This window comes from Haliotis cracherodii, unplaced genomic scaffold (assembly GCF_022045235.1).
Source record: "Haliotis cracherodii isolate W230 unplaced genomic scaffold, xgHalCrac1.p SCAF_2, whole genome shotgun sequence".
NCBI lineage: Eukaryota > Metazoa > Mollusca > Gastropoda > Lepetellida > Haliotidae > Haliotis > Haliotis cracherodii.
Window position 1 is genome coordinate 8,430,515 of NW_027266275.1, and position 144,179 is coordinate 8,574,693.

Genomic DNA, 144,179 nt, shown 5'->3' on the forward strand with positions numbered 1-144,179 from the left:
TATTCATCCCTGGATTGTCTGGTCAAGACTCGATTATTAACAGACCGCCGTCATATAACTGGAATATTGCTGAGTGAGGCGTAAAACAACCAACCAACCAACCTGGAAAAAATACAATAACGTCTATCTGCGTGATTACACAGACGAAACAAGTGGTATATCTGTCTTAAATACTCTCATCAATGTAAATAAAAGCAAGAAAACACCCTAGAAGCCGTGTCCATTTTAGGATTCTAATGATACTAGGTGTTCGCGAACAGTTGAGCGTAATTACAATTTTGCCCATCTGTGGCGCCCGTCATAAGCTGATGTAAAAGAAAGTCAGTTGTAATCTGGAAAAACATAACACTATCGGTAAGACGGGTTAAGAGAGTATTACCAATCCGCATATGGGTGAGCTTTACATGTACCAGTAGTTCCTTTGAAATTAGCTAGAAACTGGGATTGAAATGAAATGTATCCCTTGACGACGTCCATCATTACGTGTATAGTTGACTCTGAGTTAACCAGGCGAATGTTTTCAATGAATATGGAAATGTTTTTTTTTGGTTTTATTTCAATGAAAGGATAGTTGTCTTTTTAACGCGAAGGTTGGACAACCTGGATGCTGAAGATATACAACAACTGTTGTAAATTCCTTGAGAGTTCTATGGACCATTAAGTCGCATTACTTGTGTAATAGGGGGCTCGGGTGGACCAGTCGTCTAAGGCGCCGTGATTCGCTGTACAGAATTCCGGTTCGCCCCAATTATGTTTCTAGGTTTGTCAGCACAATACCCGTGCTCGTGGGTTTCACCGTAGTGGTAAACGTCTGAGACCTGCATCTCTTCAGGCTTTCCTCCCAAATCAAGCTGACACGCCGTGATGTAACTGGACTAATTGTAAAAACAGCGTTAAAAGCAACCCGCGCGCGCACACACACACATACACACACATCCCACACACCCCCCCCCCCCCACACCCCCACACACACACTTGTGTAATACCTTCATGAATGTGCAACGATTCAAACCGTGTTACTCATCTAAAGACATATTTTATACTTAGTATCCTGTACTTGTGTGCACGCATACAGAGAATATTTGAGTGAAATACTTTCATCCGATACTTAGATAGAATATCTTTGTTTCCTCCAACTGTTAGAATATTCATTGAAGATCTTTCAGCCGAGACAGTTTTATCACTGACAGTCATACCAGAGGTAATTTGGAATATCTCTTACACTTCCAAGGAGAATATTCAAAGTAAAATTATCTCCATTGAACCACATTGTAACAAAGTGACTTACATCAAGTATGTCACAAATGGATTAAAACATTTTATTTCTTTTCACGATTGGTAAAGTCAAAACAAGGTAATTTGGCCAAAAGGTTTATCTTTAGCTTCAGGTATACTGATGATCTAATATCGGTTCAATAACCATCAAATAGCCATTTCCGTTCCACATTTACCTACCTGAACTAGAGACCCGTGAAGATCCGGGGTAGAATAAATCTTCAGCAACCCATGCTTGCCGTAAAAGGCGACTACGCTTGTCGTAAAAGCGACTAACGGGATCGGGTGGTCAGGGTCGCTGACTTGGTTGATGCCTGTCATCGATTCCAATTGCTTGGATTGATGCTCATGATGTCAAACACTAGCTTGTCTGATCCAGACTCGAATAATTACAGACCGCCGTCATATAGCTGGAATATTGCTGAGTGCGGCATTAAACAACAAACAAAACAAATGATTATCAAATGGAGGTAACAGGCAGGAGTGTTTCGTCTGTGCACTCAGACAGAAATGTTGTCATACGCTGTCTGACAAATGGGAGGTTACCATAAATCTCATTTCCGGTATCCCCCGCCGGAGAATTGCTAAAAGCGACGTAAAACCCAACTTCCTCATTCCCGCAAGGTTCAGTATGTTAAACATTACCCGAGGCCCACGACAGTGACATGTTTCAGGAAGATTCAGATTCAAAGTGAGGTTTTGTCATACTATTTTTGTTTACTAACATTGTCAGAATATTCTCTCTATGATAAATGTGTCGTCTAATTAACAGACCATCAAACTTACACTCAATGGGTATTTCGAATAACGGAGGCACACTTTGCTTATGTCAGTCGACATTCACAAGTTTTCCTTCAATTATCTTCTGTACTTCTACACTGATTCTACTCACACTGTTAAGAATACATTTAATAAATAGGTTAGAAGGTCGCGTTACTTTCATACACAGTCGAACCAAAAGGCAAATGTCAATAGTGAAGCCAGAGATTTATATCAGTAGTAATACTACTGAGGACCTATCTTCACTTCTCTTTCTTCATCCAGTGTTGATCCAGACTTCTGAAGTGCCTTAGATTCTGTCATTATGCAATTAAATCGCCACTAAATTATTTGGAGTGTCGACCTCTGACCTGAACTGCGTCATGACATTAATGCGAGTACATGCAACTCCACTCTTAAAAACGTGAAGATTCCGGGGTAGAATAGGTCTTCAGCTACCCATGCTTGCCGTAAAAGGCGACTATGGTTGTCTTAAGAGGCGACTAACGGGATTGGGTGGTCAGGCTCGCTGACTTGGTTGATGCATGTCATCGATCCCAATTGCGTGGATGCTATTAATTCACTGGATTGTCTGGTCCAGACTCGATTATTTACAGACTGCCGTCATATAGATGTAATATTGCTGAGTGCGGCGTTAAATAACAACCAACCAACTTAAAACCTTATCAGCAAATGATAACGCTGATATGGGAAATCAATTCGATTGTTAATACCATCACAAACTGTACTTCAACTGCGTGTAAACTACCTTACATGAAAACACATCAGGTAATTCCAAATAAATCGTCAAGGACGAAGATTGTACAAGCACCCATACCTAGCCAAGCCCTTGTTACACAGTCGGCATCTGTCATAACAGCTTGAGCAGCTCGTGTCAACAATCTGACTGCACTTGACTAGTTGCTTAGTGAGAAGCATGAAAGCTAGCACTTATTTGCATTGTCTATTTTGAGCTTTGTTAAGTGTCATTGTCAATAAACTCATATGGCCAGATAGAAATATGTTACTTTACTGTATGAGCAAGTGCCCTGTATATTAACACTTATTGCATTACAAATCGTTATTTGATAACCAATCACTGAGGTCATTAACGAACTTGTTCACGACTGCAGTTAAATAATATTATATGTGATATCCAAATCCATATACGCGTCTGGAGGTCCTTACGTATGCTATCCTTAAGACAAGATTCGAGGCATGCTACATCCTTTATAACTATTTGTGACACGTACGAAGGAGCGTGACAGAATGACAGTTCGCAATCTTTTGTTGATCTGATTGCGCATGACATGACATGACATGATATGCTATCTGGCTTCATAAGCATCCAATTTGATCTCGAGTGATTTTAAGTCGTCAGAGGTCTTAAGTCTTGACATGTCATAGACTAGGACAATTCCTCATAAGTATAATATCATTATGGTTGTATTGACATGCAACATCTGGTCAGTCTTTGATAGTATCTCCGGGACTTCGTGTGTCACATGAGTGCTTTGGGGTAAAATAACTGAAGATGGCACGATCTATAATCGTGCAAGATATCACAGAAGACTTTGTAATCATGCCGTTAGGGTAATCACCTTGTGTCGCCGACATGATCTTGCATGAGTGACAAAGCAGTACTTTGCTACATTTTATAGGTATGGACATTAATTAACCTACTCTACCCACGACCAGCAATCACGGATAATTTCCCCCGAAGTTTGTAATTCCCAAAACTTCACAAGGACTAACTAATCAGATTCACAACAAACGCTGCAACGAGTACCAGTTAACAAAGATCTTAAGAGAGACCCCAAATTGTCATGTTTCAGGACCTTTCCCAACAAGTCAATCGAACAAAGGTAACCCAGTTGGCTCTCCCCTTCAGAATTCGTTACTCTTTTTGCACTGGCGGTAACATTAGGACTTTGTTCTACATTTTTATATTTGGCACGCGGGACAACTTAAAAATGGACAGCAGTCTGAACTAGACTACGCAGAAAGAAGCGAGCTACAGAAACATTCACCTTCAGTCAGTTTTATGTTTAAAAACCAGAAAAAAGGAAATGTGTTAACCTTTGATATGGTCACATTTGTATACTTACAACTCTTAATCCTCTGTCGAAAATCTATTGCATGCATTCCCAAACTGTGTATTAGTATGTAAATATAACACAAAAGCACATACCTCTTTGAAGATTTTTAACCTGACAAACAATGCCAAAAATATACAAGACAGTCACCTTTTGACGAATTTGACGCTTGCAAGTATAATGTCTTGCAATTGTCCATTGTTCAACTGAAATCAAATTTTAATTAATTAAATAATTATGTAAAGTATCTGTATAGTGGATAAAAAACCGAAGTATTATTATCAGAGGCATACTAGAACCATTACATTGTGACGAATCATAACCAAATTTGTCTGAGTGTGTTACTTGTGTGATAAAGCATTACCTGTGCATTCCTGTATATGACATCCAATAGCACTGTGCAGTTGACATTTGCATCATCCGGAATACATCAATTCCAGACGACAGAATGGGTTTCTCTGTTTCCGTGATCTACTACACCTGTCAAATGGTGCTTGACATGTGCTAAGCTGCCATCATTAATGCTAATTAATATCTGTAAGAACAGACCAGTAAGTGCAGGAAACATCAACATTCATTTTACCCTTATACAAGTTACACTTAAATGAATTAGAAATGACTTCACTTTCATACATGATATTCTGTTTAAGAAATGTGAATTTCAATGTGGTTAAAGGAGCCTTTGGTTAAGTAAATTCTTTTTATAGTAATCATCGCACCCATTTACCTTTGATTGTTCTGTAAATACAGGAAGGACCACATAGCCAATAATGAAGGGCACATATTTAGATGGTGGCCTCTTTGCTTTGTCCCCGTGTTTGTAAAACTTCTCTCGAAATAGTCTGTAAACATAAAATTAGACCTAATAACATAATAACATAAATGTATTCTACAGTGAAAAAAACTATGTAAATCAGGTAGCGGTGGTACCTAACATTGAAGCTATTGAAAATCAAAATGTAGTGAGCGGCCCCTTCATGTGGGAAGAGGTGCCATGTTATTCAGGGTTCACATTTCTCATGATCCCAAATCAGTTTCCAGATCACTATTATATATATATATATATATATATATATATATATATATATATATATATATATATATCCCACACAGCTATTACAGAAAGAAGCCAAACCTTTGCAAAGCTGAGTGTCCCTGTTTTTCTTCTTTAAATGACTCAACTTCTTGCATTCTTCAAGGGCATCTCTATGTAAGATGCATAGAGAGCACTGTGTAAAATCCTTAGACTAGAACGACAAGTAAACAAATTAAAACTCAAAACATCATAGTTTTGAACTATTTGTACACTGAACATTTGCCAGATAACTTAAATGCTTCTTTCACGCTTTCATAATAATTGGAAAACTCCAGAAGCAGCTTTGCTCGCAGTAGTTAATATAATTGTACCATGAAACAAAATAAATGTTGACACTACTCCCGTAAGAGCAATTTACAAAAAATAGATTCAGTTTACCATCAGGGCCTACGACTATGTCTTGGCGCATTTCGAACATCTCCTGTGGATAGCATATATGTAGAAGCTGATGAACCTTCATTGAAGCAACGCTGTATCAAATTATCGCTACAATACTTTACCAAATGACATGCTAACCCTGCATGCAACTGTATTTTTTAACCCTTTTCCGAAGAACTTTTTAACAGTTGGTAGGTTGGTTTGTTGTTTAACGCCGCACTCAGTATTATTCAAGCTATATGACGGTGGTCTGTATATAATCGAGTCTGGACCAGACAATCCAGGAATTAATATTATGAGCATCGATCCACGCAATTGGGATCGATGACATACATCAACCAAGTCAGCGAGCCTGACCACCCGATCTCGTTAGTCGCCTCTTTCGATAAGCATAGTCGCCTTTTACGGTAAGCATGTGTTGCTGAAGATCTATTCCACCCCGGATCTTCACGGGTCCTTTTCACAGTAAGCCTAAGCTGGTCCCACCATTAGGCATTCGGATTAAACCCCACATTACAGCTGCCAATATTGATTCGATAATATTTCTCCTTTCAGGCTCTTGTCGTCTCCTCCTTGGCAACTTATCAAACCGGAAGTAGACGTTACTCTCACACTTTTTAAAAATTCGGACACAAATCAATTAATATATCAACAAGAATATATACAAGTTGGAAATAAAAATGAATCCCACCGTTCCATTATTACAGATGGATGCAAGGATGGTAACACAGTCTCCAGTGCTGCTGTCATTGGAGCTTAAACTTTCTGACAATCACCAGTAACCAGAGGGATGGTGTAAATCCTGCTGGGGTAACACGCAGGAAGCAGATGTACCGTAAGTCCCCATGGTCTCTTGTATTGTGGCTTAACTTTGGTTGTTGGTGACCTCTAGCCAATTGTAACAAGAGTTTGCCACTAACGTGGCTATATCCCCCGCCCCTGTTGCAGAATTTATGACATACTTAAATCTAAACAAACCCTAACCGAGGTGGAACGTGGCCAAGTTTCCTGCCCAGCAAATGAAGTGTATATTATGTCAACAACAGTGAAATTTGATCACACAAAAACATACATTTGAAAATATTCAAAATTTTGTAACTAGTAAAAGGCAGAAGGGGGGCATCTACTTGATGTAAATGTAAAATATCCTGAAGAAACAAACTATAATGCTGCCAAACACAATTTCTATGAAGTTCAAGAAACAAATGAAACCTTCTCCACAAAAACATGATAGAAGTACAAACTGACAAAACCAGTTACTTTATTTACTACTGAATTCATAAGGGTGGGAGAAAGAAAGTCACATTTTGACTCGTAATAATATCTACATGGAATATTTCTTAAGACACAAATGGTATTAGTCTGTGATATGTGATTACGGTCATAACCAGTTCAAGCCCAAGATGTTGCTTTGGACATAGTAGATAAAATGCAAAATATTAAGATTCAAAAAGTTCAGTTCATTGCCACATTGATTAACATACCAAGAAAAAATGATAGTCATTTCAATATACTACACCTATTCCGTCACACCCCACACAAGATGATGGTCAGTGTATGGAACTGGAAAGACTCTTGTTGAGATGGGCTCATTACAGAAGATCAAGTCTAGTGTACCCCCAAGGGTGTTGGTTTGTTTGCTGATATACTGGGCGATTGTAAACTGCTCCATATTGAAGTCCCCAGTGATAACAATCCTATACTGATTGAGTTTTTGGCATTTAAAAGAAGAATTCATAAATTTCTAAAAGTTGAACTTGTTGCCATGGAAAAATAAAATAAAAAATTACAAAATTTTTAAATAGTAAAAGGCAGCAGTTGAACATGTACCTGACAAACCTGCAAAGTTTCATGAAGACATATTGAACAGTTTATGAGTTATGCTCCGGAAACGAAACGTGACGGACGGACGGACGGAGCCCGTTTCTATATCCCCCGCCAACTTCGATTTTGGGGCCGTCAATTCAACATGTCTAGAGTCACAAATTATGTTTGTCGGCTTTTTCTTCCTACAAACTGAACTTTGTCCATAGTTTATCTATCGTGGTGTTGGGTGGGACTTAAATGTGTGAAAACAAACTTTCACACGGCTAAGGCTATTAATATCGGTGTATTTCTGCTCAGTTGCTCTAATGGGCACAATTAATACAAAGAATGGACATGTTACCAAAATGTCCAGCCTCAGTTTAAAGATGACCTCATTACGCTCAACCATGCCAAGATCTATCATCTATCTACTTGAGAAGTGAATCAAAGTAGACACAATTTATGGATAACAACTTCTTTAATTACTGTTAGGGCGACGTTTCGGTATAGACCCTTATACCTTTGTCAAGCAAGACTGAATGATACACATGGTACAGAATATATATAGTAGGTGGAGGATTAACAGTAACAACGCTTGCATGCATGAGGGGACACTCCACCTACACCTAGAAATACAAAAACAGTTGCAATAATCCTGGTCTGAGATAGGACAATACTGTTCAAAGAAAAGTAAAGTCTGGCTTACTCATTCCTTAGTGTGATTCACAGAAACATTTCAGATAGCATCATAGAGCAATTCGCAAGAGTCTGTCCAGAGAGCGGAAAGTCGGTGTTTCGATTCCCTTGATGCGTCATTCCAAAATATGGTATAAAATTGCCGCGTTACTCGGAATTAAGGGATTAAAACAGTCGGCTCGGGGTCAGCATAAATGTGTCTGGGTGGGGCATGCATGTTAAACTGATGTATGGTATCGCCGTGGACTAGCGCTATAAAGTGCACGCATTCCGCTATATAGTCTCATATTTAAATACGTTTACAAAGAATTGGTGCAAATGTGATCTTGCCGTAGTATTGGTAATGGCATTGAAGCCAATAACAATTAGGAAAATTAATTATACCGGCACCATGAGAAGCATCAACTGTGTTCTGCAATTATTGCTACACGCATTAGCGTCAACAAATTGGCTTATAGCGCGATTAAAACGTTGTGATGGCACGTTGTATGGTGTGACCTGTGCATGCTTTACCACCGCGCTGATTGATACGAGCTCCTGACAGACAGCAGGTGAAATGCTCTTAATATGTACTTACTAAACCAGCGTGTTGTAAGTACAGGTAAGTCATCCAGCGGTCAATTGTCAAAGTAATGTTGGCAGTTATCGACACTACCGACCCGTGAAGATCCGGGGTAGAATAGGTCTTCAGCAATCCATGCTTGCCATAAAAGGCGACTATGCTTGTCGTAAGAGGTGACTGACGGGATCGGGTGATCGGACTCGCTGACTTGGTTGATGCGATCCCAACTGCGTAGATCGATGGTCATGATATAAATTTTGTTCAGACTTCACCCGCTGCACTGCTGACTCAAATACAGGGCAATCAGGGGAAGATGCCTTTCGTGGCAGTTAGAACATTTGATGGAAGCATCACAAGTAGAGCCTTCATGGTCTCGATCTCCACAGCGATAACAGACACAAAGGAGCTGAAAGGGTAGTGACTGACCCAAGCATAACTAAGTTAAAAGGTGTATTATCAAATCTTCATCTAAAACACATACTGCAAACTAACACTAAATACTACTACTAAATACTAATATTAATAATAAATACTAATACTAATACTAACTACATTATGTATTATATACACTTATATACTGATACTGACACAAATAACTAATGCTAATATTGATACTAATACTAACTACACTATGTGTTATATACACTATATACTACTGGTATATTACTGGTTAGTTAAAAGTTAAACAAAACCTGTAACTGCCACATTAGTACTACGCTAGGCTAAGCCGTTCCTTTAAAGTGGAATATTACTGACCAAGGTGATAAACCATAAGACTTCATCCGTGAAACATCACTTAGACTGGCACCACAAAGTACATTGGAAGGAGTACCTTTTTTCGCTACTGTATTCATAAAATGATATACATAATACATATAAATGTATACTAAGTCTTATTCCTCCGAATTCATTGACAACATCTATTTACTTTTCAAGGTTCGCTCGTGTTTTATTTGTTTTGACGATTTCGTTCTTTGTTTGATTGTTAACGGTAATGTAAGCATTTGCATTTTAGCATAACGTAATGAAACGGAGATATAATATGTGCACCATAAGTACACGGTCCTTGTTGTTTGGGATGTAATTATATGATGACATCTGGGCAAGCAAGAGTTCATTTAAGTTCATTTACATAACTTTTGAAACGTGGTGCTACTTTACTGAGAGTCGTCTCAAACGCACGCACATTTGTATTTATGTGGATGTCCTGTGCTGGCCACCAGTCTTGGCTGTCGACCCGTGAAGATCCGGAGTAAAATAGGTCATCAGCAACCCATGCTTGCCGTAAAAGGCGACTTTGCTGGTCGTAAGAGGCGACTAAGGGGATCGGGTGGTCAGGCTTGCTCACTTGGTTGATGCATGTCATCGTATCCTAGTTGCGTGGATCGATGCTCATGATGTCAATCACTGGATTGTCAGGTCCAGACTCGATTATTTACAGACCACGTCCTACAGCTGGAAATATTGCTGAGTGCGGCGTTAAACAACAAACAAACAAACAGTGGCACATTCACAAAGACATGCATAAAGGAAGTTAAGTATTCACCTAAATATAAAGACGGGAACATACATGTAGGTACAAGTCACAGTAGGGAATTGCATCGGACATAAATTTGGTCATGTCAAATATAAAAAATAACTTCTCCTCATGTCTTCCCTGAAGCTTTATGAGGCCGCGGATGTTGTAACCGTGATCAAACACATGTTGAGCTAGCGTCGTATGACGCTCTTTGGAATCTTCGTGGAAAGAATATTCTCGATTGATCCTCAAAAGATATGAAATGTAGACACCAAATGCTTAGACTGATGGAATCTCGATTGCCATAAAGATAAAGTTGCCTATTGAAAAGTGGAAGGCGTTCCTCTCGTCATACAGTCTAGTGGATATTTTTTAAAACTGAATCTGCATACGGATTTTGTATAATCTTAAAATGCTAGGTTTTTAAAGGTAGATCAGGCGGTTTCATTGGTCTGTTCTATTTATATTTCAGGTGGATAAATAAGTGTACGGAATCGATACACTTGAAGTTTAAGTTAAACTTCTTGCCAATTCGAGAAGAATTTCTCAATCGTGTGCACAAAGAAACAGATCAATTGTTTGATAGACATTACGTATAGTAGAAGTTGACGGATGACAAAGGCAGCCCTGCTTGTCAAGGGTATATTTTATCATAAAACTTCATCTGACATTTGCTTTAGTTTTTGAAATAAATTGTTCTGAACCTTTGACGACAGAGACATATCGATATCTATGGCCACCACCTTTAGTGACAAATGCATTGTGAGTCAATGAATGACATTTTCCCTTAAGTTTGTCGTCTTTGACATCAAAGATGTCTCCATCAAAGATCGCGGCATTGCATGTCGTGGCGCTTCTTCTAAAGCCTAAAATGCTCATTTATCAGACTTCTAGACATATAGATCTGTATATGTGTGTTTTGCCAGAGATCAAAGCATTATCAAAACTATATTTAGTCTTCAAATTCGCCGATCAGATGGAAATTGGAGGTATTCCAATTGGCCTATGTAGTAATATCTGCGATCTTATCCTGATATATTCTCGGGGCTATGTAATTAGGAATTGACTTTCGCTTTGTGCGAGTTCATTGGAGTATTAACCTTCATAGATTGAGGAGCTTGCGTTGAGGTAATTCGACAAATGTCCTTGTACATAAAATGGCCTTGTCATGAAATATCAGAAATGTTCAAATGGTTCGTATCAAACTACTAACTTCGTAAAGTCGAACTATTCTAATTGACTCTACCAAGATGGATATCTTCCCCAAACTTTATGCGAATCAGATGGAGACATTCGGATTCAAGCGAACGCTTTGAAAATAATATTTCGAAAAAACTGTATTTGGGACTATCTGATCCTAAAGAAAAGATGAGTCTGGTTATTTAAAACAACAACTGTGGTTTGAGTCTGTAATTAACGTTACCAATATTCAGATCAATACTGATGACGTTAATACTACTGTCAAGGTCAAGACTGGCGACGTTAACTCGCTATCCAGAACAATTCTGTCGACGTTACTCCTACGCCGATCAACACAGACTACTTTACTGCTCTCAAGATCAATACTGACAATACTAATACTATCCAGGCCAGTACTGGCAATATTACTACTATCCAGATCAATACTGAGAATATTAATACTATCCAGATCAAAAGTGAGAATAATAATACTATCGAGATCAATACTGACAATATTAATACTATCCAGATCAATACTGACAATATATTAAATTAAATACTATCCAGATAAATACTGAGAATATAATAATACGATCCAGATCAGGGGGTACAGGTCTAAGGCGCCGCCATTCGCTCTGCAGAGTTGCATCACTTTGGCACGCCAGAAACCTATGATTGTGGGTACGAATTCCGGTTCGCCCCGATTAGGTTTCTAGGTTTGTCAGCACCATACCCGTGCTCGTGGGTTTCGCCGAAGTGGTAAACGTCTGAGACCTGCATCACTTCGGGCTTTCCTCTCACATTAAGCTAACACGCCGCGATATAACTGGAATACTGTTAAAAGCGGCGTGAAACCCAACACACTCATTCACTGTCCAGATCAATACTGAATGCGTCGCTCCTATACACAACAGTACTGACGACGTTGCTACTATACAGTTCAATACTGACGACGTTAATACTATTCATATTAACACTGACAATGTAAATATTTTGCACAACAATACTAATAGTGTTACTACTATGTAGATCAATATTGATGATGTTGCTACTATCCAGATCACTACTGACAGTGTTCATACTATCCAGATTAAACTTACAAGGTAAATATTATGCACATCAATACTAATAGTGTTCTTACAATGTAGATCAATATTGATGATGTTGCTACTATCCAGATCACTCCTGACAGTGTTCATACTATCCAGATTAAACTTACAATGTAAATATTATGCACATCAATACTAATAGTGTTACTACTATGTAGATCATTATTGATGATGTTGCTACTATCCAGATCACTACTGACAGTGTTCATACTATCCAGGTTAAACTGACAATGTAAATACTATGCACATCAATACTGATCAATACTGATGGTGTTACTTCTTGCACATCAATACCGACAATTTATATTTACTTGAACTGGGTCAATGTTTCTGCTGGCGGACTGAAGACCATGAGTTTCACCATGAACTCAGTAGCATCTATCTATGCTGTATCAACGACAAAAGAAATGTTTTGGTCGAGACTTTAAAACTGAGCCCCACTGTGTTGCAACACAAATATATTTTTTTTAACATTTTTCTTTGATTATAAGCAGCAAAATATCTGCACTTGTGCACAGCTTACGTAATTCAAAATTAACATGCCGGTTTTATTAGTTTCAACAAAATCAGTAACGGTACTCTCGTGTCGCTGGATGTCTGGGTCATTTGATTGTCTGGTTTGTTCACAGGCTGACGTCGAATGGCAGGAATACGGCTGTGCTGCGTAGGGCAATACATACTAGCTTATTTGTGCAAATTGTATCAATGGCGGGTACAACCGGTAGGGCAGGACATGCTTACCCCTTTTTGCGAACACCTGGCGTCATCACTGATTTTCAATGGTCCATTCATATAATTTCCACAACTATTTGCTCTTTACGCCAAGAGTAATCTGTTTCGGCAGAAAATCTAGGTTGGTTATTCTCTTGCACTGACAATTTATATTTACTACCATGTAGATCAATACTGACGATGTTACTACTATCCAGATCAATACTGGTGACGTTACAACTCTTCCGATTAAGACTGGTGACGTTACAACTATTCAGACCAAGACTGGTGACGTTAAAACTATTCAGATCAATACTGGTGACGTTACAACTTTTCCGATCCAGACTGGTGATACCTATTCCGATCAAGACGGGTGACATTAAACCTATTCCCCTTCTTGCCAGAAACCTCTATTCAACCAGATTCTAGGTAGGCCAGCACCATAGCCGTGCTCGTGGGTACAGGTCTTGACCCCGCATCGTTTCGGACTTTCAAATACACATGTTCATGATACAAGAATCGTACCATCGATTCTGCTTCTAGCATAAATTTCTTATGAATATGGAAAGGGTTCTGTCACTTTTATTTGAAATTCCAAGCGGCGCTACACTCAACTTTATCGCTCACTGTAACAATGCCACATATCTATTGCAACGGTTTACCGGCTTCGAGAGCTGTACACTTATTCTGTCCATGGCCAGTTATATGATGTCCAATATATGTCTGATGTATTACAGAGCCTAATGCGAACAATAATTGGGCGATTGGGTATAAAAGGTGAAACGTTCACTTGTCACGCTGAAAACACGGGCAAAGGTATGTTCACCTTGTCGCAGACATTATAGTATTATCATCGGAAGTGATTCATAAACACATAATCAGTAAATGGGTATTCCATCAAACATTATCAGAATCACACAATTGACTCAAGTGTTAGCAATGATTAGCGAGCGTGTTGTCGCTTTTACACAGCTCAGCATGTTAATATTGGGCACCTGTATGAAAACCGCAGGTTATCAAACCGTGAAGTACTTTACATGATAATTGTGCTTTCTGAATAATATATCCAGTGTTTGTTCAGTTGAAAAATCAGCTATCGATTCCTTGAGTTTGCTGTCAATAGTTCAACGTCAGGTCGAAAATGTGCAATGAAAATGTCAAACAGAGTTCGTAATTAACGGCTATTATCAATAATTAAGTGTGGTTTGGGTTTGATAATGACAATCACGTTTGACAACGCGAAAACAGTTACATGTACATAAGGCATTTTATAACCCAAATCCATATGATTTATGGTGTTGCCCGCCGTGATATTGCTACAATATTGTTAGCAGCGGCGTAAACACATAATTCTATAATGTGTACACGGTAAAAGGGGTGAAAAAACCATACCAATCTACGCATGAAGATGAACAGCAATAACGACCCATGTTGTCTTTTAATAAGCAACCATTATCAAACTACAGCGCATCGAATCGAAACACAATCACAGACAATTACAGCATCTTAAAGCATCAGTTTTCACTTGTGAATAATTTGGAAATGGCTCGACCCTCAATCTACAACCTGCTGAAATAAAGGGCTAAATACTTATTAGTATATCTACCGCCTCCGTGGTCTAGTGGTAGAACTTCCACCCGGAGAGCGGAAGGTCCGAGATTCGATCCCCGGCCGCGTCATACCAAAGCCGTTAAAAGATGGTTCTTGCTGTTACCCTGTCTGGCGCTCGGCATAAAGGGGCCCAAACAAGGACTGGTCGGCTCGGAATTAGTATACTGTGTCTGTGTGGGGTATTCATGTTATACCGCAGCATGGTATCTCAGGGGGGCTGGCTAGAGGTGCGCGGTATTACCGGTATACCGGTATACCATGGTTTCTGTTAGCTGTGGTACCTACCGGTAAACTTCCTTACTATACCGGTACTTCGGCAATTTCCGGAGTCCATGTAGGCTACGGAAATTTCCGATGATGAATATTACGTTTTTTAATAGTTTAAGCAATATTTTTTATGTATGTGTGTTTTAAACAACTTATATATAGTAAAAGACGTCAGATTTAATAAATTTCCATATAAAGTTATGGTTTTTTTTGTATTTCCCGTGCAAATCCCGTCTCGAGAGTGAACTGCATGTCTGCTTGGTAACAAAATGGCGGACTTCGTGGCCGTGAAAAACGCGAGGGCCAAAGCTTCGGTATGGAAGTATTTTGGCCTGAAAAAACGCAAACTAGACGGTATTGTTGAAGAGAATTTAGCTGTATGCAATACATGTGGAGGTATTGTGAAATGCGGTGGTGGTGGGACTTCAAATTTATACGCTCATATGCGGCGACATCACCCAAACACTTTTGCAGACGACATTCATCGGCCTGTCATGTCGAGTCGTCCCCCGACTGATAAGTCGCAAGTTTTGATGTTTTGCTACCAGCCCAGGAAACAATAACCAACATGTTTGTGAGATCGACTTCCAAAAAATACCAATCGTTTTCACCGAGAGCGACTGATATTACCAACAAAATAGCGAAGTTCATTGTGAAAGATTTAAGACCATATCGCATTGTTGAAAGTTCTGAATTTAAAGAGGTCATAAACACTCTTGATCCAAGATATTCAGTGCCATCCAGAGAACAGTTTGCTGGAGTCATTGTGCAAAAATGTACTACGAAGTGAAGTTGGAAGTGACAGAAATTCTCAAAACTGCTAGTCAGGTATGTAAAATTGTGACAGTCATCATCTGACATCTGGTAGATCTAGGTAAAATTTGAAAAATATTTAAAAAATAAAGAAACATTTATAAATATAAATAAATAAATAAAATGAGATCTAAAACACAATGTATTCATTGTGAATTTGTTGAGAAATGAGAATTGCACATTTTATAGGGAAATAAAATAAAATAAAACTATATATTACTATATATCTGTCTTTAATTAATTTAAAAACAAATCAAATTAATTTAAAAACATATTGGAGAGTTGTTTGTTTAGCTGTGAATGTGTGAGTGACCGAGTGAATGAGATAGTGTGGTATTTGTCTTTGTAAAAAAAAAACATAACAAGTATTAACAACAACAGTCAACAGATGTCCATGCAGTTCATTTTTATTTTGTCGTGGATAGTCTCCACACTCCAGCTGACAGCTTCCCAATGTAATCTGTGAATAAAATATACACTTTGCCAAAAAAACACAAATCTCAGAATCTGTTCATTTTCCTTTGTAGGTTGCACTAACTAGTGATGGTTGGACATCAAGAGCAACGGAGTCGTATGTTACAATTACAGCTTCGTTGATTGATGTTAAGTGGGAAATTGTCAATTTTGTTCTCCAGACACGTCAACTGCCTTAAAGTCATACAGGTATAATTATAAAACTAATAGATTAATATAGTTTCAATTTACTTTCAAATATTATGACTGTATGAGTATGACCAATTGTCGACCATTCTTCCATCTTCATGAATTCCTTTGTATGTCTGTGTCAGAAGACTCAGATGGTGACATAAAAATTGCATAAATGACTAAAATTACTTAAAATGAGTGACCATTGATCAAGTTTTGATATTTTTTATTCACCATTCTTACCATTTTTCTATTATTTTTCAGCTGAAAACATAGTGTCAGTTCTCAACAAAGCAGTTCAAGAATGGAATATTCCAACAGCTCTAGGTGTTCCTCCATTGGTATCAGATAATGCAGCCAACATGGTCAAAGCTGGGCATTTATTTGGATGTGCTCTTCATATTGGATGCCTGGCTCACACAATCAACATTGGGGTACAGAAGTCACTAAAAGTGAGAAGTGTAAGAGGTGTTCTTGCAAAGATACGTCACATCGTCAGCTTCTTTCATAGAAGTACTGCTGCAGCTGCTGTTCTGAGGGCCAAGGCAGAACTGCTGTCAATCCCATCGCATCAGCTCAAGATTGACGTGTCAACTATATGGAACTGGTCACTCGACATGTTAACTAGATTCTTAGAAATGCAGCCTGCAATTGTTACCACCATCTGCTCTAAAGAAGTGCATCACCTCAAAGACAAGGATGTCAGCAGTTTGGATGATGGAAATGTGTGCCTTGCTGAAGAAATTGCTTCAACTCTCAAACCTTTGAAGGAAGTTACTGTATTGTTATGCAGTGAATCGTCACCTACAGTTTCTGTCCTCATGCCCATTGTCTCCCAGCTTCTCAACGGCACTCTTCTTCCAAAAGCCGAAGATGAAGAAAATAATGAAAACTGACCTTCAGGACAGATACACATCCAAGGCAGATGTTCTGAACATTGCTGCTGCTATCGATCCACGTTTCAAACCTCTGCCATATTGTTCAGATGATGACAAATCATCTGTTTTCACTGGTCTAACAGAGGAAGCTGTGAGAGTCGGCAATGCAATTGTGACAGTCCCATCAGCTGTTGCTGTAAAGGCTGAAAAGGACCCAGTTACATTCACAGAGGAAGGAGATACAAGTGTACCTGTAATGCCACTTCTTCCAAATCTGCCTTTGCTGCCTCAGATGCCTGAATTGCTGCTTCCTACAGACAACATTCCTGCAAATGACACTAAAGGCATGATTAAGGTTAAATCTGAACCAGAAGGATCAACTGCAAAAGCAACAGAATCTGTTTTGGAAAGCCTGTTAGGGGATGTTTATGTGACGCACATTGAACCAGCTAAAAGCGTTCGAGAAGAAGTACAAGCTGAAGTAGTTCAGTACAGGAATGAAAGTCCACTTAGCATCAAAGATCATCCTTTGAAGTGGTGGAAAGACAAGGAATACAAATATCCTCATCTCGCAAAATTAGCTAAAGCATTGTTGTGCATTCCCGCAACAAGCGTTCCTTCTGAACGTGTCTTCTCCACAACAGGAGATATTATCACTGCACAACGTGCAAATTTAAAAGACAAACATGTTGATATGCTTGTGTTTTTACACAAAAACTTGCGATAAACTGGTTACGTGGCTGTTTAGCGTTCAATGAATTAAAGTGTTTCTTTAAATTATTTTGGTTTTGTGTTGAATGTATATGTTTGCAGCTTTAAAAAGGTATTTGAGCAGATACCGCGGTATACCATGGTAATGTATTTTTCGTGGTACCCATCACTAGGGCTGGCACTATAAATGGGCATCGGTCCGGACTAGCAAACACACACACACACACACACACACACACACACACACACACACACACACACACGTCGCTATATATAAGTGCTATAATCTTGGACGCGACGTTAAACGCCATTCCACCTAACCTCACCAATAGTACATCTGTCACGAGGCAAGATTGTGTTCAAACAACAATGGATGACATATGCAAGAACCTACACTCATTACACTACATCACGGTTCTAATGTATTGACACCAGGTGGTGGAGCAACGACTGAGCAGATGCTTCCCCAAGCTGCATCAACCGTCGCTACAAACAGACAAGCCACTTCAGACGCCAACCCCATCGATATCATCCGCGATGAGTGAAGGTCAAGATAACAAGTCATTGGGAATGAAATAGTTCCCCAGGCTCTCACTAAGGCAGCGGCAGTTCACAAGATTTGAAGGCGACAAATGTCTCCTTGGGCCACAGTGAATGTGTAAGCATCTCAGGAGTTTAGGAAGTAGGTAGATGGCGTTAATGAATTCGTGGACCTCTAACCGTTCAAACACCTCCCGTTGCAAATATTAGGGCACCGTGAAACATCTTTACTGGGTACGAGTGTACTTGAATAGTATTTGTACGAAAACTACTGCTTTACATGCGCATTACAAATCCATCATGTTATCATTTCTATGGACCGCCTCCGTTGTCATGATCAGTTGCAGCGTCTGCTCGGAGACCGAGTGTCGGTGGTCGATCCCCGACCGCGTCATAGAAAAAGACGGTTAAATATGGTACTTGTTACCCTCGCTGGTGCTCGGCATTTGTTGGCAAAATAAGGATCGGTCGACTGAATGGATTATCCAAGGTAAACTGTGGCATAGTATCTAAGTGGAACTAGCACTATAAAACATTAGTCCCAACTGGTACAAACAGCCACACACACGCACAAGCATACACACATACGCACGCGTTCATATACGTCTCAACATGTATGCAAGTTCAATAATCTTGAACACGATGAGGTTAAACCCCATTTCACCCCACCTCATCTATTTGGAGTAATAACACCCAATCCTATGACACTTACGCAAATGTCACAAGCTTGTCTAGACTAAACATCAAAATGTTTTCTAGGACGTAAGAATATTATTATGATTATAGTGGGGAGGTAGCCCTCACTGACGTAGGTCGTTGGGATCACAATTTAGGTGGACAGAAAACGAGGAGTATCATTGTCGTCATGACAAGACAAGCAAAGGTGTGATACATAAGAGTTACATATGAATACACTTTTTCAATTATTAATATTAATGTCTTCAATGAGTTATTCAAAAATTCAAAATTAATGAGAAGTAACATACTATAATGTAATACAGTCACTTTTTGAAGAGAGTGAAGATATATCAAAACAGGAACATACTTTTGAAAGAAAACGTTTTGAAATATACTTAAACTTATATCATACTATTATGGACAAAGGTATGATGAACTTTCGTCGTATGATAAATAATATATATTAAATAGGACGAATCGGGGAGGATTCGAATAGATGGCTGGAGCTATATCACAGCGAATTTGCGCACCGTCGAATACAAGGCGTTCCGTGTCCTCTAAACCCAATGAAGTTTGTTCTATAACCCCCCACTCAGCAATAATGCAGTAATATGACGACGGCATGTACATACTCGGGTCTGGACCAAACAATCGTCAATCACTGGATTGTCTGGCCCAGACTCTATTATTTACAGACCGCCGTCATTTGGCCGGAATGTTGCTGAGTACAGCGTTAAACAACGAACAAACAAACAGTCAACGACATTGGTGAACAAAGGCACGCAATTAACCGAGTCACAGAAAATAAATAACCCGATCCATTTAGTCGCCTTTTCGACAAGCATTGGTTCTGGGGACCTATGACTGTAGCCCAGTTTTAGGCAATGTCAAGTCATTTAAAGGCACCCTTAAGGGCCCAGTCACACATTCAAGATCAGCCGTTCTCAATCCGAATCTGATCCGATTTGTATCTTCCGCGTGGTAAAAAACGACAGAATCTGTCCCGACAGCGTCCCGATTCTCCCGAATGCGATCTGATAGAGATCCGAAAGTGAACATACAAGGAACCGACAAAAACGGTGCGCATTCGGCAAGATATGGACGCAATTTGGACTCAATCGACAAGAAACGGCAATGAACAATTCATGCCCGTTTATCACGACAGCATCCCGACCCACAGGACATCGTCCAGACAACACAGGACATTGTTACGATTATAATCCGACCTAGACAAAATCGACTGTTTCCTGAATGTTACGGGACGTACCATACTGTCGGGTGTGCTCGGCCGACCTCTCTGGACCTTTCCGATCCGTTGGACTCTGTTACGAACGTATGCGACTGCGTTCAGACAATGATAGGACATTCCAGATCATTGAGGATAGTAATCCGACTTTTTAACTTTTCCTGTCGTAGCGTTGTCTGATCTCAAACGGAATCCATAATCGGCACTTTGTGAACCTGACCTTATGCAGATGTCGTAACGCCTAACGCGTAACGCGCACCCTGACGACGTTATTGGTGACATTCCGAGCAGTGGGCCTCTAACATAACGTGCAAACACGTAATGTCGATCACTGGATTCCACGTCATAAGTTGGTACAGTAACTTAAACAAGTATGATGACCTTACCCTATTGTTGCTGCAGTTGATTCTTAGCCATGAATTCACTGCCCATTCTGAAGAATTATAGAGAAATAATATATCAAAATATATATATTGTCCGCCATATCAAGCGATTTTTTCGTTTCCCGAAGTAGAATAGTACACACATATAAATTATGACTGAAAAAGCTTCTATCACCATGCACCTTGTTTCTCAATAATGTAATAAGTTCAATATATGATGAAAGTAAAGAATACTTATTCCAAAGTTCAAAGGTTGGTATTAGCGTACAAATGACACAAGTATTTACATAGCGACATCTTCACATTTCAAAACATCAACGCCAGAGAATAATGAGTCTCAAATATCTCTCATAGGGCGTAAAAACAAAATAGTGATGAAAAGTATATGCTGGATCACCGTAATCAGTGACGAAATGTCCCGTTCTTCTGGTAGCACCCGCCACACAATCTTCGTGAAAAAACGGGGTAGATTTTGTCTTCAGCAACTCATGCTTGCCGTACAAGGCAACTATGTTTGTCGTAAGAGGCAACTAATGGGATCGGGTGGTCAGGCTCGCTGACTTGGTTGATGCATGTCATTGATCCCAGTTGCATGGATCGATGTTCATGTTGTCAATCACTGAACTGTCTTGTCCAGACTCGATTATTTACTGACCGCCGTCATATAGCTGGAATATTGCTGAGTGCGGCGTTAAACAACAAACCAACCAACCAATCAATACTACTGAAAACATGATTTTTGTTGTGCGGTACCAGGTGTTATCCACACAACAGAGAAACAGTTGTTGGGTGTGGACAAACAAAACAAACCATTTAAGAAGTAAGTGCTTTACCATGAGGTAAGTAAGCTAGATAAGTCACAATGTCGATGAGCGGACATTGATGTCAAACCTACACACACCACTGTCGTCTGAAAACTATTATGTTGCCAGCGTTAAGCAAATAGCTTGTTCAAACCGATTATCCTCATTCAGTGTACCAGTTAATCTACGAGAAGATGGCCGTCGTTATTCGTGATGGCTTATTTGCAAATGGAACAGCTACTTCAAGGAGAAACACTACTACTGCCACAAAAGCGATCATGGATCTGTCTGCCATGGATGTTGACTTAATATCACCGTGACGATGACCTTCCCGCAAGCTGTGTACTCACATGCTGTGAAGGTGATTCTACAAAAGTATATAGTTTCACGGAGCTGAGCTCCAATGATCAGGGGTGTCATTGAACAAGAATAAAATAATCATGAAGCCGTGGTAATAGGTTCAAAGGTTTATCAATAACAGCTAATTGTACTAATAGATGACAATATAAGGCTAAAATAGACTCAAACTGCGCTGACGAAGATCACTGATTAATTGATTCAGCGCAAATACCCAAGCGGCTAAGCTAAGCAACTGTAAACAGGCAAACAAGGCTCTAGTAGCTTATGAAAGAATGGTCAGATCTGCAGATCCTTACGTCAACTTGAAAATTATCTATCACTGATTAAGAATATAAAGTAGAACTTAAACATAATTTAGATGGTGTTCATATGATTTTAACATGTCTAGTGACCATGACTTTAATTGAAAAAATGTTTAAACTTAGAAATTCCAAAACCAATAGAAATTGAAGCGCTCTGTCTCAATGTGCCTAATATTATCCAGTCATCTGTACTGTTGGCCTCATGACCAAACAATACAAAATAAATACTGTTCTGTATTACAATAATATAAAATAAGAGTAGCTAAAACAACGATTTGACAAGATACCGACCATATGCGTAAACAGTCAATTAAGTCGGCTGCCACCAATTAATACCTGAGTCAACTAACTCAAGACTCAAATGAGTGAATAACCTCGGTTGGGTTAAAAAACGGGAAATAAACACAGCGGGCCTATCCCTAAAAAGTCACTTGGACATAAAATAGACGAGAACGAGAACGCTCACGTACACACACTTAAACACGCAAGCGTGCGTAGACGTCTCAACATATCGCCAACTTTACAAATAATTACAAACAATTGAAATTTTGCAAAATAAGTAAATCAAAACAGCTGAATACTAACTGTAAAGTTAAGGTAAAAGTCAAAATAGGGATTTGCATCGGACATCACTTTGGTCAATGATGCGTCCAGTTTGGAAATGTCTTCCACATGTCTACCATAAGACGTTATGAACGCCTCACTGAGGCCTTGGATGTTGTAACTTTGGTCAAACTACTTTTGAGCAAGAGCCGTATGGCGCAAGACATTGCATGTATTGCTCCGTTTCTACTCAGATTACAATTGTTTACATCGCGGTGTTCGTCTTGAGTATTGATGCTCACCACTTTAACAGTCTTTCCTCGTACGACAGTTCTACCACATCAACAGATCACGATCGCGGTCTTTGTAGTATTTCATCAGGGATCCAAGAGTTGTCTTTCTTCTTAAGAAACAGATATTGCATTGAGAAATGTGAAAACAAATATATGGTTCCATGTCACGTAGTCGCTGTTGCGTTATGTTATATAACAGATTAGTCCTTCGCAAACTCGTTACGTGAAATAGTGCAAATACAATTGACAGTATTAATTGATATACAATGCAATTTAAGAAAGCGTGCGATGATGAAGCGTACGTAAACGATCTGAACCTTTGAGAATTGTTCACTTTTGTGTTATACTTAATATAATATAGATACAAAAGGCAGAATCCTTTTCTAAAAAAAGAAATATCTGCAAGTAACAGAGTCTATTGTACAATTTCGACTATATCATAAGCACTAAATATAACAAACGAGAACACAAATTGCACTAACCCCGTGTTTTAAAATTACATCAGGGCTGTCCTCTCCCCTGGGACGACTGATGCAGATAATGTGTAATTCGTGACTTTGACGCCCAATACTGTGGTCCTTTTAGTGTTTATTGGTTTGCTGACAAACAGAGACCCATAATCAGGGCAAACAAATAAGTGGCGTGCCCAAAGGATGCAACTTTGCATAGCGGTCTGCTGTTCTTTGTTGACTGGCCCCCCATGCCACCAGGGTACCGACCGCCTCCGTGGTCTAGTGGTAGAGCGTCCGCCCGGAGAGCGGAAGGTCCAGGGTTCGATCCCCGGCCACGTCATACCAAAAGACGTTAAAAGATGGTACTTGTTACCCTGTCTGGCGCTCGGCATTAAGGGGCTAAAACAAGGACTGGTCGGCTCGGAGTCAGTATACTGTGTCTGAGTGGGGTATTCATGTTAAACTGCGGCATGGTATAAATCGCACTAGCACTAGCACTATAAATCGGCATCAGTCCGGACTAGTACAAGCAGCCACACACGCTTGTGCATGCACGTCGCTATATAAGTGCAATAATCTTGGACGCGACGTTAAACCCAATTTCACCAGTTTAGTTCTCATCCAGTTAACCATCTGGTCACCAGGAAGGAAGCGTTTTGGGAGAGGCAGGGGAGGAATTACGTGGCATCCCTATGTCATCAATCCGTATGGTGAAGTCGACGGGGGATTAGCTCAGAGTGATGACGGAAGAGCGAGTTGAGTCCAAACTTCTTTACGTGGTAATAAAAAAACCAAGTACAATTTCCAACAGAAATAAGTCGAGCGGTGTTTCTAACTCTGCTAATACAAGTCTAGTCCAGCAAGCAGCCGTATCCTGTTGTACACACAATTGCAGGTGGAATACCAGACTAAATAACAGTAAAGATGTAAATATATATATACACTATTGGACAACAATGGACTGACGAAGAGACAATCGCGTTGGCCTGGACATGGGATTAGAGCTATGAATGCCATAATGTGAATTGCTGTGTTAGACGATGGCACAATTGGCCAATGTTACGTATGGATCACATCATGTTAAACAGTCCCCATTTCGTTAACTCAACACTGTACAAAAGGGAAGTAGTCCCTAAGCCATAATTCTTAAAATATAATACGTTGTCCAAACAGAGTGCTGTCACTCTGTGACAGTACGTAACGAGAGATCACCTCTCTGTGAAACCTACGTAATTAGAGGCTTTGATTTGTATAGATGTGACAAGCGATGTCATATACTACTTTATTACCCAAGCAATACAGAGAAGCAGTGAGGGTAATGAAGTACTGCAACAGTCTGATTTGAATAGATGTGAAAAAACGATCTCGCATACAACTTTATTGAGCATGTGATGAAGCGACGCGGTGAAGGTTGTAAGGTGCTAAATCCGTACGTCCTGCAGGTACGTCACAACAGTTGACCTCATGCTATTCGTTTAACTAGACAAATGGGACCTTGGTAAGGTCACCAATGCAAGGTCACGATGGGACATATCATTCATATAAAATCGTGAGACTTCATCGAGGTTTACACTTTTCGCAAGCAACCCAGTACAGCATGCACTTTACGTAACTTGCGGTAAAAGGACTTTGCAATGAATTCAATAATTAGTTGCTCTTATCAGAGATTCTTAACGGCATGTCAATCCAGTGTTTATGAATGATTGTACACATAATTCGACCATAAACCTTTACAGAAGATTATTAATTATTTATAGAATGTACAAATGAATTATTGAATAATCATAATGTCATAAGTAGTGACTGTAATTCAAGGTAGTTAGGCATGTCCTGCTTGACGGTATTGATTTTGCCATCACAAGGGATACATATTTCAAAGCATCATCTCTCAAGGATATTTTCAATAATATTAATTCTCATTCAATTATTGGGTTTTTAAAACATATAGAATTATATGATACTTTTTTCATAAGTTTTGTATAAAATAAATGACGTTTTAAAATTGGTAGAATGAATTTATATTTGAGTTTGTTTGTGGCTGTATCCTGAAAGGGGGTTGACGTAGTGTAAAAGTATTGTCCCCCAAAGAGGATATCGTAAGTCCACGTCATTCAAGGAGTATTACTGCCTACTACTCCTTTATACGAAGCATATTTATAATTTGTCTTGTGGCTAACATTGCGTACAATCGCCAGCTACTGAAGGGATGATGTAAATCCTGCTGGGGTCCATGCAGGTAGCAAAGATACTGTAAGTCCCCATGGTCCCCAGGATGGTGGTCTACCTTCAGTGGCTGGCGATCTATAGCCCGTATTTATCTTGTATTGCAATGTATGGTACTATCTTTTTTATAATTCCATACTAGTTTTATATCTTTTTCGGTGATAAATCTTGTTATTTAACTGTCCTTCGTTGGCAGGTTTTTATATAAGTTTCAATGTATTCATTATGTTTAACCCTTGATAGTCACAATATGGCTGAACTATTGCCGATGTGACTGTTCAATGTTAACTAACTCACTCACGGTAGTTTGTTAATTTGAGACACGATAACATTCGAAAGGAGAGGACGTCATGAAGTGAGTGAGTGAGTTGGGTTTTAACAGTATTACAGTTATATTGCGGCGTGTCAGCTTAATTTGGGAGGAAAGCCCGAAGTGATGTATGATGCAGGTCTCAGACATTTACCACTTCGATGAACCCCCGGAGCATGGGTATGGTGCTGACAAACCTAGAAACATAATTGGGGCGGACCCGGATTCGAACGCACACTCATAGGTTTCTGGCGTGCCCAAGGGACTCAACTCTGCACAGCGAATCGCGGCGCCTTAGACGACTAGGCCACCCGTACCCCCTGAACGTCATGTAGGATAACACATATAATTACAATAAAGGCGACAAACATTTCTGTAATTATAAGATTGCACGACTCCGACTATATCATAAGCATTGTTTATGAAATGCTTTAAAATATTGATATGAGCAGGTGTTCGAGAAAACCCTAGTGACATCCTGACCCTATCGGGATCGATAAGACCAGCCATGAAGGTGTAAAGTAAATTAACCGAAAGAAAAGAGAATTGTTTAAGGTAGGGCAAGCAATGTGTAACACGTGTCTAGCAATATTATTAATAGATAAAACAAATAGCATATGGGGTAGTTACAAGGTTTTATGACACACCAGTCCGACTCGTTCGCACGTCCCAACATTTATTCATAAAACATCGTCGTTAAAACACCCCGTGAGCCCCAGATGGGTAATTTGAGTATGCACACCATGGATTATTTGTCCATTCTTGGGAAACGGAACAGAAGAAAACGATTATTTGCTGAAAGTATAGAGGAAACAGGATTTACAGACAATGCCAATTTTTTTATGGCAAAAAGTATTTCTTTGCGACCATGACAGTTTCAAGGTTTTACAATACTTTTGAATGTACATTTTTCTTGTTAGAATAATAGATAAACCCACACGTAATTTGAGAAAGGCATCAGGTATGTCCTGGTTGTGGCATAAAGGACATTTGCTATCTGTTAAACTGGAACTGTTTCATCGACCAGTTTCATTAGGAACAAGTTGTTATGCAGTTCTGAGAAGTAAATTAAATCCCACTGGAGTAGCAGTCCTCGTGGTGACCCGGGGAAGATAAACAAGAATGTGTCCTCAGCACTCTATTGCTGGTCGTAAAAGGCGACCAAATTGAGCAGCCTGTTTGCCGTGGGCTGCGACCCTGTGTCGGCAGAGGAAGGGAGTCTGCTGGTTGAGGGCGACGGAGACGGCAAATAGTGTTCCTTAGTCAAACACACCATTTCGACCCTGACTTTGCCTAGACGGGCGGTAGAATGGGGTCGATTCTACCGATATCTATCGGCTGATCATGTCACGCCCTGTGCATAAACTATTCCACACAAACTTTCGATATCTAAAAATAAATTTATTCTAAATGTCTATTCTATGTGTATGAGTCTATAAACTTGCTTAGAGCCCTATGCCCAGAAGGCGGTGGCTCATGGGCCAATCTGGTGAAGCTGGCCTCCGAATTCTGTACTTCTCAAATTGGTTGTCGTTGGACGAACCAGCCTGACCTTTAATTTGGTAGAATGCTATAGCTCTTTGTTCAATATGGCTCGAGTATACCACCCCTTTATCCCCGATCTTTGCAGCTTTGAGATCCGCTGCAGCATAAGACTGTCCTTGTTGACACTCCATGGTGGGTGGGGAAAAGGGGTGCAGAATTACTTTCCTTTAGACATGGCTTCACAGCATCCTGGTTCAAAAAGACATCACGTTGAATCAGATGAGACAACTACGCCCTCTCGATCCGACTATTGGCCACGTGTCTTGTTATAGAAGCTTTAATCAATCTCCAAAGGTATCTGTGGAGAGGTTACAAATATCACAAAGGTTCGTTCTGGGTCTCTCCTTGTAGAATGTGAACGGAGACAACAATCTGTCAATCTTCTCAAATTAAATGAGTTTGTCAAGACCAAGATTGTCAATATCTCAGTGCACGACACTAAACTCGTGTAAGGGCATTGTCCGTAATAGACCTCGCTGCCTGTCCAGCATGTCTGAAGACGATATAGCCAAGGAACTTGACCAACAGCCCATCACAACTGTCCAACCGACACCTACCTCTTCACCTTCGCACGAACATCTATCCCTCAATTGATAAAGGCTGGTTACTGTAGCCTTGGAATGGAGGTGTATATCCCCAATCCACCCCGGTGCTACACCTGCCAGTGGCGAACAAATATAATTTCGACAGGTTCATTTATACAGACAGGTCCAAGGATGGTGGCAAAGTTGCAAGTCCCACCATCATTGGACCCAGAACAGTCTCTTCACGAATACCAGATACTAGTTCTATATTTACTGCTGAGGCCAAAGCTATTCTAACAGCTTTGCATTGACCTATATCAAACATCAAAAACAATCTAGAAATTTCTTCATCTCCTCTTATTCGTTGTCTTGCCTTCAGGCACTTAAAAGTGTCTCATCACATCACCCTACTATTCTAGACATTTTAGAACTCTATAATGATCGAATTACTGGCCAATGTGACATCGTCTTTTGATGGTTACCAAGTCATTTAGGCATAACAGGTAACAGCTAAAGCAGACAAACCGTTGTCTCCAATACGTATCCCGTATAGTGATTTCAAACCAACCATCAAGAGTTATACTCGGGATCTCATGCCAAAGAGGTGGGACACCCAGGTGGGATAGGAGGCAATAAACTTCTCGAATTGAAACCAACAATAGGTCATACCTACTTGGGTTGTCAGCCAAAACATGACGAGGTCTTTTACGACGATGTCGTATTGACCACAGTCGGTTTACCCACGAGTATCTGCTTTAAATAAAAGGTAGATGAGGACGAACCTCCTAAGTGTATACCTTGTGATAAAAGGTTCACCTTCGACTGTGTGGACTTGCAACGGCAAGGGATTCACATTTCCTCTGCTTTGACTGTTGTAAAGTCTCTGGCTGATAGTGGCGAACCCAATGTCACAAATCGCTCAACACAATCAGCTGGATTTGCGTCAAAACGACGTAAATTCTTACAAAAGATGGTGAACCTGGAGCGTTTATCTTATCAAAAGTCATGGTCCTTGGAAACCTTTGTCATGCCCAGTCACAGAAAGTGTTCAACTCCCTCATAGGATATGCCTACTGTTTTGGCTATGTGATGTGTGGCGAGTCGTCAATCGTCCATAATAATATCAGGTAGTTAATAACGTTTTCCTAAGTGGTGGCAGTTGAATCCTAACATATCTTCGATCATCTTCGCGGCTCTCTATTCCCCTCTTGAACTCAGATGATGAACCTGTAGCAATTCTGGTAAGTCGTAAGAATCCAGATATCCTCAGAATGTTCATCTCTCATCATGCCTACTGCATTGTTGTATGGTGAAACGTAGATAATCCATAATCATATCATGCATTTTATCAACATTTTCCTAAAAAGAAGCAGTTGAAGGTCTTTTATATCATGGATAATGATAGAAACTCTCTCAGTCCCTAAATTTGACACTATGTTTGTACGAGTTATCCCTTTTAGTTGGAGATACTTGATGACCACGCAATGCCAAATTTTATCAACGGAGAATATTTTGTTAATTTGATGCCTGCTCAAATATGCTGCCTGTTTGTGTGAACGGTTCAAATGTAGTCTGTAAGGATTGTACTTAATACATGCAAACTGTTAAGGGTATATAAAACATCTTTCGTTGTTATGCTAAGAACTCTTCATCTACCCCTCGTAATTAATCTACCCCTCGTAATTAATCAGCTGGAATATTGCTGAAGCTGAAAACTAAACCCTCTCGCTCACTCACTCACTAAGACTGCCCGGAAACAATATTGTTCTGTCTTTTTTCAGCCGCCTGACTGAATTCAAACAAGAACACCGTCTTATACGGCACATTATCCTGTCGACTGCCGCCAAATCAAACGGAACAATACACATGGCTGTTGTTGCCATGATCCAGATCTGGACCGATGATAAACTTTCCTGTTTCTAACAATAATGTTTGAAAGCTGTGATAAGAACAGTGATTACCCATGTGGAAACGTTGATGGAAATACTGCACTAAATCTCGTTACCATAAAAAATAAAGCATGAGCTCATACAAAATGAATATAATCTACAGTGAACTATATAATCGTTAATTGTATTCCCCGCCCGTGAAAAGATCACCCGTTTAAAAACTTAGATCTGTATTACACGTTGTGTAATACCAAACCGCATGGTTGTGTACTGCGGAACTAGTTTCACAAACAAATATTGAAAACTCCCAACATCCCTGGGCTTTATCACTGATATATATTGCGTGTAGAGATGATAGATCACTGAGGTGCTCATGCGCACTCAATGACTCTAGCAACCCTGTTGCTTGGCTGACGTCACCTTGCATTGTTTCGCCGGTGGATCTTGCAACATACTTCCAGAAATAATGTCACTTTCCTCAAGGTAAAGACAGTCATAATTCCATGTTAAAGCATGGGAGTTACAATAACTTTAGCGTGACGACAGCTTTGTGGAACGGACTCTTGATTCTGAAGGTAGGCCATTGTACGGTGTCAAATTATTATGTATCAACTTTTGACGTGTATTTTCCTGTGTATTGGAGTTTACTGTGAATCGCGTTGATGTCTGCCTATTCACACACGACAGTGATATTATAAAAAAATATATACAAATGGCACGTAATACACAAAACAGTAGAGTCGCTCCCATATGATACCAACTTTATGAAACGCGGGAATAAACGTGGTATTTGACTCGCTTTCTCTCGTCAGAAACTATTCACTCGTTTCATAAAATTGGTGATCTGTGACGATCCGGGATAGAATACACTCTTTAAAAAAGAAACGCACAGGTAGTATGTTGTTCATTGAACCTGACCACACAAAAATCCGCTATATAAATTGGATATATGTTGGTGGCCTGATATTCGACAAATGCTGGGTCAAAAGGCAGCCATTGTCGAGTTGGAAAACAGTAAAGCAAAATACACGTGCAAGTTATGGCATTTGTAACACGTGGTAATTGCTATAAACAGGCAAGCATAAGCCAGTAATTTGTCATTCAATTGTCAACATTTTTCAAGTCCGAAAACGCCAAGACTCAGATACACACTGGTTTGAGGAGGATATCGGACCAGACTGTCAGGAACCATCTTCGCGAGGCTGGAATCCGACCCAGAAGACTAGTTATCGTCGCTGTTTTGGAACCGATCCATCGACGGCGACGCTTGTGTTGGTGCCATACCTTACAGCTTTGGAATTTGAGAAACTGGAGACGAGTGTGGTATAGCGATGAATCACGATTTCTTCTTCACCGTCGAGATGGCTGACAAAGTGTTTATCGTCGTTATCTGACTTGGTTGTGGTTCAGGGAAATTTGACAGCAAATGACTACATGAATCAAATTCTTCAACCTCACCTTCTTCCAATCATTGACCGCTAGAGGGAGCTGTTTCAACAGGACAATGCTCCACCGCACACAGCTCGTGTCACGGTAGACTGCCCTCACAATGCCAACATCAACGTCTTGCCCTGGCCGTCGAGATCTTCTGATTTCAACCTACTCGAACACCTCTGGGATGAACTCGATCGACATGTACGTCAGCGTCAGAGCACGCCGCAGACACCCCCACAACTGGTTATAAATAGAATGGCGCAGAATTCCGCAGGACTGAATTTGTTCACCTATCCAGTCAGTGCCGAGGAGATGCAGAGCCGTGATTGCTGCCCGGGCCGAACACACGAGGTTCTGAGTTCAGCGCAACCTTGTGGCCTTATGGGACATGACAATGAACAGTCTTAAATGCCTTTGTACAACGACAACATGTGACTATCCAGCTCCAAAATTTCATATTTGTATCTATGATGCTAAATTTTATATATCGACTTTATAAGGTACAAAAAATTTACTAAAAATCTACCTGTGCGTTTATTTTTTGAAGAGTGTAGGTTTTCGACTATCCTTGTCGTAAGAGACGACTAACGGGATCTGGTGGTCAGGCTCGCTGACGAGGTTGATGCATGTCATCGTATCCCAATTGCGTGGTTCGATGCTCATGATGTCAATCACTGGATTGTCTGGTCCAGAATCGATTAGTTACAGACCGCCGTCATGTAGCTCGAATATTGCTGAGTGATTGCGTTGAACAACAAACAAATTGGTAATACACGGGAGTTCGTTTAGTATTCTAAACATGACGTAGACATGACATGCTGACATGTTTTCTATATTAATGTAGTTACTTATCTTCACAACTGGTTGAAAAGATTACAGTACTCTATCCCAGGAAATATAAAACGTTAACGCCAGAGAATGACCAGTCTCCATTACCCAACGAAACAGATCCCACTGGGCGTACAGAGGCAAAACAGCGGTGAAAATTATATGAATGAATTACTGAAAATCAGTGATGACGCCAGGTGTTCGCCAAAAAGGGTTAGAATATTCTTCTTGCAATTGAAAGATAGTACTCTTTATTCTCTGTCCTGATGTCTGTTACTGTGCACTTCCACGTGAAAGGTCGACACCGTCCGTTATGGATAATGAAGAAATCAATATAAGCAGACATTGAGAAAATATTTGAGCTCATACTACAAGAGGTTCAACTTACGGACAGTATCTCACATTTAGAACATCGAATACAGTTGAATACCAGCTTTTAGTTTTTATACGAGCGGGGGAATCAGTCCGCGAGGTGCTCCCGCGGGAGTAGCCTGAACAAAACGCAGGGGCCTTGTTTCCAATACGTCACCGATTATTCTCTGGTGCCGTCGATCGAACTAGATCAAGTGGAGAAGCGCTTTTGACAGTGCTCAGGAACATTAAATATGCCTTAAAAGTCCTCTCAAAATGCGTATCGCACGCAGTGGCATACACGGAAATGACTACCTGTGTTACGAGGGCTTATCAAAACGTTCTAAGCCTGACTAACTTTCAACTATTGGTCATAACAAAGTGAACTAGTCAATGTAGTACATTGTTTGAGAAGTTCATTGGAAGTGTATTTGTTCTGTTGAGGCCGTTTGTATATTAGTGACAGACAGTTGCAAGCGATAGGAGTCTATAGAGAAAAGCGGCGAGGAATGCTGACTGCTGGAGTTCTACGATTTCATGACAATGCCTCTTCTCACACCTCTCGCCTTGCAAAGAGACAATGTGGGTTCGAAAAGCTTCCTCACCCTCCATACTCGCCAGACCTGGCACTAAATGATTTCCACCTGTTTCCGTAAATGAATGAACACCTTCGTGAAAAGCGCTATGACGACAACGATGACCTCCAAGCTGCCGTGATTGGGAATTTCAGGATGGCTTCAGAAAACCTCTTCCTAGCTGGAATTGAAAAGCTTTACTATCGATATTACAAGTATGTTGAAAAATATAATTAAAAACACTTTCACAGTTGTTGGTTTTGTTTGGTAGGCTTAGATATTTTTGACCATCGCTAGAAGGTGCGGATCAGTGTACTGAACTTCACCTCGCCATCATGAAAACATTTGATGAGATGACAAAGTGATCGACAATGCCACGTCCAGATTATTTCATGCCCCACAGGTACTGCATCATTTGATGGAATATAGGAATCGCCAGGGAACGTTCAAGTTCACGTACATGTATCCTGTAAAACGACCCAGTTTCCGAGTGCCAAATACAGAGGTCGAGGTCTCTGTCAGCATGATGAGGATCGGATTTGTTCAGTTAGATTACTTCAGTTAGATCACTCAGACTAATATTTCCACACAGAAAGAAGATGATTCTGTCAATGAATCAATCTTTATCCCACAAAAACCTCTCACACTGGTACATGGATATACGATGTTGACACATTTACAGCTGAACTGTGTGGTTATAGGTTAATTCAGTCTCCCAACTGTGTTGATATATTTATTTCCGGATTTGTACTTACACATCATCATGTGTGTAGGCAACATTTAAGGTAATAAAGTCTCGTTTTGGGAGGATATAATTTAGATTGGGTAAAACATGGTATGCAGTTCAATATGTTATGGTAGACTAAAGCTCAATGCCACGCAATCAGTTTCCATTTCTCCAGAAAAATTATACTTTAACGTAGCAGTTGTACTGCATTAAATCGTATCAATATGAAATGTTTCTCAAGGATTTCTGAACATAACAGGTCAGTCCAAATATTGCCCCACAACGTGACCGCTGTAGCCTAAATTAAAATTAAATCTGGTTCGTCCATTCAGTTATCGGAATATTGATTTGGATGTTGATAATCGATCCAATACTTCTGCCAGAGAACAAGCCAAACACTTGGTCTAAAGGGGTATTGGGGGGAGCCACACGAGAGACCCAAATGACACCTTTATTTCTGGATCCAATCGGCGTGGATCGTTGTTTGTTTAATCAATCAGACTATGAGTAAATTATTTACAGGCCGCAGAGATATGACTGGTATAATGTTTACAGGGTGTGGTTCGCTAGTTCGGTTTGAATATGTAACTGCCCCTATTAAGAGAATTCAGGGGGATATCCAGACTGTGTTAACATCATTCAGGTCGCTATTTAAATTCAATATTCTTGAACGCGGCGATGTTAACCGCCGTTTCACCTCACATTTATTTCTGGATGAAACGTAATAATAGCATTCACCCACTCTTGTCGTTTGATTGTTTATGTCACTGGATGTTCATGACTAGCACATTGAGGACAATGGTAATATATTGAAAAATCATTTATTCAGAAGATCTACCAAGGAGTAGATTTCTCTTTGCAGAGACACATGATACATTTTACCACTATTGTACCCAGAGAAGAAACGATTGTTTTAATATATTGTGTTTTTTTAGGATGACAGATTGTTTTCTTATTATTTGCTCAGCTCGCAAATTGAAAATACATAGCTGACGCCTACTTTTTCCTTGTCTCCATCTTTGCTTCAATTGGACTCTTCTGACTATATCTCTTTTGTCCATTGCATTGTGAGTCATGTATGAATTACAAGAGTTACGGCGTCGCTGTTCTAAAGTTTCTTGAGTATTAAACTTTTGGTTGAAGACATTAAAGTGTATTAAAGGGTAAAGAGGCTGTAATGCATTTTAAACATTTTCAGTCGTCGTGTTTTCGTTGAAACAACCATGGCCCCGTATGGGTTTCATTAAAGTGAACGTCTACGATTGGTTTGGTTGGAGTGTTGTATTACGCCGCACTCAGCAATATTCCAGCTATATGACGGCGGTCTGTTAATAAACGAGTCTGGACCAGACAATCCAGTGATCGATATCATGAGCATCGAATCGTGATTTGTCACCTCTTACTCGAGGTGTCACCAAACAGTGGTTCGACCGTGGCCACTTCAAGCTCTCCTAGTACATAAAAGCTAACGCGTAGTTATTGGGATCGATGACAAGCTTCGAACTCCACCAATTTGGACTTTCCACATGCCATGATATTGGCTTGACTATAAAACCTGATGACTTGTTTATTTTTCTTTTGTACTAGATACCAAAGCTTCATTAGATTCTGTTGAAAAATATATGAAAGATAAGGTCCAGCAAATGTACGACAAAATCCCTGTCTCAAACCATAATCCAACCAAGGAAGGAATTGGCGTCAGGGAACAAGTATTTACTTTTTTAGGAGAAAAATGTGCAACCGGTAGGACAGGACATGCTTACCCTTTTCGCGAACACTTGGTGTCATCTCTGATTTTCAGTGATCCATTCATATAGTGTTTTGCCGTTTTTGCCAAAAAGAATCGGCGTATAATGGGGATTTATTCTTAGGTTGATGTTTAACACATGTTTATATTCACCAAAGGTTTTTGAGACATGAAATACCATGGGGATGCACAGTCGCTCAAAGGACTTGCTTGAATTGATTTATTACTATTTTGTAGTTCTGTAGAGAAGGCTATAGGCACATGCACATTTTGATAAATGAATACGCATGGCCTTTTTCGCATAATTAGCTAAATTGATAAAGTACAAATTGCGTATTCCTGTTTTATAGCTTTTGCAACGAAATGACGTTTTCAGTATTATGATATATTTCGGTATATACACGTCTTCAATGCAACCAGATGTAAACATTTCACAACGTCGATGATCATAACATCTCTGTCTTCAGAAGTTCAGGACTCTTTGGAAAAATGACAACAAATGCCATTTGAAGTTTACTGAGAAAACAATAAGTGAAATGCTGGACCTCCTCATTGACAACATCTATGTCAAGATTGACGGTACGATATTCAGGCAAGAAGCCGGCATTCCAATGGGCACCAAATGTGCTCTCCTTCTTGTTGTTCTGTTTCTTTATGTTTATGAGTCGGAATTTCTGCTCGGATTGCCAAAATCAAAACAAGGCCATGTGAGCTACAGGTATACCGATGAGCTGATAATGTTCAATAACAATCAAATAGCCAATTCCCTTCCACACCAGCAACAAAGAATACCAGTGAGACCGCCTCATCTGTTTCACATTTAGACATATGCATACAGAGGACCAAAAAACTCCACAAGCCTGTATGGCAACAAGGATGACTTTCAGCAGTATTGCAGCAGCTTTTTTGTGTGTGTCCACATTTCACAACTTTGAGGCTCTTCTTGTAACTCTTATCAAACAATTTTTCAGCAGAGTCGTATGACGCTCCTTGAAATATTGAAACCTTGAAAGAGCATTCTCGATTGTACCTCAAACGTTCTGAAATGTAGACTCCAAAGGTTGGAGATGCTGCAATATAGTTCGAAATAAAGGGAAAGTTCAACTATTAGAAAGTTGAAGTTTTCCTTCATTTCATATAATCTTTTGGATATTTGTTTTGTCATTTCGAATATTTATTAATGGATCTAAATCATTTATCCGTAGCCCAGATGGGTAAATCAGTGGAAAGGAATTGACTATTTGACTATTACTGAACGATGACAGATCTTCGATATACCTCAAGCTTAAAACTACACTTCTTGGCCAAATGCTCTTATTTTTGCTAACACAAGAAGACATTCTGACTCTTAAGCATATAGAAACAGATCAATAAGGAGTTGAGAAAAATTGGTGCCCATAGGAATGTCTACTTTTTGCATAAATGTCCTATCACTAAATATCACACCAAAATCATCTATGAAGAAATCCAGCAAGTCCCATATTTTAACAAATTTCTTACTGATTTTACAAAGTGGGTTGCTAACCGTTTCGCGAACACTTGGTGTCAACAATATTTGATAGCGATTCATAAGCACAAAAGTGTGATATAGTCGGAATCGTACAAAGGACTTTTGAAATCATAGAAAAGGTTTGTCGGTGTTTCATAACATAGTAAATCGTTACTGCATCGTACGTGATAATGTTATACTTTCAGAGTTAATTATAATATTAACACTTCGACCAGTAACACCCATGTAATTATAATGTAAGGGTAACGCTATTTTCAGGGCGTTATCATTTGCAGAAGCCCGAGGTCTTCAAATAACTGCCCGACAAAGGAGGGCAGTTGAAAAGATCGAGGCTTCTGCAAATGATAATGCCCTGAAAAATAGCGTTACCGTAATTATAGATAAAATGGGTGGAATTTGTTATCAAATAAAAGGAAACAACAATACGGGTTTTGAAACATTTACTGCAATCAACACCAATGACACAGACCAACTTTTACTAACGTCATAGAACAAGCCAGGTGACGTAACTATTATCCGTGACATCACCTATCCCTATCCTATGACGTCACCTAACAACGTGCGTGATAATGGCCCGTCGTCAAGCAATATGAGGGCATTATCAAGATACAGTGGCCCGCTCATTTCTGATAACATGCGGGCGGTTTAATGATAATTCTATCAATTTTAGCTATTATAAGAAACGACACACAGGTTACCTTCTCATGTATAATGTTTTACATTTCATGCATTGATACATTCTTACACATGTAAGGCCAACGAATGTTCTGTTCCCTACAATACATGTACCTACCTTTAACTTTACATTTGGAAAGAAATGTGTATAAAATAAGAAGCATGGGTATATATGTCTTTTCAGATAAAATAGTTCTTCTGATGACTCAGTGATGAATTCAGTTTATATTAATGTCAGATGAAGCAATGACCCATGTGTCTGATGAGACATCTATTCTCTTCCAATTACTCTTACATGGCATACATCAATACAAAACTTGATTCATAATAAATATATAGATGCAGTAATGACGTGCTATGATTTTTTTTTTTATTCGTTCTTTCTTTGATTATAGTATAAATTAAACGGATTTTACTACTTTTTAGAAGTCGGATTTTATCCAATTTAACAAATTTGTTAGCCTGACAAATTCATTATTCGAGTAGGTCTATAATTGTGGCCTTGAGAACAAATAATAAAATGTTGTTACTGCCTGTTGCTTGAGGATGTGCTCTGTTTTTCCTTTTCAAGGTAGCGGCGTTATACCCAACTCGGCCGCTCCTTTCAAGGTTATTAGGGACAAACAATAATGTTATCAATAAATAATGGTAATAACTCTCAACAAGACTGTATGACAAGAGGTGTGACTTCATCTTTACAATGGTCAACTTTCCCATTATGTCGAGCTATATTCCAGCAGCTTCAGCCCTCGATGTCGACATTTTAATCTTTTGAGGTACAATTGAGTGTGCTCTTTCTACGATTATTTTAAAGAGCGTCATATGACTCTTACTCAAAAGTTGTTTGATCGGGATTACAAGTCAAGGCCTCAGTAAGCTTTCAAAACGTTTTATGTTGAACATATGGCGCAGGAGACGCTCGTTCTTTTGCAAACACCTGGTACCATCATTGATAGTAATTCATAAACATGACAGACTGGAAATTTCTTGTCACCATAAAACGAAGCAAGAGTAAATACCGTTTTTGAAGAGTAGAGTGGAATGTGAGATCCAAACGCAATTGATTACAGGCAGCTGTGAGCTGGAATAAAATCAAACTTGGTACACGTCAAGTTATGTTCTTTTGTTTTAAATTTTAATTCCTACGAACAACCAAGTAACGACAACATATGCTCATTTAAATATTTAAACAGCTACTCACAATGGCTACAATTCGAATCAACATTAACAACATTGGAGTATTATTTTGTAAGGAACGAAAACATCCCAACGTTAAATGTGAGTATTAGACATCCTGTCGTCAGTGTTTTAACATAATGAGCCCTATCCTGACAAACTCTACTATACACAGAAAAGTACTAGCCGTAGGTTTATTAATATTCTGGGTTGATGAATGTGACAGAGTCACACAATTTAGCCTTTATGGGCTAAATACTTAATATGCTAATACTACTTCTTTGGTCATATGATTTATTGCACCTCTCTTGTGTCTCGTTATGGCTCCGGGAATGTGTCATGAGTCATTATGTTCCACTGAACTCCTCAACGCTCTGCAAGTAATACATGCTACTGTTAAACTAAAGATTGTATTTTTTATATTTAACTTGGTTTTGACTGATTTCAAGCAAATATGGCTATGTAACCATGTGAACACTATTGGAACCCTAGTGACAATACACCGAGTGTTGAGTACATACACCCTGTGCACGCAAAAGAACCCACAATTCCGATGGTAGATGACCAGATGGTGGAAACACTAATACGTACATACACCCGAAACACAAGTGTCAACACGTGTGGTGTCACCATGGTCAAGTGACAAAGTTCAAATGTGCCTCTGTTCACCCAGAAGGGAATGGGAAGCCGATATGTGAGGTGGATGTGAAAACCTTCTAGTGCCTAAGGCAGCTTTTGCTCTATACTCCCAAAGGGAGCAGAGAATGATAACCGGAATGCGAACAGATCCACTGGTCGGAGAACAAATAAAACCGCATTTGAGCAGATACCTGTACCTGGATACCTGTGGTATATAATGTATAATATAATAATACAAATAAAATAATGACCTAAGATTTCAAGTTTACGCACACATGTTGATGCACATGCACTGCAAAATGCCTACAAGTGTATATTCAGCGTCTGCTGATAATAAGCTACGTCTTCTAACAAAGCTTGTCATTTGTATTTGCACAAATAGCTGGAAGTTGATGTGAACGTAAACATGCAGCTTCTGTTACGTTATAAGGACACGTTGACCAAGTTTGTTAAGGCGCTGACAATTCGCTATGAAGAGTTGTGTCAAATGATCGTGTCAGAATGTATGATCAGGGGTTGGAATCCCGGTTTGTCTTGATAATGTTTCTGGTTTGTCAGCACCATACCCATGCTCGTAGGTTTCACGAAAGTGGTAAACATCTGAGACCTGCTTCGAGCCTTCCAAGCAACAGACATCAAGTTGACACGGCCTGGTATAGTGCTGACAAAGAATTGGGGACTCCAACACACAATCATGGATGGTAAAGCAAACTCCCTCACAAGAACAAACAGTGATTCCGCTTTCGCCTTCTTTATGTAAATGTACGTGTAACACACAATGATATCCTTATGTAAATGTACGTGTAACACACAATATCTTTATGTAAATGTACGTGTAACACACAATGATATCCTTATGTAAATGTACGTGCTACACACAATGATATCCTTATGTAAATGTACGTGTAACACACAATGATATCCTTATGTAAATGTACGTGTAACACACAATGATATCCTTATGTAAATGTACGTGTAACACACACTGATATCCTTATGTAAATGTACGTGTACCACACACTGATATCCTTATGTAAATGTACGTGTAACACACAATGATATCCATATGTAAATATACGTGTAACACACACTGTTATCCTTATGTAAATGAACGTGTAACACACACTGATATCCTTATGTAAATGTACGTGCTACACACAATGATATCCTTATGTAAATGTACGTGTAACACACAATGATATCCTTATGTAAATGTACGTGTAACACAATGATATCCTTATGTAAATGTACGTGTAACACACAATGATATCCTTATGTAAATGTACGTGTAACACACAATGATATCCTTATGTAAATGTACGTGTAACACACACTGATATCCTTATGTAAATGTACGTGTAACACACAATGATATCCTTATGTAAATGTACGTGTAACACACACTGATATCCTTATGTAAATGTACGTGTAACACACAATGATATCCTTATGTAAATGTACGTGTAACACACACTGATATCTTTATGTAAATGTACGTGTAACACACAATGATATCCTTATGTAAATGTACGTGCTACACACAATGATATCTTTATGTAAATGTACGTGTAACACACAATGATATCCTTATGTAAATGTACGTGTAACACACAATGATATCCTTATGTAAATGTACGTGTAACACATAATGATATCTTTATGTAAATGTACGTGTAACACACAATATCTTTATGTAAATATACGCATAACACACAATGATATCCGGGATATGTGCAATCAGTCACAAATAGTGTCACTCTTGAAATATCGTTGTGCTCCTGGAAAAAATATCTATATAACTCTCTTTCTGTTTTTAAAACATGTCAGTAAACAAGATACGGCTGGTGGTTTTAACGTGGAACGTTTCCATTTAATTCTGATCAGGCGTGTTCTTGGTTATTCACATTACTCTCAGGGATAGCTGAATATTATTTACTTCCGAACCAGTTTTTTTACGCTATTGACTTACGATTCATGTTTTCCTGGTCGGTTGATACAGCAAGTCGCTTCCTAAAACATAATGGAGGCCAGAAGGTTCAAATTGTGAAATGTGTAGAATTACACCACTGTTATGAGCAATGCGCTTGGAGAATGAATCTTTGCAGGTAAAACTGTTTCAAAGAGAATTTGAAGAGTAAATATATTCAAAGTTCATTGAAATATCCCTAAAAGGCGCCACGTCAATCTACAATGACGTAAACACGTATTGGAAGTGGGGATGGAGGCATCCAAGTGCCAGAACTAAAGCTCAGTGGATTTCATATGTCAATTTTGACGTATATTTGTCTTCAGACATACATTAATCTGCATGAAAGTAGGACTGCTCACTGTAGGGGTTCAGACGATTCCAAAGAGGCACTTTAAGGCACTTAAAGGTACTTATGATCACTTTGAATTATCACGATTTGCATGGTGACGCGTGACATTGACATTCAACATTGGAACTAGCTGGAAGTAAAAACACTTCAGGAATTGAAGTCACGATGTCCATGTTTTTTAATCCTGTATACGCACAAACAACCGACTGTGTTCTGTGTTCGGGTACACGCATACTGGTGATCTAATATCGTTCAATAATGGTCAGATAGTCCACTGATTTACCCACCTGAGCTACCCACAAAAGAAACCAGTGACACCCGCCTCATGTTACATACTTAGATCTATGCATAATGATTCAGAGTGATCAAAAACTATCCACAAGACAGCATGACAAGAGGGATGATTTCAACCTTCCAATCGTCAACTTTCCCTTTATGTCGAGCACTATTCCGGCAGCTCCAGCCTTTTGTATCTACCTTTCACAACTTATGAAGACAGGTGCAATCGAGCGTGCTCTTTCTACAATTATTTCAAAGAGCTTCATACGACTGTTGCTGAAAAAAGTTTCATCGGGGATGCAACATTCAAGACTCAGTAAAGTTTTCAAAAGGTTTACCGGTAGAGGCCATTTCTAAATTGTATGGATCACTAACCATAATGATATCCTTGCATTTGACATCATCACTATTTGATAGTGGTTCATGGACACATGCCCATGATATAGTCGCGAATAGTACAATGGAGATTTCTTATTATTGTGAAAAGGTGTTGTCACTTTTATTTTTAAGCGTCCCCATGTGACGTGGAAGGCTAACATTTACATGATATTTGAGTACGGATAGTCCAGTTGTCTTACTTGCTTTAAATACGTTTAGTGTTGCTGCACTTAGGCGTGCCAGGATCCGACAATCGTGTGTTCGAATCCAGTTTTCTTTGCGATAATGAATCGTGATTTGTTTCTTTCTGGTTTGTTCTTTTACGCCACACTCAGCAATATTCCAGCTATATTACGGCGGTCTGTAAATAATCGAGTCTGGACCAGACAATCCAGTGATTGATCTCATGAGCATCGAATCGTTTTTTGTCAGCAATGTACTCTTACTCGAGGTGACACCAAACAGTGGTTCGACCGTGGTCACTTCAAGCTCTCCTAGTACATAAAAGCTAACGCGTTGTTATTAATAAGAAATACTGCTGCACCTAACTCACTTAATCAACCAAACTACTCGCTTATTGGAATATTATAGAAACAAATACAGAGCACTGCTCACGCAAATAATGTTTAACGTTGAAGCGAAGAAAGGTTGATGGTGACTTTTGATGGCTGTTACAAGCCGTGACAAATACACCTACGTCATCCACACATCGTTAAGATATCGTTAGCGGCAAAATTTAGCGTTAATTCATTGACCATTTCTCGATTAAGCATAGGTTCATCAATCAAGAAGTATTCGATGAGCTGTACTGCACTGTTCATCCAGATACAAGTCGCAACTCATCATGGTATTCCTGGACAAGCGTGAGACAACGATAATGTACAGTGGAACCCAGTTAATGTGGACGGTACCAATCAATAGCATAAATTCAAAACGTCAACTCCAGATAATAACCATTCTCGAATATACACTCTACACTGGGCGTAAAAAGCACAAGTCATGAAATGTGTATGTTGGATCCTATAAAGCTAGTGATGACACCAGGTGCTCGAGAAAAGGATCGGCATGTCCTGCTCCACCGTTATCATCCGCCTCATATACAATTGTAATTAGGAATGAAAAAAAAGCTTTTGCGTAAGGAGGTATGAAAACTCAGTGTTAAAGGTCAAGGCACTGAGTCTATCGATATTACGTGATAAATGAATCATTGTTACCTTCATAATGATATGTTTTGTTATTTGCTTGTTTTGTTTGTGAACGCTGCAAACAGCAATAGTCCAGCTATATGGCTGCGGTCTGTAGAAAACAAGAGTCTGGATCAGACAATCCAGTGATTGACATCATGAGCAACGATCTACGCATATGGAATACCCAATCCCGTTAGTCGCCTCTTACGACAAGCATGGGTTGCTGAGGACCAATTCTTAACCGGAGCTTCACGGCTCTAACGCCATAGCTCTTTCACATATACATAAGTCTTGTTTACAAAAGAGATGAATATTTCAGCATTTTGCTTCTTAATATAGAATCAGAGGTGAAATATCCTTTGAACAAAGCGGACATACTGATATATGATACATTAAAATTAGCTTTGGTACAAGACTGAACAGGTGTTGTAAGTTAACTGTAAACTAATAATTTACAGCCATTTCACCACCCTTAAAGTCCCAGCATCGATTGCGAGCAATGCAAGAGCAGGATGGGAGGTGGCTGTTCCGGCACGCTATTTGAAGTAATCCGATTGTAGCCATATGATGGATGTTTGGACAGGTTAATTCCACGCATTAAGAAACGAGTATTGGTGGTACACTACAACTAAAGTATCGACAACACCGACTTCAGGACAATGACTGTCTTTGCTGCTACAGAGCTTAACGATCGAATGCATTTGATGGTTATTAGTTAGATAATAAGATTCGCTTTATGGCGATCCATTCCTGACGATATCAGTAAGGTTTATTCCTGATATGATTAAGATGCCTGTTTATTTAATGTTCAACCTGTTTTGCGAAGTCTTGCTGTCTTTAATTTGGCATGGACCTAGATCAACATGGTTGTGGAAAAATGATAATGAAATAGTTATAGAATTCTAAACGGTCAAGACTTTGAAAAGTATTTCATGAATGTCCCGGCGTTAATCACGATTTTAACCATTTGGAAAGCCGTTTAAATGGGTGTGTCATGTTTACAGTGAGTGACGTGGTGTGTATGTCGACGCTTTGAACAGTATTGCAGTTATCAGCTTAATGTTTGATGAAAAGCCTCAAGTCTTAAGCATTTATCACGAAATGAAACCCACGGGTATGGTGATCCTAGGTTTGTTTCATGCCTAAGATACGCAGCTTTCTCCTAAGATAACTGAACCCCTTTCATTTGAACTCTGACGTTTAGAGTTTTCATTTCGTTTTTTAATAGAAATTTGTTGCCAATGGCTAATTCCCGTGTGGAAATGCTTAATTTGACAATTAACCTATGTATCAATATATCACTTTCACCTACGGAGACAATGCAACAGTACCGTTTTGGGGAGACAGGGGAAATAGCTGACAATCTTGAAACTGAATAACATAATGATTGATAACTGCAATCTATGTGCTCATGCACTTATCTCTCTGTTTTAGTATTGACACACACTCTCTCCCACTCCACCAACTGTATATTAGAAAAGGCAACATCATCAATGTTTAAGTGGAATGATACTCTTCTTTGATGTATATTATACTGCCTTTGATCAGGATTCAGCCCAGAAGGCAGAAGGGACTGGTGGTGGCAACATTTCAGCCTTAAAGTTTCCTGGGGAATATTATTATCATTTCGAAATGTTTGGTTGCATTAAGCTGTTTTTAAGACATCCTGTTCCTGTATCCTTTAAGGAGATGGATATAAATTCAGTTCCTACAATCCAGCTTAACATATATTTCTATATTCATGTACATTTGACTCGTAGACCTCAAATGGCGTCTACCATCCTTGAGTGCCAATAAACACGGTACACTTGTATACCGAAGCCATAAAGCTTCGTGTAAACTGACATCCCACTGACATCAATACGACATATAATTGATAGTTGTCAGTTAAATAGTGTTTGATGCTGATTAACATCAGATATCCAACGTTGTTTAATGGGCACACTTATACACTTTAGTAATGTTTCAAACAGCGGTTCCTATGATGTGTGTTGCATCAGAGGACAAGGTAAAACTAGGATAAGGCATCATTTACGACATGAACAAACCTTGTAGAAATTGTTACAGCAGTTATCATTAGGAGTGAACGCCTTGGGTCTGTCCTATCTTCTACATAGTCATGGAAAGAGCTCCAAGGTCTTGAGTCTGTTGTATCTTCCACATAGTCATTGAAAGAGCTCCAAGGTCTTGAGTCTGTTGTATCTTCCACATAGTCATTGAAAGAGCTCCAAGGTCTTGAGTCTGTTGTATCTTCCACATAGTCATAGAAAGAGCTCCAAGGTCTTGAGTCCGTTGTATCTTTCTCATAGTCATTGAAAGAGCTCCAAGGTCTTGAGTCTGTTGTATCTGCCACATAGTCATAGAAAGAGCTCCAAGGTCTTGAGTGTTGTATATACTCTCTTTTTGGCACTAGTGTGACGTGGGTATTAAATATGTCCAAATAAATGCTTCAAAGCAAGCAAGGAAACTGATTATGATGGGAGGAAACTCGTGGGCGTAGTTCGTGAAATGACTGCCATGTGTTGATGACAATAAACTATTAATAAAGACAGGACAGAACCCAAAGTTGTTACAAAAATAATCTCCACTGTCTTGTTATTTGTTCAGGGGGGGACATTTCGTTTTTTGTGAAGTATGCTCACAGGGAAGTTGATGGCGCCAAAGGTGGAATATCTAGATGTACAACTTGGTGACACATTGCGCTGAGTAAGAAAGGAAGCAAATCGCTCGCGGTCTCAAGACATCTCTCAGGTCATCAGCTGCAGTGACTTACAGACATAGGCATACAAAGCAAATAATTTTCTTATCAGAGAACAGAGCCCAGAGAAATTGGCCGATTCTATCCTGAGGGACGCATGGTTTGCTTTCAGACAGTGATATTAAGTCACGTATTGAGAGGAACTATTAACGTTGCAAATGATTCCGTAATACAGCACCGGAAGCATTGACATTTTTGCATGTTTCAGTTTTATAAGACCTCGATAAAAAAAGACGTAAGCATTTCGGCAGTCTTATTGTTAAACGGTTAGGCCACGGGCTGAAACTGTTTATGCATATTCAATCTGGTTTTATATCTGAGAAGTTACTAGGATTACTTACTGAGTATCCTGTACTATGCACTATGACATCCACTTCTGATCTTCTAACGACTAACCATGGTAAAATTCCTGACGAACTGTATTTTTCAAACAGTGTGAATTGTTTTTTTTCAAACTGTGATTCTTAGTGAAAACATGCTGATGGGAATTGTATGAAGTCATGAGCCCGCAACATGCACATTATATATTATGTTTTTTTCTGTACATATTTTGTATGGTTTTTTTTGTCATATTCGTTAACACGAACATCGTTATAGGTAACACAATTCATCATCGCATTTATAATACATACAATTTTCAAATCGCTTAAGGATATCGAACTATTGAAAATATTTCATAGTTAATTTCACTGCGGTCAGTCATGTGTCGCCGTGGTCGAGATCGACTTTTACACGTCTTCAACATCTCCCGACGCTTGTTTGAAACCCGCTAGAGACACATATGTTCAAACAAAACGTATTATCATTCACTTTATTATCAAAATATAAATATTGTTATACTATATATGTGTACAATAATTGAAATATGGGCTACGGATAATGTAATAACTCAGCGATATCCCGGATGTGGACAGATTGGAAGTCATATTCAGTTGAATAGTTGACAAACCAATGCCCATTTGTGGAAAATAGACTATTTTGAAAATGTGCTTTAAGCGTGTGTATTTGACTTCTATGTATGACGTTTCAACAGCATTAGGATGAGTGATATATCTCAGCGATATCCCGGATGTTGACAGAGGTTGGAATTCATATTCAGTTCACTCAAATATGACACTCCGCTTTATCAACATGATGTATGATGCAAGCCAGTAATGTGGACCTTGGAGTTTTCACACCACCTTGCTCACTGGCGTGAGCGTACATGTTATAATATGAACGGAATCGTATAGCAGAGATTTCTTATGACAATGGAAAGCATTTTGTCGCTTGCATTTACTACAGTAGAATAAAGAAAGGATAAACTGACCGGTGCAAACGTGATTTGACCCCAGTCCATCGGCGACGGGTACGCACTAGTGAAATGTATGCTAGCATGCACAATGCCAGAAACATTCGCATGGTAAGGTGTAAATGCTGAAAGGACATTGTTGTCGACGTTGTCCACATGGGATTGACGTTAAAACTAGGACATCTGATTGGTTCCAGATGAGGTGAAATGGAGTTTAAGTTCGCGTTCAAGGTTATTGCACTTACATTACGTGTGTGTTTGTATGTGTGTCTGCAACATACCACGAATACCCCACTCAGACACTGTATACTGACTCTGACACGACTAGTCCTTGTTTACCCCCTTAACGCTGAGCGCCAGGCAAGGTAACATAAGTAACATCTTTTAACGTGTTTTGTATGACGCGAACTTCCGCTCTTCCGGCAGACGGTTTATCCACTAGATCACGGAGGCGGTCGATTGGGTGAAGAATCATTAATAGACATAAATTATTTTGAAACGTTCGTTATGTCGCAATTGATTCTGACGTTAGTCCATTGTAATGTTTAAATGGTCCAACTACAAACACCAAACATTAAAGTACTTACGGAAATGAAAATAACCCCTGTTTTTTCGATCTCAGATTTTAAATAAATGCAGTTAATATACAAAATATATAAATATTCAAACAACTCAATTAGTACTAATTGGGCCTTGGCACAAATACAAAGTATCAAAGGTTTTTATGTCTTTTTACACGTAAAAGTGTGTAAAAATATCAACAAAACAGACTATTGTGAAACTGAGCATAACCAGGTGTTAGTAGATCGAGATGAATGTCAATGACCTATGATACATTGACGACAGGTGAAAACAGGGCCTTGAAACCGACGTTCATGTGATTTGTCAGTGGTTAGTGATTTGTGAGTGGCATTGTGGGATAGTGAATCATCGTCAAAATATCAGAACGTAAAAGTAACATATTCCCTTCTCAAACAACAACTTACGTGTCATTATTATTATGTACATAAACATAGCTGTTAAATTTATTTTTGTTTTGATAACTTGCATAATGCCTATAGCCTGTTTCTGCCATGTCAATTTGGACTTAGTTTTATTTTTGAATGTTGAAAGTGCCTACAAATTACCTCCTGTAAAGTACATTTTGTATTGAGCACTGAGATAAAACTAGCAAATCCAGACTAGTACTTTTCCAGTTGTTTTGTTATTTCTTATTTACATCTACGTAATGCTTTGTGTCGATTATTAAATCCAGCAAAACAGGTTTTTTTCATTTCCATGAGTACTTTAGGGTTTCTTTAGGAATTTACAGTGAGTACATCCTAAATTTAAATGGCATAACAAGTAATACATTACTTCCTCGACAAGGATACAGAAAAGTTATGTCTTGTTTAATGATGCCATGTTTCAGCAGAGATAAGTTAAATGATTACATCGCTTGTAACAGTATTGTTGAGCTTAGGGTGCCATTTAGAAATTTACGACATACACCCTTCAAAAAAAGAAACGCACAGGTAGATTTTTAGTAAATTAAGTGTACCTAATAAAGTCGATATATTTAATTTAATATCATAGATACAAATATGAAATTTTGGAGCTCGATAACCACATGTAGTGGGTGTACAAGGCATTGAAAAATGTTCATTGTCATGTCACATAAGGCCATAAGGTTGCGCTGAACTCACTATCTCGTGTGACCGCCCCGGGCAGCAATCACGGCTCTGCATCTCCTCAGCACTGACTAGATAAGTGTTCCAATTCTGTCCTAAGGAACTCTGCGCCATTCTGCTTGTAACGCGCTGGCCAGTTGTGGGAGTGTCTGCGGCGTATTCTGAAGTTCACGTTCACGTCGATCGAGTTCATCCCAGAGGTGTTCGATTGTGTTGAGACGCAGCGTTTGTCGAATATCAGGCCACCAACATTTTCCAATAACATATATACAATTTATATACCGTATTTGTTGTGAAGTCAGGTTCAACGAACTACATACTATTTGTGCGTTTCTTTTTGTGAAGAGTGTACGCAAAATATGCAAGCACGGATATGGAACTGACAGATCAAGGCAAAACTAGGGGCCCCTAGCAACCTAGCAACCTATAGATCAGATTCCTCAAAGCAGGTTGCAGTGCCTTAAACTACCGGGCAGTAATTGCCCTCCTTTATTAACCCTTGAGTGATAATTCCTAATTGCATGGCAGAAGTACGCAGCGCCCAAACCTGCTCTAGTTTTCACATCCTGTTCTTTGCATGCCACATTGCATTTGCCGTGAGGTGTATGTTCTGAAAATATCTTAGTTAATAGCCAATAGTAATCAGTCAGTCAGACGGTAGATTACACCGTCACGCTTTTATTTAATAAATCAATAGTCTTTGACAGACACTCGCGTCGAGTCAAGAAGAAGTGGTGACAGAACTTTATTATCTGTATATCATATTTTCACAAATATCAATTGATATGTCTACTCACGTTAGAGATCTCAAGGTCTGTCAATTACATTTGGTTTAGCTTCACATTTTGCCAATAAATATCGACGTTTCCTGAACAGAAGACAATATTCAATTTACGACCAACATTCCTTTCATACATCTAGGTCTGCGAGAACGCGAACTTCCTAATCATAATGATTGTACTTTCCTCACTGAAGACATCCCGGTAAACGTTGTAGCAAACAGACTTTACACCAGCTTCTCGGAGAGAACCTAATTGCCAGCAGGCTGGTTATCTGTGATCGATCAGTGTGGAGCCTGTTTACCATGGAACGCTGGGTTGTGTGTTAGGTGTCGATCACAGCTATATGTATATATTATATAAGTCATACAGAGGGATACCATGGACTTTTAATCAACGTTTAAATTGTGCGACAGGAAGCTTGCACGAGAAATTCATATTATTATAGCTTGTGTCTACTACACATACAAAATCAATATATTTCTTCTCGTCATAAAGTTGCTTGAAGGATGGGATCTTCTGCTCTAGGTCTTAATTGGTATCATCACACAGTACTATTAACCTAAAGATTTCTGGAAGAAGTACTTAAAGATGATGTGTGATTGCAATCCCGTTTCTTGATGTTGTTTACACTAACCGTTGTTGGAAGGTTGAACAATGGGACCAACGGTGTGGTTGGTTGCTTATGTGACCTTGACTTAAAGATGAGTTGACTGCTGGCTCTGTCCCAGGAAACACCTTGTTCGTTAAGCGGTAGCTAAACCGATTGGTGAGACGGAACGCTAGCTAGCTCTACTTCTGTAATTAATAGAATTAGTGTATTGGAAAATGTTCGATTTCTGTTATCCATACCGGGATGCCTACATCTTACTCATGCATATGCAAATGGGTTTGTCAGTTAAGGAGAATTAGACCTATACACAGGTGACTTTACCGTGAGACATAGAAGGAACCATAGGCACATTCTGTAGTAGTGTACTTCGCCATGGGAGATACAACCTATACCGAGGGCGGTGCATCTTCCGTCTCCTTCAACGCCTCGACCAAAATATTGGAGAGCCCAATGGCAAGTTTATTGACTTCGCCTGAAAGGACAGTTGTCACTGGATACCTTATTTTCATAGGTAAGCAATTTGTACTTGCTTTCTTTTGTATATACTTTCTTTGTGACTTTATTTTAAAAAAGTACAGTGTGCTAATTATGTTTCCTAAATATTTCCTCTTTTTCTGTTGTTTATGAAATACTATTTTCATGTATTGTTTATGTACAATATATAAAATGACGGCAATATCATGTATTCGAGACACGTAACTGTTCTATCTCACACCGCATCCACTGATTAACACAACTTGTTACAACCTTAAGGTATAATATCCATTAACATATAAAATTGTATCATTCATTTATCGTTGTATGTCTCATTGTGGCCATGTATTAAATGACACTTTCCTTACAACGCTAATCTTCTCACACATGCTGTCATTCACGTGTGCTATGTCAAACATATTATTCCATAGAGCACATGATACCATATTAATTATAAGTGGAAGTAGGGTACAATAACCAACACAATCCAGTCACATTATAACGGCAATGTCGAGTGAAAGGGATGGTGGGGTAGCTTGGTCCGTCACGCAGACAACCCGAGTTCGATTCCGCACATGTGTAAAGTCCATTCCTGGTACCCCCGCCTTGACATTGCCGGAATGTTTCTAAAAATGGGATTACACCCAACTCACTCACCTTCTCCCAAACCCTCTAAATCACATAGGCCTCTTAAGTCCCATGCTTGTTGTAAGAGCCGAATAAATGGGAATCGACATTGTGACTTGGCTGTTGCATGTCATATTGAACCATTAACCATAGTTTCAGTCACTGGTTTATGTGGCCCAGAATTGCTATTATACAGAAGATTGGCGCCAGTGGTTTTCAATCATATATACAAACGTTGTTGGACATTCTACATATTCATGTTTATTTCTCCTGAAACACATTCTCGATTCACCTCAATGATTATGAAGTGTTACATATAGAAAACCCTTTTACTGAAAATGCTTTGTAAAACATTTATAGTCAATCATAATACATATGTCATATGGTTGCATTCAAGACTCCATGTATGTCACATTAATAAATTCCAATGGGACGTTCACAGAAAATATGAGAATGTTTTTGCATCAAATGCAGCAAATACTTGACTTGAAAACAAAATGCCCCAAGAAACCAGTTGGTAGAAATATATTTGCAGTTAATGTTATACACTGTAGCTTGTACACTCGTTGACACTGAACAATGGGACATTCGATTGTGAATCGATCTACATGACCTATCTTAAATTGAAGCATTTCATCAATCTTAAACATATGCCCTTTCAGTGCGAATCGCGAGTATTTGTCTTCATTAGATATAGTAGTATTGAACGTTGGCTCCGCTCTCTAGAGAACAACAGATTTGAGGGAGTTAGTTGGGCTTAACGCTGCTATAGGTAGTATTTTAGTGTAACACCAAGTCGTGGTACCTAGATGTGGGAGGAAAGCCGATGCAGGCCTTAAATGTTAAACACTTGTATGAAACCCGCGAACAAATGGATGGAGCTTAGAAAATCTAGAATCATAATCAGGACGAATCTGTAGTCGACGAAATGAGGTCAATATATACGTAACAGCGCCATCACCGTCTATCTATATGCCGTGTTATATAAGAAAGGCATCTTTTCATATCAAATGTCTAATAGGCATTACCTAGAAGTTGACGGATGACACAGAAGACACAATTTATGGGAGACAACGTCTTTATTACTGTATTAAAGAAGTTGTTATCCATAAATTGTGTCTACTTTGTTTCCATATCAAGTTTAATAGAACCTTGAGAGAGGTTGACATGGTATGTCATGACGACCCCAATCCCATTTCTTCCTGAAGTTCGTCAGGATTGGATAATTACGCATTATAAAACAATATATAATGTGACCCTTGGTTAGGCTGGTGGGATTGGGTTGGCCTGGATGATTATATGAAAGCGACAAAACCCAAAAGGTTGTATTGTAGACATGTGGAGGACATTTCCAAACTTGAAGCATCAGTGACAAAACTGATGTGCGATGCAATTAAATAATTTGACATGTTCCCGTGTTTTATAGGTGAACAGTTGCTTTGCCTTTTCATGTGTTTGTGACGGGTGCCACCGGTGGGGCAGGATATATTCACCTTTTCGCAAAACAGTTGCTATCATGACTTTTCGATAGTGATTCATAAACACATGCTCATGAAGGGTCGGAGTCGTACAATCGACTGTGGTTTTACCAGCTCTTCCTTATGAATATCGAAAGGGTTTTGTCGCGTTTATTCAAGCATTTCCGATGACAATTTTATTTTGTCGATAAAATCTTCACCGCCACATCCGGATTATCAAATGGTCGGATCGTAAGATACGACTTCAACCTCACAAAAACATTTAATTTATAAATATAGTAAATGGATTAACCGTTATTTCCGTTACACTATGCAGGAAGGGGCACCCATATTGCATTGATTCTGTGTCACAGCAGAAACATCAATAGCATGGTAGGTTCAATGATTCTGGCTTGTGGCATTAAGTACAATAAACTAATCGTGCAATTATGCAATAGTCAGTACACCGTGATCTGGCTTCACCATATCTTGTGTGTGGATCATATCGGCAAACTGTATTTCTTTTCATTCACGTCATAGAATTTCATGTAAAAATCGTGACTTGTAAAATCAACATAAGATACATATTAAAAGCATGTTTAGAAATCGTTGGTGATGTGAAACGCTCTTCAGCTAGGTTAGAAAGTCGAGGGCATTCTGCCAGAATGTCCTTGGTCTGGATACTAGCAACTGAGTTTTGCTGTCTTTCCTCTAATTGAAGAAAACATAATAACAATTGTCGAGTAAGTATGACATTGTGTTGATGATGCAGTGTGTGCGAGAGGGGAATGGCAAATGCGCTCAATACATTTTGAGTGAGTGAATGAGTTTGGTTTAACGCCGCTTTTAACAGTATTCCAGTTATATCGCGGCGTGTCAGCTTAATGTGGGAGGAAAGCCCGAAGTGATGTAGGTCTCAGACGTTTACCACTTCGGTGAAACCCACGAGCACGGGTATGGTGACAAACCTAGAAACCTAATCGGGGCGAACCGGAATTCGAACCCACAATCATAGGTTTCTGGCGTGCCTAAGGGACGCAACTCTGCACAGCGAATCGCGACGACTGGGCCATCCATGCCCCCTCAATACAGGTTGAGTTCACGTACGGACTTTTGACATCCATGATAAAGTCAAATTACATTTCCAGTTGTCTACGATAACTTATATGTGAACATTAAGGTTGTTGTTGTTTTCAACATCGGAATAAAAGCGACAAGAAGAGTTCCTTAACCACAAGAGTCCATTGTGTCATTGTGTCTAAATCACGAGCATGTGTTTATGAATCACACTTAGTGATGACAGGAGTTCGCGATATATGGTACCACCATGTACCTGTATGTCGAAGTGTTAAATGAGAGAAGCGTCTTTTGATATCAAGTATAATAGAACCAAACATCAAAGTTGATTGCATGGGATGTCATGACGACCCAAATCCCATGTCTTCGTGAAGTTACAGTATAAAAGAGAACAAACTATGACCCAAGGCCTGGTGATTCTTAGTTTATTGATAATCCATGGTACGATTTTAACTATATGTTGTACATGCAGTTATGAATCAAAATCACATAGTAATGATACCAGGTGTTCGCGAAAAGGTGGACTTCTCTTGCGGTATCGGTGACTCGGCCATCAGTATCAGATAAACTAACCTGACATACATCCTCAGGTTGTAAGCCTATGCTGAGGCATTACGTTTGCATTTTGCATCTGCTTATTGTATTTCCAGAAAAAACTTGAAAATCCACATAACTCACAATCACACACAAATATTGCAAAAAGAAAGTATTAAATTCGGTTCCACGCCTGTGGCCAGAGACAGACAATTACAAACGTACCATACCATGATGTGTCAACATTTCGTGCATATATATATATATATATATATATATATATATATATATATATATATATATATATATATAAAATACACTGAAGAGCTGTCATGAGACGCCGAAAGTACTATGTCTGAAACTGATATAAAGAAGATGATGGATTAACGTGGACTTTATTATTTTATTATATATTACATGTACACCGAGTGAACATTTACCTCATTTTTGTATATATATGTGTGTGTATGTGTATATGTAAATATCATGTATATGAGGCAGCGGCCTTCATACGAAATGTAACTGTTATACAGTTCAAAGCGGCGTCAAACCCAACTCACTTATATTCATACGAAAAACTATAGTTGGACACGCTGACGTGCAATCACACCTTCAACGACCGCTACTGACTTTCCATCAGATATACTGGTTGATTGCAACATAACGTGCAGAGGCCGTACGATGAACCCGTAAGAAAATAAAAAAAGGAAGCATATTCGTGACACAGACTCAAAAATCACATTTCGACCTGCAGCATGCTTGCTTGTTAACCTCTTTATATAAAAGGAACTGTGACATAAAAATACCGTGCTACAAATTTCACCGTGTTATTAGTCACCTTATTATAATTTTCAATACTTTCACTGTATTAGTATTTCAAGTTAGTATTTGATTTATTGTTGGGTATATACGGTAACCCAAAGCTTTACTGGTTTCAAATACATAAAAAAGAAAATGTCATTAATGTACGACTATTATTATTTCAAGGAACTACTTTTGCTTTGAGGACACTGCATCTGTAACAGATAATCGTTAATATTGAAACACCTCATAGCACTGTTATTTTCTTGGACATTTATATGACTGATGAAGACGTTTGATGCCCGGACGGCTTATCTCTGTGTAATAGAAAGTGACATAAATTCAGGAATAATATGAAATGACAGTGTCATTTATCTCAATTAAAGCTCTTTCTTAACGGTGAGTTAGTTTTACGACACAATATATGCGAAAGCAATGACATTACAACCCTTGAGATGAAAGATGTATCATGAAAACAGTGGCAAAAATCAGAAATACATGAATAATTGACGATGTCTCACGTCCAAAGTCAATTTGTCGCTATTTACGCTCAGCTATCTGCTAGACAATGACAAACTACGAGACCGGGTCGAGATTGAGTGAACGTTATTGACATTCTAAAGCAGTATGATTTGAAAGCATCAAACTGATATCCCTCCATTTAGGTAGAATATGTTCGCTTTTTATATATGAGGCAGCTGGTATCGTGGATCTTTTCTATGTCTAAAACAGATATAAGAACAGAAATAAGTACCTACGCAGGTGAATGATGAAGTAGCATATTACATTGTACATTCTGACTCTGATGCTATGTTACATCACCAAGAGATCATGACCTACAGTTTGACCCCGTAGTGATTCCATGTTGGAATTGGTCCCCAGCAGCCTATGCTGGTCGTACGAGGCGAACTTTGGGATTGAGTGGTCAGACAAGGTGACTTTGTTGACAATGTGTAACTGCGTGGACAAGGTGACTAGGTGACTTGGCTGACAGTGTGCAACGGCGTGGACTAGGTGACTAGGTGACTTGGCTGACAATGTGTAACGGCGTGGATCGTTGCTCATAATATCAATGATGAATTGTATGATCCAGACTCGACTATTTACAGGCCGCCGTCACATTGCGTAAATATTGAGTGCGTTGAACAAGAAACAAAGACAAAGGTAAAAGAGAATTCACTCAGGTGTTAAATTATGTTCTCAGGTCATTTTAGCAGCTCAATAAACTTCGTAAATGGAATTGTGAAATACAGTAATGATCATAAATATCTCAATTAGCGAAATGATCTTTATCAGTACTAGCCTCATCACATAAATATTCGCGACTGGGGCAGGGTGATTCACACACATACATAATACTAATACCAATTTTATTAAACGAGTATATAGCTCTGGTTATATGACGAGCGAAAACAAGTCAGATACCAGAACTTATTTGCGAATTAAATCCCAAACAATTATCGTTTGTGTAGCTTAGTTGTTAAAGCGTTCGCTCGTAACACCGGGGATCCTGGGTCAATTCATCCCAAAGGTTAAAATGTGCAAAGTCCATTTGTGTCCCCGCCGTGATATTGCTGGATTATTGCTAAAACCCTACTCACTCACTTACTCCGAAAACACACTATTAGTCATGGGAAATGAAAGAAACTCTTTCTTTGTAACCAAACGCAGTAACAAATCGATAATGAGATAGTATGCATTCCGCAATGGTATAAATACATCCTTCAAGCTGTATAATAAATGCATTTACTATCGAACTACCGCCGAAATTGCGCCGTGTCCTATCTATCTTTCACCATGATGTTATTGTATATTCTCCAAAGAGTTCATCAGTGTATGCCATGTGAATGGATGGTATTAGAGTCCGTTGTTCTTCACTTGTCTTGTCCGAATAACTTCCTTTTATTAATTAGGATCCCTATTATCATCATCATTAAACCATATTCGAGCTACAGTGATTAAAGGGAAATATTTCCTGAATAAATCATGACCTAGCTACACCTTCACAAAGTCATTATCCTCTCCAGGGAGAAAAGAAGCCTTGAAATGTTGGTGGCGATCGTATTATTGATCCGTCCATAGTAGTACAATAGGTCATTAACAACAGTCCAATCAATGCTTCGCATCAATAATGTATATCTCAGTCGTGATAGTTAGTTTGATCTTATAAATGGTGTAAAAATAAGGTACTCGAAGAACACTATCTTTTGGCAAGCGTGTCGAGATTTGTATATTTGTATACTGTACTGTGTGCAGATCACTCAAGGTGGAATAGCATTGTCTTTTCTGTCATTAATGTTCTGGTTTCATGTATAAGAGCAGATTTATTGATTGGTCAGACCATTTCAAGCTAATGATATGAACAGTCGGATTATTATCAAGAACGAAGTTTTCACTGTTGATAGTAATGTTTTGTAAAAAAATAAAAAGTACTAGTAATTAAAATTTGCTTGTCGTGCGCTATTCATCTATATTAATCTATATGTAACACTTGTATCGCCTAGGCCTAGAGCTTCAACAATTACTTGCATTGGGGCACTCGTGTACAGATAGATCAACAATACAATCAGGTTTGGTATTAGGTCAATGGTATCTCTTACTTGAACTTTCCAATGGTCAACTAATGCTCTATGTCGAGCAATATTCCTGCAGCTCCATTCTTTGGAGTCTACATTTCATAACGTGTAAGTTCCAATCGAGCATTCTCTTTTTCGACGATTTCAAAGAGCGTCATACGACTTTTGCTCTGAAGTCTTTGACATTGAAATCAATAGCAGTGAAAGGTCATTCTTCCGAACCTATAGTTTAATAATTAAAATGTGCTTGTCGTTATTCGCTATTCAACCATATTAATCTATGTGTAACACTTGTATCGCCTAGGCCTAGAGCTTCAACAATTACTTGCATTTGGGCACTCGTGTACAGATAGATCAACAATACAATCAGGTTTGGTATTAGGTCAATGGTATCTCTTACTTGAACTTTCCAATGGTCAACTAATGCTCTATGTCGAGCAATATTCCTGCAGCTCCATTCTTTGGAGTCTACATTTCATAACGTGTAAGTTCCAATCGAGCATTCTCTTTTTCGACGATTTCAAAGAGCGTCATACGACTTTTGCTCTGAAGTCTTTGACATTGAAATCAATAGCAGTGAAAGGTCATTCTTCCGAACCTATAGTTTAATAACTAAAATTTGCTTGTCGTTATTCGCTATTCATCTATATTAATCTATGTGTAACACTTGTATCGCCTAGGCCTAGAGCTTCAACAATTACTTGCATTGGGGTACTCGTGTACAGATAGATCAACAATACAATCAGGTTTGGTATTAGGTCAATGGTATCTCTTACTTGAACTTTCCAATGGTCAACTAATGCTCTATGTCGAGCAATATTCCTGCAGCTCCATTCTTTGGAGTCTACATTTCATAACGTGTAAGTTCCAATCGAGCATTCTCTTTTTCGACGATTTCAAAGAGCGTCATACGACTTTTGCTCTGAAGTCTTTGACATTGAAATCAATAGCAGTGAAAGGTCATTCTTCCAAATCTATAGTTTAATTTAACGGCACACTTGTCTCCCCAAATACTGTTATAGTTCCACTTTGAGCTCCGTTAATCACACTGATTTGTATTTCTTAAACTGTCCAAAATATAAGATACATATCAAGAGATTAAACTGTAGAAGGAGCGTACAATTAAACGGTATATTCATGCTTGTCGTAAGAGGCGACTAACGGGATCGGGTGGTCAGGTTCGCTGACTGGGTTGAATGAAGCATGCATATCATCGATCCCAATTGCGTGGATTGATGCTCATGATCACTGGCTTGTCTGGTCAAGACTAGATTATTTACAGACCACCCTTACAAAGCTGAGCGCGGCGTTAAATAACAAACAAACAAACTAACATCATGTAGAAATGTGTCTTCTAACATTAAAAAAAATATGTTTTAGAAAATGCAACAAAAACAAGAGAACTTGAAGTAGAAAGAGGGACATTAATGATAAAAGTAGGTCCACGCACACATCTACTTTGTTACCAAGCAATGTCTTCCAGGCGAAAAGGTCAGAGTTTAAGGGGGAAAGGTGATATAGCGACAACGGTGGCTGGACATCAATGTCCTGCCTTCATCCATAATTAATGTCTTGCGTCAGGGATGGGAAAATGTTAATCACAGTCTGCCTGTTAAATGTATGTCACGTGGTAACTATAGGTAAAAGTAGGTAATTTAACTTGTGCTAAGAAAGAACTCGTGAACGGGAAAGTGTGTATTAAGTGCATGAGCCTCGTCACTTCAAATGTGAACATTCCGAAATTACACGTGATGTAAGTGTGTTGGGGCTTTACAGAAACAATGCGTTACATGTGTGAATGACAGAGAAGTGATCTCACGAAAATCATATAAAAGTAATGTTAACACATGTCAATAGCAAGTAACAGTATCTTCTTATCTATAATTAGGTTCCATGAGTTTCATAAGCCCGTAAAGTAAACCTATACGGAACTCTTACGATTTTACATGATGCACATAATAAACCATAATAAACAAAAAAATAGTTGTAAAGGATGACCTTGACCTTCAATGACCTATTCCAGACGAGGTGACATGGCTTTCAATGATTATGGAAATGATTTCTTTTGCTTTCATTCATAATATTACTCTGCTCGTGAAATGAAACGTGAATAAAGGAAATTGATAACATTGTGATATCGCATCACGAAATTCAAGATGGTCGTAAAAAGTATTTGGAAACATAACTTCGTGCAGTATCATAATCCATTATGCATGAGAGAGTAATCATTATGTTATGGCGTTCAATATATTTATCACGTATTATTCTTGTGGAAAATCTCATTTACTCACACACTCACTGCCTATTGCTAATAACCCGTCTGAAGTTCAGATACCAGTACATGCAAAAATAACACACACACACACACACACACACACACACACACACACACACACACACACACACACAAAATAATAAACAAACACAAACACACATAAACACAAACACACACAAGCACGCACAAAGATCGACAAATCGCAAATCGCAAAGATCTATGAAGAACGAAGCGTAGTTTATTTCACGATAAAACATTGTTCTATCATGACGTCATTTCTGGTGATTTGAATGTGCGCTCGCAACGTGATGACGTCATATATTGGACGACGTTATTTTTAAGTATCTCGTCAGTTGTTCCCGATAAATGTAGCTGGGGTACACAGATAAACGCACTGACCGAACGACCGCATCCCAAAGTGGGAGAGATATGACAATCGGTATCATGAGGAAAGGTACAGATAATCGACGTGACGATTGTGAGAATGTGAGGGAAATACCAAACCTAAGTCACCTGTTCGTAAAATGGACATGTCCGACATTTACGAAGTCGCATTCTATTCAGGAAGTCAAAATTATTAAAATGTCGGTAAATATTTTAAAGCTTGTACTATTTTATGAACATCGTTAAAGATGCTGTACATTAAGTTGATATCTCATATAAGAAGTATGTGTGGGTGTGATAGTGCCTTATGTGTGTGCGATTGTGGACACGATCACCATGGACATGCAATATGTTATTGTGACAGGAACCAGTATTTTTTGTACAAATGACATAAACAGCATCATTTCATAAGAAATACCTCAGTGTCAATAATATGAAACTCTGCTTGACCTTTAAAGCAATATATAGTTTCATAACTTGAGACTAAACGGCAAAACCAAACTAAATAAGGAACATATGAAACACGGAAGACGTGTTTCCTATTAGAATATTCTCGGTGGTGCAGAGATATATTTAATGTGTTTTTGATGTCATTTATACTTTGATTCAGAAACGCGGCATGTAAAGCAGCATTATCCTACTGAGCGTGTGACAGTGGGAAGAAGATGTGTCAAGTTGTATGAATGGAGATCCCATGACAGTGTTTATCTCAACGAATACTGCTTATACAAAACTATGACGTGCCATGGGACTAAAATACCCCTTAGCAACACGAACCTCCGTCACATACAAGGGCGTAATGGCTTTCAATACGTACATAAGGTCCTAATCTAATCTATTTCGGTGTATAATCTCAACAGTGTCATTGTCAATGTCAATGCCAGAGCCGATTGACGTCACGATGGGATGGTGTCTAGAATTAGTTGCATAAGCGCAATGTTAAAGTGATATGTGAACTTTGCAGCTATTTTCCGTAAAAGCTAGCTAAAATCACTCTGTAGCTGTACGGTCTGAAACGATATAATCTATTTTAGTTTCTCAAGTCTTCGGTAGTTAGCAGGGGGAGTAGGTGTACAGCTATCACTAAGACAGGAAATAAACAAATCCATAAAACATGCTCTCGAACGAATACTAGTATATATTTTGTCAAAATTTCGACAGCTGTATCTTTATATTTTATTAACTTTTGGCAAGAAGAGTGACGTGAAGGAGAATGCGAAATGTAATAGATAGGTCTAGAGACGTGGGTGAGACACCGCAGTTCTTACCACCATATGAGTTATGGATAACGTAGTTGCGAGAGGTAATGGGTATTGATCAGAAAAGGATCAATATGCAGCATTTCTTCCCAAAAAGAAAATTTGTTAGTTATTTGTTAGTTTGTTATTTAACGCGGCACTCAGTAATATTCCATCTATATGACGGCGGTCTGTACATAATCGAGTCTGGACCAGACAATCCAGTGATTGACATCATGAGCATCAATCCACGCAATTGGGATACGATGACATGCATCAACCAAATCAGCGAGTCTGACCACCCGATCCCGTTAGTCGCTTCTTACCACAAGCATCGTCGCCTTTAACGGCAAGTATGGGTTGCTGAAGACTTATTCTACCCCGGATCTTCATGGGTCAGAACATTTTTACATGTACTTCTTGTTAAAGAATAATTCTTCATACAAGTCAAGTTTGTAATTGTTTTCTTTAACAAGAAAATTTGTACATGGACTTCTTTAGTAAAGAAAACAAATACAAACTTGACATGTATGAAGAATTATTTTAAATAATTAAACGGTACAGTATATCACCTTTGGAGAACGAATGAACGAACATAATATGGAAAGTATTCATGTGTAGTTCATGTGACAATTATGACAAGAGCCTAAAATAAGCGATTTTATTAGGTTCTGCAATCATATTAGAACAATAACGGTACCACAGGTCATGTCATTTCTGATGTACAGTTGCATCCCTTAGTCGTACCAGACACCTATGATCGCGAGTTCGATATACAGACACGGCCTAACAGGCAGACACGGCAATTCTCTTTCACTAGCCGACAGTTTCGAGTTTGTTCTCTCTAAATGCATACTTCTTTTTAAAATGTGACTAAATATATTTTCGTGAAATAGTACTTGTGGTCTATTTATACTATGTCAGTCGCCCTTGCATTACTTAATTATAAGTCACTGACTATCAACATTCCATCCCTGCAAAACAATAAAGCGTTTAAACAAAGCTACATTGTATATACATTCCGAGCGATAAAACATTGTCCACAGAGCGGTATGACAAGAGGGTGATAAAGGGAGATATATTGCTGGGTCCCGCAGTTGTACAAACTAATCCCTGCCTCAAACATTTACCATAATCCTTTATACAATCAAAGAATGACTGTGTTTATCTTAACAGAAAGTATTGGAGACAAGTGGAATTAATACCATGTGGTGTTACGTGTTGATTCCCAAATTGAACAAAATATGTTGATCCAGAAATCTGTACGTAAAAGAATTTAGTTTGAGTTCACCGTATGAAGAAACCTTTTGTTCCCCCCAAATTCTTGAATATTTGGTTTGTTTTGCACCTACATGTACTTTCAGGGAAAGAAATAGTAGTCTTGAAGACTTCAGCGGAACATATTTAGGCTCAGTCAAACAAGCAAGACGACACAATGTGTTTTTCGCCTCTTCATCAAGTAAAGGATGGCTATGTGAACACAGAAGAGGTTTGACGTGGACAAATGTTACATCTTAACACCCACTTCATTTTGTATTAATATGAACTACCGACCTCCAAGTGCTACTTTAACTCAGAAATATATTCATCCTCCCTCAAACTGATCTCTATTTGTCAGTCCACAAGGGACGCAGTAGAAGGAACAAGACTTGCAGGCAAGATGATAACTAGCCATTGAAAGCGTAAGACGTGCTTCAGTCCTACCTTGGCACCGTGTCAATTTATTTTCTGCGTTCGGCAGATGAGATAGTGTATCTGATATTACGTCGAAATTTAAGGTCAATATATGAATCCCTTTTCGTTCATCACTTCTTTATAACATGACAATGAACTGTTTATGAAGGTTAAAAGATTTCACCATATATACATGCATGTATTCAGAAGCGTATGAATATAAACTGACAATGCTAGAGTATAACCAGACTTGATTATCCATAGATACAGATTCCATTTGGCGTAAAGAGCAAAATAGCTGTGAAAATTGTGAGAATGGACCACTAAATATCAGTCATGACACCAGGTGTTCGCGAAAAGGGTACAACATACTTCATTGATGACATAGAGACAAATAATGTACTAAATATTTCACAGTGTACATTAATAAGTTTTGTTTTTCATACTGTTGTTTTTGTTTCCACATGAACACATCTGTTCAAAATATCCACTTCAATATCCACAAGGATATGTTGGTGAATAGCACTGCATCCACAGAGGATGCCAAGGAACAGCATATATTCAACAGTTCTCTTCTTTTTTACAGCGTATCACAACATTTCTGCACCTGCAGGGTAACTTGTGGAAACCAGTTAACCACTGTAATTATTACAAATTGGATATTGCCTAACTTCTGTCTATGAATACTATCATAATCTCATTCGCCAATATACATGTATATTTGGTTCAAAATTATCATCAGTAACAAATCGGTTGTTCATGGATATAAACAGTGAATATAACCGTGGCAGTGCGTGGGTACAATCCTTGTCGTAGTCGATTCATGACTCATGCTCTACTTGTACTGAACTATACGATCAATGGTGACGATCTACGACAATCCACAAATATGTAAGTTCCTAATAAATTCTAGATCCATTTGTCGATTTTAACAACTCCTGAAGGTCTCGATATTTGTTTATCCAAGGTTATCAATGTTTTAACAGTGTTCTACCAAGATTTTGGTATGGTAAGAATTACCTGAACATCGTCCAAAATTTTAACTTTTATGTTATATTTTCCTTGAGATTCTCAAAAGGGCATGAAATCCACGACATTACATATATCTTCTATTGTGTAAGTAAGCTCAATTTCTTATAATAAATGTTGATTTTGTTTAGCCACAGGGGTTGATATATCACGTGACAATTTCATAAGCTTAATTGAATACATTGTTTCACCTTGAACATTTCATGAGAGTGAAATTACTTGAGAGTGAACCAGTTCCTGAACGTGGTTAAAATGACTTCAGGGACCATATTCTCACAAGACGCCTCCACCAGCAGGATAATAATGCGAACAGAAAATATGAGATTTTATTTTCTTTTAATTATATATATATGGGTATTAAAACCACGTTGTCACCATCATCATCCTCATCATCCTCATCGTCCTGACATCGTCGGAGCATGAGTATAAGGCACGGTCAAACATACATTGCTTTTAAACGAATTTTCGCCTTCACCAGCCTTCAGCAATTTGCAAAACAGTGAAAGCATTGTTAACATGTAATACTTTTCCACAACTAACTAACACAAAAATATATTCAAAAGCAATTTATAAACTGAAAAGGGCATACAATGCGTTTCTTCTTTCTTCAAAATCTCACATCAATGGTTCACACGATCCGGGACCTTGAGGCGACGACATCACCACCAAAGTAGGAGATCTATCATTTGATATTCATGGGGAGGGGTGACCAGTGAAAAGACAACGTGTTTAAACGATTCAGAAAATAATTCTCCAGGGATTTACAGTTGACAGAAACATATGTACGTCGTGAAGCAATGACAGCAACAAATATCTCTTATACAACTCCTAGCCTCAGCGTAGGATGTTGAAAGCTTTATATATATGTACGTGTAGGCGTCATAGATTAATAATAGGAACCTAAATGTAGCGTAAAGCCAATACAATCGTGACTCACTTGTCAAGAAAATATCTATTTGTATCGAATGTATTGAAGCTTTGGTACATTAATAGAACATGAAACACTTTGGTTTGAATGAAGCCCACAAACAAATCACTAATCTCATATGAAGTATCTCAACATAATCTTGTCGGTGGCATTGTCAATGTCATGATCAGATGTGGATGGCGTGAACTTTAAGATAAATTACTAGAAAAAGAACCTGGGAAATCCTGTGAGGCTTCTTTCCAACGATCCTTCTTGAAATAAATAATTTCTCAGACACATGCTGATGTGACCCTCGATGTAAAAACAGTGTCAACAGAATTAAGTGTTGCTAAAACAGGAAGTTGGGTTACACGATAATGGAAAGGACGAAAACATTTTGTTTTGATCACCATCATAAGCTATGCATAGTGGTTGATTGTGCTTGATGTATCGAACGTGGGAAACATTTCAATCGCATTCACGACAACGATCGACGGTAAACCACACCTTGGTTTCTTAAATGAATTACGTTTTTTTGCAAACGTTTGCCGCTAGTACAACTGAAAATAATGTGATGGACAATATATTATCGATCATCAATTATTTGATAAGATTCAACATGCATTATGCTAGACGTTTCCCCTGTTATCGACGGAAGCGTCCGAAAAGCCATATTGTGAATGAAATACAAGTAGAGGGTTTTGTTATACATTATTGTATTGGCGGGCTTGTCGATGAAAACATGGTTTGCATGTTATCAATTTAGCCAATGTATCAGAAATACTTTATATTACATGTTCGTATTTAAAGCAGAATGAAAAGGACGTGTTAAGAGAAAACAAGTGACATTACCTTTTACACAAACGCGTATGCAACTCAGTAACACATAGCACTAAACTGCTGATAGATATTGTTAGTTTCTTCGGCATCCACGTTAACAACATATATTGCTTGGTGGTTGTTTGTTTGTTTGCTTGTTGTTTAACGCCGCACTCAGCTGTATTCCAGCTATAGACGGCGGTCTGTATGTAATCGAGTCTGGACTAGACAATCTAGTGATTGATAACATGAGCATCGATCCATGCAGTTAGGATACGATGACATACATCAACCAAATTAGCGAGCCGGAGATTGGGTCGCCTCTTACGACAAGTATTGTAGCCTTTTACGGCAAGCATAGGTTGCTAAAGACATACTCTACCCGGGATCTTCACGGGTCTTGGTGGTAGTAGTATTGATATATTGAGTATTTCTTATGTCAAACTGTAAATTCCAGCTCAGGTCATCTGTAAAATACAAATGACATTTCAATAGATTCTTCTGTGAAATGTTTAGTTTCATTTAGCCTGATATAATGGTCTGGCAGTATTTCGAATTTTTGGGAGCAATGGAAATTGCCCACTCGATTTGTGTGCGTTCATGAACATTGGTATACATTGATAATATTATATCATTAGCCTTAAAGGTAAATAATTTCGTGACAAATGCCAAATAGAACAAGAAATTACGTTTCTCGTTAAGTGTGGCGTTGTAGTATATAGCATGTTTTTACGAATCCAGCAGATATTAATCACACCTGTCTCAAATAATTTCTAAGAAAGCAAGGAAAAGCCTTCCTTCGTTGTTTTCAGGATAGGGTTAATCGATGCAACTGGGTGGCACATTTGCCTCACGATAGATCATGATGAAACGTCGCTCTTGGCGATATTCCAAAAAGAGCTCATATCGGGAACCTACATACAAGCATACTTTATGCAGTATAAGGTCAATAACCCCCAGCTAAACAGTATACAGTACTGGCCTTAAATGAATGTACACAATCCTAGCATCATATCAGTTTGTACATATTTGGTCAATGATTTTCCTATGTTATTTCTACCGGTGGGTTAGGATAGTCATCTTTATCATCTGGTATCATCAATGCTTATGTTATAGTCGCAGAATGAACTCTGCTTTCAGCAGAGATATCTTATAAGTATGGAAATAATTTTGACTCTTTCATTTACATCCTACACACACAGGAACATATGTAAGATAGTATTTACTTCTATAAGTACATAAACTGTACAAGTGGCTCATCTGTTTTGAATTACCTTCATTCCATGTGATGTTTCTTAAGGGAGTCACATTGAAAAAGGTTTTTATACAAAATCTACATTTGCATGCACATGTATGATGACAGAGATAAACGTTGAAACGTTATACACCATGAAATGTGCTATAACCACACAGTGCGGCACTTCATTGGAAAACCCCGTGAAGATCAGTGGTAGAATAACTCTTGCTTGCCGTAAGATGCGACTAACGAGATCGGGTGGTAAGGATCGCTGACTTGGTTTATGCATGTCATCGTGTCCAAATTGCGTGGATCGATACTCATGACATCAATCACTGGATGGTCTGGTCCAGACTTGATTATTTACAGACCGCCGTCACATAGCAGAAATATTGCTAAGAGCGGCGGTAAACATCAAACAAACTTAATTAGACAGCTTTTTAATCAATATGATGATGGATCAGAAACGGAATATATTTTACAATGATTCATAACTTAAGGTTTTATGAATTTGCCATTTCCATTTTGTTTAAATTATGTTTATGCCCAGGATACGGGACTTACTAAGCCATTGTCACTGATGTTTTGTCGTACGCGTTAGACGGTTATCGGGTCGCATCTTTACAACCACCAGAGCAGAGTGGGGGTAGGTTGACATGCGAGTTACAATGTAATATCCCAAGTTGACATTTTTCAAAACAGTACAGTATGTGTTGTATAAATGATCTTGAGACCATTTTCAACCTGTTTCTCGCAGTCATGTATGCTTTGAAGATCAGTAACTGAGAAGAGCATGCAATGACATTCTTCTTTTCCAAAACCTTACTTCAAAGGTTCACTTTATCCCAGCCTAAGGGCTACGACGTTCTTGTCAAAGACATGGTGGTATTCCTTTTGTCAGACGTGCAGACATTGGAATATGATGCTTTCGTGATCAGTCAACATCGAGCAGCGGTAAGGAAGTCATTAGCAACACCTAGTACGTGGAAGCCATCCTAGTTACTTAACCTATTTTAGGAAACAAATGTGTATGAATACTCTTCTTTGAAACAAAGATCAAGATAATTCGTATAAGAACGTATGTAGCTAAGTGTTTAATATACACGTCGGCGCCGTAAATAAAGAAGCGAAAATAGCCAGTAAACTCATTTATTCAGCAAATATCTAATTAAGGCGGATGTTTATATAAGCTTTAATATATTTATAGAATCGAAGACCGCTTTGATGTCTTATATCCATAAAAAGAATCTTGTCTGTTTCAATGTCAACATCATGATCAGATGTGCATGGTGTTGACAGTAGAGATCAATTACTTGCATAACATACTGCTTAGAAAATCTCTTATATTAGCTTCTTTGCAGATAAACAACTTCTCTAACACAATTAGATGTGTCCTTCGACAAGTTAATGTGGTATCAATTAGAGGCAGTTCGAGGGGCATAATTGTTGCTGAAACAGAAAAATGTGCTAAACAATACTGGAAATAGGGCGAAACCAGTGAGTATTCCGGGTAAAAGGTCCCTAGCACCCTCTTTGTCGAAAGAGGCGACTAAATGGATCGGTGGTCAGGCACGGTGACTTGGTTGATTGCATATCTTCGTATCCCAATTGCGTTGATACAAGCTCATGATGTTACATGTAAACACTTTAGTACGGCGTTACACAATGACAATCAAAAAGGCAAAAACATGTTGTTTTGATGACAATATATGGTTATATCACCAGTAAAGTTAAGTTGTTTGTCATGTTCGATGTATCGAAACAGGAAATCATACAACGCTAACACGCCCTTAGGAAACCTATAGATGGTCACCACACCTTGTATTATTATGTAGATTACTGTTAAGTTGCAAAAGACATTTGTAGGCTATTATAATTGAAGGATTTAAAACTGCTGTTTTTGAAATAATTCCAAATGGTGTGGTCATAGTGATGAAAAATAGAATATCCATATATTCAAATATTTGATTATTTAAAGATATTGAACATGCATTATGCCATTTTCACTTTTCTGGCTATTTATTGTAGCGCAGTGAAAGAGTAAAATCGGCGATGACAACCGTATGGAAATTTTGCAAATTTAGCTTCTTGAAGAAACATTGTTAAACATTGACAACAGTACACCACTGTCTACAACATGTGTAAAGGGGACATAACGAATTTACTTGATGCAGTGTATTACGCAGCATGCGAATATGATTCATTTATATTTATAGTGAAGAATAAAGTCGTTTTGTGCAAATATTTTCATGAAAGGAAAATCAAGTCTTATGTAACCGAATAAATACGGTTAAAAACTACCAGCATACAATCAGTATATTTCCACTAATGAATGTTTCGGTGACCAATATCCTGTAACAGTTGTTGTTGTAAATGTAATACAGATACATGCAAACACTTCAGTTATGTCCGTATTCGAAACCAGTTCATATGCAAAGTCACATAAAAGTTTGTCAGAAAACGAACAACTTCACGGATAACAACTTCTGGTAACGTGTCGATGTTGATGATTACACCATCATCAAGCTGGGGTGACTACTCCATCACCTGCATTACCTCCACCTACTTCACCTGGGGAGACGACAAACCATACCCATGATCTCTCCACGGGATCCCCTATTCCCCCATCCTTACGGAAATGTACATACAAGTAACCCATTTTGAAACAGAAACCTTCTCCACATCCCCAATCCAACCCGTTTGCTGTCAGAGGAAGGTAGACGATACATTAGTCATCCTCGGAAAAGACCAGGACCCAACTTCACTACTCCAACATCTTAACATCCAATACCCGCGAGTTGTATATAGAGACATAGAACCAACAACAACTCCCCTACCTAGACGTCCTTATATGCAGAGACCCCAGAAAACAAGAAACAAACCACCGTCTCCAGGAAACCTAAATCTGGCATCAACTCCACACTGACCAAGCGAGCAAAGAACAGCTGCTCCAGTAACCTTGACCATGAACTTAGCAATCTGCAGCATGTCTTCACCAAATCTCAACCAGTATCCTACCAAATTATCAGAAGCTACAGAAATCCGCCGCCACAAGCCTTTTACCAACAGCGATCAAGGGTATTATATCCCGCATATCTCCGGAGATCTAATCTACAGACAGACTCTTTTCAAATTAGTATCAGGTCAGCTCGTTACAACTTCTTATCTTCACTGTTCCTCTAGTTTCATTACTTGGTATTGTTATTTGTTATTTTTGCTGTATATCTGGCTTCATCCAATTATCTTTTCTTTGTTCTCTATTACCTGTTATTGTTAATGTTAATCTGCTGCTTATCACAAGATATCATGTATAATGCCTCTTATCCTTGGTTCTAGTCACCCCAGTTTGATAAGGGTGTAAGAATCTACATCGGAAAAATCGCTAAATGAAATAAACCAGAAGTCGTGACCCATAAAGGTCTATGTTTTTCTTGTTTACGCACCGAGTTCTAGAATGCCCATCAAACAATTATTAAACCTTTGTCATTGATCGTGGTGTTATTATCCAGAGACGTTGTGTTGGGTTATAGCAGAACCGGGGTACTTTTGATGAGAAGAAAAGTTGTATTTGTGGACAGCCTGACGTGTATGTCATGAAGAGCGAAGCGACACTTTAAACTGTATCTGTCCTCCTTTGATTATTCAAAGCACATTATAATGTTATCTATGGTAATTGAAACACGAGACACCTGTGGTATATAACGTGTAGTTTTTGACAGATTTGTTGTAGTTTTTTACAGAAAACATTCACCGTTTTTGCGGACACATAGAATTTCCACGCCAGAGTGGGCGTGAAGACATAAAACGAAATTACCACATTACATTGCTGACACCGGGTGTTCGTCAAGCGTGTGTGATATGTAGTAATGGCCCTGATATGGAATAGACAATTCAATAGATGCTAGTCAGGCTAGGATGGAGTAGATATAAACGTCAACGCCAGATAATTACGTACAAGTCTCGATAATCCGCCGAAACGAGTTCCATAAGGCGTAAGTTGAGGTGAAATGGGGGTTAACGTCGCTTCCAAGATTATTGCACTCCATAAGGCTTAATAAACAGAATGACGGTAAATATTATATGGACCACTGAAAATCAGTAATGGCAGCTCCAGCCTTTGGTGGTTACATTTCACAAATTGAGGTGCAATCGAGCATGCCCTTTCCACAAAGATTTCAAAAAGCGTCAAATGACTCTTTGACCAAAAGTTACTTGATCAAGTTAACAACATCCAAGAAAGTAATTAGAAAGATCACAAAAAATGCTCTGGCCTTGGAGTGGAGTGAAGTAGGTCGAGATGACCTGATGTCAGAACTGCCTCAACTAAAAAGGTCAAAGTGAAATAAAATAAAGTCAACAAGCTCAATCATTATGTCACTGTGACATCAATTGTATACGTGTACATTGTATAGATAACATGAAATGACATTAACATTGTCGATTGTCACATGTGCACAGTTCTTAATTGAATATTGATCACATTGTTCTTGATTTTTTGTCGTCAAAACAGTTGTCACTGAGTGATAACTGAACTTAGTATGGCGCAGCACAGTTACTTGACATCATAGACTAATTCCGTGGTCTAAGAATCTGGAAGCAGATTTGCTGTGCAGAGTTGCATCCCTTGGGCACGCGAGAGACCTATGATTGTGGGTTCGAATCCCGGTTCGCCACGATTGTGTTTCTAAGTTTGTCAGCACCATACCCGTGTTCGTGGGTTTCACCGAAGTGGTTGACCTCTGAGACCTGCATCACTTCGGGCTTTCCTCCCACATTGGGCTGACCCGCCGCGATATAACTCTAATACTGTAAAAAACTGCTTTAAACTCAGCTCACTCACTCACTCAAATGGTTGTCAGTCTTGATGGACTGGTTAAAGACGGACCACAGCTTGAGACAGAACAGAAATGTTGGAAGGCCACTGGCGTTCAAAGAACTGGCACAGGGACTGCAGCTTGGGGTTGAACGCCTTGTTGTATGGTTTCCCGAAGACAGGTCTGATGTGCGGTGGGGGTACAAAAGACAAGGCCAGCAGCTTGTTTTCGTGGCTGCGTACACTGTTGTTACGCGGTAACTGACCTGATGAATATAAAGAAAAATAATGAGAATGTGCCGCATGATATGTTTCTTAAAATTTAAATCTTAATATGGTTTATGAAACAACACATTCGGGTCAATTTCAGTTTTTAGATGTTAACTTTTTAAATTTAATTTTAATACGCAGTCGATTTTTATACATATTACAAAAACTCTTCATTACAATATACATGCCAAAGAATACGAATAAAAAGACCAAGGTTTCACACTCGTCTGATGACGTTTTTTGGTGTTGTGGTCGTTACGAAGTTTTCCAGGCATTTTGACTAAGGTTTACATGTGTATGTCTATTTTAACTTTTGTGTGGCCGTCTGAATTATGGACAAATACCCATGTAGAACCTATCAACCTCTAGTGTTTATTATAGGAATGGCCGGAATGTCTGGCTGATGTACAGTGTATATCCCCAACACTCCTATCAGTATACATATAGTCTGGTTCAAAATTATTGAGAATTTTAATGTCATATTCGAGGAAGCATACATGAAATATTAATATTGACAAGTGTTTAAAATTGAGGTATGGTCAAAGGGAAGCAACTCTTCTTCAATTTTAGAAGCTGCAAATTAGAGTTATCTCCCTTGATTATGGAGCAGACGACTTTTCCTGATATATGTCAGAAATGAGTGCAGAGGAGAAAAGGTTGATTCTACAGCTCCATGATGTAGGCATCACTGATGCTGCTACATTAGCAAAGAGCACAGATACTCCTCTTTCTACAGTGTATAGAGTTAAGAAGAATATTGAGAATGGTTCAGGAATCGAGCACAGAAAAGGAGCGGGGAGACCTCGAAAACTGGTATTTGGTGATCGTGTGAGACTGGGTATTTTGGCTTCTAAAAACAGAAGGGCGAGTATCTCAAATATCCAACATGAAATGGTAGATAGAGGGACAGTAAATGTATCCAAATCTACAGTAAGAAGAAATTTGATTAACTTTGATGGGAAAAAATGAAAGGAATTGTCTCTCCGCTCTTAAACAAGAACACAAGGATAGACGTGTAGAGTGGTGTTTGGCGCATGAAAACTTTGACTGGAACAGTGATATTTTCACAGATGAAAGCTCTGTATTGGTGTATCCTAACAATGTTAAAATGTGGACAAAATGTCATTCCGTTCCATTGTACCAGAGACCAAAGTACAGTCCGAAATTTCATGTTTGGGGAGGGATATCTTCACTTTGAACGACGCCCATGTGGGTCTTTGGGGGTAATTTAACCAGTGAAAGGTATACAGACATTTTGGAAGCTCACCTGATCCCAAATGCAGATGTTTTTTATGGAAATACTTGGATTTTGCAACAGGATAATTACCCCAAACACACCGCAAGACATGCGCGGCAGTGGTTTGTGGACAACAATGTGACCATTTTGGACTGGCCTAGCTACAGCCCGGACTTAAATCCTATAGAAAATGTGTGGGGACTCATGAAGGAGTCGGTGAACCAAAAGAGATTGACAAAAGTTGATGACATGAAGCGCGAGATGGTGCGATATTGGGACGCTCTCACCCACGAGACTCTAACCTCTCTCATAGGACGTATGCCCAATCGTATAAAAATGGGTTTGGAAGCAAATGGTGGTCTGATAAAAAATTATGTTACTGTGATGTGATTAAAGAAGGTTTATGCTCACTTAAAATATGTTTTATTTTTTTTTTGGGGGGGGGGGGGGGGGGGGGGGGAGGGGGGGGGGGGGGGAATTTTCATATTTACAATTTTAAAGATTTTTCAATTCTCAATAATTATGACTCATACTGTACATAGACAAAACAAATGTCGGTCTATACCTTCTTTGACAAAGTGGAACACACTGATGTATTTTTATCAATGATTTATTGAAATGTACCTTCATTACACATTTGGCCTCAAAATTTTCACATGTACATATTGTATAGCATGTCGTCTACCGTGACACATACTGGCTAAAGTGTTCGCTCGTCACGCCAAAGACCCGGGTTCGATTCCCGACAAGGGTACAATGTGTAAAGCTATTGCTGGAATATTGCTAAAAGCGGCGTAAAACGCATCGTCCCGAGGCAAGGGAGTTAACTGACTACAAAAGTCTAGTTTCCACCCTTGCCGAACTAGACTGGAACTCCTGGGCTCGGCCGTAGCGCCACCAGTGGATATTACGAATTATGTCCCTTCTATGCCTCTCCTATGGACCAATCATATTCTACCTCTCGTATCACTTGCATTTATTTAAAACAAAATGGCGGCGCACGGGTCAGGACGATCTGATCTATAATCAAGATCTTTAATGTGATAAAACGGGTCTTACATCGCGAAGTGCATCAAATCACGTGAGCACCTTGATTAAAAACATGAAAATATTAGGTAAATATCTGTTGACAACGAGTTGGCGGTGCACATGCTTTGCAAATCCTGCAATCGACCGACATCTGTATGACAGTTAACGAAGCGGATTTCGCTTTCGTTGCGCGATTTTGATTGGACTGTGGATAGACTTGTTAGTCCAGCCAAACTGTAACTCCATGATACCAGTCTAGTTCGGCAAGGGTGGAAACTGGACGTTTAAAGTCAGTGAACTCTCTTGCCTAGGGAAGATGCGTAAAACGTCACTCACTCACTCACTCACTCACTCACTCACATGCTGGTTACTTGCATTACAACCACCGTTCATTGGTCGGGTGCAACGAAGGAAATGCCTCCAAAATTATAAATGGCAGAAAAATACAAATTGCAATTGATGTATTCTGGGAATGCGCTCGATGATCTCTCAGTGGAATATCTGAAGCTTAACAAGAACTGCATAGTTAAGTCGTCTACTGCTCTCTAACGAGAGAATACGATCTACTACTTCTATAAGAAAATGAATGATACTATTAGATATTTACTTTCGCAAATAACCTCTAGCGGAGAAATAATAAAAAAGGGCGCTACATGTATGGGAACACCAATGACTTCCGCTGGGAACACTGGAACCTTGACCTTTATTTCCGGCGATTAATTGAGAGCACTAATGCGATTCGCAATCTCATTAAAGTCCGACCATAGTGCTCGCTACCGTCACACACAGGTTGCGGTAGCGAGCTGTAAAATCTTATTTTTAATTCGACTTTGACTTCTCTTCAAATTAGTGCACTCGGGACATGTACATAACCTCAGAGTGAAGCGAACTTCATATCCTGTTAAAATATGCCCTCTTTTGGTTACATATGTTATGTATTCCAGTCTAAACACGAGACGTCTTTGTCATAGAAGCTGATATAATTAGTTGCACCAGCCTTCCTATATTGGAAACAGGAAATAAACAATTCCTTATGAACAGTTTTGTTAACAAAAGTTACATATTAAATACCAATACCACTGACATACTGAGTCAAAATAAATGGCATAAATATTGTTAACATCTAGTGTTTGTCAAGATTATGTTCTGTGTTATCATGACATTAGGTCTTCAGAATATGATTTGTGTTGGACATAGATTTCAATAGTTGACGTAAGAAAAAGAGTGAGTGAGCATGAATTAAACAATATCCCAGAATGTTCAATTCGGTTGTACGCGTGTTCGGGGCTGTCCCCAACCTGCCTCAGAGGTAAACAGTCATTCAAAAATAGTATAGACATTTTAAAGACACATATTATGCATTAAATGAACCTACACCGAAACGTCGCTACTAATTGTAATAAAGACGTTGTTCATCCATATATCTTATCAACATTTAGAACTCCATCTCCTAAATGCCTTTCAAAGAAACTAAATGCACCGTTGCATAGATCTTTTGGCTTGGGGCGTATTTGTACATGACGTCAAAGTTCATTAGCATTTTTTACTAAGCCGGCAATTGGTTGTGAATCATGAATCATGCAAATGGCCCCCCTTCTCCTTCCCCCCTCCTCCGCACACTCACTCTCGACCCTAAAAAACGCTGTTCTTCATATTTAGGATTTCTTAAAGTTTCCTTCGACTCCCCAAATAACCAATAACATTTATGTCTTTATCCCCAGAAACGTCTATGCATGCTGTACACTGTATTACGATCAACAAGTAGTGTCTTAAAATTGTAAAAAGCTAAAATCCAGTTGTCCAGACTAACAACATACAACATTCAAGTCGAATAACTTAAAGTTTACATTTTCCTGTGCAAGACGTTGATCAAACGTCTCTTCGGTTAAGAATTACCCACCTTTTAGGTGTTTAGGTGCAAAGTAAAAACAAGGTAATTTGGTCAAGAAGTTTAACTTTAGCCACCTTCCCCTTTATCATGTTTATGTCTAGCACTGATCCTGCAGCTTCTCTTTCTTCCAAGATTTCAAAGAGCGTCATACGACTACTCAGAAGTAGGTTAATCAAGGTTACAACCTTTAAGTCCTCAGTAAAGCTTTCAAAAAAAGTGTTATGATAGACACGTGGAGGACATTTCCAAATAAGTCGCAATTTTGAGAAAAATTATGTCGGATTCAATTCCTCATTTTGACTTGTACAATATGCTCCCGTGTTTTTTTCAGGTGAACAATTGACTTTGCATTTGTTTGTGACATCATCAATGTTTGATAGTGATTCATAAACACATGCCAATCTACTCTACTTTATGCAAATATTTCCATTGGATATGGAAATGGTTTCTTCGCATTTATTTACACTCTTACTCGATCGTAATTATATACCAGAGTCTCTTCTGAAGATGGGAGGCAGTTACTTAGCTGCTTGGCTTTACCTTATGCTCTGCCTTGAAATGTTTCTTCTCAATTTTCAGGAACAGGTGGTACCATTGGGAATGCTATCATCTTGGCTCTCTTCATACGATTTAAGGCTCTACGGACAAGAGTAAATGCCCTGATGTTGAATCTAGCCATAGCTGATCTTGGAATAAATGTGTTTGGGTTCCCCTTCTTGGCATGGTCTATTATCAGAGAAAGGTGAGACTTTAAATCCGTCAGACAAAAAAACGTATTCGGCGAGATGATTTCAGAAGATAATTCAAATGATTGATAGTAGAAAAAAAGAATGATCTTTTCCATTCAGACTGATCAGTGGTTCGCAGAGGTTTATTCTATTCCATAAGCATTTTTGAATAAGGCATTTTCACGTGTATATACGGTGTCTCCTATAATATAACATAACGATTTTCCATACAAATGCCCCTTTCCTATTCGTGCATATGAAGTGGTCTTTTAAACATGGATTGGCTTTGAGTATTTGTGATTCATCTGGTGAGCAGACCTGACTCATTCATACCGCTATCCTGCCGTGTATATGATGTGCACAATTTAACAATTTACTGTATACAGATGCACCCCTTATGTAAGCCAGGTTCATGTGATATGAGGTTGGAGTCTCGGTTTCTCAGCACCATACCCTGGTAGTAGTCTGAATATTTCATCACTTTGGGTTTTCCTCCCGACATCGTCATATTACTGATGGTATTATTGTCCATGTCGACGTTGAACCCGTTTTACGTTCAATGACCTTTACATAATATTGTACCGGATAAGCAATACATGTACGGAAATACAGTATATTCAGAGGCCCAATTGATATATACAACTGAAACAAAATTAATTTCATTGAGGAAGCTCAATTCATTAAGGTTACTATCTGACATTAGGAAATGTTACAAACAATAAAAACTATCAGAAAATGTTACAATTTCAAACGTTTTATTATTTTCTTAGATTATTCTGAAATTCTGTGCTAACTTCATGAACTATGTTCTCAATGATTATCCTTAGCTCCACTTCACCCGGTTTCAGGTGGATGATTGGCTCTATTGGATGCCAGTGGTATGCTTTCAACGGAATGTTTTTCGGCATAGCAAGTATAGGAAGCTTGGCAGCTATCAGTATAGACCGCTATTTCCTCACATGTCGATATCACCAATGTAAGTATATCGTTTCTTATATTGTGTCTTTTTACATTTCACCAGTCAGAGTTTGCGACATATATTTCTGACATTTTGAGTTGTGGGGAGGGGAATAGTGTGAAAAGGGTTTGGCATAAAGGAAGAGAAATGGTTGAGGAGGTGATGATGAAGGGAATTTATTTATGGATATAGATAAATGTAATGTGACAATTTAAGGGATGATCCCAGGGTCCAAATTTTGCTGTATGCTTTTTGTACACTCTCAAATATACAAATGTTGATTCTTCTCGAAATACAGGCAGTGCACCCTATTCATATCAAACACACTGACACGAATTATTTTACTGCTCAAGAAATCAATTTCCTCATACGTATCCCTCTTTTATACGATATTTGTTTCGGGGGTTCCTTTCTGCACCATTATCGCACATGAAAAACTTCAGCAAATACTTCATTCCTTGATCCATGGGTCTTTTGTGTTACAAAACGTGGTGACCACAGATACACTGAGAAAACAATATGTGAAATGCTTGACTTCATCATTGATAACGTAAACTTTTGGGGGTAAGACATTTTAGGAAAGAGGTAGGCATCACATGGACACCAATTGTGCCCCCCCCCCCCCCCCCCCCCCCCTCCTCCTTCTTGTTGTTGAATCTGTTTCTTTATGCATCTAAATCGGAATTTTTTCTCGGGATGGCAAAGTCAAAACAAGGTAATTTGGCCAAAAGGTTTAACTTAAGCTTCAGGGATATCGATAATCTGATATCGTTCAATAACAATCAAATAACCAATCCCCTCCCACTGACTTACTCATCTGAACTAGAAATAAAGAAGACCATTGAGGGCATGATCTTTCTACTAAGATGTTACGGAGAGTCATACCACTCTTGCTCAGAAGTTGTTTGATCAAGGTTACAGCATTCAAGGCCTCAGTAATGCTTTCAAAAGGTTTAAGGTAGACATGTATAGGATATTTTTAAATTTCACGCATCAGTGACAAAAATGATGTCCGATTCAATTCGCTATTTCGACTTGTACCATATGTTCCCGTGGTTTTGCAGGTGAACAACTGACTTGCCTTTGCATGTGTTTGTGACGGGTGCCACCTTTTCCCCAACACCTGGTATCATCACTATTTGATAGTGATTCGTAAACACATGCTCATGATATAGTCGGAGTCGTACAATCAACTGCTTTAAACAGAGATTACTATTTGATACGGAAAGGGTTTTGTCGCTTTATTTAAAAAAGGGAACAATCAATCTTTGAAGCTGGGACTCTCATATAAGACGAATGTGGACTCACTGCCTCGCGTGTATGTGGTTGTGTGTGTGTTACACCGTTAGCAGATGGCGTTCACACAGACAGTTAAATTTTCCACATGATTTACAGTTATATGATGCTTTATCCGATCTTGGGAATATGCGATGTCAGCATGTGTTTATAATCCGAGTCATCATTTTTGGAAATATAGTATGTATATGTGAGAGTAGATATGTTACCCAGAACATTTGTTATGGGGAAATAGATATACCAGGAGTATTTGTTCCCGTGGAACAATATACCCGGCATGTGATCTTTATTTCCTACCGTCGGTCAATTTCTACACATGTTGTTTTGGTCCAATTCATCGTGATGAGTCTGAATGTCAGCTTGTAGTGTTGTTTTATGATTATTGAGAAGCTCTTATATAAAGTTGATGCGCAAACGGGGCGGGTAGGCGGTGCGTGCTTGAGTGGTTAAGACATGCTGGATGTCTTGAAGGGAATTGTGTTAAAGGACACAGATTGTCCATATTCCCCACAGCCATATATATATGAGGTAAATGTTCACCCGGTGTACATGTAATCACGGACGTATATACTATTGTATATACGTCCGTGATGTAATATATAATGAAATAATAAAGTCCACGTAAGTCCAACATCTTCTTTATATCAGTTTCAGACATATATATATATGTATATGTACCAATATATTTTACAACTGTATGACAGGCCTTATCAATAAGATTGACAGAAATAATAATCCATAGCGATCACAGTGTTTTTGTGTTAAGTTATAAAGTCATAAACGTTCTTGCACAGTATGTTTGTCGCCAACAACGTCTTTCTTCTAATGCTTGCTATTAACATTTATATTTCACGATCCCCTACTTTTTTAACAGAATATATAGGGTTTGTCTTGACATTAAATATGTGATTTCAGGCGTCATCCCTTCGGAAGGGCGACAGATGTGGGTTAATATAGTTAGACCCATACAAGACGGGTCGAGTAGCGCAGTGATAACAAAATCAAACAAGCAGACCTCATTCAGGCAGACACTGCGCAGTTATATAAAGGTGTTCCTTGTAATCGGGATGCCATGTTTTATGCGTCTTTGTGCAGACACTATCGTTCACAACACTGGGTTGACAGGTGTACGAGAGCCACTGCAATTAAGCTAATTAAGTATTGAAGGAAGAAATATATCGATCTGTTCGCTCCATATAAAGTACGACTGTTATTTGTTGCCTTCGGTGGTATCCATGTAATTAGGTAATGGTACACACTAATAGTGCCGCCGGAAACTGTTTCCTGTTCCATTATTGCTGGAGTTCATTCCAAAGACGTCCGCGGCATTGTTAGAACGAGGTCATCTACAATACATCGGAATCTGAGGTTGAACGTTTTGTCAGTCAAATATTTGATTTAACTAAAGTAGTCATAACCAATGTAGTATAAGCAGCATTTCATACACGAGGTAGACACCTTGTTAACATGTTCTTCTGTAATTATCCCGACAACCGTTAAACCTTCATTATAGAGAAAGTCGAAACATCTCAATAAGTATTCTATTTATCATCATGGTTAATTCCAATTAAGTTCAAAATTTGAGTAACTAAATAGTATTAAGTATGCTATGGTTATTAATGTTATGTCGAGTACAACGTGCCTGAAAGCATATCAATTAATAAAACAGATTGTATTAATTAACAGTGTATTGAATGATCTGCAATTTATCCTTGAGAAGTATCTCCAAGCAGATAGGCTGATCTAACGCAACTGTTGTAAATAATGATGAAATGGTCCATGAAATCAAATGAGATAAAAATTCATTTCCTTGCTAGTTTCTGTAATGTCTTTACTACACCTACACTTACCAACAACAACACGTTTCATCGATCAACAGCTGTATTTCCAGCTCTTACCATCCGGCTCATTTGCACCTGATCTACCTTGACCTACGGTGTGCTATAACATTTGTTGTGCCTGGAACATGTTTTTTTAAATATTTGTTTGAAGCGTAGGCGATTGAGCGTTATATCATCAATTTCAAAGTAGCTTCTACAGAATAACACACAACGTCAGTGTACATACTTATAGATATTGGCACATAAGTAATTAAGTCCTGCACTGAAGAGTAGCCTTTAGTAATCTGTATTTACTTGAGGTATACATGTATGTTATTCATCTCAGAAGATCGACGGAGACAGTTTTTACATGCAAATCTATGCCCTCAATATTCATATAAAAGCGACAGAGTCGTTTCGTATTCATGAGAATTTCTTTCCAAAAGCAGAGTCAGCAATTGTACAATGCGAAATTATGAAACAAATGAAACTATGAGTTACCTACACGACGTGTTCCTCTATTCGATTCTAAATGCATTATTATGCTCCTTTGTAAAATAAGGACCGCCTCCGTGGTCTATCAACAACAAATCACCTCACTTCACCTGTATAATTTAGTGTGATACAGCTGGAATATTGTTGACTGGTATTGATAATAGTGTCGAAATCCTTCCCATGCATAAGAAATGCAGCCATGCAGAGTCAATTGTACAATTCCGACCATGTGTTAAGAACGTGTTTTTGAATCACAAAATCGTTCTTGGGGATAACTTCGCGATCATTTTATCGCTTATCCAAAATAAATGTTCCTAGTCTTAGCGTTGCCAGGCTGTCTACATGTCTTAATAATACGCATTACCCCTTGCAAGCTTTTCTTCAGGGAGTGAAAGTTTCAAGTGACCTTCCAAGTCTGGTCCATTTAAATCACTGACTAAATAAATTAGCAACGATCCACGCCACCAGACAGGGTGACACGCAATTAGTTACTAAGTCACAGAGTTTGCCAACCTCATCCCATTTACTGGTCATTTACGATTAGCAGTGTTCTAGTTTCTAGTTAACCATTTCAACCTGATCTCTTCACGTATTTTCTTCACACACATTTACACATAGTATGCTAATAACGTATTCAGGAAATTTTCATCCTGATTATGTAGCATTCTACTGATGTTGTTCCATTGACATTGACTGCGGCATGGTATCTCAGTGAGCTAGCACTATAAATCGGCATCAGTCCGGACTACTACAAGCAGCCACACAAAGACATACACGTACATGCACGTCGCAACATAAGTGCAATAATCTTGGACGCGACGTTAAACCCAATTTCACCTTACCTCACCTCACCTCACCATTGACCGTTGCCTACATTGAGAATAAAGAACACATGTGAACAGAAAATCCATATGAATATAGTATTAAAAGATGTGTGCGCTACATAAAGTTAAAAACTAGCCATCACAATCTCCTGTGAGTCGACCATCATGACGTGGTCAGTCTCAAAGCTTTGAGCTTTCCTCCCACATTAAGCTAACACGCCGCGATATAACTGGAATACTGTTAAAAGCGGCGTTAAACCCAACTCATTTACTCACTCATGAATAAAAGTTTCAATGGATTCATGGATTAGACTTGTGTCTTCCTCAAGTTCAGCAATGGTAATACGTCTATCTGACAGTATAAGTTGTTCTATCTCCTTAATTGAATCTTCATTGATGGAAGTTGAGGAACGTCCGGACCTAGGGTCATCATCAGGGCTTGTTCTCCCAGCCTTGAACATGGCTGCCCAACGTTTATCAGTAGAATAGTCCCTATACTTATCCCCATACACTTGTGACATGAGGTAATACATTTCTTGGGGAGTACCTTTCTCTAAAATCCAAAAATTGATGACTTTGTCCATTTCTGCGTCCATTTGGACCCCTGTCATGTTCAACTTGTCATTATTACACAAACGGCATCAACTGACCAAATACACTTGCAATGAACTACTCAAACAATGCATTACATTGACTTGTTCACTTTGTTATGGGTCATAGTTGAAAGTTAGTCAGGCTAAGAACTTTTTTACCTGCCCTCGTATGATCCAGAAACTAAGAGGCAAAAGAAAGCATAGGTTGGCAATTTGTAATTTTCCTAAAAACAGCGATAACTAGTGGAAAGTGGGTATTGGGAATATGACTGCCCAGGACCAGGTACCAAAAAACACCTCACCCGAACGCGCCACCTTTGACGACGCCCGTGCGGTGACAAAAAAATGGTGAAACAGGTTTCCCACCTATGGCATAAACCGCACGTGCATGTTAGCTGTATAAATGCGTTCGTCTGCAGGGTATAACCACACGTGATGAAAGCACACAAAAGAAATACCACGACTGTCACAGGAGCAGAGAGAGAGAGACATCGGTATAGCCGAAATGAGGTCAACACAGGTTCAAATTGCCAGAAGGTTTGATTGTACACCATTGATTGTAGCCAGGCTGATTCAACGGTACAGGCAGACAGGGAGGACACAGGACAGGCCTAGAAACGGACGAGCCCGAGTGACAACACTACTGGAAGACGGTCAGATACGGCTCATTCACCTGCGAAACAGATTCGTAACGGCGACGGCGACGGCAGCAATAGCGTTGGGACATCCCATTAGCCAACGTACAGTACTACGACGACTTCGTGCTGATGGAATCCGAGCGTATCGTCCTTTCCGAGGAATGGTACTGACTGCTCAACATCGACGCCTGAGACTGCGATGGGCGAGGCAGGTTCGACGCTGGCAAGTGAGAAATTGGCGTCGAGAGCTGTTTACTGATGAAAGCAGTTTAACTTGTTTCGAAATGACGGTAGAGAACGAGTTTATCGACGCAGAGGGGAACGTTTGGCTCCGGTGTGTATTCTAGAGGTCCATCCATTCGGCGGGGGAGGTGTCATTGTGTGGGGCGGTATTTGTGGAGATCAGAAGACTGATTTGGTGATTATACAGGGAAACCTGAACGCTGTACAGAGACCAAGTGTTGCAGCCAGTTGTGCTTCCGTTCTTACAAAACCAACAGCAGGGGACATTGTTTCAACACGACAGTGCCAGGCCCCATACTGCAAGACTGACTCTGAACTTTCTAAACCAGCAGAACATTGACGTTTTGCCCTGGCCTGCCCACTCACCCGATATGAATCCTATTGAACATCTGTGGGACCATCTTCAAAGACAGGTTAGAGCACGCCATCAGCCTCCCGTCAACAGACAAGAATTGCAGCAGGCCCTGAGAGACGAGTGTTAACGGATTCCATCCACGTCATCAGAAGATGGATTGAGGCAGCTAGAGGTCATACACGCTATTGAAGGCAACTGTGTCGACAATGAACTTGTAGTGTGTCTGACAATTTTTTGGTGACATTTCAGACAACTTTTGAAAATGAAATTTCTTACCCCACAATTCTTTACCTTTAGCTTTACGAGCTTACATTACCTGTGATTGCAAAATCTCATTCAAACTGTGGTTGATCAATCATTTGTTACTCCTCCCTAGATTATATTATAATTCACAACAAAACCTTTTCTTGTTATTTTTTATATCGATCATGGAACACGACCTATACTTTTTTTTGCCGCCCAGTTTATTTTTTATGCATCTGCCGATTGAACCGTAATATCATGTTCTCACAAGCTGATGATACCATCTGTATTTACGCTCATTAAGGCCTCATTTGCCAAACTGCTTGGATATTTCCAGAAGCGTAATTACTACAATCATGTAGGTTAACGAGCTGGCATCTGACGAGTCCTAATAAACACTTGTCCCTGAGGATGCATAATGATGTATAACTGACTTAATGCGACAAAAGAAGCTTTCGCTCATATGCTAAACCAACGGGCAAACGAAAGTATACAGCCATGTTTGATGGTGGCTGAATATGAAACAGCAGAAATGGTAATTCGGTGGTGATGTATTTCATACGGCTATCATAATTCTGTTTTGCAGTGATTCGACTACTGTTTTCAGCCTAATAGCGTTTTGATATGATAATTGGTTTAGTCATAGATGATTCATGTTACTCTATAATGTACATATCACAGGGGTTGACCGCCTCCGTTGTCTAGTGGTAGAGCGTCCGCCCGGAGAGCGAAATGTTCTGGGTTCGATCGCCGGTCGCGTCATACCAAAGGCATTAAAAGATGGTACTTATCATTATCCTGCCTGGCGCTCGGCATAAGGGTCTTAAACAAGGACTGGTTTGCTCAGAGTCAGTATATTGTGTCTGAGTATAGTATTCATGTTAAAGTGCGGCATGGTATCTCAGTGGGCTAGCACTATACAATCGGCATTAGTCCGGACGAGTTCAGCCACACACACACGTACATGCACGTCGCTATATAGGTGAAATAATCTTGGACGCGACGTTAAACACCATTTCACTTCACTGTATGTGGCAGGAGAAATTATAGATCTCATTATAGGATAAGGAAGACAATTATGGATGTCAACTTCTTTATTATGAGGAACATAACGTTGTGTTCCGACGTTGACATCTATATATTTTCTTCCTTATGCGTATCACATCTAAATGGCTTTCAAAGTCATTATAGGATGAGTGTAACAGGGGAACTAAACTTCGGTAAATCGATCTTTATATTAAGAATTATGTTATCATTCTGATGACCCATTGCCATTTTTGGTGATCGATACTAAATTTATCAGAATCATCACCTGTCACAATATGCAGAATTTGATAATCTGGCTGATATACGAAATACAGAGAAAACGGTCGATTTGAGAACATTGGTTAGAGATAATCAGTTCTTCTTTTTATCTCTAGAAGAAACAAATTTTAAAAATTCAATTATTTCACAAGGTGTGTGTAAACGTTGTTGCAAAGAAAAGGAAAAAAATGCAGCACCCATTACCCAACAAATGAACATCATTGACATGATATTGGTTTTTAACATGATTTTCCTCAAACTTGTTTAAGCAGTGACAGTAATATTGTTTTTATGTAATCGAATTTGGATCAGCAAATGATTTCTCGGATAAGTTTCACGTTTCGATTAGAAATGAGCTCTGCTTTTAATTTTCATCGTGATGTGATATTCTGTGTAATAGTTTTTTTCTCCAGTTTTCCGTCAATCATTTAACCAATCTCTTCTTCTGCTCCAAATGTATCTAGCAGAATAATAAATGTTTAGTTAAGCACGTGGACAACCAGCGGGTATAAAGGGGGGTATACCATACGTTCTGGATGCCGGGTTTTGTATGTCCAATGTGTACAACTGAATAGTGACTTTGAGTTTCGTACACGATGCCGTTGATTATACCAGATTATTCTCAATACTACTGAGACCCGTGAAGATTCCGGGGTAGAATAGGTCTTCAGCAACCCATGCTTGCCGTAAAAGTTGACTATGCTTGTCGTAAAAGGCGACTAACGGGATCGGGTGGTCAGGCTCGCTGACTTGGTTGATGCATGTCATCGATCCCAATTGCGTGGATCGATGCTCATGATGTCAATCACTGGATTGTCTGGTCCAGACTCCATTATTAACAGACCGCCGTCATAAAGCTGGAATATTGCTGAGTGCGGCGTTAAACAACAAACCAACCAACCAATCAATGCTACTGAAAACATGATTTTTGTTGTGCGGTACCAGGTGTTGTCCACACAACAGAGAAACAGTTGTTAGGTGTGGACGTCCATGGGGACTTTAAACAATGTACATCTCTATCTATGTTATATACAACTTGGCAAGGAACATCTATAATTTTTCCATTTTACATCACTGTCATCATTCTTTCAACGAGTGTAAACGGATTTGACCTCGTAATGTTTGCAATATTTCATATTCATTAGAAATCTATTGTACGATTCTGCCTATTTCATTAGAAGGTTATTATCACTTATTTCGGTATTACCTCGAAAATTGGTCAAAGTGGGATGTGACATTAAACATGCCGTTGCCTTTTTAGATATTCAGATGTACTATATAGGTTTAACTTAAAGTTTTTGCAACAGAGAGTTCCAATTAACACTGTAAAGTCATATCATTGAGTAAACATGTTCCATAAAGAAGAGAACATTTCACTCGTGCATGGCAGTTTTTAACGACGTATGTATTGACATTGACACTATTTGGGATGAAGGGAACGTTTACTGTTTGGAAGGTGACCTCGCCCGTTTTGTTTCATATCTTTGTTCTATCATAGTTTCATTCAGTGAGGCCAGAAACTGACAAGCTAGATGCAGAAAACAAAAACATATAATTATCATTTTAGTCCTTTAACAGTATGTGTGCAACGGAAATATTTTTTGTTGTGAAATGCTTCTGACCAAGCGACCTACCGAATCCCAGTCATATGTGGAAAGAAGTGGGTCAGTGGTGAAAATCAGAACCTGCTGAGTCGAACCCGGGCCTTCGGCATGACGAGCGGACGCCCTGACCACTGGGCTACCCCACCAATACTAGAACGAAGCCTACAGGGAAAGTAGCGTTCCACACAAGGTCATAAAGTCAAATCCCCAAGATACTGTAGGTCGGGAAGTACATCATTTGCCATAGGTTTGTTTGTTTGTTGTGTAACACCCCACTCAGCAATTATCCAGCTCTATGACGACGGTCTGTAAAAAATCGAGCCTGATCCAGACAATCCAGTGATTGACATCATGAGCATCGATCCAAGCAATTGGGATACAATGACATGCATCAACCAAATCAGCGAGCCGGACCACCCGATTCCGTTAGTCGCCTCGTATGACAAGCATAGTCGCCTTTTACGGCAAGAATGGGTTGCTGAAGACCTATTCTGCCCCGGATCTTCAAGGGTCTAATTTCCATATGTATTTTCCGAACGTAAAAAAACCACAAAAGATAGAAAATCAACATTTAAAATGTCATTGAGCATCGGATATTGGCATGACAGTTGCCCGAAGTGAGGTGGGGGTAGCAAATACAAGCTTTCAACGTAATGGACAAAGGGCAAACACATCTAAAATCGATCAACCTCAATAACATGTTACATTAATAGCATGTATGGCCACCCCCAACTATGCGCAGAAACTCAGGCGCGAAAAAAGTCAGCTTTGTGATGACGTCACGTGGTTTACGTCGCCATTCTTCTGGCCTGGGTCAGTTCTTGTGGGTTTGCTGGAGGATGTGGTCGCTGTCGAACACGACGATCCATAACATCTCAGAGGTGTTCTATGGGGACATGTCTGGGGACCGTGCAGGCCACGGCAACACGTTGACGTTGTTGGCTGCATTGGTGTTCTGTACGATTCGGGCTGTAATGAGGTCTGGAGTTGTCATGGGGATAAAGGGTACCACGTGGCAGCGAAGAATGTCATCCATGTAACGCTACGCTGTCAAGTTTCCGTTAAGGATGACCAGTGATGTTCTCACCTCCTCCACCATACGGCACTACCTCCTGAACGCAACATGCAGCTCTTCGTTCTCCCTTTCGGTGGAAAACACGTTGTCTTCCGTTAGCCTGTCCATGGCCTGTAACGTTGCATCAGGTTATTTACAGCAACACGGGAGAAACCAAATGTTCCAGCATTGTTGGCATTGGTGATTCCCATCTGTATCATACCAAGGGCCGGCTCGCGTTGTTCGGGTGTCAGTGTTTTTTCTATCAGTGTCTGAGTGTCTGACATGCCGTCCGTAGTATTTATATACCCTCATTGCACGTGTAGTCTCGACTGCCCATACGGCACGTGTTTTCAATTTTTCTTTTCTTTTGGCCTTCAGTTATATGACTATTACAAACAAATCCAATTCTATCGTACAACAATTGCAACATCACAGAGTGACATTATAACAATCAGATTATGTGATATCAGATTATGTAAACAATCAGATTATTTTTTTGCAATATTCTTTTCTACAAGAGATTTTAACCACAAGCTCTTCAAATATGTTGCTTATTTCAGGAAGTTATGAAAGATAATGATACGTAATAGTCTACGTGTACTTGAACACTGATCCATCAACAAATCCTTCAGCATGTTACATACAGATGCTGGTGGGGATGTAGATTACAACTTGGACATTAAAGCAACAATAAACAAACAAAAATTGATGTTTTCCATCATCATCATCATCTATCCCAATCTACCCTGATCATTCATGGGAATGTTTTTGAGATGTAAAACTAAACGCTCATGTTGGAATAATTACAGGTTTCGTGAAAGGAACTCCGAAACACCAACTAGGATCAGAAACTCCTACAATACGTCGACCGGGTGGGATAAGGGACTTTATCATCCATGACAGTCCTCTGGCCGAGATGATTTAAATGCCAACAATAAATGTCAGCAGTTGGGCCTCGTTATAGGTACTCACGGAATATTGTGTTAATTTACAGTAACACGATACGCTATCGTTACTAACATCCAATCCATCTCACCTCCATACATTATAAAATTACTAATATACATGAAGTGGAAAACGAGCTACCTGTATGAGTAATATGCCTGTAAATTTCATTAAAAAAATGAAGAGATAACATGACGATGTTGACATTGGATCACCTATTTCTGTTACATTAATCCATAACATTTATCTGGAATGGCAATGTTAAAAGGTTACTTAATGTACATCCTGGCACAAAGTAGTACAACAGTATCAAATATACTCTTCGAAAAAAAGATTTGTGTGAGGTAGGAAAATACATTCATACGAGGAACCGTACAAGGTACTGAGCCAAAATGTTGCGGAGAGAACACTTGGTGAGTGTGGTTATCACAGTTATCGGTACATAGGAAAAGGCCAGGGTGAAGGTCAGCTGCCATCAATAACGCGTATGTCACCCATTGGAATCGATAGCGGCCTGACATCTCCTGCTAATGGAGGAGACGAGTATGCGAATCAGATGCTGGGGAATGGTAGCCCACTCGGCCTGCAACGCAAAAGCCATCTGCTGCAACGTCTGGGATTGTGATTGTGGTTGACGTCGGCATAGCCGTCTATCCCATTCATCCCACGGGTGCTCTATCGGGTTCAGGGGAGAACATCAACGTTGTTGTTGCGTAGACAGGCTCTTGTGATCCGTGCTGTATGTGGTCGACCGTTGTCCTGCTGGAATACACCGTTGCCGTTGGCTGTAGTTGGGAGGACATCTCTCCATCGCATTTGAGGCCATACCCTGTGTTGACGACACCAATGCAGTCGTTGTTGACGATGTTGTCGACTCAGGTGTAGCGACGATGAGTCAGGTGTAGCGATCTTGGGCGTAGAGGGTTACTCTTGGTCGTCCCGACCTTGGCCGATCACGTGTTGACCCATGCTATTGAAACCGATCCCATAGCCTTGTGATGGTGCTGGGCACTATATTGAAAACCCTGGCTACAGCTGATATGGATTCCCCTGCCTGGAAGCGGCCTATGAAGTTGTTTCTTTGCACTTCTGTTAATCTTTGCACGTTGTTGAACTGTCACTGTTCGATTGACGCAGATGTAAGGCAATCCAAAACCCTGCACTTTAATACCGTTCATGGTTCTGCTGCACGTGCAGCTTCATGGCCCTTTTGTTTATGCACTGGATGCGTTTTTCCGAATCGTACGTGTTTTCCGACTAATGATTTGCATGTCCTTGTTGTGATCATTTTGATCTTGATGCTTACCTTAACACTGGCAGAAAACGGCATAAAACATATTGGACAAATATCACCTGACGTATTAGTACCTCAGTAAAAACACAAGTGCTTGATGGACGTCGAGGGAAATCATGTAAAGAAGAAAGCATTTTCCGGAGAGATAACAACTGCAATCAATATAAACTGACTTTCATCATTAACGGTTAAATTTGTTTCAAAGACTTGAGTTGCATGCTGACAACATAGTGAAGAACGTACTTGTTTGGACATAAAGTAGAAAATTGATCTCGCACCACAGTGACCATCGTGGGAACGTTTGTTTTTAGGGCAGCGTGTCTTAGTGAACCGAGGCGCCGCACATCATTGTGCATAGTTACCTTCATCTCCTGTTAGTGTGAAGGACTCGCAGATTCGTCCTGTTCAGTAGTAACGGTTTTCTTCCTGTTTCGCGTTCGCTGTTCCTCCCAGAATAAGCTGCAATAATGTTCAAAGTGGCATTGTACCTAATTTATTTTCTCGCTGTTTCGTATAAAAATACATCAAGCCTGTTACCAAACCGATGGACGTCAGTATGTCACGTGCACGTGATTACGTTGTCAATCTCGCGGAGACATACAGAACTACTTTAGGGGAATTCCTCAGTGTTTAAAATTAACATAAAAAATAATTAGGGAAAACTGAGAGCGACATACAAATCATGTATATGTCGAGTCATGGAATTTGCTCACATGAGGCACTGTCTTCATCAGCTGATGAACGTCAACAAAAACAACTTCAATCCTTAAACTTAGACCAATAACTATGTTTCTGTATGATTACTATTTTTTCAAAACAATGTGGTGGTGATTACTACAAGACTGTTCATACTGTTCTTACGATTATAAATTACCTATATATTTACATACAGTAATATAGAATAAAGTTTAGCATTTAAAATACATATTTCATCATTAATTTCAATTGCATTCTCTCCCAGTACAAAACAAAACTTTCGTTCGAGAGAGTAAGTGTTACAGATGTAGATTGTAATCTTCCTTGTTTCGTTAAGTACGTTCTATTTCCTGTCACAGTTGAGGGGCGGTCGGGTAGCCTAGTGGTTAAAGCGTTCGCTCGTCACGCCGAAGACCCGGGTTCGATTCCCGACATGGGTACAATGTGTGAAGCCCATTTGTGGTGTCCCCCGCCGTGATATTGCTGGAATATTGCTAAAAGCGGCGTAAAACCATACTCACTCACTCACTCCTTGTTTCGTTAAGTACGTTCTATTTCCTGTCACAGTTGAGGGGCGGTCGGGTAGCCTAGTGGTTAAAGCGTTCGCTCGTCACGCCGAAGACCCGGGTTCGATTCCCGACATGGGTACAATGTGTGAAGCCCATTTCTGGTGTCCCCCGCCGTGATATTGCTGGAATATTGCTAAAAGCGTCGTAAAACCATACTCAGTCAGTCAGTCACCGTTGATGTTTTGGGTCAGAAAACGACAAGAAAATCACTGTTTTGTTTTGTGCTCTTCAACCTTCTGACATTCCTAGAAGACCAACACCGCGCAACCCATTTATTAATCCTAACCAGAATAAAGATTAAAAGGTGGGATGTTCTACCTCCGATCCATAAGTGCAATGCTATTAGCTTAGGTCAGATTTAAGGTCGACAGTTTTACCCCATTCCTTCAGTAAAGTAATTTTGGGTAATGAGGGAAGGTTCGGATATAATAGCTTGAAGTGTTGTACGGTGTCATATTCCCGCAGGCTAACTGTCTTGATTGAGGGACAGAATGTGCTCCTAATTGTACTTCAGCAGTCTATTATATTGTACCGATCGAGGTCGTGACACTCGGCATGCCTGATACTATCAACCATAATACATAATTCAGTTCCATGAGGAAAGAATAGCAATGAGTTCCATATGCACCTCTCTAAGACCTTCCGCAGCTCAGTTTCAGAGGGGACATTTATAGTCGAAGACGTTAAGCATAGTTTCAATCAAATTGTTTTCAGACCGACTGAGTAAGTCCTCATTATCGGTATGAGTACGGACATTAAAACTTGCTTTGTTGAATCTCTCACTTTGGGACTTCAATATTATCAAATGAATGAAGCTACAGGCTTTACTTAACTAAAGATTGTGTTCTTAATGTCGTCGTAATAAATAATACATATCCAACCGATTATCCTTTATGCATGTATGCTTGTTTGTTGATTAACGCCGCACTCACCAATATCAATATATGTGACGGCAGTCTGTAAACAATCGAGTAAATATTTGACCATATCCACCCGTGATTGACATAATGAACAGCGTCACTCACACTAGGGAAACGACAACCCGCAAAGAACCCGAGACCACCCGATCCATTTGATCTCCTCTTCTTACAGGACCGCCTCCTTGGTCTATTGGTAGAGCGTCCGCCCGGAGAGCAGAACATGCGAGGTTCGATCCCCTGCCGCGTCATACCAAAAGACTTTCAAAGATGGTACTTGTTGTTAGCTTGTCTGGCGCTCGGCATAAGGGGCTAAAACAAGGACTGGTCGGCTCGGAGTCAGTATACTGTGTCTGAGTGGGGTATTCATGTTAAACATCGGCATAATATCTCAGTGAGCTAGCACTATAAATCGGCAACAGTCCGGACTAGTACAAGCAGGCACACACACACGCGTGCACGCACGTCGCTATATAAGTGCAATAATCTTGGACGCGAGTTAAACCAAATTTCCCCTCACCTCTTTTCGTACAAAAAAGAGTCATCGAGAAGCGATAATCATCGAACCTCTGTAGCGAACAGGCAATATATTTAAACTAAAACGTAAGGTACAGTAAGGTACACAATTGTCATGTATGGCACACGGCAGGGTTACACACGTTTTTGGAACCTGTCAGGGCCGATTAGATATATAAATTGAAGTAGATTTTTGATGTGTCTTTGATTCAGACAACAAATACTTATTTTCTATGCACATTGTGTCAGTGGCGGTGCTGCCGGTATGAAATAATATGCATAGTATTACCCTTTTCGCGAAAACCTGGTACAATCAGTTACTTTTAGTTATCTATACATATAGTTATCATCATTATTTTGCCTAGTATCCTCAAGGGATAATCGAGACTTGTTATTCTCTAGCGTTGATGTTTTATATTATCAAACACGCTATCAATTTCATACCGTGTCTATGAATTGCTCTTAGTTCGTAACACCGATGCAAGGTCAATGCATCAAGTATTTCCACGTTGAGTCATTTTACATCAAAGTCGCATGCATATGGTGATCTCCCTTGAACTGTTTTCGATGCAGGGAGAGCTGCAATTTTTACCACCTGAAAAAAATCACGTTTCTTTCTGTCTTGTACCTTTGAAGATATATCGGATTTAAGATATTGTAGAAAAACGTTGAAGATGTATCGGATGTAAGATATTGTTGAAAACTTTGAGGATATATTGGATGTAAGATATTGTTGAAAAAGTGGTTGCTATGAAAATGTAATTATTAGCACTATCAGGCACGGATGTAATCAATCTTGTCTTTCATTTATTTAGTAAAACTGGCAGCATTGACTGCAGAGTGAGCAACTGACAATGTTTATTTGTGAGTGTATATTTGCGATCCATGTAAACAAGTCACCACTCCTAACCACCACATGGTTTGAGTCGCCTCATACGACAAGCATAGATTTCTGAAACCAATAACTCTAAATCCCTTCTTGGCCCTGCATGAAGCCACGACAGACAGACGGTACAAGAGTATAGGTGGTGGTTATAACATTATTGCATTCAATAGTCAATATCTTTTTAGGTATTGTTGAACGATTAGTTACACAAATGAACAGCTGATATCAAAAGAACTGTTTACACGAACACAAAAGAAGTGAATAATTAAAGAGAAAGGCTCAACTGTTGGACGAATTGATTTTGATATTCAAGAAAATTCAGGTACAAAACTGTTTTCCATTTTTTGTCTATGTCTACACGTGTGGCACAGGCGAGGTGTCCGTGATGTACATGGAATCGTTTCATATGAAAATAAGCAGCCTCCGATTGGACAAATGACTACCAAGTATGTTATTGCAAAGTTTAGAATTAAGTAATAAGTGTTTTTCATTATACTAAACATGTATGAGATGAAATGGGTTTTTAACGTCGCATTCGGGATTATTGCACTTATACAGCGACGTGCATGCACATTAGTGTGGGGATGCTTGTACCAGTCCAGGCTTACGCCGTTTTCCTATAGCTAGCACTAGCCCACAGGCCGCAGTTCAACATGGATATCCCACTCAGACACTGACTCCAAGCCGACTTGTCCCTTTCTGTCCCCTTAATGCAGAACGCCAGACAGGGTAACAACAAGAACCATCTTTTACACTGTTTGTTTTGACGTACAATGTAGCATTAATGGAATTGACAAAACGGGGCATCATTATCTGCCGCTGGTCTAGAAATATAGATCCACCTTCGTACATTCATGACCATGGTCTTTCATCATTTACAAGCTTAATAGACAGCAATTTACATTTACAATGGCAACATTATACTTCAATTTCTACGCCCGCGTGTACCCGTACCATATACCATACACCATATTTGTAACCGATTGCATGTACTACATAGGTTATAGGTGAGGTGAAAACGTCGCGTCCAAGATTATTGTACTTATATAGCGAACGTGCTCGCACGCGTGTGTGTGTGGGGCTGCTTGTACTAGTCCGGACTAATGCCGATTTATAGTGCTAGCTCACTGAGATACCATGCCTCAGTTTAACATGAATACCCTTCTCAGAGCCGACCAGTTCTTGTTTGAGCGCCTTCATGCCGAGTGCCAGACAGGGTAACAACAAGTGCCATCTTTGAACTTGTTTTGATATGACGCGGCCGGGGATCGAACCCCGGAACCTCCGCTCTCCGGGCGGACGCTCTACCACTAGACCACGGAGGCGGTCACATTTGTTATAAGAAAGCCCGGAAGATGAAAACCCGTTTAACTTCCAGCACGATAGCAGGAGTGAACGTCGTTACATAATGTCCAAGTTGATATTCTATGTGATTTTGTTTCAGATCTGGAGATCACACGTCGCCATTACATCTGGCTAATTGTGGCGGTGTGGGTTAACGCCTTGTTCTGGGCGGCGATGCCCCTAGTCGGCTGGAGTAGGTATGTATCCTGATACTGGCTTGACTTTTGTATATCTATGGTTGGACATACGATTAGATTACACTTCAAATGAAATTCTCGTTTAGATTCTGCGTGGCTACACACACACTACGCATGACTTTTGTGATATTTCTCCGTATCTACGCAACACAACGTAGTACTACTGCGAATTATACGCAGATATCCGCGAAATTCTTTTCATATTTTAGGATACGATTAGTTGTAGTTTAGGTCGGCAAAAGCCTGGTGTAGGATGACAATTTTTATTCCTTTACGTTAAACACGGTCTATGATTATCTGTTGAATGTGTTTCGCTATTCCTGTTCTTTGTTATTCATACTTCCACACCAATGCTCCTTAAATTAGAAATAAATTGATTATCATGATTGTGTTTGGTACAGATAAAACGTATGAGTGTGTGCTGTAATTTGTTTCCATTTTAAAGACAGTTACAGTAGGCTGGTAAATGTCTTCACCTAACAGTCACATATAAGACCTTCAAGAACATCAGTAACCCGAAACCTCATTCCTTGAACAATAAGAATACCAACAACAGCAATAAAGGAGGACTTAAAGGGTGTAGAAGTAGAATATTGCCGGCAGCGAGCTGATACTATAGATACAGTTGCACCGAATATAGCATATTTTCTTTTTTCAAGCAGGAATGTGAGGAAATGTGCAACAATTCTTGATCTGTTAAAATGTCAGATTGATATCAGCTCTGCGTTTTGAGATAAGTGATGGAAGTATCTAATTTTCACACACAACACACACACACACACACACACACACACACACACACACACACACACACACACACACACACACACACACACACACACACACACACACACACACACACACACACACTCACACACACTCACACACACACACTCACACACTCACACACTGTGACCCATTGCTAATGAAAAACATCATTCAGTGTCATCACAAATATATAGGACAGATTATAGCACCTGCATCCCGAGTGTAATGTATCATCGTATTGTGGCATTACATTCTAACTTTTAAAGATCTCATATAGTTGGGCTGGACAGTGTATACAACATACGTACATGAATATGGGAACTATTAAAAATCTAATGATAAAGCTACAACGAATAATGCAATATAACATTGCACATTATTCGCACACGGCTTCCTATACAATGCATCAACTGATTGCCTAGCCTGCCACCTCACGCATACTCTGACGCATTACGTTTTTACTCGGAATTGCTGTTTCATATTTTTATAAAAAAAACACAATTGTTATCAGACCCTGGTAATACAGCTTAACAGACAATATGTGAAAAATGTCACGTGTATGAACATAATCAGTGACACCAAGTAAGGCGTCTTTGTAAGAAGTTTTGGTGATTAAACCTTGGCATTATTATAGAATAATCAATGCTCTTCTGTCTAGTGCATTATGTCAACATAGCTCGCGTCGCATCAATATGTCTGATGAGGTTATGCATGTTTCAGATATGCCTTAGAACCGTCAAACATTGCGTGCCTGATTGATCTCCGAGTACGGGATGCTGGTTTCATCTCTTACGTCATCATGATCTTCTTGATCTGCTTTTTGTTCCCCCTCGTGGTCATCGGCCTGGCCTACGTCCACACCCTCAAAGTCATGCGTGCCATCGGGGAGGGTGGGGCACAAGAAAACGTCGAGTGGACAAATGAAAAACAGACCACAAAGGTAACGAAAGGGGATCCCATGTGTGTAAGAGTATTTGAGTATGATTACTTAACATGGTAACCACAGATACCTTACGTATCTATATTCAGAGGTTCAGGACAATGAGTAAAAAATGAAAGCAAATGACATCTTTCTTCTATGTAACATTTGGGGGTATCGACACTGCTTTGTGCAGAGATTTCTACTGGATATGGAAAGGACAGGATGACACAAAGTTTGACGACCTGATCTATTTCAGTTGTATCTTATAACAATCGATTACTGTGGACCTAAACTACCCAAGAATATCCACGGGGAAAAGCCACTTTGAACCGTACTTCAGTTATTTCATGGCGTGTCAGATTATTTTGGATAGTTGAATAGGCTTCAGAATTTTCCTCCTTGGTGATATCTACCAATACGGCTGATAAACCAAGGCTGATTATAATCAAGGCGAACTTGCTTGGGGGGATCATTGCACGGAAATGAGTCGCCACATGACAACAATAAATGGAGTTAAAGTTTGGCTTACGCCTGTGTACGTCATATGAACTGCAACTGGAGACTATCAGGTCGAGGGGAGTATATATAGAGAGATTAGTATACGAGCATGTGTGTCATACTGATTTTAAGAAACGACTGTCAGAAGTCTTGTATTTTCGAACGAGGGTAATGCATAAATTCTTCCACGAGTTTAATGAAACCTGCATGAGATACATTCGAGTGTAATAAGTTCTTTATTATCCATTATTTCATATTTTGAGTTCCCCTTTAGAAAAATGCGCCGATCACCGCCATTTTAGAAAACAAAAATTGTCGAATGACGTCAACAATCGTCAGCTATGACGTTGTTTCTAGTGTCTTACGTCACAACAAGATTCGAATGACGTCAACAATGCCGTCCAGATGAAGTGCACAAACCTCAAGTGCGCCTGAAGTGACATTTGCATAACTGAAAAGACGGATCTGTTAAAAATAGAGTACACAATCGCGAATAACTCCACGAAAAAACAAATTTAGTCGTTCCTCGAGGACATTACTGGTTATAATGGGTAGCCTAGTGGTTAAAGCGTTCGCTCGTCGCGCCAAAGATCCGGGTTCGCTTCCCCACATGGGTACAATGTGTGAAGCCAATTTCTGGTGTCCCCCTCTATGATATTGCTTGAATATTGCTAAAAGGGAGTAAAACCATACTCACTCACTTACTCATGATTCTCAATCTCTATTGCGAGTCTGATGTCATCGTTCCCAATACAATACGTCACTGATTTGTCTGGTTATGATTAATATATTTAGATACAACGGATCCGCTGAATATTTCTTGTGTCCATTCCTGTGGGTGCTGGAGACGCTTTTTGCATTTGACCCTCATTGAACTGACACGCTTATGTGACTAAACAATGGCTGGCGTCAACACTTAAAGTCATTCTCATGACATCATACAGGATCAGGAATACAAATTAGGTTTTCAATTCAACATTGAATTTCTAAGTTATACTATTGTCCCAATCAAACATCCTTTCAACCAAAGTCATGCAGTAACCCTCAAACACTGAATGGAGATGTTTGTTTTGACTGGTAGTGTATTCCTGTTCAATACGAGGCTCCAAATATGGCGATGGGGGTGTTTGTTTGAATATAAGTATATTTTTACTTCATAGTGTCTTTTGTTTCAGATGGGGGTTATAGTAGTGATGCTGTTCGTGGTCGGGTGGTCTCCCTATGCGTGCCTTCACTTGTATGCCTTATTTGACTCCCCCTACAAAGTGACTCCTCTGCTAACTACAATCACAGCTCTGTGTGCGAAGACGTCCACAGTGTACAACCCCGTTGTGTACATCGCCATGAACAGACGCTATATGCTTGCCCTCAAAAAGATGTTCAAGTGTGTTTTCACATACAGGGACCATGAAGCAATTCAGATACACAACTTGACGTGATCGTAAAACCAGAACATGTATCATTGTTATATCGCCATATCATGATTATACCTATCACTTGCTTTCAATACACGTTTTGTTGTATGCGCTTTGTCTGTTAATGTTTGTACATTTGTTAACGTTGCTAGAATACAGTAAAACCGAAAATACAGTCTCTCTAAATTAAGGCTCTGGTAGAATTTTTGGCTCAAAACCCCGCTCGCCACGAACTACGGACGCCTCGATATATTTCGCTGGCCCATCTCGAGACAACCAGGTGTCGACGTCACAGTTTGTGTGTAGAGATTTGGAGGGGGAATGGCAAATAATCGATATATCCATCATGTAAACGTGGAAAAACACATTGGCTATAAATGTCCAACACTGGCACGATTGCCTAAGCTTGGTTCAAGCTTGTTTTTGATCATTGAGACCATTCTTTTTACAAACATTGGAAAGAGACGGAGTGTTAGACTGTGTACCTGGGAACGAATATCCTCGCTACTACCCATGCAAGCGAACACAATGACCGTATGCCTAGATTGACATTGACAGTCAACGCCATTCTGGAACAATCTATGAATCCACTTCAGCACCTATTCAATACGTGTGTTGTAAGTACTCATTATATGTAATTGATAAACTAAATCAGCCAAGATGAATAACACCAAATTTCATCACGTTAAGTGACAAAAGATTTAAAATCTCCCCGTAGCGTTAAGCGTGTCGGCCATTTTGACGTCCTTTACTTGACGCAAATGTATTACTGTGCACTATCACTGTGGATGACAATAGCCATTGTTCATCTGATGAAGATGTAATTCAATTAAGGATTGACTGTGTATTTTTTTCGGTTCATTGAGGTATGAATCGAAAAACCAATGTGCAAACTTTTGTAAGAATCCGCTTGCACATTTTTTTTTCGATTCATACCTCAATGAACCGAAAAAAATACACAGTCAATGTTGATAATTAAATTCGACAACATAAAACATGTTTTATCTACAATAGTTTAACCAAGAACAATTGTATATATCAAAACAGACAAAAATGACGAGATTAATAAACATTCCAGGTGTTGGAATACATACTGTGGCGTGACATGAATCAGGTGATCGTTTAATTTATGCACATAACTTGACACGCCTACACGGTCAGTAGCTAATCAACGGAGAGCAGGATCAAGACAATGTTCATTGGACCTGTCAATTAAAACAAGAGGCGAAAAGAACTGCAACAGTCAGACTGTAACGAACCGGAAGAAATATGTCCGGGAGAAGGCGGCTGTTTCAAATTACATGGTCAGTTACCGCCAGATTCAAACATTACTTCCCTGATTACGGTAAAACACAGTTGGAAAAATGCTAGTTAGAAATGAAACCCGAAGACATGAAAGTTGAATCGAGGCGAGCAAAAAAAACCAGGCGAGCGAGCCTGCACGTTTGCTGTTTCATTCATTCTCGGCCTTTGGTTTCAAAGGTTTGTTTGGACAATGAATATGCATGAAAGTCACTCAGTGTCCTGTGCATGACGATACACGGGAGCAGAATGCAATAACACGTGACCAATTCAGCTAATCAGAATACAGGAATTTTAATGAACACTACGAAAATTTAATTATATCTTTTTGTTGTAACCAAACTACAAAGGTTCTTTTCCCAGGCCTGTTAAAACATGCACCCTCTCAAAACATCTAGGGGCGGTCGGGTAGCCTAGTGGTTAAAGCGTTCGCTCGTCACGCCGAAGACGCGGGTTCGATTTCCGACATGGGTACAATGTGTGAAGCCCATTTCTGGTGTCCCCCGCAGTGATATCACTGAAATATTGCTAAAAGCGGCGTAAACCCATACTCACTCACTTTCTCACTCACTCACTCTCAAAACATCATCCTAAATACCATCAAGGAAGGAGTTTCTTAATGTTCATTGAAAGTTTTCGAGACAAGTGAAATTAATACCACGTGGATTCTCAAATGCACAAAGGATTTGCTTGGATATTTGCAACCTCAGAAAAGAAACAAGTTCAATTCTGTCGAAAGATTTTATGTTTACATCACTTTCCCACTCGACAAACTTAAGAGAAAACTTCATTCTGTGATCCATGGGACATTTGCCACATTACGAATTGACCATAGATAAGCTTATATCTCTATCTTCAAAGGTGCAGGACAATGTGTCAAAAATGAAAACAGATGTCTAAAGAAAAGCTTCGAATTTTTACTTTGGTATCCTGTTTGACGATGGTATATGCCCTGTATATATCTGCATTAATAATGGTTTGCGTCCGCTCGGTATCTGGATTGCCAATGATCTTTTAGAAATCTCGTTTGGCGATATCATATGACTTGTAGATTGACCGGCAGAATGTCAATCGTATGTACATGTGCTTTGTGCCTTTTATGCTTGTAAAACCTGCTATGTTTGTCACTGTGACAGATTAATAAGGTGTTGCCACGAAAGTCCAACAACGTGTCTAACACTTTGTTTGAATTCTCTCCATGTGGCGGAGTATTTCACCTACAGTATCATTTAGGTATGTGTTCTGTCTTTTTACGACAGTTCATCAAATGTTATGAGTATTATGTTATATGCATTGTGATTTTGTATCTTGTTCAAACATTCATAAATATGGCATTCTGATCACACAGTATGTACAGAAAGTATCACACGTGAGGAAAACAACTGACTCAATAAACATTGTCATTATTATTCTTATTTGTTTGTTGTTTGCAGTTAAATTCCAATCTTACAAACTAGGGTAACGGGTTGTGTCCGTTGGCTACCGGGACCCTACTTTTCCATAACGATTGTACTTAAATCTGAAAAGCGGTGCATAAACCATTGTTTCGCCGTCCAAAGTCGTCGAGATGTATAAAGCTGAATGGTTTACATTGATTATGATCAGAAATAACATCAAGACAAACATTTATTGTGATTGCTATTAATCGTTTGACATATAAACAAATATTCAGCTCACTTGTCAGATATCTTAACTGCTATTTATACACGTCTATACATTATTATATGATAATACATTCATGAGTCTCACTTAATTGACAAGAAGATCGATAACATCCATGTTCTGGAATCTCATTTTGTATTCAAATGTCATCTACAGTGATCGAGGTAGCAAATATGACGTTTAAGAAGTAAACGAGAAAGATTATAGTAACATAACGTTGATGGGTGAGTTGGGTTTAACGCCGCTTTTAACAGTACTCCAATTATATCACGGCGTGTCAGCGTAATGTGGGAGGAAAGACCGAAGTGATGCAGGTCTCAGATGTTCACCACTTTGGTGAAACCCACGAGCACGGGTTTGGTGCTGACAAACCTAGAAACATAATCCGGACAAACCGGGATTCGAACCCACAATCATAGGTTTCTGGTGTGCCAAAGGGACGCAACTCTGCTGTGCGAATCGCGACACCTTAGACGACTGGGCCACCCGTGCCCCCTTTACGTTAATGGAGATGTTTTTTACTAATAACACCGGGCGATGACCTTCGAAAGTCAAGGTAAAAGTATCAATTCAGGAAGTGCGAAATTATTATGTGAAAATCGTCACAACTGCACACCCTGGTACGTAGTTTTAACCCGCTTTTATTTGGGTTTATATTCATATATATTTATATTCTGACGCATCAGCGACAGAAATGTCGTCCGACGCAATTCCCTTTTACCACACGTTCCCTTGTAGTTTTTCAGGTGAACAATTGATTTGCCTTTGCATTTAATTGTGATGAGTGCCAGTGAGACAGGACGCGCTGACATGTTCACATTGTATCGTCACTATTTGATAGTGACAGTGCATCATAAACACATGTTCATGACCTAGTCGGAATCATACACTGGACTTAGGTGATCATAAGCATCGACCTCCGCAATTGGGATACAATGACATACAATCAAACAGGTCAGCGAACCTTAAAATTGTCTTCAACAAATTGTTTCATATATGCTCGATATATTGACCTTTAATGGTACAATGACAACAATTTCTGTGTCAAATCCGAGATACACATGTACACAGTTTCCAATGAATTAACCTCGTGTAAGCATACCAACCTAATTGAGCATTTAAAAGCATTGCAACTTGTCAAGTTATAAAGCACACATATAAAACAAGTGTTCCATTTTACAATGTGAATATCAACAAAGTTATTTTCACCTGCCTTAAGCATTTACTTGACCATTTTGAAGATCAGAGAATACATTCCCTAAGTTCTGCTTCGTAAAATCATAGGAGGAAGTTTTAGTGGCGTGTCTTTTAAAAAAACCCATTCCTGTCAATAATAAGTGTTAAATTTGTAACCAAAACAGACAGTTTCTATAATTGTATTAAAAAGTTTCAAAATTAGGAGAGAAAAGAAAAACCTGTGAGGGTTCATAAATAGTATCCGAGATCAATTTAAGACGTTTTTCAATAATCAAGCAAATTATTGGTTTCTTTCCGTTCTATTTTAATGGATAATTGAATTATTTTATGGTGGACTGTGCGAGAACTGTCATGTTTTTTATCATTCTAATAATTCTGTTGGAGTGACTTCGTGATTATCACCTTCGTCTATAGCTGATTATGAAGCAAAACACGTCTTTGTGATGTTTTCTATAAATTATCTTTCTCCAGTTAATATCACAGATATACCACGATGACGGACAGATGTAATGTCTGTTTCCGTTTTTATTACTTGATAATTATAATTTGACTTTTAAAAGTAATAGACTTATTTCGAAGACCATATACCGTACCTGCAAAAATGTAACGAAACACGAGGCCTTTCCTAAACTTATTTCAAAAATGGAAAACTGAAAATCTGATTGTGTGATTGATATCATGAGCATCGATCTACGCAATTGGGATACGATGACATGCATCAACCAAGTCAGCGAGCCCAACCGTATGTGTCCTTTTCCTTATAAGCAAAGCGTACATGACTACAACATGGGGATTGCGTGAACCTAGAGCCGCATCACTTCCGGCAGGATTGGGTGTTCTTCACTACAACGTTCATAACAATTGACTTGCCATTGCATGTGTTTGTGACGGATGCCAACAGTGGGGCTGCATACGCTCAGCTTTTCGTGAAAAACTGGGTTCATTGCCATTTGATAGTGATTCATAGTGTTACACATGCCTGTGATACAGTTGTATTCGTGGACTAAGTATCAGTAATGGACTTTTTTCGATGACCATATACCGTACCTGCAAAAATGTAACGAAACACAAGGCCTTTCGAAACACGTTGAAAGAATGGAAATTACGTAATGGAAAGATGTAAATCTGATTGAGTGATTGATATCATGAGCATCGATCTACGCATGCAGTTGGGGCACGATTGCATCAATCAACCAAGTCAGCGGGCCCAATCCTGTTAGTCTCCTCTTACGACAAGCATAGGCTCCTTGAGATCAATTCTAACCCGAATCTTCACGGGTGTCACGGAGCTGTGCTCCTGGGACCAGGGCGTCATTAAATAACAATAAAGTAATAATTGAAGACGTTGTAAATGTTCACAGGTTTATTACTATCAGCTAATTGTATAAATAGACGACACTATCAAAAACCATATTTACACTGACACTGATCACTGATTAATTAAACAAGAATATATATATATTAGCAACTGTATAACAGTATCAAGTCATTTGATAGTCTTGTTGTACTTGTTAATGGATATGTAAAGAGAGTAGCTTAATCAACACTTTGACAAGACTACTGGCAAGATGCATAGAGAGCCAATTAAGTCGGCTGCGACCAATTAACAAATTGGAGTTAAATAACACAACTCTAATGTGTGAATACCCTCAACGGGCTTTCACAGGGAGAAATAAACATTTGGGGCTTAAAGCCAGTCCGTTGGACAATAAAATAGACGAAAAACGCCTGCATAGCAAGCTAGCCGAACAGACTGAAGTTAAGTCACTTAGACTGGCAAACGAAATACTAGACTTCCTAAAATTACACTCTACTTGACATACAGAGTATCCAGACTCGCAATCATTAATAAGGGTATTTGACCAAAAGAGTGACTTTACTCTCAGTCGTAAACAGGTACTTAACCTAAACCAGGCAATCACGGAAAAGTTGGTTATCCCCGGATTACTAGAAAAACGGGATATGAAGTATACAAACCTAGCTAATTTGTTTTAGCCCAATAACACCAAAGTAAGAACTAAATTATAACTGTCTTGTAATTGATAACAAAACCTGTGGCAGGACGACCCGTAAAAAGTCCTGAGGGTAAAGACACATAATTTAGCCAAAGGTTGTATAGGAGATGCGCAGACCTCGGAGAGAGCAGCCTCTCTGGGTCAACCGGGGGAAGGCCAAAGACTGATGAGCCACACAAAGTGTGTTTTCTGATAAATGGAAAACCCGAATAGCAAACTAACCACTAAACCAAAATACCAAAATAAAGTTGAACATACGTAAGTTATGCAACGGTACCACTAAAGATTTACAACCAGCATTTGATAGTGATTCACAAACACATGCTTATGATATAGTCTAGAATTGATTGATAGTTATACAACTGACTATACTTTCAGCATTTTCCCCATTATGGAAACAGTAATGTCGCTTATATTCACAAAGAACAACGTTAAGCACACCCCTAATTCTGAACCATGACACATGGCAAAAATCATGGCATGGGATGACTGACCACAGGAGCTGGGCGATACCAATGTCATCGGATAGAACAAAAATTTGACAACACATAAAGAAGATATTGGTGTGTTGTGATTGAAATTTACTGACAAAAAAATCGTGGTAACACAGGTACCGTTTTTGACCTTAGACAATGCCTAAAAATGTATGGAGCTGCAGGATGAAGTAAACGAGTTACGTTTGATGTTTCATGTGAAAATGTTCCTTAAAGTCTCTTCTTGACATGACACGTGAAACAGATCAGAAGCTGGTGTAACCGCCACGTGCCCAGATGACGCATCCCACCCTACGTCTCATGCCTCCAGTCAGATCTGTTGATTACTCAACAACAACCACTCACGACGCAATGCTGCTTCCACTTGGCGTAAATCTTGTACATGAGGATCGTCTGACCAATGGATCCGTCTCCAAGTTCTCAGATTCCAGTCCTGTAGCGCAATACACCATGCAAAACGAGAAGCTTTGTGGTGATCTCTCAACAAGGAACCCTTGATGACTCGTCTAGCCCTCAGTCGTGCTGCTTTCAGTCGGTTCCGGACGGTTCTGGTGCTGAAATGACGATTGGGCAACCACAGTTTTTCCGACGAGTACTTGTTAAAAAGTGTGTCGTCACAGGAGGTCTTCCGGATCTGGGACGGTCCTGTCCATCACCGGTCTGAGCATGTTTCTCGACTAAACGGATTCCGACAGTGTAATGATACCCCAAATTCCGACCAATGGCATTACAAGACATTCCTGCGTTATGCATGCCGATTATTTGCCATCTTGTGGCATTTGATAATCACCTTAGTGCCATGGCCACACAATGTCATGGAATAACTGTTTTAAACCGAACTAAAGAAAGCAATTTTAACGTTTGGATATACTGCTTTCAGAGATACTCGAGGGTGACGTGCTGCACGGGCAATCGTGACTGATATACTCTTCTCTGGGGTTTAATATTTAGCCATTTGTTGTCTAGTCACAGGCCGCAGTGAACAATTTCTATAATACTATGACTATTAGTGGCACTAATAACGATGTATTTTGATGAATCATATGTAAATTTAGTTGCACCGAGTAACCAACGGGCAGATTGAAAATAAACAGTTTCTTCTGAGGCGTAATTCTATGGTAGTCTGTCTGTGCCACAATTCTTTTTTTCTGGATTGGTACCACGACATAGCACTTACACTTATGGTTACTATCTCGTTATCATATAATTACGACACAGATATCCATTATGAACACGTAATTACTACTTGGAACGAATATCGCGTAAGAACGACTTGGCTATACAGTAATTACAACATTGATATATCATGATAGACCAGGAAAATATTCAATGGTCAACTATGATTAGAATAAGGGCGACAGAAAATCAAATTATACATGTTGTCATTTCGAAGAATGCATACAGTGTATATTTCGACCTTAAACAGTGGGAAGCGTACTTTGGAAAGATGTGGAACATACTGTTACAATGACCTATATTTTCAAGGACCTTAGACGTACAAATGCGTAATATACTTACATGTATACATAAAGATTGCTTTCCATCCAAGGACAGGATAGGTATACTTAATAGGACAATTAATATGTCCTACAGACTTAACGGTTTGTGTACTGTTCTTTAAGGTGGACCCAACTGATGACGTGCAATTTGATGATGTTTGTCTGACAACGATGGATACGTTGCTATTGACTACCGAACAAGACAGTGGTGCCTGGTGTGGCATTGTGTAACATATCTACCAGGCTCGGGTCATGTAGTGTGCACGTTGCTTCGTTTTGTGATTGATTATTGCTGGTGATCGTCTCCCTTCAAACAATGAATGAGTATGGTTTTGCGCCGCTTTCAGCAATATTCCAGCAATATCACGGCGGGGGACACCAGAAACATTGTACCCATGTCGGGAATCGAACCCGGGTCTTCGGCGTGACGAGCAAATGCTTAACCACTAGGCTACCTGACCATGATCTTTGATGAACATTAACACAGAAAGTAAGGTTGCACGGTACCTATACGATAACCTATATTGCATAATCCTTGATGCATGGACGTGTTCAGACGGCAGCATCCCTGACCATGCAGCGAGGAAGACGACAATGTTGGCAGCGTCAGACAATTGAGTGTGGTTTCAACCTGGCTAAGTAAGACAAATGAACGAGCCGGAGGTATCCACTGGGGCAACCGACAAACCCTAAAACATTTCCAACAACAGATATCTGTGCTGGCAAGTTTCATGCTTGACTGTGAATACACTTTTTTATGGATAACAACTTCTTTTGATCTTTTTATTGACGTTTCAGGGCTACTCCTTTCCCCTTCATCAGATGAAAACTGAGTATACTGCGCGTTCGGTTCCAAATTCTATTTAGTGCCGTTAAATCAACAGGTAACCTAGCCCTGCATTGAAAACACAGTATGTTCATCTCCTAATTGAAAAGACTGCAATATCATATTATATGTTACACTCGCTTCAATTATAACATTATACGCAGAGTGACTATATATCTGAAGGTCTCTTAATATACTGAACTGCAAAAAAACGTCACCCTAAGTAACATTGCATTAAAGGATGTCATTTAAATATCTGGGTAATTTTTGGCAAAGTTTCTAAAGTTTCGGAAAAATGAAATTTGACGAAAAAATAATTGAAATGCACATGGGTTCCCCCATTTCTTGCCCTATAAAAATCCACCCAGATCGGATAACATTCATTCGTTTTTGACTTGCTACCACATGCCCAAATGGACAAGAAATCAGCGACACCAAGACTTTGGACGTTTGCAAGCTGAACAAACCGCCCGGCAAATAGCCAATGCATTTCAAGTCCACGTAAGAACCATATACAGGCGCCAGCAACGGTACCAGACCAGCAACACTACAGATGATCGACCACGTAGTGGAAGACCAAGAGTCCCATTCGAGGACCCATTCTGACACCACGTCATCGCCGGGACCGTCTTCGGTGGGCAACACAGCACCAGCATTGGCGCCATCAGCAGTGGAGAAGAGTAATCTTCTCAGACGAGAGCCGTTACAGTATCTCAACAGCAGATGGCAGAGAAAGAGTCTGGCGATGCCGTAGGGGATGACGCCCGACCAAGGCTGACAACTGCAACTGAACTGCGTCAGGCGTTCCTCAGAGACTGGGCTCAAGTGCCTACTGCCGTCATCAATCGCCTCATCCATTCCATGTATCGACGTTGCACGGCAGTCATCTATGCACATGGCAGACACACGAGATACTGACTTGTGATGGTATTTTCTCAGAGACTGGTGTTGTGTTTCACTTTCAGAACATTTGACACTTTGAATTCATCCTGGATGATCAGTTTTGTCAAGTTTAATCTTTTTAATATGTCTCAAAGGATGTTTACAGTGTTTGGACAAATATAGTGAAAAAACGTTTCTCATATATCTATCCACGGTGACGTTTCTTTTGCGGTACGTTGTATGTAACTATATCTACACCCGAAGAACTGTTGAGCGGCCAAATATCTTGCGTGCATAAAGAGTTTTGGCCACATTAATTATCTAATGCTTTTACACCTGAAGAAATCACTTGAGTATGTATATATAGACTTTTGAAAATCTGGAAGTTCATGTATACACTTTTATAGTTACACGCTCTGTACATTCTATGTTGCTGTTCATCGATGGAAATGTATACTATATTAATTCAACATAAACTATATATATTTTATAGGATATTCCACTCGAAATGTTCCAATAGATATGCATATTTTATGATGGCAATGCTAATGAAGAAACTTGAAGAGTCTATTTAAAGTGATAAATATTTGATAAAAGTAAAGTATAAAAATGAATTACGCTCAGATTTTCATATTTGATAATTGATTAACATTATGAATCATATATTATAATGAAATTTTACCAAATTAATGTAGCACTGGACAAATTAAACCAATAAATCACCTTTGTATACTTTATGTTTAACATGTGAGAGCGAGTATTGCGCCAAGTGACTTCTAGGTTTGACTTCTTAAATGATTCCAGTACTGCAGGGATGACTGTTATTTAATAGGGCCCTATATTTGTGTACGTGTTAATTAATTCTGGGATTGTGTTGTCTGCATTGATATGGTTTGGGATCATGCTTGTCTCCGTTTACATGTTGGAATCACTAGGTAGTTTATGATACAGATTGGCTTGCGTTGTATGCCATGTCCATTTTCAGTCTTAGAGAAATGTGATGCCATCAAAATCTATCTATGCTGTTGTGGTGGTGATGGTGAGATATAAAAGTCGAGATTGTGATGTATCAGAATAGCAACACAGTTAACGAAGAGGTTGTTTTTAAACCCATTGTATCTGCCCGTATTTGTATTAAATGCCAGGGCTGATGGCATTCTGAGTTCGTTTGCGTGGTTTATTGTTATCCTTCAGTGTTTCGATCACTTTTAATGGGCGTATATTCACTTCATCAAAGATGTCCACCTCCGTTCTTTATGTCCCTGTAACATCGGTGTACGTTTTCCTATACATCATGATACACTTAACGTGGCTTGGTTGGTTGGTTGGTTGGTTGGTTGTTTAACGCCGCACTCAGCAATATTCCAGCTATATGACGGCGGTCTGTAAATAATCGAGTCTTGACCAGACAAGCCAGTGATTAATATCATAAGAATCGATCCACGCAATTGGGATCGATGACATGCATCAACCAAGTCAACGAGCCTGACCATCCGATCCCGTTAGTTGCCTTTTACGACAAGCATAGTCACCTTTTACGGCAATCATGGGATGCTGAAGATCTATTCTACCCCGGAATCTCACGTGGCTTCGACAAATACATTATTTATTTTGAGAGAGAGAGAGAGAGAAACAGAGAGAGTCAGACAGACAGGGACACTCAGAGAGAGAGAGAGAGAGAGAGAGAGAGAGAGAGAGAGAGAGAGAGAGAGAATATTGTTTATTATAGTGCCACATGTTATATACACATCATACTATACATATCACGGCGGGGGACACCAGAAATGGGTACACATTGTACCCATGTCGGGAATCGAACCCGGGTCTTCGGCGTGACGAGCGAACGCTTTAACCACTAGGCTACCCGACCGCCCCCTAAATATAAGATCAAATGTGTAACGTCATGATCAGGATAAGATCAATTAAGACATTTACCTATACAATGTTTAATGGTTAGTTAAATTAGGTAACCCGATGAACACACAGATACAGACACATGCAGACGCACGTGGCAAATTACTCACACAGACTCGCACGCACGCAATCATACACAAACACGTCACAGGAAACAGGCATACTGTTACAATCGTAATATGCATATTATGAAGATAATATGCAGTTCAAATAAGACATGGATACCGAATGAGACGACATATGTTGTATCGTCAGACTTTGTTTGTTTATTTTTGTTTAACGTTGTTCTGTACATAAGCGAGTCAATCACGTTATTCATATAATGGGGCGGTCGGGTAGCCTAGTGGTTAAAGCGTTCGCTTGTCACGCCGAAGACCCGGGTTCGATTCCCGACATGGGTACTATGTGTGAAACCCATTTCTGGTGTCCCCCGCCGTGATATTGCTGGAATATTGCTAAAAGCGGCGTAAAACCATACTCACTCACTATTGATATAATGAGCAACTATCCATGCAGATAGGGTAAGACAACACGCAGTCAATGAAGTCACATAGCCTGATCAATAGATCTCATCACACTAACGACCAGCGTTGTTTGCTGCGGGACCTATTCGAACCGGAATCCACATGCCTCACTTGTGAGAAGAGTACATTACACAGCCGCACAGATATTTCATAGTCTCACTTCATATTTACAATACATAATACATATTAAAAACGTCAGTACGCTGTGGGAGACGTTTATGCAATCACAGACACATTCTAATACATAAATGTTCAGAAACAGATAAAAAACAATCATACTAAATAAAAGAGACAAATCCCTTGCCAAAACAGAGTCGATTGTACGATTACGACTTTATCATGAGCATGTGTTTATGAAACACTATCAAATAATGATGATACCAGGTGTTCGCGAAAAGGTGAGTGTATCCTGCCCCGGCGATGGCAACCGTCACAAACACATGCAAAGGCAAGTAAATTGTTCATCTGAAAAAAACACGGAAACACATGGTACAAGTAAAAATAATGAATTGCATCCGACAAACTTGGAAATGTCCGCACCATGTCTACCATAAATAGCTAAAACAAAAAAACATATTCCTGAAAACATATAAGAAATCCTATACTGTACACAAACAAATATTCTCATTACACCAGGGCTGGAGAGAGTAAAACATACTTTCTGAATGTCAGTAGAGGTACTAAAAGGTTTCCAACTCTCAATACATTTAGCGGTTTCCTCACATCAGCAAAATTAAAACATGACACTCGTCTTCCACACAATGCAAGAGCATTACCAGTCTAGATTATACACCGAAATAGATTCCATTTGGCATAAACATCTTCCCGAGGCAAGAGAGTTAACTGACTTTAAAAGTTCAGTTTCCACCCTTGCCGAACTAGGCTGGAATTCCTGGGCTCCATCGTAGCGCCACCAGTGGCTATTACGAGTTATGTCCTTTCTATGCCTCTCTTATTGACCAATCAGATTCAACCTCTCGTATCACTTGCATTTGTTTCAAACAAAACGGTCAAGACGATCTGATCGATAATCAAGATCTATATTGTGATAAAACGAGTCTTACATCGCGAAGTGCATCAAATCACGTGAGCACCTTGATTAAAAACATGAAAAGATTTAGAAAATATCTGTTGACAACGAGTTAGCGGTGCACAAATCCTTCTGTCGACCGAAATCTGCATGACACTCTACGAACCGGATTTCGATTTCGGTGCACGATTTTGATTGGACTATGCATAGACTCGTTAGTCCAGCCAAAATGTAACTCCATAATACCAGCCTAGTTCGGCAAGGGTGGAAACTGGACTTTTATAGTCAGTTAACTCACTTGCCTCGGGAAGATGGGCATAAAGGGCCAAATAGCTGGGAAAAATATAGGAATAGACCACTGAAAATCAGCGATGACACAGGTGTGAAAAGGATAATTATGTCACGGTAGCATCCGCCATTCACACAGTTTGCATTAAAAAGTATGTAAGTAAGTATGTCTTTGCCTGACGCCGCACAGTTGTAGCGGATAAGGTGAGAAGATGATAAACGTTATAAACGACTTTGACCAATAGGAAACCCATGTTGGTTCACGCGTAACCACATCTTTCACGCGTAAAACTAATGTGTTTACGCGTACGCTAAAAGGCATTACGCGTAAATCTGAAGTCATACCGTGTTATGCCTTTGACCAATGAAACATCAACCTTAACCATGAATTCATTCCATGAATTTAGCTTTACGGGTGAAATACTATCTTTACGTGTAGCAATTTGTTTATGCGTAAAACCCCATGGAAGTCTCGTTGGTTAAATTCTTTGCGCGTAATGCTTTAGGCTTTACGCGTTAAGTTTATCATCCACTGACCCTATCCAGACGATCAAGTGATCGATGAAAAACCTCTGTCAGTAACTGCTCTGCACGTATGGGTTCCACACCACGCCTAAATCCAACTAAAGCCTGTCGATATGACCTTGTCAGGTTTTCACAAATTCTACTGTTCAACTCCTGATTCGTATTTGAAATGACAATAAAGCCGATGTTGTTACCACCAGTACCACAAATACTAATTGGACGGTTAATTGAGTCTTTCCAGTCTGACAGACTCTTCAAAGATGACTCTTCCGTTTCAGCCGTCAACAACAAAGCGTGCGTGTAAAATCCATTAGATGTGGGCATAAAATGGCCGCGGTCGAGGCTATTCAACGTTGACCCATCTCGGAGATTCCAGTTCTTTTTGTTATTGATTTCATCCACTTCAGCCCACATAAACATACTATTACACAGTATTTTGAGGAATCGAGCGAGACTCCTCCATGCCAAATCTTCCAGGAGAAGGTTCAAACCGATTCAAGCCGTAAGGACCAACTGCGCATCTTACCTGAACTTAAGTTAGCCTAAATTAGCCTATGACAATCTGTGTAAGGCAGTTTGTTACCAACTGGACAAGGGTAGTTCCTGCCCAGAGTTAAGCCAGGTGATTTTTGACACAAATGTTTATGAAACGTTAGATGCAGTACAGTTACATGTTTTTCAACTAAAACAGATTGATGCAGTTTTTAAAATTTCGTCACGGTAGATATATTTTACCCCTAACACTTTGCGTGACCCGCTTCCAAGGGTGCTTCTACCATCTTGCAACGCTCATCCAGGGAGCAATTACAGCTGGTTTTTATCCAGGACCACCTGTTTCTGCACTGTCCCTTGGGAACCTCATCACATATCAGACACAACGCATAGCTCTATTTCGAACTGTTTACAGTTGGTAAAAGTACTCACACTAAACAGCAGTGATGGACTATCGACCACAGTAATGAATCGTACAGTTTAGACGTATCTTACTGGAGTATATTTCATAAAGCCTCTATTAACTGCATCTCTCCGTGTCAAGACCATGTGCAATTTGGAAACGCCTGCAAAGTGTGGCACATTCGGCATTCAACACTTGTGCAACTTACACGCGGTTTTATTACCGAGGTACTAAATCACTGCACTGTGGGCATGTGCATTTAGTAAATTTCATCAGGTGTAAAGCTGATGAAAAATAATAATATGATCGAAAAATCGACAGAAAATTTGCAGATCATTTTGGGGATGTGATCTTGTTTCAGGTCGTTCTTTCGTTTCTTGCCGACTGATACTACATAAATGTCGCCTCACTGATTAAAACCTTTTACCATGACAGTGTCATGGCTTCCAAACCACCTGATCTCGAAGTGGAAAACTCTGGAGAAATCGAGTAATTTGTCGAAAAGGAAGACTTCGTGGCAGTAGAATGTTTATTGCCAACTGTTTAGATCAAACAAGATGGATTCACGTTGATGAGAAAGGCGGCCCGGGTCATGTTTCACAAATCACCATTAGATCTACGACAGTCACGTACGTGTACATCAATGGTAGGTGGGTGACAGCCGCAACGGTATATCGCTATATAAAACGAACTCATTGGCCCAATAAAGCTTCAAACGTGGCTAAATGTTTAAGAAAAGCCCTGTCTGGCCTTAGGCATTGGACCGTGAGCAGGAGTTTGGTGCCAACAATCTTAGAATCATACGAGGGGAGTGTGGGATTCGAACCTGCGATCATATTAATCTGGCAGGCTAAAAAGCCGCAACTATTCCGGCGTCTTTGACGACTTGCGCCCTTATGCTTGTACAATATGTTTAAAGCAAGGGTAGTAGGCACTACACAACAATGGTGCCGTGAGGTGAGGCAGGTTTCAAAGAATAGTTCAACTAAAAAAGGAGCAAGCAACGGGAGATGGCGAATGAACGAAGGAGGTTAGCTGAGGAGAAATGGGGTTTAACGTCGCGTTCAAGATTTTTGCACTTATAGAGTGTCACGGAGCTGTGTTCCAATGATCGACACAGATCGCAGAGTAATTCCATCAGCGCAAATATACAACCAGTTTAGCCGCACAACTGTATTACAGCAATAAAAAGGAGAGAACGTACGTGTAACTACAACAACTCTTCCACAAGATAAATTAAAGTGTAGGCACAATGAGAACACCCCTACTGCAATCATAACAGTGTCAAGACTGTCAGACAAACAAAAAAGAATTTGTAATATTTAATGTTATATAATAGCAAAAAAATTGTGTTGAGAAGCTGGGCCCAGATCTATGAATTGTTCACATCGTCATCTTAGTTCACAGTTCACATCTTCAGTTTCAACAGGTGGCTGGCAGCATCTAAGAAGTTCATTGAGGTCATCTGTCCTTGCACAAGCTTCACTTTCAGTGTCTGAAGACGCGAGTCTAAGTCTCTGTATACTCTCCTTCGTGGAGCTTGCTGGCTGCCTTGTTGAAGAGCTCTTCGAATATTGTCAATCTTCTCAAATTCCTTCAATTTGGAAACAAATTCATATAAATTTGGATGGGCCTTTCCTAAGCTTCTCTTAAACCCGGTAAAAAGTGTCGTTTCCCTGCCTAGCGCTCGGTACTAAGGAGATAAATCAAGGGCTGGTCGGTTCGGAGTCAGTATACTCTTTCCGACTGGAGTATCTATGTAAAACCGCGGCATGGCACATTCAATGGAACACTTTGGTCAGGGCTAAAACAAACGCGCGAACACGCGTGGACACACACACAAACACACACAAACATACCCTCTCTCACTCACACACACACTCACACACAGACTCTCTCTCACACTGTCACAAACTCACATATACTCTCTCTCTCTCTCTCATACACACAGAATCTGTCTTATACACACACTCACACACACATACTCTCTCTCTCACTCACACACACACTCACACAGACTCTCACTCTCACAAACTCACATATACTCTCTCCCTCATACACACAGAATCTGTCTTATACACACACTCACACAAACATACCCTCTCTCACTCACACACACACACTCACACAGACTCTCTCTCATACTGTCACAAACTCACATATACTCTCTCTCTCATACACACAGAATCTGTCTTACACACACACACACACAAACACACACACACACACACACACACACACACACACACACACATGCATGCACGTGTAATAATCTTAAACGTGACATTGAAGCCCATTTCAAATCACTGAGTATACAGGCAATGTCGTTTAGTAGGTGAATTGGTCCTGATTCTTAGGATCATTATTTTGTTACACTTGCGTATTTGGTTATAAGCATTAACGCAACTATAACATAATCTTATGATAAAGATATTAACTTCTGTGTAGATTAGGAAACCCTTGACAATGGTATAAGGATCTATACGGAAACGTCTCCATGACAGTATAATAAAGAAGTTATCTATAAAACATTTTTTGTCTGCTACCTTGAATTCATTTAAAACATGCCGCGTTAGCTCTGTTTCAGTATGGGAGACCTCGTAACTGAGGTATTCATTATCGATCTCCAAAGGTTGTTACTATCTTTGAATCACGAGTTGCGACACGTGATTGAACTACTTTCCGCCGCCGAGACGCCAGCATGCTTGTCAAGACGGCATCGCGGTCACGTGTCCTACATGTGCATCATTAAGGAAGCCATATCACAGGACAAGAGGCGGCCCTGGCTTCACCAGCATGGTGCTTAATGTCAGGACCCACGTCGTCTGACCCAGTGTTGAATTAAATCATGGTACCTGGAATAAGAGCATCTGGATTTGTTGACACGGCTTCGTGAAGGAGGCGTGGTTAATTGTGTCCCTAATTTACATGTCAAGGCAGTAGGACAGTATGTCAAGGCAACAACTGCACTTTTCACATCATCACAGAATGGTGCCAGTGGACCTAATTAAGACAGAGGAGGGTACTGTGTCATCGGATGTCAAGAACATGTAGGGCAATGGGATAACGCGTTTTTTCAAGTGAATGGCACACAAACACAAAAATGTACTCACTCATTTATTATAATGGAGACAGTATGGGCGAGGGAGTGAATATTATTTGCAATATTTTTCAGTCACGTGACGTATGAGGCATTACGTTCTCAAATTATTGAAATTATATAGATTATAGCCTTTTGTCCATATCCTGTATATAAGGTACTCCAATAATGGTATACCAGTAGGGCAGGACATGCTTACTCTTATCGCGATTTTCAATGATTCATAAATATAACTTTCACTGCTGTGTTGACTTGTACGTCCAATTGAATCTGTTTCTGCCGATAATCGAACTGGTTATTCTCTGGCGTTGAAGTTGTATATGCTGACGTCACAAATTGTTGCATCACCTTATCTGAACAACAGACTGACTTTAGAGAAGTGTTTAAAGGGGCACTGATCTAACGCAATTCCCCGGGACTGGTTGTTGCCTTTGTTATTGTTTTTTCCCAGTGAGTACCCGGATGTATAGCAGAAATCTAGACTAGTTCGTGACCTCTGCTGCGCAATTCGTAAGCGCATCAGTCACTTTTATGGGTAGTAATAAGGGCGTATGGTCACATTGATCAACAAAATGAAATACAGTTTTCGAGATAATAAGGAAATGTAGGTATATTTGTGGGTAGCATCGGTAATGGTGACGAGGTTTTGATAAGTCACTTGCTTGGTAATTTTGCGATTTTCGTTTACACTATTTTGACATGCAACACAAAGTAAATATTTCACCTGAGCATTGCTTTTTTATAGTGTGTATATTTTTTTACTGTCAAAATGTGTAACATTTTCAAATTTATTTAAAGTGACTAAAACATTTCCATTTGTATTATTATGTTAACGAATTCCAAACATTTTAATGTTTAATGTCACCACCAAGAGACTGAAAATGTTACGTTGAAAAGTACAATTCTATGTTGTTTGGCTTCTAATCCTACATAATAATCTGTTGTGATGTTTGTAGGCCCTTTTGATCATCTTAATCAATCTGGACAGAGTTTTTAGTCAAAATGACTGAAATATTTACACATTTTATAAATTGCCTGAGAGAATCACATTTTACAAATTGACGGTAATATATACACGCTTACAAAGGAAAAGACCTGTGAAAACAACGTCTATCGCTCATTGAAGAATTTCCCAACCAAGACGTTGCATGAGAAACAAGAACGAATCGGTTCAAATGAAGGAAAACAAAATGCAAATACCATAATTGCAACCTACCAAATTTATGTGTATATATTTTAGGAGCTTCCTTGTTCGAGGAATGTATCCGTGAATATCCACACAAAGGAACAATATCCCACTCGTCTGCAGCTGTACAACGACACTTATTCGATGTCACGTGTCTCTGTAACAATCAAATATTTTAAAAGATATATATCGTTTCGGGATATTATAACCCGTGTTCGTTTCTCAACTGATCACTTGGATTGTGTAAGGCGTTCACATAGGTGTCAAGTCTCAAAGGTCGGCTGAGAAAGCCCACGTGACAACTATTTTCATAACGTCCACGGTTCCTAAAAAATCCATTGAGTGATAGATAACAATGATCAATCAATCAACGTATCATCAGTTAACCCTTTTAACAAAGTATGTTGTTTTTACATCGGCACTTCACGCCATGATATGAGTGTATTCCCTTTGTTTTAGTAAACCTAGACATGTAAACACTCACTTTTGACATATCCACTGTGCAAGATAACAGTAATTAATCAATCAACGTATTTTCTGTTAATCCTTTGATGTCTTGGAACGATCCGTTGATTTACAAAAAAAAGTAAATCAATTGATGATTCACCTCTTGCTGGTCTGCCACGTGCATCTTACATAACACACATTTCACCTCACTTCAAACCTGGATTTAGATTGAATAATTACCCCAGGCACAATAAATGCCAAATGGGAACCTTTGTAGGGTAATCTAAGTGGTGCTACCACTAATTGTACCTGTAATAAATTCATTAACTGTGCATCAGTGAATGACGACAAATACACAGGTGTAGGGTTATACGAGAAAACGTGGATGACAACAAGGGAGTAGTAGTCGTATTATCGACGCAATCCGAAATCCGAAAATGCTTTCACTGCATAGATACTTTGTTTAGTATTAAACTATAACCATCTGGGGTATTTCCAAATCCGATGAGCTCCGCCTTTCTTTTTGTCTGTTTGTTTAGGCTGAAGAAATTAATTTACATGCGCCCTTTGTCGAAATCTTTATAGATCACAGTTAACCAATCAGTGTTTATGCAAAAATTCGTAAAACAAATATTGCCTCCGGCCTCCAAATGTATTTAGCTGTCCTTGCAGACGGTTGCCCAGTCTCTGGTCACGCTCAGTTGCGCTGCGTATCATCCGGGTACTCGGGGGAAAAAAAACAATAACAAAGGCAACAACCAGTCCGGGGAATTGCGTTAGAGAAGAAGAAGAAGAAGAAGAAGAAGAAGAAGAAGAAGAAGAAGAAGAAGAATATTTTATTATAGTGTCACCCGCTGTACATATAAAATGACAAGGCAAGAATGTAAAAATTCAGCGGCCGGCCAAAATGGCCTACGAGACACTAAAAGACTCATAAAAACACTATTTTATATATGTACACACCACATTTAATAGCAGTTATGAAAATAACATTCATAATATTATCCCCCATACGAACATCCTATGTACACACAACCACATCCATTCCCACATCCAGGTCTTCACTCACAGCAGCTTACGCAAACCACGCGAACACACCCGCACATTCAGACACACCCAAACCCTCATTAACATCACTTCAATCACATCCGAACCCTCGCTCGAACCCTCACCGTCACACATCACTCTCACACACACCCTATTTCTTAGACACACCCTCACCTGTATCCGTTCCCGCATCCACACCAACTCCCTCATCCGCACCCGTCAACCACGTCCTCACTCGCATCCACATCCCTCCCCGTCTCCACGAAAAAGAAGCACCAACCACGCACAAAGACACCAACAAAGTAACAATCTACCGCCGCATACACACACTCCCTCCCAACGACCCCCCCCCCCCCCCCCCCCCCCCCACACACACACACACACACACCCACACCCGCGACAACATGAAACAAGCACCCATCACAACCCCTCGGGCCAGCCACCCATCACATCCCCTCGGGCCAGCCAGCCACCCATCACAACCCCTCGGGCCAGCCACCCATCGCAACCCACAGCACCCCCACACATCAACCCTACAACACAGCAAAACATGATAGATAATAAGAATTATCACACGCACACAACTACCCAGTTTATTGTTTTATATATTTTCTTCTCCGATACATTGTGAAGATTAATGCAGCAAGTGGTTTAACCAGTTCGTCGCACTGCATTAAGCATACGGTTTGGTCTGCCGGAGACATGGTAATAAACGAGGGGTTAATAAGGGATACTTTCTGCCAAACATTAAGTCTTAGATCTCTATAACAGTCACACGTTACCAAAAAGTGAACTTCATCTTCAACAGTTTGGCCGTTACATAATTTACAGACACGTTCAGAAACAGGGGTTTTCGGGCGTGTATAACGACCTCTTTCTAATTCTAAGGGTAAAGTTCCACAGCGAAGTTTAGCTAAAGTGCTTCGTCGTGATCTATCCAGAATATGGCGTACATAAAATGAAACATTCAGTGTATTTTTAAACAATCTAAACGTTCTAAGCTTATTGCCTGTAGTATGGCCAGTGTCATTCCAAACTCCACGCAACCAGTTTTCTCTGTCAAGTTCTATCAGTTTTGATTTCAAAATTTGGAAATCTATATTACCAATATTATAGAGATCCAAAAATGGTAGATCAAAAGAACCAAACATTCTTACAACTCTGCTGTCCCAGGACTTTCGGTATGACAGAGACCAATTTCTGATACGAGCTATAATTCTCTGCGGGGGAGCTGAGTTCAACTTCTTCCAGAAACGCACAACTTCGATTTTATGTTTAGTGATAATCGATGACCAACCCATCTCCCCTCTTACGGCCAAATTAGGAGTAGTTTTTCCTACACCCAAGAAAAAGCGGCACGCTCTATTTTGGATGGCATTTATGCAACTAAATTCTCTGGTTCCCCAAATTGCTGCACCATACGTTAAGATAGGTTGTACAAGATTGTCATACAAAGTACTGAAAACATCATAGGTCATTCCTCCAACTAATTTAAATTTACTAATAATTACACTGAGGGCTCTTCCAGCAGATTTAGCAATTTGTTTAGCTGTGAAATTTAAGTCTAGGTGTTCCTGGAGCCAAAGTCCCAAATATTTATATGCATTACAGATTTCAATATTCTCTCCTCCACAGTGAAAACTGACACTGGAACGCGTAACAGACTGCTGTCTATAATGGACAATTTTAGTTTTTTTGGTATTAATTTGAAGACGCCATCGTCTGCACCAATTATCAACGCAATTTAACATTCGTTGTAATGAGTGCTCGTCGCCGGCTATAAGAGCAATATCATCGGCGTATAAGAGTAAACTAAGCATAGAATCATCGCCGATGTCAACACCACAGTGCAGGTCATTAATTTCCTCAACCAAGTCGTTAATGAACAAGGAAAAAAGTGTCGGTGATAACACACAGCCCTGCTTCACTCCACTGTACACAGGGAAATCCTCTGTCAAGTATCCGTTAAGGGACACACAGGATCGAGTGCCATCATATAACGACTTCACTGCAGAAAAATATTTTCCGTTAACACCAAGTTTAAGTAATTTGTACCAGAGACAATCCCTGTTTACTCTGTCAAACGCCTTCATTGCGTCTATATAGCATACAAATGTAGAGCGTTTTTGAGATTTCCTATTATTAATAACAGAATATAAAGAGTATATATGTTCTACAGTTTGTCCGCTTTCTACGGAATCCATTCTGCTCATCGGCCAAAATAGTATAATTACGTTCAAGCCACTTTGTAAACCGTGTGTTTAAAATGTCAGAATAGACTTTACAAGGTACTGATATTAAGGAGATCCCACGGTATCCAAGTGGGTCTCGGGGATCGGCATCTGGTTTCAGGATTGGTGAAATAATACTATGGCGCCAAACATCAGGACAGGTATTATATTCAAAACAAAAAGTAAAAAGCCTCAGTAAAATGTCCACACAGGAACTATTTTTGAGCGCTTCTGCAGGTATAAGATCGGATCCCGCCGCTTTGCCGCATTTAACACGGGCGAGTGCATTTACAACCTCTTCACGAGATATTGGTACATTTAGGTGACTAGCATCGAAGGGGGGATATTCTACTGTGTCACTGTTAGTTTCAGATTTAATTTTCTGAAAATGAGCATCATCAAAGGTATTTAATGGATCAGCATTATATAAACTGCTGTACTTTAAATTCCAAATATTAAGAACATCCTCCTTGTTTGTGATCACACTTCCGTCACGAATTACCTCCCATGGGATAGAGTTTCGCCTATCACTAGCAATACCTATTTTGCCAATAACTTTCCAAAAATCGCGGCTATCATGATGTTTATATTTGTCAAGCAAGCGCTGTTGTTCTTGTAACTGGTACGAGCGTTTATAGTTACGATGCAGTTTATCAAAATCTTTCCGTTCAGACACAAACTTCTGTTTTAACATTTTCTTTCTTAAAGAAGATTTACTTTTCAACCAATCCTGCTCGGATAAACAAACAGAATCCCATTTGGATTGGAGGGCCTCACACCAATAAGGTTTATACATGGATTTACCTTTTGTTTTACTGATATTGCTGTGAGAGACAACATCAACATTCCTGTCCAGTTCAGAATATAAGCATGACAAAAACTCAGTAAAAGCAGCATTTACATCCCGCTGAACAGACAACTGTGTCTCTATCCTATGTATTGTCTCTGTTACCATGGCTAAAGCCTCCTCACTCTGGAGAAAATAACTGGTAATGTCACGTTGTTTATAACGTTTATGTTTGGGGGCTCCAATCACACAGCCAGAATCATCCGTATGGCTAACTAGTCTGGGAGCTAATATATCACATACAAGCACGGAGTGGTCGGGGATGGCGTCTGGTGCATTATAACCATTCACAAGAGATGACATTTTGATCACATTAAAATCTTTAAAGCAAGATAAGTTTTCATGTGTTGTTACAATATAATCTACCACTGAACAGCCGTTTTTGATGTAAGTAAAGTCATGATGCCCCACACGGCCGTTGAAATACACATATTACAGTTTATCAGAAAATCAAGAAATAGATCACCATAGCTATTTTCTTTAAAGTCAATAACCATCCGATCACAAACCTCATCGACTCCTTCGATATAATCCGTCTTGGTTCCAGTTCTTGAATTAAAGTCTCCACATATGCACATTAATCCTTCAGTTTGGAAAGTTCCCACTTGCTCCAACAAAGTCTCAAAAAATTGTTCTGCGTCATGTTGTCTACTCGACCCAGTGGGAGGCAAATAGCACACACATAACACAAGCTTATAATCAGTGTCTGTGCGGGATGTAAGTTTAAACCATATAATATCATCGTGGTCAGTGTCTAAAATGTCAACAATAAACTGGCTAAAAATTGAGTTTTTAAAAAAGGCCCCCACCCCTCCAGATCCTCGTTTGGCTCTTACTTCAATATCACGCCGGTTATTCCCAATCCAAGTGTATCCGTCTACCACTATATTCTCTCGATGCTTCAAGAAAGTCTCACAAACACCGAAAGTGTCGTAATCCAAATCACGCAGAATAGAGTGCCTAAACTGTTTATTACTTGATTCTCGTTTTGACCATCCTCCACAATTCCAAAACCCAAGCCGCAGCCTGTCCTACTCCTTGATAGATACAATTCGTTTGCCATGAAATCGCAGTTTCTTCTCCTTCCCCATCTCGCTGATCATAGCCTGCATATTCGATCTTAACAACAGTTCTTCAGGAGACATAGCCGCGTCCACATACACTCTTGAGAAGTCTTTAGTATCTCGAAGTCTTTTTTTATTCTGAAGCACTTCCCTCTGTTGATCAACAGTCTCAAGTGTGACCACAACAACGCCGGGTTTGTTGTCATTCCGTTTCTTACGAATTGCGCGTGTTGCACGAGCATCTGTCAATTTCAGTCCATCGCGAAGTATATGATTGACATTCTGACAGATGACGTCAGGGTCTGTCCGTTCACGGCTGTCGACAGGTAAATTTCTCAAAATAATACTACGTGTAATCTCTGTGTCTTTACCAGACGTTTTAACAACCTCAGCGAACTGAGTCTCAAGAACATTAAGCTTCTTTTCGGCGGTGACTATTTTCTTCGAACTACTTTGATTTGCATTTTCTTGAGATTTTTCAAGTAGTTTAATTTTCTCACTCAAACTCACAATTTTGGCGTCAAAGTCTTTTTTCAGCTTTTCCGTTTCCTGCCTGAGAACTTCGGTCAGCCGTTGTGTAACTCTGTTTTCATTTTCTGCCAACTGTTCACTGAGAAAAGACCTCATACCGTTGATTGCCGTGAGAAGCTCTTCGTTTGTGATTACTTGTCGTACGTTCGTACTGTTGACTGGACTATTTCCTCTCGACAACGGGCACGAAGTTGCATCTATTAGTTCACAGTTGGATGAAACAAGAGTATTTAAGTCTGTATTCCAAGTTTTCGCTTTTTTGGCAGCTGAAGGTTGACATAGACATTCTTCGCTTTCGACAACACGTGGTTGCGACATCACACTTTCGACGAAGTCGACATGTTCATTCAATGACTGCGCCATATTCCCACGTTAGGCCTTCAATACTTTCAAATCGAAGATAAAACTACCACTTAAGAGATCTTTAGACAGACTGTCACACAAATGTGTCGTTATTTTCAATGGATGTTCACTTGGTGAGCCGATTGTTTCAGATTTGTTTTCAATCGCGAGGGAGACGAGCGAAACACGTCTTGATCAGGTTAGATCAGTGCCCCTTTAAGTTCATTGGTCAATGCGCATGCGTCAGGTATGATCGGACGTGTTCACGTTGAGCTGATGAAAAGAGTTCAAAATGGACTGACACACATCAACAATAACAACGAAAACACGGTGTAAGATACACAAATTGTATGTGAGTACAGTTGTGACGAAAATGTTTAGATCAATTACAATTTAATGTCGTTTTGAGAAGAAATAGTCTAATATCATCAGAAGGCAATCGCTGTCACGCATCAGTCACCCGTGACAATCACTGATTTCACGTGCAATATGGGAGACTCACTTGAATGTTGGCGAGGCCGTATCGGGTGTTTTACACCATGTCGACGCAATTCACGTCGATTATTGAAAGACGTTAGAATATCGGGATCATATTTGTCAAGACATTTGAAGATATTGCTCATGTTGAATTTGTTTTTACATGTGAGTGGATGTTGAATGTCTTATCATGGTCAACTGTACACCAGAAGGTTCGACAAGACAATGTGCAAGACGTCATATGTTGTTGGTTAAATTAACAACGTTTATGCCTGTATTTACATCCCGTACATACCACGACTCTTACAAATATGTTCTGACGTGGAGTTGAACCCAGGCCCGCGGGGTCGGGGCAGTGGAGGTAGGAGTGCTCTGAGTAAGGCAACTAGATAGTCTACTCTAGCGTTCACGAGTGACGTTAATTCAAACAACAGCTATTCTGACCAATACGAGGATGACAGCACTGATGTTTTGAAGCTTATAACATCGGACATTGGTAAACTTGATAGAAAGTTTGATACAGTCAAAAATGAAATTAAAGATGAATTTTCGAAATTGAGGTCGAAAAACGTCGAACTTAAGGAAAGAGTGAGTGGGTTAGATAGTTTGACACAGCCAAAAATGAAATTAAAGATGAATTTTCGAAATTGAGGTCGAAAAACGTCGAACTTAAAGAAAGAGTGAGTGGGTTAGATCGCAGACTTTGTGTGCTGGCGAATAGGTGCCTCACTCTGGCAAATGTTGGTTCGAATCTTGTACAGTACAAGAATCTGTACTTTACTTAGAACGTTTTATCCAATTATAACATTTGTTACATTTGACCACTTTCTAAATGGCATTGTGTATTCATAGCTTTCGGCCATGGGAGCCGTGCCAAGTTACACTTGTCAGAGGGGTACTCAAAGTACGTGATCTAGACTACCAGTTGTCGGACTTTCATTTTTGAAGCCTCGGCGGCTGAGTGGGTTAGATAGCTGACTTTGTGTGCTGGCGATTAGGTGCCTCATTCTGGCAAGTGTGGGTTCGTATCCCGGACGGGACTCAACCCCAAAAAAGTAAGAGAGTCTGTACTTTACTAAGAAAGTGACTTTCTACATGATGACCTTGGTATGGTCAATGCTGACACTATCGATATCGAGCGAGCTCATCGTGTAAGAAGTCAAGGAAGACAGACGCCATTAATTGCGAAGTTCCTGTCCTACAAGGACAAGGTAAGCGTCACTGGACTTGCCAGAGAGAAACTTAAAGGAAACGATCTGTTAAATGTAGCGAACGATTATAGGGAGAGAGTCAGAAATATAAGAGCGGGGCTTATCCCTTATATGGTGGATGCACGTAAAGATGCTTACCTCTCCTATGACAAGCTAGTGATAAACGGCGAAGTCTATGTCCTTGAAAATGATGACCTGAGAAAGATCAGTAATCGACTCACTTCCACCAACCGGGGGTCACCGAGTCGTAATCGTGGGGCACATGGAGGGACGCCTCATGGGACCAGGAGGCGCAGCAATGGGGGTACTCATGGGGAGTCTGTTACAGCCTAGGAAGACGCCCGTGGCCCAGATTCAAAGACCGATACATATCTATAGTCTGGAAGGTCATTTAAGGTACCGTCGTTTACTACAATATCTGAAAAACTATCGGACCAACTCCAGTCAAAGTTGGTATGAGGTTATTAAACAGTCATACATAACTGGATATTACATTTAAAGACAATCGGTGCATGAATAAAAAATCTGTCTATTTAGCTATCACTATATTTCATCAACAACCAGACCTGTTAGTCACGGGTGGAACGAGCATTCATTGTAACAGCCATCTGCATGATGCTACCCCTGCGTCACAGGGCCATATGACACAGTTGAACCAATAAACTCAACTGGAAAGGTTGCACGGGAATCACGTACGCACGAATACAGCGTTAGCGTTGGGCGTCTCAAGCAGTTGTTTGATAATATTTATCCAATTATTTTTGCATTCTTTTTCAGGTTAGTGTTATTGACTTGAATGTATCATTCCTTGCCGCATTATTATATTTCATGCATCATGTTATTAGGTGTAATATATCATACGTAATTATTCATTTAGACAAATCATTGCTTTATGGTTTCGAAGAAAATATTTTAATATTTTCGTAGATGATTCGAGACTTTCGGGTCTGTAAAACATGTCGAGAAGTTAACAGTGTCCACCTGAATTGTCGTTTCCCGTTGTCTTGCTAAACTATCTAATGGGGTTATGTCCGTTGCTTAAAGTGTTGTCATAACAAAAAAGATCAGAAACATCGCGTGGCTCTGAATTAAGATACCCAAATGATGCATATACATTGTATGTGGACAACTCTGTAATAATATATTGCACATGGAACATTTCATACAAACCTGAACTCCATAATAATTATGTCTGAACTATTTGAACATTTTGTGTGATAAAATAGTTAAAGAATAGCCAACGAACTACGGGGAATAATGGATTATCTGTACCAGAGTGGAGGAATGGTAAAGGTTCCGACGAACTTTCCAAAAATCATCTTTCTCTTTAAGTCGAACATATTCCAACGGCTTCGGCCTTTGGTTGTTTACATTTCACTACTTCTGAGGTAAAATCGAACGATTTCTACGAAGATTTCAAAGAACTCAGTGACAAAAATGATATCCGATGCAATTTCTTATTATGATGATTGTTATGTACCATATGTTCCCGAGTTGTTGTTTTTGTAGGTGAACAATCGACTTGACTTTGTGTTTGTGACGAGTTCCACCGGTGATTGGGATTGCTGTCATTGGCAACGTCATTGTTCGCTGTGTGTACGACATCGCATGATAATTGAAAATGATTTATGTTGCTTTTTATTTACAATTTGGCTGGTGGCCTCACCTATCCAAGCATCTTAAAATGTTGAGAAAAAACAATCCATCGACAAGAGACATATCATTGTGTTGTGACAGGTCACCGTCGCGAAATAATACCCATCACGTAATGCTCTTACAAGTCCATATGCCATCGGGATTCATGTGTAAATTGATGCAAAGTTAACAATATGTAATTTGTTTTCGCTATCACAAAACTATATTTGCATTAATGCATTAATATACACATATACCTAAAACCATTACATTTTTGTAATGGCCATCAATAAATTGCCTTAGTAAGATCATACTTACGGGATCGGATGGTCAGACTCGCCGATTTGGTTGAAACATGTCATCGTATCCCAATTGCGTAGATCGATTTTCATGATGTCAATCACAGGATTGTCTGGTTCGTAAACGATTATTTTCAGACCGCCGTAATATAATTCGAATATTGATGAGTGTGGCGTTGTTTGAGACATGTTATTTTTCAGTCAGTTCTTTTCAGCGCTTTATATAAATTATCTTGCCGTTAGCCGTTGTTATTTTGTTTTGTCGGTGAGTGCATTGAAGTGTGTTCTGTGGAACATGTTTCCATTGAAATCCACCTACATGATATACAGACTACTCACCACTTTCGGGTTGGTACAGAAGCTATTCGGGTACCTGATAGTGACATCCAGACTTGACCAGCTTATCATCACCCCATCATCGATCATGGTACAAGGTACATTTTCGTCATACATCGACCTCGGTTTATTCTGTGATAACAACATGTTGTGTCTGTCAACAGTTAAATGTCGAATCTTCAAATGGGCACACGGTCCCATTCCTTGCCGTGTGTGAAACTTAATTTTGGTGTAGCGCACAACGACGTTTGCTGTGATATTGCTGCAAAGAAGCATATGGTAGGAAGGTCATTCAGGTTTTAACGTCAAATGTCAGGTGGGGATAAAAATTATAAATATGAATAATATGTCTATAAGCAACTGTCCTAAAAATGTAACTTATGAGGGTTAAATGAGGTAGATTAGATTTTAAGTTTTAAAGTAGAGTATTAGGTTAGATAATATATAAGCGCTAACTTAGCCTAATGAAAGTATAGTATGTGGTGAGAGCTAAAATAATTAAATCAGTTGAGCTGATGCTAAAATATATGAAATAAAGAATAAGGGGCTAAAGCGTTTTTCATGCTCAATAGGGTAGAGTCAAATGTTAGATATAGTTAGATATGTTATCTCATATATGTATGCAAGCTTATTCGTGTATTGAAAGTGTTATAGTAACTTTGATTTTCACGCCGTAGTGGGATTATCTAGTACTATGTAGATATATATGGCCATCTGTGCCACTTAACTAATTGTACATATCTGGTTGTAAATGTTCAATGGTACCTTTGGGTAGCTTATGTTCAGCTCTTTATTTTGGTACTTACATCTCCAATATGGGTTTTGTGGGTAGATTTCTATTCATTTTTTCCTAAGTCAGCTAACAGAGCTCTATCAGTTATAATCAGTAAATTCAAACAAACTGGTGGCATGGCGTTTGAGGTTTATAATACACTCTACAACAATTTAGTCGTACCGATCCTAACGTATGGATCTGGAGTGTGGGGAACAAGGGAGTTTAGATGCATAAATAATGTTCACCACCGCGCTTGCAGATTTTTCCTTGCAGTCGGCGTGAAAACCCCTAACCTAGCTGTGAGAGGCGAACTGGGATGGTACTCATGCCTCACCCTACAACAGATTGAAGTAATCAGACTTTGGAAAAGGATCAATCGTCTTGACCCAAATAGAACGCCCAGAGTGGTCCTAGGTTGGTCTCCTCGATACAGGAAAGGATGGGCAAACACAGTGATTACTCTGCTTCAAAGACTAAACTTGATTATTCAGGATATACACAACATGAACGAATTTGAATTCAACTGTGTCAAATCAAAGCTGTTAGAACTTGACAAAGAAAAGTGGCTTACAAGTCTCCATGATGATAGTGGACAGAGTAATGGAAACAAGTTACGGACGTATAGGATTTTCAACACATACCTGACAACAGAAACCTATGTAAACAAGATAATGCCAAGATCACACAGAAGTATCCTAGCTAAGTTTCGCTGTGGAACTCTCCCTCTAGAAATAGAGACCGGTAGAATATGTAGGCCATCTGTACCGCTGCAAAATAGAGTCTGTAACTTCTGTCACCATTCACGTGTCGAGGACGAAATGCACTTCCTTATAAAATGCCCCTTTTATTCTGATTTTAGAATCTTACTGCTCGAAAAAGCAAATCTGGCCAACGCGACCGTACATGATGTAGATAAACTTAAGCTCTTGATGAATAACCCACATATACAAAGTGTTTTAGCTACAACAATTGTAAAAATGTTTCGCAGGAGGACGCAGACTAAAGACGTGCTTGTCTGAGATGTAAAGTCACTTTCCCTGAAAAGTAATGGTCTTCATATTATTAGATATCTAAAACTATGTCTTTTGAAATTAACATTTGGTATTCTTACTAGAAGATATTCCTTAACATTTAAAACCTGCACGTAGGTACTAATCAAATGGTTGAACCATACTGGTGTTAACATACACATAAATAGGTGTTTTGATGGTTATTTTTCCTATTATTTTGTACTAAAAATAGTCAGCCATTTCGTAACTTATGATCTTAATAAGCACATATAACGTTAAAATATGGTGTCCAACAAAACTGACAGTTCCTTGGCTTCTGGAATAAGAAAGGATGATGTTACAATCTTTTACTTAGATACTTTTATACATGTTTTAATGTACATACGATGTCTCATAAGCCTGTAAAGGCTGGGTGCAATAATGATGATAATTGTTTATATTGTATATGTTATTTGCACGTGACATCTTAATAAAATATTTTCTCTCTCTCTCTTATTTTAGAAAACACCCCCCTGTTAGCTCACTTGTCTTTACCGTTCTCCCGGCTAGCAAGAACAAGTCCGCGCGTCTTAAGAGCCCCGGTGCTCTCAAGTGTATCTATCGCCAGACCGTTTACTGGTCGTTCTATTACTGGGTGGTGAGGGGGAAACTTAAGCAGGGACAGTTTTGACTTGTACTGACAATCTTGTGGTGTCACTGAGCGGAACTGTTTGGCCAGGGTGTTATATTTTACAACCATTTTTCTAGTAAACCGTGAATAACCAATTTGTCCGAGATTGCCAAGTTTAGGTCAAGTACTTTTTATGGTTTTGAGTAAAGTTGAAAAAAACACCTCTTCCGGTTAAGTACTTTTTTTGTTCCAGGTCTTTGAAAGGCATTTAGAAGTGATACACATAAGGAAGAGAATATATGGATGTGAACTTCTTTATCATGAGCAACGCAACGTTTCGGAGTATATGCTTAGTCCTTCATTAGGTGAATGAATGCCGTGATGCAGAGAGCATATATATGTACGTTTAAGGGCAACAAAATTAACAAAGGTGGAAAATAACAAAGGGTAGAAGCTAACAAACGAAGCCAACAGATGACTGGCGTTGATAGGTGATTAGCAATAGACAATAGACCCCAACACTTAAGTTATCATAGATAAGTAATTGGTAATGGACACTGGGCAAACGGGAGGGGTGGATAATGAGTACTGATAGGTGAAAGAATGGACATAGCAAGGGGAAAATTGAAGCCAGCTAGGCAATTAGCCCCGACAAAGATCAAAGCAATAAGCCCCAAGGACAAGGCAGATAGGTTCCCTGGTCACGGTTCATAGGCTGGCGTCTCCTGATGTCAATGGCTTCTTGTAGTTTTCTTTGTCGCCAGTTGTTGTTGGTAGACAGGACTTTGGTGGCTTCCCACATGATGTTATGGTTTGCGTTCTTCAGGATGTGTTCGGAAATAGTTGATTTAGGTCGAGTTTGTTAACAGAGGTCCGATGTTCTTTGAGTCTTGAATTGAGGGGTCTAATGGTTTCTCCAATGTACTGGAGGCCACAGTTGCCTCATAGCATCCATTCACCTGATGAAGGAGTAAGCATATACTCCGAAATGTTGTGTTCCTCACACTAAAGAAGTTGACAGCCATATATTCTCTTCCTTACCTTTTTGTTGTTGAGAATCTAGATACTCTATAGGCGAACCATCTGTATTCTCGGGAAGTTCAGTATTTCTTTGCTCAGGCGTATTCGTCTATCTTCACTGTCCAAGAGACATACCTTAGGGATAGGCCCTCAGTGCTCACTTCTCCCATCTACACAAGCCGAGGTTATTCACTTATTATAGTGTTGAGTTAATTAACCCCCAGGTGTTAAGTGGTCACAGCCGGCTTAATTGGCTGTCAATGTGCCTTGTTGATTGTCTTGTCAGAGAGTTGTTTTAGCTATATTTAGCTGCTTAGCTAATCAGCTTGTATATTGGTTCATGATTTATTAAACAGTGATTATTGTCAGTGTCATTTGGGGTCTTGATCATCCATACATTGCCTTTTTTGTGGCATTTGTCTGATAATAATCAAACTGTGTGAACTTTTATCACGTTTTTCTATTTTTGTTTTAGTCTCTATACGGCAATCCATTTTCTAGAAAGTGTTTTCATGTTCGCACTATCACTGGCCTCCTGTTTTAGGATATTATCTGACAGTTCCTGGATAAAAAAACGTAACTAATGGCGATTAATTGTTTACTTATTCTATTATGAGGGATTGTTCTCTGTACTTGAAAGAAAAGAGATTGTATTAACCACAATCAATTAACTTCAGAGAGATTCTGTCAGGAGTACAACATTAAACACCTGCAGGTATCAATAATCCTGTTTTGTTACACAAATGTTGAATCGTGGCTTCATGTTCATTCGTCCAGACGTAACGAAGATGATTACCAGAACTTACAAATGTGCCATCCCACTGACTTTACCTTTTCCACACATATAAGATATTACTCTAAGTACTTATTCAGATGCTTCAACAAGATGTGAACCGAATATTAAGCTGCTGTGGCCTGACCCAAGTATATAATATGCCATGTAATTTCAACACCAAGTGGCTAGTCTCGTCTGTGGAAAGAATATTGACCGATCATTTTCTACTATCCTGGAGAAGTTCAATATTGTCGAGTCAAAAAGGTCTCTATTGTAAATATCTTCAAGAAATGCCATTATTTGAAAACTATCTCTATCTAACTAAATCTGCCTATTGCCCGCTCTTAAAATTTCGCACTAATAACCACAATTTACCAGTCGAGACTGGCCGCTGGAATAATGTACCCAAAGAACAACGTCTATGCTCACTATGTAACTCCCCAGCAATAGCAGATGAATTCCGTTATATATTTCGATTTCAAGCTTTTGATAACAACAGACTCGCACTTATTCCTAGAAGATATTTAACTTGGTCAAAAAGCCTATTTTCAACGACGAAACTAAACGAGCTAAAACGTCTATCAAAATGTGTATTATTTATATTTATATTTATATTTATATTTATATTTATATTTATATTTATATATTTATATATGTGTATATACACCTATATTGATTGCTGATTTTTGTGATGTGATGGTATGATTTTATTTTGGAAATGTTGGCCATCCAGCCAAAATATTCACGCTAGATATGCAACATTTCCTAAATGAAATCTTTATAACAAACGACATGTTCTTATATTTGAGGCTATCATTTAAATAAGACTGACTGTACTTACAAAATAATAAGCAAACTTTAAACAACATTTATTTCCACTTGGTACAGTGAAAGGGGATTAAAGGGCAGAGCCTATATAAATATCTCTTCCAATCAAAGTTCGAACGAGCAGTGGTATATATACCTAGTTTGTACATCATTTGCTTGATAATGGTGTTAGAATCTACACCGAAACTTCACCCAATTGTAATAAAGAAGTTGCTCATCCATAACAATTTTGTCTTAGGTATATATAGTAGTATATATGTTATACAGTCACATGTGATACATCAAAGGTAAACAGTTGTTGGTGAGATATATAAGAGTGCATGTTTAGACAAATCATATTCAGGGTATCCTCCCATCAGTCACACAGGCCATTTGTCATACAGCTTATAACAACATAGGATATGCGCCAATTTCACCTTGTCAGCGTTCTCAATCATTCGGAAAACTTCTATCAGACGGTAGATGTTAGGGTGTTGGTGAGGAAGACTTCTATTCAGCTTGTTGTGGAAGCCTTCCAGGTTGTTGTTGGTCCAGGACCCAGTGGTGTCATGGTGATTCCATAGGAGAATCGGAAAGCGAGCATCATAATCTACCCAAGTCAATACCATGTAGTCGTTGAAGGTGAAAACAGTGTGTATCTCATACATATGCAAATATTATACATTTTAGTGTTTATATATATAGATGTAACAATATGAATTATTAACAATTTGGAAACAATAATATGCTAGCTGCTGAATCTGTTAGTCGTTTCTATAAATTTGTGTACAGACAAGAATAGTTTGGAATTCAGGATCACCAAAAAGAATACCATGTAGATTTTTTTGTCCTCCAAGATTATCGATAACTGACATTAATGTCTCCCTAAAATCATCATATAAGGTACAGTCGATGAAGAAATGGAAAGAATTTTCACAAGGAACTCCGCATTTACAGGAAATAGTATAAGATAAGTTAACACGAAACAGGTCGAAAATTAGTGTGCTACAATTGTGTTTCAATGTCGTGTGCAAAATGTTTGAAGACCTCTTACCACAATTATAGTACATAGGTAGTGAGATGCGACAGCTTTAAAAGAAGATATTGACGACCTATCCCTTACTTCTGATGGTAGATTATTCCATTGACCTAACGTATCTATAACATACGACCTTTTAAACGTGGTTGTCCGTGCAAATGGTACTACATATTCACGGCGGTTTCTGAAATCATAACTGACGTTCTGTGACACAGATGGTGGTATAAGATCAGTTACATATGAAGGGCATTGCTTATTTATTATGTTATACATAGTTACAAGTTTGTTGGCGTATCTTCTATACGTTAATGGCTGCTATACAGTTTTGTGATATAGGCTGCGACGGGAGGAAAATGTTGTTAATCCTGTTACAATTCTAGCCGCCTCAAGCTGTAGTAATTCTAATTTATTAGCATTATAGGAAGAGCAACTGTCCCAGACAACTGAGGCATATTCTAAACTCGGTCTGATAGAAACTAGATATATTCTAGCCAAGCTTGATCTGCTTAACTGACATTTAAGTTTTCTCATCGATGAAACCATTTTTGAAGCACTTTAAAGAATAGTACTGATATGATCGTTCCATTTCGTGTCTTGTGATAATGACCTCTCTATACATGTGTTATTGAAAACTATTGAAGCTACTCATTTGGGGGGTTATGTGCGAAGACTATACACTAGCACTTGATTTTGCTAGCATTGATGAATTGTACTAACAACGTTTGTGCCCAGTTATGTAATGTGCTTAGATCTTTATGTATGGAGTTTACAATATGCTTAATATCTGGAGATATGCCAATGCTGGTATCATCTGCGAACAAACGTGTCAAATTTCTCATTTCATAGAATATGTAATTAATAATGGTCCAAGGACTGACCCCTGAGGCACCCCAGCGTGTAGGATTTGTTCACTGGAGAGACAACCGTTAACATTTACGTTTTGGCGTCTGTTAGTGAGATAGCTCTGGAACAATTTAAGTTTATCACCACTAATACCATATTGTTTTAACTTGTGTAATAAACCCTTATGCCAAACTCGGTCAAATGCTTTAGAAATGTCACAGAAAACCATGCAAAAATATTCATGCTGATCTAAAGACTTTCATATTTGATGATATATTTCTAGTGGTTGAATGTCCTGGTACAAATCCTGATTGGTATCTACACAGCAAGTCATGATCTGTAAGATGATTATACAATCTCTTGAAAACGAATCGCTCAAAAGTCATACTGATGCATTGTAGTAATGGTATAGGTATATAATTGGAAGGTTAAGTTTTCTCCTCTTTCGCATGTAGAGGAATGCCGTGTGCCAATTTCCACTGGTGTAGAAATTCGTGCTGAAGCAAAGACATATTGAACAATAAACACAATGGAGTGGCTATAGAATGGATAATATGTTACAATAATTATATAAGCCATGATTAATGTTATCTGGACCACCAGCTTTGTGTACTGGAAATGACTTCATCAAATCGATTATATCGTTATGTTCAACATAAAAATCTTGAAGTCCATCATCACATTTGTTATAAGTATCAAGTAACAACACATGGTTACAATTATTGATATTTGTGACTGAACTGGTTACAATTATTGATATTTGTGACTGAACTGAAATATGTATTTAATGCGTCAGACTTTTCGGAATCTGAAAACAGCAGTTAGCATGCTTGAAACCCAAAGGGGGGTTAGTTGTAGTACCAGAATCCCTCAGAAAGAATCTATGTTATTTCCAATAGTTGGTGATATTTTCTTTTGATACAGTTGATAAAAACCCACCAAGTTACAACGGAAGTCCTCTTTTGCTTGTTTTCGGAGATTATTAACAGTATTTCTTTGGTTTTTTTTGTACCTTAAAAAGTCATTTGGTTTACAGGATAATTTTGGCTTATTACTGTGTCTTTCCATGATACGGATTGCCCGTCGAATTTCGCCTCAAGATAACAACTGGCCGCTGATCTTAGGACCATGATCCTACACAAACTGAAAATCAAGTTACGAAACATAGGAAATGAAAATGTAGATCTGCGAGATACATTGCTGGTTATTGAAGGAAATAATAGCTGTCTGACTGACACAATTACCGTCAGAGAGGGCCGAGTAAGCTGTCCAGCGATGGCGAATGTAGTGTTAAAACTTTTCGTATGCTATGGACTTTGTAAATACAATCCGCGTCCATTCGTATTAATATGTTTTAGAAGCTCTGGTTCTCTGTTTGCTGTCAGGATGTATAAATTAAGCCAGAAGGATGTCAATTTAAACTTGAAATAAACCAGACCTTTCTTTACTGATTCGTTTTATCATAGTTTCGAGGCTTAGGTGGCATAACACTATATTTGAATATATATACATTTGATGCAATTATCCATAGAAACCGGATTTAAAACTAGTGAATGATATCTGACACCTAATCAGAATTCGGGTACGCTTCTCTTCCTGTTTCCAAGTTCGATAAACCATGTTGTTCTTGCTATCACAGATGCGCAAACATGAAGTCCTTGGTATACATTCTAATATGCTCTGTTTTAATATCAATTGCACTTTAGACCATATGGTCACAATACTCAATAAACCTGTCTGTAAAATTCAATTTGTGTGCCGTATTCATAGTATTGGCATCTATGGAGCTGCATTAATCCTTCCTTTTGCCTGATGAAGTTGACATAATTACTTGGGTTATTCTATGTTTTTAACACTAGTCTGTATCATGTCGTATTTGTTCTACTTTTTCATTATATTTCCCGATATGTTGTTAGTTGTTTTTAAACCCTGAATATGCAGGACATGTATTGGAATGTTTACCGTAATAATGATGGATACAGTGCCTCCATGCCGATTCATCACAACAGTTATACCTGCAAATATGTGACCTGAAGAGGCTACCATTTTTTTGTGAAAAAAACCGTATTTATCAAATTCAATATGTAAAGGCGGTAATCGCATTGCAGTACAAGTAATGGTGTAAGGTGTAAGACCGAGAATTAAATTCAATTAAAGTTCGTAGCATTGATCGAACATATTAGGAAACTTATTCTATATGTAATCAAATTTAGTATGTAAAGGTGGTAATTGCATTGCAGTAAATCATAATGTGCAAGATGAAAAACCGAGAATGAAAAAATTATTTGATGTGTAAATTTAATTTGTTTGCCGTCTCAATACACACCAGTCCTGGTAATCTGTTGTCGCCGTGTTGATACCTCGCTTCAACATCCTCTGAGCTCGAACGGAACTAATTAGTTTGGTGTGTAGGCTAGTTTTCTTTCTGATATTGATCTTGGTGTTATTTTTTTACGTGTTATGCCTCCATAACGTCAAGGTGAGATGATGGAGTTATACCCAAGGGAAGAGCAGATGACAAGATGTCATGCCAATGAAACCCCAAGAGCATAGATTATCCCATTAATTTATACCCCAATCCTAAACCAGTGGAACATAAGCTGACGAATTTCAAAGTTACCGTTATCACAGAAGGTGTCCTCAAAGGTGATAGCGCATGTTCTGCTCCGAAAACGGAGGTGTCCTGGGAGAAGTATCGAACACATGGTTCTCATTATTAAAGCGTGGCATGCTACTTAAACTAATTTGGCAGATGTCTCCATAGACTGCCCTGCATAAGACATATTTAAAGAACATAAGCATGGGTTTTGCAAATATTTATAACAAATGGGTTTAGTTACTCTTTATATGCCCTACACGTGATTAAATTCACAATGCTATAAAAAGTACACAAGGAAATTCATTGTGTAATAATATTAATATATCAGAAAATCGTAATTCGCACAAACACAGGTCAATATGAGTGGGGTCAATATGGTAATACTATGAAGATGTAAAACTTTCCTGGTCCTTTCGCGAACACCTGGTATCATCGGATAGTGATTCAAAAACACATGCTCAGGATATAGTCGGTTGTATTCGTAGCTGTTGCTACCGTTCTAAAGAACAGAAGAAGTTATACATATATTTTGTGAATGCAACAAAGTGAGCTGCATCCGGCGAGACATGGGAACTTGGATATCGCACAAAAAAGCAAGTCTGGTAACAATATCCAAAGAAAATGTTCTTTTGGTTATTTATCGAAAAAACAACAATCCTTAATACCTTACCATTATTTTGCCAAAACGAAATATTTTCAAAATAATGACTGTCCACTAACATTCTAATTTGAACAAAAGGAGCTCGGGTTATCAGCTGTAAATCTGGAACAGCCAAAGGTTCTTGGAACATGGCACTGGATGCCCCCATCTGGATCATTCCAATGGCACGCTCCCGTTGTTCTGCAGTAAGTCATGCCATTGTTTTGCTGGTTTGTGTCTTGACGTGCATACTCTACTGTACTTTTAGTTCATTTCATAGCCTAAGTGCACGCGCAGTATCTGTAGGTAGCAATATAAGTGATTTCCCCAAATGTGGGAACTGCAAGATAAGCGCGAGTCATTATGTTGCAAATGTAGAGTTGAAATGATGTTGTGTTTGTTCGTTCGTTTATGCATGTGGTTGCGTTAAAATATTTATGACTTGCGATCTCCAAAATAATTTATTCATTTGAAAGGTTTCTTGAGTATATGATACATGTTTCATGAAGGCGATAATGGTAGTGCATCAAAATTTTATGCCAGGTTCAATTATTCATCTGTGTTTCTGTACTCACGTCATTGCTTCTAGATTCATCTGTTCAACAGAAAAGCACAAATCTTATTGCCCTAATGTATTCAGCGCCAGCCTGAAACAAAATTGTATAATTACAGAAAAAGTAATCTATTTCTCTGATGAGTACGTACAATGTAGAGCTTCATAATTTTATACATTTCTGCAACAATATTGCGTTGGCGTCAAAGCTAACTTACTGCTCTAAATGCACTGATAAGGAGACGCGCTGTTTATATCCATTTGTTTCTTCCCACCGCTGTATTGTCCTCGGAGCGTTTTGTTATACAGTTGGAACAAAAACAATATTACTTACAACGTGATGGAATCGTAAAACATCAGATTTTTGGGGGATTTTTTTTTAAAACGTGTGTTGATAAGATGTCGTGCTTTCTCTAAATTAGAATGGTCTAGGATGAAACAGAAGGGCTTCCGTTTATCATTTTGTTTTGTGTAGTTATCTTTTTTTACCGAAATATGCACTCAGTTACTGTGGTTATATGACGCGTGATAAGCTTGTACGTTTCAAGTGTTTACCGTTTTCGTGAACTCACAAATACTGGCATGAGACTGACAAACCTAGTCCTAACCAAGGGGAGTCTGGGATTTGAACCCTCTGTAACATGATGCTAGCACATTTAATGGACGTAACCACCACAGTGAATTTCGGCGCATAAGACGACTGAGATTACAATACGAGAGAAAATCTCTTCCTCTGACACTTGGGGTGGTATTACCCACGTGGTGAAGATACAGGTGGTAAGATACTAAATCCGTACGACACACGTGCGTCGTACAATGTTGACCTCGTTTTATTCGTTTTGATAGCCGTGACCTCTGTCACACCAGGACTGCTATGTTTCATTCATAAAAAATCGGGAGACGTCATTAATTTTGCAACTACAAGGCAGAACTGAAGCAATCTCAAGAGAGCACTTAAACCAAACAAGATAGTCACACGCATCAAATTCGGCTTGAATTCAATATAAGTTACCCATAGAGCTTCTACAGACATTATATGATCGGGCTGACGACTACTGATTAAAAGATCGACAGTCCCCATGAGCGAGACGCACCCGACCACTTTCGGAACTTTCAATTTGATTTAACGTAAAAGGATAAGCGAGGTGAAATGAAGTCACTTTGAACTATCTGGACAGATATCTAGACTTTCTTGGGATGGTCCGGTTGTGCCATCAGTGTGCCATTCGAAGCGTATTCACTGTTTCAGAAGTTGTTTGTTCACGACTGCACGACCAGATCACTCAAAGTGAACATTTCCGATATAAATCATTCGAAACCTCAGTATAACTGTGCCTGACTTCTGATCCCAAATATCTAAAATGTGAACAAAAACATTCCCTTTTCCCTAGCGTAAAACGGTGTGAGTAGATCACGGTTGTCTTTTCTTATTCCGGTGGTGACCTTGCCCTTCGTTCGAAGCTGCCATTGACATGCAAGCAGACTTGACTTTGTTGATTTTCACGTCTTCAGTATCGGGTCGTACAGTTAACATGAACGCCTTTGGCGAATAATCTGATTTCCCTCTTCCCAAATGGTACGGACATGATATAAATTCAATTGATAGAACAAGGAAACCGAACAATTTGATTGCACAGCCGGTACCCGGGATTGCGTATGCATAGAAATGTCCATTTTGGAGCATATATTAACAACCAGATTTTGCAACCGGTTTCAGTTTGGTCTGTCAACGAACGAAAGTTGTTATGAATTTTCACTTAAATATATATTTAACGTGAGTAATAATAATAAAAAATACTCATTCTCGTTTGATACGATTTTTACTTTCGCTCGGTCAGATACCATAGAAAATTCACTCATTTCGTAAAAATGGTATCTGACGAGAATGAGTGTAGTATTCTCTATTTATCTACACTTTTCCAAGGGAACTCATTGACTTCAACTTCCACTTCTTTATTGCCATAATAAACCACACAGTGGTACATGGAACATGCCAATATGTTTACAGTACAGAAGTAGGCAGTGGCTCTACTTCTGAAATGTGATTAAATACATTGTATTAATTTATATAGCTTCCTTAATATAGATACCTTTTTACTTAAGAATAACTGCTGTAATTTATAATTATTAGGTTTTACATTGTAATAACTGTTAAGATAGCACTGTCTTTGTGTCTTTGTCAATTTGTTGTTCATCTTTGGAGCTGATGATAAGGACATATCTCCCTTGACATTCATATCTCATGTATAATGGTTCATCACAGACAACTTCATAGACATACTCTGAAATACTACGTTTGGAATGAGTACAGGATTGTGGTTAATAACTCAGTATCGTGAATAATGTGTCTCGTCTTCATGCAACCAACCTAGAATATATTTGGAAACAATATTTGCTCTTATAATATAAGTTGGTACATTCAGACAAAAACTGAGACGCAGCAATGTAATTCGACATTACGTGACTTTGTGTGGCCTTTTCTAGATCTCGACTCTTGTCTATATCTGAAGTTCTTTAATCATGCCTTTCGGCTTCTTCGGAAGTGTATAAGTATTACAATCGTTGTCTGGACTGTTTGTTTGTTTTGTTGATATTCCAGCTATATAACGGCTGTGTGTAAACAATGAGTTTGCGTGTCACCGTTTACATCAATAATTTAATAAAAGGGATTTTTTTCTTCTGGCAAGCTGTGTGGATTCCGGATAGACATGGTTCCCAGAAACCTAACGTATGCTTGTATGAGGCAGCTGGGATGGATTGGGTGGTCTGTCTCGGTTGATGGAGAGGTATCGTACACCAACGTCGTGGAATGTCAATCATTGGTTTGTCCAACCCAGACTCGATTGTTAGAGGCCGTCATGATATAGATAAGGATGAGTTATATGGATAAATAACATTTTTATTACTTGCTTGAACCTACATCAAAACGTCGCTCCTAATTGTAATGGTCGCTGGTAATCTAACTATACAAAGCAAAAAATTGAGATAGTGCGTTTCTGGAAAAGGCTGAGTTTGGCAGATGAAAACAGGCTAATGCATATAGTGCAAAGATGGTCATCTAAATTTCGTAAGTCATGGGATAATTCAGTT

The 144,179-nt window shown here is 39.2% G+C and overlaps 1 protein-coding gene across 1 annotated transcript; it reads left to right on the forward strand.

The window, feature by feature from the left end:
- The first annotated feature begins 51,509 nt into the window (after nucleotides 1-51,509).
- Nucleotides 51,510-100,636, forward strand: LOC139468429 (visual pigment-like receptor peropsin). The gene is made up of 6 exons (XM_071250389.1): nucleotides 51,510-51,648; nucleotides 78,066-78,228; nucleotides 79,063-79,190; nucleotides 96,913-97,009; nucleotides 98,498-98,717; nucleotides 100,373-100,636. Exons 1-6 carry the CDS (start codon nucleotides 51,510-51,512, stop codon nucleotides 100,634-100,636), a joined length of 1,011 nt encoding a protein of 336 aa, XP_071106490.1.
- Nucleotides 100,637-144,179: the final 43,543 nt, after the last annotated feature.

Coding starts and splice junctions, on each gene's coding strand:
- LOC139468429 (XM_071250389.1), top strand. CDS start 51,510: ATGGGAGATACAACCTATACCGAGGGCGGTGCATCTTCCGTCTCCTTC. Junction 51,649..78,065: donor TGGATACCTTATTTTCATAG/GTAAGCAATTTG, acceptor CTCAATTTTCAG/GAACAGGTGGTACCATTGGG. Junction 98,718..100,372: donor ATGAAAAACAGACCACAAAG/GTAACGAAAGGG, acceptor CTTTTGTTTCAG/ATGGGGGTTATAGTAGTGAT.